This window comes from Schistocerca nitens, chromosome 2, assembly GCF_023898315.1.
Source record: "Schistocerca nitens isolate TAMUIC-IGC-003100 chromosome 2, iqSchNite1.1, whole genome shotgun sequence".
Taxonomy (NCBI): Eukaryota; Metazoa; Arthropoda; class Insecta; order Orthoptera; family Acrididae; genus Schistocerca; species Schistocerca nitens.
The window spans coordinates 940,456,788-940,600,966 of NC_064615.1; the positions used below are offsets into that span (position 1 = coordinate 940,456,788).

At 42.8% G+C, this 144,179-nt stretch overlaps 1 protein-coding gene across 1 annotated transcript; it reads left to right on the top strand.

Annotated features, from left to right (window-relative positions):
- Positions 1-8,479: 8,479 nt before the first annotated feature.
- LOC126237262 (uncharacterized) lies at positions 8,480-107,529 on the top strand. The gene is made up of 5 exons (XM_049947186.1): positions 8,480-8,717; positions 66,340-66,638; positions 79,577-79,772; positions 85,098-85,240; positions 106,041-107,529. Exons 2-5 carry the CDS (start codon positions 66,441-66,443, stop codon positions 106,176-106,178), a joined length of 675 nt encoding a protein of 224 aa, XP_049803143.1. The 5' UTR covers positions 8,480-8,717; positions 66,340-66,440; the 3' UTR covers positions 106,179-107,529.
- Positions 107,530-144,179: the final 36,650 nt, after the last annotated feature.

The following is a 144,179-nucleotide window of genomic DNA, read 5'->3' on the forward strand; positions in this document are numbered from 1 at the left end:
TTTACTGTTGGTAATGAAATGATTTTACAAAAGTTCAAATGGGACTTACGTTTTACAATAATCTTACAACTAGCATTGCGTAAGCCGGCCGCTGTGGCTGAGCGGTTCTAGGCGCTTCAGTCCGGAACCGCGCTTCTGCTACGGTCGCAGGTTCGAATCCTGCCTTGGGCATGGATGTGTGTGATGTCCTTGGGTTAGTTAGGTTTAATTAGTTCTAAGTCTAGGGGACTTGCGAGGTGCCGGGGCTAGCAGTGTATTTAACACTAAATTCTAGAAGCTACATATGTAAATGATGCTCTAAGCCCCCCCTATTCTAACTCCGACCTTTGCTGTTGCACAAGGATTAAAAAATATACGCGAACTGACTGTAATCAACCCTGCAAGTGGAGTAGAAAAGAGTTTGGCACCTGCAATAATTTAATTTGATAAATAAGTTAAATAAAGGAAGGTTTCATAAACGTAGTGAGAAATGATGGGTTGCTCTACCGATTAACAGAATGAAAGTTCTGTCCAAAATAACAATATGATTTATTAAGACTAAACACAAAATTATAAACAAAAACACATGAATTCTAATTTATAATACATCAAATTGGCTCAAATTGGAGACTCATACAAACACTGTAAAGGTGAAGTTGTCCCTAAACTAGATCGTGAGGTTTAAGACGAAGTGGTATGTGGAGCCAATTCCTTGCCACTCAAATCTCAAGAGAGACACACAGCTAACCCAACAGTAATTGCTGCTACTCAAGACAGAACAAAGTTAGAAAAAGACGAACAGGCGCGCTCTGCTGAGCTCTGATTATCACCTAGGAAAATCCCTATCTGCCGGTGCTGCGGACATACATTACCAAACTGTCTTCTTAACTGCCAGAACACCATCTGGCGTACAGGAAGCGATGGCTGGTTGCTTCGACGTCCTCGACCGAAAGGCGAGAGCCGACTACTTAGCGCACCTGTACAGGCCGAACACACAACATTCCCGCCCCCACGACAGTGACCGTGGTTAAACGTTCCAATCAGCAACTCGAAAACCGGCGGAAATTCCACTCCATTGCCGGAGCACTACCATTCCACCAATGGAGATTCTTGGCGCCAATTTCTGTGCTGATTTTGCTACGTCACGGAGCTATGCCCTGAGCAAGCCAATCACAGTTACTATTTTGCAGAAAGCGCGGGAATTTTCCCGCCACAACTGCCTGGGTACACAAGTCATTCCCACGCCTCGCTGGTAGCCCGCCAGAAAGTGTTTTCGCTAAGATTCTGCGAAGTAACGGAACCTCTAGCCCAGCCGCTACTTCAAACCCCTCCGGGCGTGTCTTTTGACAATGTCGGCGTCTGCAAAGCCTTCACTCGACATCCTCACACCCGTCGGCTTAACCCTCTCCAGTTCAACAGAGCCCGCCTGTCACCGGACCACCCGGGTGACGAGAGACGCTGCGTGGAAAGTCCGCGTGTGGAGGAATAGCAACTTTCCACCGCATGTAATTAGAGAGGAGAATCGTAAGATAGAAATATGAGAGGGGGCTCGTGCCACCTCTCAGACTGATGACCTCAGATGTTGAGTCCCCTAGTGCTTGGAGCCATTTTATTTTTTTCTAGCATTGCGCAAACATACCTTCAGTAGTCTTGAGTTTCTCAAAAAAAATAAATAATAATAATAATTCAATAATATTAGTTCCTCTTATGATAATAGTTTGCTGATGTCTCTGTACATCCGTTTATAATCTCTTGTAAATCATAGCTGGTGGCTGGCAGGCACACCGCTCCTCTCAACCTCTCGCTTCAGACCTGCTACCGACTCGCTTCACTTCTCGCATACTACTGACTTCCTACGAATGCTGAAGTGCGGCCTCTCTTGCCAACAATGCTTTCTGGTGCAGACAATCCCTGCTACCATTACAAAATGTATCAATGCTCGGTCTTTCCCGCTCTTTTCTTAAAATGTATCCATTAGCGGTCTCTCCCGCCCTTTTTAAAATTTTATCAATGTGCGGTCTCTCCCGTCAACAATACTTTGGCGCAGACATTCCATGCTACCGCAGTTATTTCCAGAATGACAAATATTAATTATTCCTACTTAATCTTATTAATAAAATACGTGGTTTGACAATAGAAATATACACGTCTTACATAGTAAGCTCTTGTTTTTGTTAAGATTTAATTTGATGAGAGAGGTGTCTGTTCTTTATTGTGTAGTACAAATCGACGCCATAGCGAGATTTTGAAGGAAATTTGTATATACATCTGTATATATGATAGAGAATCGCTTATGCACGGGCGAGAAGAATTTCATTGACACTAAGGTCAATAAATCTTCTTTCATTCCATAAAGGTACGTGTTGTTTCCACAAACGACGTATACTCAAGTGTGATCCGTTAATGAATGCCAGCTCGAGAACAACTGCGACGGGAGCGTTCAGTTCTAATTAAATAATTTGATGCTTTCTGCGGAAAAGAAGTGATTTCACGGATCTTCTAAGAACTGTTGGCAAATCTGATTGCTATGCAACAGAGCCCCGACGAATATTTCTCCGCAACTTTGATTAACACTTTCAGCTTCAATACAGCAACTGGAGCAGATCGCCACAACAGAAGGGTATAGTGTGAAAGCAGTTTCACCCATCGCTCTGTGTCCCACCAACGGTGTATCTATTCACATTCACAGAACACACACACACACACACACACACACACACACACACACACACACACACATATATATATATATATATATATATATATATATATATATATATATATATATATACACACTCCTGGAAATTGAAATAAGAACACCGTGAATTCATTGTCCCAGGAAGGGGAAACTTTATTGACACATTCCTGGGGTCAGATACATCACATGATCACACTGACAGAACCACAGGCACATAGACACAGGCAACAGAGCATGCACAATGTCGGCACTAGTACAGTGTATATCCACCTTTCGCAGCAATGCAGGCTGCTATTCTCCCATGGAGACGATCGTAGAGATGCTAGATGTAGTCCTGTGGAACGGCTTGCCATGCCATTTCCACCTGGCACCTCAGTTGGACCAGCGTTCGTGCTGGACGTGCAGACCGCGTGAGACGACGCTTCATCCAGTCCCAAACATGCTCAATGGGGGACAGATCCGGAGATCTTGCTGGCCAGGGTAGTTGACTTACACCTTCTAGAGCACGTTGGGTGGCACAGGATACATGCGGACGTGCATTGTCCTGTTGGAACAGCAAGTTCCCTTGCCGGTCTAGGAATGGTAGAACGATGGGTTCGATGACGGTTTGGATGTACCGTGCACTATTCAGTGTCCCCTCGACGATCACCAGTGGTGTACGGCCAGTGTAGGAGATCGCTCCCCACACCATGATGCTGGGTGTTGGCCCTGTGTGCCTCGGTCGTATGCAGTCCTGATTGTGGCGCTCACCTGCACGGCGCCAAACACGCATACGACCATCATTGGCACCAAGGCAGAAGCGACTCTCATCGCTGAAGACGACACGTCTCCATTCGTCCCTCCATTCACGCCTGTCGCGACACCACTGGAGGCGGGCTGCACGATGTTGGGGCGTGAGCGGAAGACGGCCTAACGGTGTGCGGGACCGTAGCCCAGCTTAATGGAGACGGTTGCGAACGGTCCTCGCCGATACCCCAGGAGCAACAGTGTCCCTAATTTGCTGGGAAGTGGCGGTGCGGTCCCCTACGGCACTGCGTAGGATCCTACGGTCTTGGCGTGCATCCGTGCGTCGCTGCGGTCCGGTCCCAGGTCGACGGGCACGTGCACCTTCCGCCGACCACTGGCGACAACATCGATGTACTGTGGAGACCTCACGCCCCACGTGTTGAGCAATTCGGCGGTACGTCCACCCGGCCTCCCGCATGCCCACTATACGCCCTCGCTCAAAGTCCGTCAACTGCACATACGGTTCACGTCCACGCTGTCGCGGCATGCTACCAGTGTTAAAGACTGCGATGGAGCTCCGTATGCCACGGCAAACTGGCTGACACTGACGGCGGCGGTGCACAAATGCTGCGCAGCTAGCGCCATTCGACGGCCAACACCGCGGTTCCTGGTGTGTCTGCTGTGCCGTGCGTGTGATCATTGCTTGTACAGCCCTCTCGCAGTGTCCGGAGCAAGTATGGTGGGTCTGACACACCGGTGTCAATGTGTTCTTTTTTCCATTTCCAGGAGTGTATATATAAAGCCACAACACAAGGTGGTGTGGGAAACATCTCAGTATAAAAGGCTCAGTATAGGCAAAATACAAATAACAGTAAGTGAAGATAGCTGAGTGACTTCATAACGGTGTCCCCTCGACTACTGTTCAGCGAAAGGTGCTGCATATGAGCCGCCACAGTAGGTGCTGGTTAATGCGCCCATATTAACTGCTCTTCATCAGCGACGAAGACTGAGATTTGCACGCCAGTACCGCTACCGGAAGTCCGCTGTGTGACGACAGGTGGCCTTTTCAGATGAATCAAGTTTCATGTTCGATTGGACAGAGAGCCGTTGGTGTGAACGGCGTGAAAGGTGTGCGACCAAACATCCTGCAACAACCGTCGTTGGGGTCCAGCACGGAGGAGGGAACGTCATGGTCTGGGGAATGTTTCCTGGGCATTCACAGGGTGATCTCGTCATTCTGGAAGGCGCAGTGGATCAACACTGCGCGGGATTAGCCGAGCGATCTGGGGCGTTGCAGTCATGGACTGTGCGGCTGGTCCTGGAGGAGGTTCGAGTTCTCCCTCGGGCATGGTTGTGTGTGTTTGTCCTTAGGATAATTTATGTTAAGTAGTGTGTAAGCTTAGGGACTGATCATCTTAGCAGTTAAGTTCCATAAGATTGCACACACAATTTGAACCATGTCCACCTCCAGAAGCACTTTATTTTTCCTCAGCATGATAGCCTCTACCAGCAGAACAATGCAAGATGTCAAACAGCTTGTTGTGTACGTGCGTGGTTCGAAGTGCGCCAGGATGAGTTTATCGTACTCCCCTGGCCATCAGAGTCCCCAGATTTAAACGCAGTCGAGGATCTGTGACACCACCTCGACCGGGCTGTCCACGCCTTGGTTCCTCAACTGAGAGACCTAGCGCAGCTGGCTACGGCACAAGGGTCTGCTTTGCTCCACCTCCCTGTCGGTACTTTCCAGAACCTCACACTCTCTTCCTACACGTCTCGCAGCCGTCCATGCTGAAAAACATGTTTTTTCAGTCTTTTGACAGGTGGTCACATTAACATGATAGGACAGTGGAATTTCACCTGTTCAGCATGTACCGCAACGGCCTTGCCGCAGTGGATCCACCGGTTCCCGTCAGATCACCGAAGTTAACCGCTGTCGGGCGTGACCGGCACTTGGACAGGTGACCATCCGGGACGCCGTGCGCTGTTGCCATTTTTTCGGGGTGCACTTAGCCTCGTGATGCCAATTGAGGAGCTACTCGACCGAATAGTAAAGAAAACCATCACAACGGCTGGGAGAGCGGTGTGCTGACCACACGCCCCTCCTATCCGCACCTTCAGTAAGGATGAGACAGCGGTCGGATGGTCCCGATTGACCACTTGTAGCCTGTTGACAGAGTGCAACATGCACCGGAAGTCTCTTCTGTTCTGGAGCATTGCTCCACATCATGTGATCCTTACCAGATAGGAATGACTGATTACATTGAAAAAGTTCCAAGAAAGGCAGCTCGCGTTGTATTATCGCGAAGCAGCGTGGAGAGTGTCACAGATATGATACGCGAGTTGAGGGGGCAGAAATTAAAACAATTGTGTTTTTCGTTCCGGCGAGATTCTTCACGAAATTTAAAATACGAAATTACTCCTCCGAATACGAAAATATTTTGTATCTTGTTGAGTCCTACGTACATAGGGACAAATGGTCATCGCGATAAAATAAGAATCAGATCTCGCAGCAAAGATTTATGTGTTCATTTTTTCTACGTGCTATTAAAGAGTGGAACACTTGAGAAATACAGTAGTCTGAAAATGTTTCTATGAACCCTCAAGCCGGCCGCGGTGGTCTAACGGTTCAGGCGCTCAGTCCGGAACCGCGCGACTGCTACGGTCACAGGTTCGAATCCTGCCTCGGGCATGGATGTGTGTGATGATCTTAGGTTAGTTAGGTTTAAGTAGTTCTAAGTTCTAGGGGAATGATGACCACAGATGTTAAGTCCCATAGTGCTTAGAGCCATTTGATCCATTTTTTGAACCCTCAAGTACTTACGACTGAATTGCAGAGTAGATGAGTAAATAGGTTCTACAAATTCGAAAGAAGCTGTTACGATAAAATATAACTAGGAATCGGTTTCCTCCTCTAGATGAGGCGTCAGAACACGAAATGTCATAACGCATAAGTGAATAAAAGTGTAGTGACAGAGATGCTTGTATACTAGTATACTTTCAATATTTTCTACGAGTTTATTAAGTTAGGTGCAACATCTACGGAAATGGACTACTGGAGACGAAGTGCTGGAGTCTCAAGGTTAGACGTCACCAGAAATGAAGATTAGATTAGTTTTTCGTTCCATAGATCCATGCTGAGGAGATCCTCGTGGATGTGGAACATGTCAGTTTTCTTTATGCTGAAATAACAATACTAATAGTATGAGTATATACAACACATCATTTTTAAAGCTGAAATAACAATACTAATAGTGAGAGTATATACAATACATCATTTGTTTCTATTAAGAAATTCGTCAATGAAGTAGGAGTTGGCCACTAGTAAGTCTTTCAGGCTCCTTTTGAACTGATCTTTATTTGTAACTAAATTTTTTAATGTTCGCTGGCAAATTATTGAAGATGATGTTCCTGAGTAGTGGACCCCTTTTTGAACTAAAGTGCTTTTAGTCCTTGTGTAGATCATTTTTGTTCCTGGCATTGTATGTATGAACTGAGCTGTTTGTTGGAAAAAGAGATATGTTATTTAGGACAAATTTCATTAAAGAGTAAACATACTGAGAGGCAGTAGTATATATATCTTCTCTTCTTCATACTTTATGCATATGCTGGGTGGAAACCTCTTACAGGTTCTGAATTGTACATAGTGAGTTTTTTCCTAGTTTAATGTCAGTGAGTTGGCTTTAAACCATTTATTAATATCCATGAAAATATAATTAGCAGATCTTTCTAGAACTACACTCGACACGCTATTTATTGCAATACTTGCATCATCTGCAAACAAAACGAACTCTGCTTCTGGCAGTGTAACTGATGAGAGATCAGTTAATGTACACAAGAAAAAGCAATGGCCCTAAGATGGATCCTAGTGGGACACCCTATGTAATTTCTTCCCATTCTGATGATGAGTGATGACTTAATTCGCTAGTCCCTTGCACTGACACCCTTTGTTTCCTGTTAGCGAGGTATGACTTGAACCATTTCGCAGCACTGCCCGTGACATCATAGAATTCTAATTTATTTAAAAGGATGTTGTGGTTCACACAATTTCCTTTGACAAATCACAGAAAATACCTGCTGCCTGTAATTTGTTATTTAATGAATTAAGTACATTTTCACTGTAGGTGTAAATAGCCTTCTCGGTATCAGAACCCTTCAGAAGTCCAAACTGTGTACTTGATAACATGTTGTTTGTGGACAGATGGTTAAGAAGCTGCCTGTACTTTACTTTTTCTAGAATTTTTGAGAATACTGGCAAAAGTGAAATCGGTTGTAGTTTCATGGTATCTCTTCATCCTCTTTCTTGAACAGAGGCTTAACATCTGCATATTTTAGCCAGTCACGAAATGTCCCAGTTATAATTGACTGGTTACACAAGTAACTTAGAATTCTACTAAACTCCGAACAACATACCTTAATTAGAAATGTCTCAAAGAATATGGTAATGGAAGAGGACATACCGGTAATGTGAATTTTAAAGATGTGTGATAGACATCACGGAAGCTATGCTCCCAAGAAGTATCGAAGAGGGCAGTGGGAAGGCCGTGAACTATGGAAGTTGAAACGTGAGAATCAGCCCTGGTTAAAAACAACTCGCAAACATACAAAAATACTTTCAGTGTCCCGCAAACTGTCTTCAGCTGCTTTGATCACGGAGTAGCAGGGAGCAGTGGACATGTGTTGAAATAGTATGTCCCAACATTTAGTCACGTGTCTTCCATTTGGTTACTGAATTAGTTCTACATATAGTTGCAGAACTTCCCCTGATTACATTAGTTCCTGGCCTTTCCACGATTGTCGCCCACTCACTGTATTTTTCTGGTATTGATACAAATAGATGGCAGTTACTGTTAGGACCGTCTGAACTTGTAGGGCGGGCGTAGTCGTTAGTATTTTGTTTTGGTTATGGAAGAGGCCGATCACCACGTGCCTGACCGGCGCCTCTCATGAATGGCCGCAGAACGGCGCGCCGATTCGGCTTGCGTAGCCGCTGCGAAGAGGTCAAGAACACAGATATCGGTCGGCTGCGACGACAAAACAAACAAACTGTCCGCAGAGGTTTCACTTTTATGGCGGGGCCTTCCGTGTGCCGTCACAGACGTCTTCATTCCATTTGTGGGACTAGCTAGGACGCTCTGCGCGAAAACAGTCAGTGTGCACGACGCTCGCTTCATCACATCACTTCCCTAACTAGTTATCGCACGGGACGTTGACAGCGGAGCTATTCCGATTGTTGCGCTGGTGTATTTTTCGCATTCTGTTTCCGTGCAAAGTTTGCGTCACTAGTGCGTCCGCAGCTCGTTTCTACAGTCATTACGTAAGTACAAAACTCCATATAAAGGGCAAAGGCGAGAAGTTCGACGGTGTCCTATTGTATTGGGTTGGTGCATAAGTTCGTAGCGTTATTGTTTTGCAAGTTGGTATTCCAGTTGCTATGGGTTTATTTATCGATTGTCATTTTTTATTTTCACTGTTGCTATTTGAGTTTACATACTGTCATTTTGTTATTTGGGGTAGTGAGTGGCTCTGTGGACGCTAGGAAACTGCGTGCCAAATGGAGAAATCGGAACATTTCCGACATATTCTTCTGTTTGAGCTCAGTAGAGGGGTGGCACCAGCGGAGACAACCAGAAACATTTGTGTCGTGTTTGGGGATAATGCCATTCAACAGAGCACGGCAAGTAAACGGCTTTCTCGTTTCAAGAACGATCGTCTTGACACTAGTGGCTCTCCACTTTCAGGAAAACCTGCTGGGTTTGATGAAGATCGTTTAAACCCATTAATCTACGAGGATCCACGTCTGGGTACTTGAGAACTGGCAGATGTGATGAACTGTGATCATTCCACCATCGTGCGACATTTGCATGCAGTGAGGGAGGTTCAAAAATCGGATGTATGGGTACAGCATGCTCTAAGCCAAAACCACAAAAATCAGCAAGTGGCCGTATGTACATCTCCGCTTGTTCGTCATCAATTGACTCGTGAACGACACCGACCAGTCCTCTCATGTATCGTTACTGGTGGCGAGAAATGGCACCTTCATAGTAACATAAGGAAAAGAAAGGAATGGTTGACCCTAAAAAAGCAGCCATTCCCCGTGCAAAGACCTGTGCGTATCGACAAAATATAATCTTATGCATCTGGTGGAACAGCGATTGCGTGGTGTACTACGAATTATTTCGCCGAGGTGCAGCCATCAATGCCGACATTTTTTGTCAACAGCTAAGCCGTCTTTCACACGCAGTCCAAGAATAACGACCAGGAAGACGGCGTGTAGTGATGCTATTCCACTAAAACGCCCGCACGCTTTCTATTAGACTGAAAAAAAACGCTATAGAAGAGTTGGGTTGTCAAGTTATTCTGCACCCATCTTATTCGCCTGACCTTACGCCCTGAGATTTTCACCTTTTCCCCCTCTCTTTCGAACAATCTTCCAGGAACATCCTTTCCGGATGAAAATGTACTCCAAACATGACTCGACGAGTTCTTCTCTTCAAAGCTACGTGATTTCTACAGTCACGGAATCGAAACTTACAACAGCATTGGCAGACTATTGTAAGCAGTGAAAGGAAATATATTATTGACTGAAGTCTGATATATATATATATATATATATATATATATATATATATATATCTGTTGTCTTTATTTAACTTATTGGAAAACGCTATGACCTTACATTACATTTGGCATTAGGATGATTTAATGTAGATGTTCATCTTCCCTGTGAAAATTGTTTTAATCTGTCCTTTTGTCATCACGATGCACAAACATCTCTCACGGGGCAAGGGGAACACTGCTTAGGGCACTAGACTAGCATTTGGGTGGAGCTGGGTTTGAAGTCCCACACGGTCAACCAAATTTACGTCTTATTTCGTGAACCGTTCAAGATATCTAAAGGAGATTTTTCGGATTCGGAACAATATACTTTTTTAACGGTATACGAAAGCTCTGTAAAAGGTGGTAATAACAATACGGACAATATTAGTAGCAATAGATATAGGCTGTGGAATAATTGCTGGTTATTACAACATTAGTGTGACAGCAGTCAGCATGAAAAATGCAGATGTAAGCGAGAGAGATAGGATAAGAGAATGTAAACGACGAAGACAGGATGTTAGTAAAATGTGATCAATTAATTTTAAAGAGGCGGATAAAATAAGACAGACGTTAGAAAGAAAAAAGTAAACAGGGAAGAAATGAGGATTCCTTTGCTGAAAAAAGCCGTGTTTTTCATTATTGTGACGGAGTTACTGGACACAGTGATGTAACAAGTACGGTGATATAAGGTACGTTATCGCTGGCATTGCAAATATACGAAAAGTATCCGACAAATGAGGTAAAACTGTTTGTATTGGTTGCATGAGTTTACTGAACAGTTCTGCCAACAGCTTAGTACTTTGATAAAAAACATCTATACCGATAGATCACAATATAAATTGTTTGAACTGTCCTTTAAGATTATCCTACGCTACGCACACGGTGAAAAAACATATCGTTAAATAATCTTGATATGATACCTATTGTGTAAAACAGAATATATAAAAGGAACCGAGATTGTGGAGCATGTACCTGAAGAGTAAAATGTCAATGTAACCACAGACAGTATACACGTTATTAGCTAGCATCAAATCAGAAAGGGCTTAGTAACTTTGAGTATTTTGATGACAAAATAAAACCAGAGCACTTGTTGGTTTTCAAAGGGTGTTGCAAAAGGTGATTTTGCTGTGTTTCGAAACAACTACAGGAAAACAGATAGTGGTCTCAATCTTCTTGATTTCATCTGAATGAGGCAGAAAGGCTTATCCTGATGCCCATATGACGCAAGTGGGAAGGTAGGCCTTCATACCTAGGTAGTTATTTGCTTCCTGCTCACCTGAAATTTTCGGAATCAGGGGGAATTTTTAGTTACTGATTGAATCGCAGCTTATGGCAGACTGAAGGCGCCGATCCTCTGGCCGTTCTTTATCGGGCAGTTTCCGTATTCATAACTTGAAATGCGAGCATAAAACGTTTGGAATACCTCTGCTTGGGAACAAGAAATGCACATCCTACTCCCCACTACGCTCAGAAAGCTTCCATATCCGTGTACTGAAATCGAAGAATAGTAGAAATACTGGTGTCCTTCACCAACTGGGGGAATTCTACGTAGTGTGTTGACCATCGGGGAGATTCGCACTACTCTTCGTTTATTTTGCAGTGATTCTCTTATAATTTCCAGAATTCGGATGTTCATTTCAGTATGCCACTCCAGGTTTTCACTGAAATGAAATACACTTTTTCAGTCTGGTTCTCCTATACGTAGCTTTTGGAGCCCGGAATAACGACCAAAAGTTTAGAGCTTGTCTGATATGGGGACAGACGAAATTGCTTGAAATATTACTGATTGGGGACAATCACGGAAGTCACATGATATCGAGAGCCATCAGTAAACACATGAACAAAGTGCGAACAGTATGGAGTAAGACAGTTTTGGATTTTGAATGGTTTTCTGAATAGCTTGAGACGTATTCCAGAAACCTTCACACAGGACACGACCGATCTCCTTGCCCATATTAGTCCAGAGCTCGTATTCAGCATCAAATGACCTCATCAGGAAGGAGACGTTAAGCGATACTCCTCCTTCCCACAAGTGTCTTACCACCATCTTACGGTGGAAGATATATTTGATGGTGCTCCGTCCGTTGGAAGAAAGGAAGGAAGATCACGGTATATCATCCAATTGATAACGATGTCAATAGAAATGAAGAACATGGGAGAATGGGGAAAGAATGGGTAAGGTAAGCGTCCGTGTCTTTTTCAAATGGACCTCCTCTGAGTTCGTGAGCAATTTATGGAAACAGCAGGAAATGAATCCTTAACGACCCCAGACGGGGAGTTGGGCCCTGTCTCGCCAGTCTAAGGTCTGTACCACTGAGCTAGGTAGCTCGAGTCACCCACCAGTCTGAGCCAGTGTTCTCCCGAGTAGTAGGTTGTATTCCTACTGGCGTATTTCGCATCCAGTCTGCTTCCAGCACCGAACACTGGATGGTATGTTCACACCAGAAGGACAGCGATGGTTTCTGAAGCATTTTTGTTCTTCTGAGCTCTTTATTCCTCAGAATCGAATGGCATCGGGCCATTGTGATCTCACGGAATATGATAAATTTGTTTGAGAGGAATGGTGTATAATTTTATTGACTGTATGCATTACTGTTCTTTGCTGTTTACGTCGCCCTAAGCTCACAACGCTGTGTTGGCGCCTCAGTTTCAGATTTGGTGTGACTATTGATAACATCATTAATATCACTTCGTATCGCTTAGAAGAGTTTCGTCGTATCTGATGATTTTTTAAATTTATTTTACCTTTAAATTTATGGTTGTTAGATGCTCTGTTGCATTTAACTCAGCGTAGTCCCTCTATATAAAAGGAATGACATGACTGACTGATACACGTCGCCCAGAGCAAACCGCTGACTATAGAAACTTGAAATTACGAGGGGGTGTTTATCTTATACTGTAGGCATCGGGTTTTTTGTTTTGAAATTCCGTCCCTAAGTGGGTGAACTACAGGATGAAAGGCTTTTTTTAAAAATGTCACTATTAAAGGCTATTTTGAAGCTAGATATACGAAAACTGGAATTTGGTTTCTCTGTCAGGAATAAAAAGTGCATATTTCAGTATTTTTGAAACAAAAAATGTGCAAATGTGTGTGAAATCTTATGGGACTTAATTGCTAAGGTTATCAGTCCCTAAGCGTACACACTACTTAACCTAAATTATCCTAAGGACAAACGCACACAACCATGCCCGAGGGAGGATTCGAACCTCCGCCGGGACCAGCCGCACAGTCCCTGACTGCAGCGCCCTAGACCTCTCGGCCAATCCCGCGCGGTATTTTTGAAAATTCAGGTTCTGGGAAATGGAATACGGGATGGAAGTATTTCTGAAAATAAATCACTGTTAAAGAACTACTAAACCATTTTTAAAGCAAGAAATATGAAAAGTGATATGTGACGTGTCTGTTAAAAATAAAAAAGATGTGTGTTTCAGTGTTTTTGGAAATTTAGGACCTTAAGGTGGTGAAATAGGGGATGAAAATTATTTATGAAAATATTTCGTTACAGTAAAACATTTTAAAGCTAAATCTGTGAAAACTGCTACTTGTCTTCCCAGTTAGAAATAAAGAAAAGTGTGTTAGGGGATGAAAGCTTCTATGGGAATATGACCACAAGAACTCAAAAGGCAGGATTAACATAAACCTCCGACTCCATCTACCAGAATGAGTCAAGTTGTACCAGAATTTTCTCTTCTCCCCAATTCTATTCAATACCTCCTCATTAATTACGTGATCTACCCATCTAATCCTCCGCATTCCTTGGTAGCACCACATTTCGAAAGCTTCTATTCTCTTTTCGTCTAAACTATTTATCGTCCACTTTTCACTTCCATACATGGCTACACTCCATACAAATACTTTCAGAAACGACTTCCTGACACTTAAATCTATACTCGATGTTAAATTTCTCTTCTTCAGAAACGCTTTCGTTGCCATTCCCAGTCTACATTTTATATTCTCTCTGCTTCGACCATCGTCAGTTATTTTGCTCCCCAAATATAAAAACTCATTTACTACTTTAAGCGTCTCATTTCCTAATATAAGTCCCTCAGTATCACCCGATTTAATTCGATTTAATTAGGCATAGACCTAATGGAAATATTGTCCTTGCCTTGCTCTGAACTTTGAGCTGGCTGATCCAGCCTATTGTAGGCAGCCCACAGATTAAGATGTACTTAGCCAAGGCACAGTCATTAACATTTCATACATAAAAAGTAAGAGAACAAGACTGAGTAAGCGACGAAAGGATAACGTTCTACGAGTCCGGGCGTGGAATATCAGAAGCCTGACCGTGGTAGGTAAGCTACATAATCTGAAAATGGAAATGCAAAAGCTCAGTCTAGGTATAATGGGAGTCAGTTAAATGAAATGGAAAGAAGACTGGGACTTCTCATGGGATGAGTATAGGGTAATGTCAACAGCAGCAGAAAATGGTATTACGGCAGTAGGATTGGACCGAGCTAGGTGGCGCAGTGGTTAGCGAACTGGACTCGCATTCTGGAGGACGACGATTCAAACCGGCGTCCGGTCATCCTGATTTAGGTTTTCCGTGATTTCCCTAAATCGCTTCAGGCTAATGCCGGAACGATTCCTTCGAAAGGGCACGGCCGACTTCTTTCCCCCATCCTTCCCTCATCCGGTGGGACCGATGACCTCGCTGTTTGGTCCCTTCCCACAAAGCAACCAACCGACCAACCAACTGGAATACAATTCCTTATTAATAGGAAGGTAGGAGAGAGAGTCTGTTACTGTAAGCAGTTCAGTGATAAGGTTGTTCTCATCAGAATCGACAGCAAACCAACACAGACAACCATAGTTCTGGCATACATGCCGACATTGCAAGCTGAAGATGAAGGGAGACAAAGTATGAGGATATTGAATGGGTAATGCAGTAAGTAAAGGCTTGGTTTTAGGAATGAGAGGAGAAAGACTAGTTGAATTTTGCAATAAATTTCAGCTAGTAACAGCGAATACTCTGTTTAAGAATCACAGGAGGAGAGGTATACTTTGAAAAGGCCGGGAGATAGGGAAGATTTCAGATAGAGTACATAATGGTCAGGCAGAGATTCCGGAATCATATCCTTGATTGTAAGGCGTACCCTGGGACAGATATAGACTCAGTTCACAATTTAGCAATGATGAAGAGTAAGCTGAAGCTTAAAAGACTAGTCAGGAAGAATCAATACGCAAAGAAGTGGGAGACGGAAGTACTGAGGAATGAAAAAGTACGCTTGAAGTTCGCTAAGGCTATAGATATTGCGATAAGTATAGCTCAGTAAGCAGTTCAGCTGAAGAGGAATGGACATATCCGAAAAGGGCAATCACAGAAGTTGGAAAGAAAAAAATAGGCCCAAAGAAGGTAACTGCTAAGAAATCTTGGGTAACAGAAGAAATACTTCATATGATCGATGAACGAAGGGAATACAAAAATGTTCAGGGAAATTCAGGAAAACACACAGATCGATGAGAAAGGAAATTGCAGGGAAGCAAAGGCGAAACGGCTGCAGGAAAAATATGAAGAAATCGAAAAAGAAATCATTGTCAGAAGGACAGACTCAGCATATAGAAAAGTCAAAACAACCTTCGGTGACATTAAAAGCAACGGTGGTAACATTAAGAGTGCAATGGGAATTCTACTGTTAAATGCATAGCATAGGAGAGAGCGGATAGGTGGAAAGAGTTCACTGAAGGCCTTTATGAGGACAAAGACTTGTCTGATGTGATTGAAGAAGAAACAGGAATCGATAGTGTAGAGATAGGGGATCCAGTATTAGAACCATGATTTAAAAGAGCATTGGTAGACGTAAGATCAAATAAGGCAGAAGGGACGGATAACATTCCATCAGAACTTCTAACATCACTCGAGGAAGTGGCAACAAAATGACTATTCATGTTGGTGTGTAGAACATATGAGCTGGCGATATACCCTCCGACTTTCGGAAAAATATCGTCAGTACAATTCTTAAGACTGCAAGAGCTGACAATCAGCTTAACAACTCATGCATCCAAGTTGCTGACAAGAATAATATACAGAAGAATGAAAAAGAAAATTGAGGATGTGTTACTTGACGATCAATTTAGCTTTAGGAAAGGTAAAGGCATCAGAGAGTCAATTCTGACGTTATGGTTGATAATGGAAGCAAGGCTAATAGGATTTGTCGACGTGGAAAAAGTGTTCGACAACGTAAAACGGTGCAAGATGTTTCAAACTCTGAGGAAAATAGGTGTAATCTATAGGGAGAGACGGGTAATATACAACATGTACAAGAACCAAGTTGTAATAATAAGACTGGAACTCAGGAAAGAAGAGCTTGGATTAAAAAGGGTGTAAGACAGGGATGTGGTTCTTTCGCCAATACTGTTCAGTCCATACATAGAAGAAGCAATTAAGGAAGTGAAAGGAAGGCTTAAGAGCGGAATTAAAATTCAAAGTGAAAGGACAGCAATGATACGATTCACGGATGACATTGGTATCCTGAGTCAAAGTGAAGAAGAATTACAAGATCAAGTGAATGCAATGAACAGTCTACTGACTACATAACATTAAGAGTAAATCGAAGAAAGACGAAAGTAATGAGAAGTAGCAGAAATGAGAACAGCGAGAAATTTAACATTAGGATTGATGGTGACGAAGTAGATGAAGTTAAGGAATTCTGCTACCTGGGCAGCAAAACAACCCATGACGGACTGAGCAAAGAGGGGACATCAAAAAGCGCTTTGGTGCCATAACCGGCATTCAGGCCAATGTAACTCGCGAGTTGAACAACATCCCAAAGAGACTTAAAAAGTTTCACGTGGTTGTATGAGCGCTATGTGCATTGTACTGAAGTTAGGGGATACTATCTGCAACATCTGAAACATTAAAACCACCATCTTAAATTTTCTTCTTTTTTATTAACCTAGCCTAGAAACTTTTTGGACTGACGTATAGGTTGAGAAGTAATGACTGGTTATAATAATGTTAATGTGACAGTAATGAGCACGAAAAATACAGAGGATCCGAGCGAATTGGAAGGATAAGAGAATCCAACGATGAAGCCAGAAAGAAAACTACTGATTTGAAAGAGAAGGAAAAATAATTAAGGCACACGCTAAAACGGAAAAAAGTAACGAGAGAAGAAACGAGGATTCCTTTGCTGAAGAAAGTCGTTTTTGGCAGCGTTGTTCGTAGTTATTGTGGACGGAAGTACCAAAACCTTTCCTCAAACCAAGTGTGCTGCTCGAGCGCACATATAAACTATGTCAAGTTTGTTCCGGAAGCATGTAGCAGCAAAGGAAAAGCAATTCGAAAACTTACCTATTTTTGGACATGTACAGAAAATATAGTAACCGGATCGAATATTTAATAGATATACTGCTGAGATGATAGTAATTTGATATACGAAGCGAAGGCATTGGGGAGAATACAAGATCTCGTAGAGAGGACACAGTGAAAGGTAGATTTTTGCTTGTCCAATCGCACCCAAAATAATTGAAAATATGAGGCAGTCACATTAGCAAACAAATGAATATTGCCAACATTGCGGACACAAACGCTGATGAATTTCCCGAGTTGTCAGGAGCTTTCACTGTTCGTACTATGTTGATCTACATAAAACAGTGACAGCTGTGCATGGCATGCGACTGAACAAGCCCTGTTTTAGTTCTGGAAATTACATCATAAATGGATGTACGAATTTTCTTATATGTTGCAACAGTTCTTTCCGCGCGAGTAAAGATTTATCTATGATAACTTTTTGCCATTACAAGATAAGCCGTCCACAAAAAATGGGGGACATAACACTCGAGGGCATGAGTATCAATCTCTCTAATTGAAATATTAATATAACCTAAGATTTCTTGGTAGTCTGATTTAAGTCTGAGTTGGTGGCTAACTGTATCAATATTGAAAATAGATGGTCGAACATAGTGATTAACTAGAACGACGTCAACATACATATGTTCCAGTCTGCTTTACTTAAGTGCATCAGAGTCTTCTTGATCAGTTAAGAGGTTTCTGCTGCAATTTTATTCAGCACAATTTAAATTACATACTTATGCCTTATCATTTGGTTTCAGAGTTTTTTTAATTAATCACAGGCTAAGGATACCAGTCGCACGTCTGCTAATAGACTATTTTTCCCAATAATGCTGGACTAATCTCAAGCTGTCTACTTCTGTGGATGAGACCCCTAAGGAAGGCTGGCGCATTGAGTTGCCTGCTTGAATCGTAGTTGTAGAGGAAATTTTTGCTGTCAAAATACTGTCTGCGAAGGAGTGAGTGGTAGTGGCACACAGTTCCCAATCGCGGCTGGTCCCGGCGGAGGTTAGTCCTCCCTCGGGCATGGGTGTGTATGTTTGTCCTTAGGATAATTAAGGTTAAGTAGAGTGTAAGCTTAGGGACTGATGACCTTAGCAGTTAAGTCCCGTAAGATTTCACACACATTTGAAATTTTTTTTGAACAGTTCCCTTCCCGGCGGGGTCAGGGATTTTCTCTGCCTCGTGATGACTGGGTGGTGTGTGATGTCCTTAGGTTAGTTAGGTTTAAGTCGTTCTAAGTTCTAGGGGACTGATGACCATAGATGTTAAGTCCCATAGTGCACACAGGCATTTGAACCATTTGAACAGTTCCCAACCATCGGATTGTATCCCACGTCCTGAATTCGATTTCAAATCTCTCCACTGCTTTTTATCGAAAAGATACATAGGATTGTGTTGTTGGCAATCCACCAGATCCTATCATCACTGATTTGTTGTTGTTATGGGCCACTACCGGGCATCAATCCCATCTTTCGTTTCTTTTCAAAACTCATCCGTAACAAGGCGAAATGGAAATAGCAAGTCACGTTCACCGTAACTTTCCTCTGAGCGCAGTAAGATCGTTTCTGCATTAAAACCACAGCGGGCACGGAAGTGGTGTAAACTTTCCCTCAGTCAAACAAAACCGGAAGTAAAGCTACAATATAACGTCCTGGTGACGCTAAAACCATTAGAGATAGATCACTAGTTCAGTTATTTGATGACAGGGAGAAGAACGACTGTCGCTTTCAGTGATTCAGGAAGAATAGAGAAAACGTAAATTAGCGTGACCTGAACACGAATCTAGAGCTGAGTAGTCTTCCTCAGTTCGAAATAATAGTCAGTGAAATTCTGGGTGAATCCGTTTGGTTTCTCAAGAGTTCTATGTAGAACAACAGAAGCTTTATAACGAACGAACTCTGCAGAAGGGGTTAGATAGAAAAACTATTCATAGTTCTTTTTTTATTACCAGAAGGAGCTTTTCACTCTCTACTGGAGTGTGCATTGATTGGAAACTTCCTGGAAGATTAAAACTGTCAGGCGGAGAGTGGAAAATGCTCGCTTGTCTTCTATAGGCAAAGCCCTTACTATTTCGAAACTGGTGCCCATTCACTCATCCTGGATTTGGTATTTACTTCTGCAGCCAGACTCCCTTTAGTTGCCTGGACATCTTACTTGTCTTACGTCGATGGAGGAAGTCGTATAAACGGTAATGAAATCACTGCCCTGTATGCTTTCGTACTGAAACATGTCCGCATATTACGCACACGAGGTAGAAATCGGGAACCTGCCGATCATCGCTAAAATTTCTATGAAAGCTGGACATCAGATGGTGAACGTTCCATGATGGAGCAAACTCAGCAGCCTGAGTTGCTGCTCACCATCGCTTCTGTGTATTGCAACATGGCAGTTGATCTCTATAGAGCCAAAATAAGAAGAAATCTTTCGAAGTATTAGTATAAAGTCTACATCACTAGTTATCCGTATGCAACGTGTTAATCTGGAAAAGCGAAGACCGCTTGTCAACAACCATTTTTCTGGGTACCAAAAGGAACTCTAATACGAGGGATATTCGGAAAGTAAGGTTCGCACTGCCATTACTAATCGTACGTCGCGCGAACATTAAAAGACACATGCACACCTGCTCCGGCATGCCTTGCTTGTTAAACGACACCTTTTGCATTGGTATTGTCGCAGTGTGCTTTTTATATTGTGAACTCAAATTTTAAAACAATTGTTCCCAATGGCGACCGTGAAATACTGTCAATGATTCTGTTTTTGACAGCAAGGAACGTTGCAGCTGCGTAAATTCATTGACAGACAAGTGAAGTGTTTGGTCCCAATGCGATAAGTGACAGCAAAGTGCGTGTGAGAGATCTTTCCAAGACGGACGGGAAAATTTCCACAATTAACCGAGGTCAGGTCGACTATCGGTGATCTCAGAAGATCTGGTTGAAGACGTGGACCATAAGATTCGTGAAGTCCGACGATTTAGAATTTCAACTTAAGCACTGGAATTTCCGAATGTCCTAGAACAACTCTGCAGAAAATTGTCTCTGAAAAGTTGCATTTCGCAAACTGCACGCGTGTTGGGTTCGCGGGCTACTTAGTGAGAAGCACGAAATGAAAGGTTGGCGTGTGCTCTTGACTTTTTGGACCGACGTCATGAGGAAGGCAACCAATTTTTAGAGAACCAGTCGATGGAACGTCGTCACACGACATCCAATCAAATTCAAGGCCAAGCAGACAACCTCAACGTGCGAGGTTATGTCAACCGTGTTTTAGGATAGACATGGAGTCTTGTTAGTCGAGTTTATACAGCAAGGGACAATAATAAACGCAACCACTTATTGCGATACGCTGACTTAACTTAGACGTCCAATACAGAAGAAGCGATGTGGCTTTCTGGCGTCTTCAGTTTTGTTCAAATGGTTCAAATAGCTCTAAGCACTATGGGACTTAACATCTGAGGTCATCAGTCCCCTAGAACTTAGAACTACTTAAACTTAACTAAACTAAGTACATCACACACATCCATGCCCGAGGCAGGGTTGGAACCTGCGACCGTAGCGGTCTCGCGGTTCCTGACTGAAGCGCCTAGAACCGCATGGCCACACTGACCGGCTGCAGTTTTGTCGCTGCGTGATAATGGGAGACCCCATTCTGCCATTCACACCCAAAATCTTATCAGATCTTTTGAATGACGATGCTGTCCGCACTTGTCGCCGAGCGATTTTCTCTTGTTCCGCTACTTGAAGGAGGTTCTTGGTGGCAAGCACCTCGCAGCGGATGACGAGGTGGAAGAAGCAGTTAAAAGACTGGTTATCGTCACAGGCGGCAGACGTCTACGATCTAAGAATACAAAAGAATGTACAACTTTATGACAAATGTTTAAAGAAATATATAACAATGTAAATAAATAGTTAAACGTGTAAGGAATTAAATAAAAACAGTTTTTTGAAATAATCTGGTGGTTTACGTTCCATAAAAAAATTGGATCTTACTTTCCGAATAACGGTTGTATAACAGAAACTGTAGATAAACAAACTGTTTCTGTTATGACGTCGAGAATTGTGCATAAATGATAAGAACTGTGAACATGTCAAAACCCGAAGGGAATGAAATTGCGAAAGGTGTAATGCGTCATCCCAAGATGGTCTAAATGGCGTAATTTAAACACGAATCGTCCAACCCTTCGCAAAATGAAATTTCATGACCGGCGTTTCTAATCAGATATACTGCATGTAGAATTATCATCAAGGCAACGCCATTTTGTGACTTCGTAATGTGCTGGATAGACGCATAAACTGCTTCTTGTTTTTATGCATCATCATTTAAGATTATGCCTTTCAGCGTTCAGTCTGGAGCATAGTCCCCCTTACAAAATTTCTCCATTATCCCCTATTCAGTGCTAACATTGATGCCTCTTGATGTTAAGCCTTTTACTTCATATCATTCTTAAACGAATCCAGGTAGCTTCTCCTTGGTCTACCCCGACTCCTCCTACCCTCTACTGCTGAACCCATGAGTCTCTTGGGTAACCTTGCTTCTCCCATGCGTTTAACATGCCCCCACAAGAAGCCTGTTCACCCTGACTGCTACATCTATAGAGTTCATTCCCAGTTTTTCTTTGATTTCCTCATTGTGTGTAAAATAGTGAGGGAAAAATTCATACAACAACAGAGTCTACTACATGCATATTTCCCAGACAAAAAGCTTGGAACTGAGTCAAACACAATCAGGAATTTTTACAGCACTTACATCGAGATGTTAATAGATGAATGTGTATATAAATCTATAATGTTAATTTGATATGAGACATCACACTCGAGAATCTGAAATGTAATAATATGGTTGTGAATTTTGGCTGACTCTCTGAGTGATGTTCGATTATACACTGAGGTCTTAAAGACGTTTTGTGAAACTCGTTTGAGGTGTAATAAATTCATTGCTTTGTGTTAGTCTCAGTGCACAAACGTAATTATTGTAAGATCTTACTGAACCAAACAACACTGTAATAAAATTAATTTTGGGAAAGGATGTTATCGATGCCTCTGGAATGCAGTGTTATTCACTTCTTACCAGCCGGAGACGTGGACATCACGTGATCCGTAGAAACCGAGGCACATACGCGACACGAGAAGGCCTTTCTTATCTCTTCCCGACCTTCAGCTGAACGCCTTAGCCGTCTCTCAGTACTGACCATAGGCTATATCCAACGACTACTTCACCTCTTTCTCTAAAGCCGTTATAGGATACACATTCGCTCATTACTTGCAATATTATGTGACTGAGATCTCTTTTGAAATCGTGGGGTGCATAACATTAAAGGCGGCTAAACCGGATTCATTTTAAACGTTTTAGCACGTTATTTATGTTTGCAGTCTGTTGTTTGTTTCGTAATTTTTGATGAGGAACAGCCCTGCTAATTAGCAGTTTAAAACTGTAAGTTCAGAATGTTTGGCTCTGAGATCTATTTCACTATATTCGCAACTTACGAAGTTTCGTATGTTTCCATTCACCCTGACCTATGGAGTAGTTAAATACTGTGAAAAACAGCATAATCCTTTTAACTGCAGAAACTAGCAGCAAGACTGTTATGTTGAGTTAGTTATCGACGACTCGAAACAGGAATTCCCGGCACACAAAGAATATTCACACTCACATGTCTCTATTGACCAACATTTATATTTTTCCGATTAGATTTCGCATCCACAGCCACGGAATAACAGGAACGTTATTTCAGTAGAAATTGCGCTCATCACACAAGTAATTAAAAACTTAGGAATAGTTTTGTCCTACAGGCTACCTTCCATTATATCACATATAATGAAATTAATGGTAACAACTGAAAGAATTTTGAATGAATATTTTCTGTGCTCTACGGACGTCCTAAGACCATAATGAAGTTTATTGATCTTCCTGTCGTCAGAAGTAGTTTGTCTCCACTTCTATTAAAAAGTAAGTCTTTGAACAGGAAATAATACACAGAATAAGTTAACAACACCAGTGCGACTAGAATCTGATCGTAGGGTACCATTAAGCACATGAGGACAGTGTGATATAACTCTAAGAAATTTACATATGCATGCAAAATGCTTATAAGAGTTTCACAACGAAACTTTGTCTCGAAAACTGGCAGAAAATCCAAAGAGATTGTGGTCGTATGTAAAGTATGCTAGCGGCAAGACACATCAATACTGTCTCTGGGCGTTAGCAGTCGAAATACTATCGTTGACAGTGCTACAAAAGCGGAGTTACCTTCCGAAATTCCTTCACCAAAGAAGACGAAGTAAATATTCCAAAATTCGTATCCAGAACAGTTGCCAACATAAGTAACTTAGAATTAGATATCCTCGGACTAGTAAAGCAACTTAAATCACTTAATGAAACCAAGTCTTGCGTTCCAGATTGTATACCAATTAGGTTCCTTCCGGAGGATGCTGATGCAATAACTCAGTACTTGATAATCATATAACCGCTCGCTGGACGAGAGATCCGTACCCAAAGAAAGCAAAGGTACACACGCCACACCAATATTCGAAAAAGGCAATAGGAGTAATCCACTAAATTACAGGACCACATAATTAAAGTCGATATTTACCAGGATTTTGGAACATATATTACTATGGAACATTATGAATTACCTTGACGGGAACGGTCTATTGGCACATACGAGTAGTTAACAGATTTAGAAAACATCGTTCTTGTAAAACACAACTAGCTCTTTACTGACACGATGTGTTGAGTGCTATGACAATGTATTTCAAATTGATTCCGTATTTCTGGGTATCCAGAAGCCTTTTGACACCGTACCTCACAAGCGGTTTGTAATTATACTGCGTGCTGGTGGAATATCGTCTGTTAGCGACTGAATTCGTGATTTCCTGTCAGAGGTCACAATTCGTAGTAATTGACGGAAAGTATCATCGAGTAAAACACAAGTGGTTCTGGCGTTTCCTAGGTAGTATTGTAGATCCTCTGCTGCTCTTTATCTATATAAACGATTTGGGAGACAATATGAGCAGCAGCCTTAGGTTGTTTGCAGATGATGCTGTCGTTTATCGTGTAGTAAAGTCATCAGAAGATCAAAACCAATTGCAAAATGATTTAGGTTAAATATCTGTATGGTGCGAAAATTGGCAGTTGATTCTAAATAAATGTGAAGTCATCCTCATGAGCTCTAAAAGGGATCCGTTAAACTTCGGTTATACGATAAATTAGTCAACCCTAAAGGCTATAAATTCAGCTAAATACCTAGGAAATGTTATGAGGAAGGCGAACCAAACACTGTGTTTTGTTGGTAGAACACTGCGAAAATGCAACACATCTACTAAAGTGACTGCCTACCTACGCTTGTCCGTTCTCTTTTCGAGTACTGCGATGCGGTATGGGATTCTTACCTGATAGGATTAACTGAGTACATTGAAAAAAGTTCAAAGAAAGACAGCACATTTTGTATTATCGGGAAACAGGGGAAAGAGCGTCACGGACATGATTTGGGGAGGACATCATTAAAACAAAGCCTTTTCTCGTTCTCGATGTGGCGGGATCTTCTCACGAAATTTCAGTCACCAGATTTCTCCTCCGAATGCGAAAATATTTAGCTGACGCCGGCCTATACAGTGGGAGTAGATACTCGTAACAAAATAAGGGAAATCAGAGCTTACACGGAAGCATGTAGGTTTTAGTTTCTTCCGCGCGCTGTTGAGAGTGGAATAGTAGAGAATTGGTGCAAAGGTAGTTCGATGAACACACTGCCAAGTACTTCAGTGTGATTTGCAGAGTAGCCATGTAGATGTAGATATACTTTGAGTCACGGGGAAAGGTACGTACTTTAAGGGGTGATAGTATCTCTGAACAAAGAAATTGATATGGGGTTATGTTCTATACCGAAATTGTTTCCGAGATATAACACATTTATTTTTGTATTATTCATACGTTGTCATTATTTACAACGTACTGCTGCAGTGCAGAGCAAGTTGAGACGAGTGGTTTTCTGTGCTACCCCACTCGCATCTTCTCAAATCTACCCATTCTTCTTATACTGTATTCCTTTCCCCTTTCCTTGTCAATCATTCCCTAACGCTTTCCTTAGGGTAAAGACAGATGCTGCCTACAGGAAAATTAAAGATTCCTTCGGAGAAAAGAGAAGGACCTATATGAATATCAAGAGCTTAGATGGAAAACCAGTCCTAAGCAAAGAAAAGAAAGCAGAAAGGTGGAGAGAGTATATAGGGGTACTATACAAGGGCGATGTACTTGAGAGCGATATTATGAAAATGGAAGAGTACGTAGGTGAAGATGTTGTTGTTGGTTGGTTGGTTGGTTTGGGGAAGGAGACCAGACAGCGTGGTCATCGGTCTCATCGGATTAGGGAAGGATGGGGAAGGAAGTCGGCCGTGCCCTTTCAGAGGAACCATCCCGGCATTTACCTGGAGTGATTTAGGGAAATCACGGAAAACCTAAATCTGGATGGCCGGACGCGGGATTGAACCGTCGTCCTCCCGAATGCGAGTCCAGTGTCTAACCACTGCGCCACCTCGCTCGGTAGATGTTGTTGTTGTTGTTGTTGTTGTCCTCAGTCCTGAGACTGGTTTGATGCAGCTCTCCATGCTACTCTATCCTGTGCAAGCTTCTTCATCTCCCAGTACCTACTGCAACCTACATCCTTCTGAATCTGTTTAGTGTATTCATCTCTTGGTCTCCCTCTACGATTTTTACCCTCCACGCTGCCCTCCAATACTAAGCTGGTGATCCCTTGATGCCTCAGAACATGTCCTACCAACCACTCCCTTCTTTTAGTCAAGTTGTGCCACAAACTTCTCTTCTCCCCAATCCTATTCAATACCTCCTCTTTAGTTATATGATCTACCCATCTAATCTTCAGCATTCTTCTGTAACACCACATTTCGAAAGCTTCTATTCTCTTCTTGTCCAAACTATTTATCGTCCATGTTTCACTTCCATACATGGCTACACTCCATACAAATACTTCCAGAAACGACTTCCTGACACTTAAATCTATACTTGATGTAAACAAATTTCTCTTCTTCAGAAACGATTTCCTTGCCATTGCCAGTCTACATTTTATATCCTCTCTCCTTCGACCATCATCAGTTATTTTACTCCCTAAATAGCAAAACTCCTTTACTACTTTAAGTGTCTCATTTCCTAATCTAATTCCCTCAGCATCACTCGATTTAATTTGACTACATTCCATTATCCTCGTTTTGCTTTTGTTGATGTTCATCTTATACCCTCCTTTCAAGACACTATCCATTCCGTTCAACTGCTCTTCCAAGTCCTTTGCTGTCTCTGACAGAATTACAATGTCATCGGCGAATCGCAAAGTTTTTATTTCCTCTCCATGTATTTTAATACCTACTCCGAATTTTTCTTTTGTTTCCTTTACTGCTTGCTCAATATACAGATTGAATAACATTGGGGAGAGGCTACAACCCTGTCTCACTCCCTTCCCAACCACTGCTTTCCTTTCATGCCCCTCGACTCTTATAACTGCCATCTGATTTCTATACAAATTGTAAATAGCCTTTCGCTCCCTGTATTTTACCCCTGCCACCTTCAGAATTTGAAAGAGAGTATTCCAGTTAACATTGTCAAAAGCTTTCTCTAAGTCTACAAATGCTAGAAACGTAGGTTTGCCTTTTCTTAATCTTTCTTCTAAGATAAGTCGTAAGGTTAGTATTGCCTCACGTGTTCCAACATTTCTACAGAATCCAGACTGATCTTCCCCGAGGTCCGCTTCTACCAGTTTTTCCATTTGTCTGTAAAGAATTCGCGTTAGTATTTTGCAGCTGTGACTTATTAAACTGATAGTTCGATAATTTTCACATCTGTCAACACCTGCTTTCTTTGGGATTTGAATTATTATATTCTTCTTGAAGTCTGAGGGTCTTTAGCCTGTCTCATACATCTTGCTCACCAGATGGTAGAGTTTTGTCAGGACTGGCTCTCCCAAGGCTGTCAGTAGTCCTAATGGAATGTTGTCTACTCCCAGGGCCTTGTTTCGACTCAGGTCTTTCAGTGCTCTGTTAAACTCTTCACGCAGTATCATATCTCCCATTTCATCTTCATCTACATCCTCTTCCATTTCCATAATATTGTCCTCAAGTACATTGCCCTTGTATAGACCCTCTATATACTCCTTCCACCTTTCTGCTTTCCCTTATTTGCTTAGAACTGGGTTTCCATCTGAGCTCTTGATATTCATACAAGTGGTTCTCTTTTCTCCAAAGGTCTCTTTAATTTTCCTGTAAGCAGTATCTACCTTACCCCTAGTGAGATAAGCCTCTACATCCTTACATTTGTCCTCTAGCCATCCCTGCTTAGCCATTTTGCACTTCCTGTAGATTTCATTTTTGAGACGTTTGTATTCCTTTTTGCTTGCTTCATTTACTGCATTTTTATATTTTCTCCATTCATCAATTAAATTCAATATTTCCTCTGTCACCCAACGATTTCTACTAACCTTCGTCTTTTTACCTACTTGATCATCTGCTGCCTTCACTATTTCATCTCTCTAAGCTACCCATTCTTCTTCTACTGTATTTCTTTCCCCCATTCCTGTCAATTGTTCCCTTATGCTCTCCCTGAAACTCTGTACAACCTCTGGTTCTTTCAGTTTATCCAGGTCACATCTTCTTAAATTCCCACCTTTTTGCAGTTTCTTCAGTTTTAATCTACAGTTCATAACCAATAGATTGTGGTCAGAGTCCACATCTGCCCCTGGAAATGTCTTACAATTTAAAACCTGGTTCCTATATCTCTGTCTTACCATTATATAATCTATCTGGAACCTGTCAGTATCTCCAGGCTTCTTCCATGTATACAACCTTCTTTTATGATTCTTGAACCAAGTGTTAGCTATCATTAAGTTGTGCTCTGTGCAATATTCTACCAGGCGGCTTCCTCTTTCATTTCCTAGCCCCAATCCATATTCACCTACTACGTTTCCTTCTCTCCCTTGTCCTACTACCGAATTCGTCACCCATGACTATTAAATTTTGATCTCCCTTCACTATCTGAACAATTTCTTTTATTTCATCATATGTTTCTTCAATTTCTTCGTCATCTGCAGAGCTAGTTGGCATATAAACTTGTACTACTGTAGTAGGCGTAGGCTTCGTGTCTATCTTGGCCACAATAAGGCGTTCACTATGCTGTTTGTAGTAGCTTACCCGCACTCCTATTTTTTTTTCATTATTAAACCTACTCCTGCATTACCCCTATTTGATTTTGTATTTATAACCCTGTATTCGCCTGACCAAAAGTCTTGTTCCTCTTGCCACCGAACTTCACTAATTCCTACTATATCTAACTTTAACCTATCCATTTCCCTTTTTAAATTTTCTAATCTACCTGCTCGATTAAGAGATCTGACTTTCCACGCTCCGATCCGTAGAATGCCAGTTTTCTTTCTCCTGATAACGACGTCCTCCTGAGTAGTCCCCGCCCAGAGATCCGAATGGAGGACTATTTTACCTCCGGAATATTTTACCCAAGAGGACGCCATCATCATTTAACCATACAGTAAAGCTGCATGCCCTCGGGAAAAATTACGGCTGTAGTTTCCCCTTGCTTTCAGCCGTTCGCAGTACCAGCACAGCAAGGCCGTTTTGGTTAGTGTTACAAGGGCAGATCAGTCAATCATCCAGACTGTTGCCCCTGCAACTACTGAAAAGGCTGCTGCCCCTCTTCAGGAACCACATGTTTGTCTGGCCTCTCGACAGATACCCCTCAGTTGTGGATGCACCTACGGTACAGCCATCTGTAAGATGGGAGATATGATACTGTGTGAAGAATTTGACAAAAGCACTGAAAGACCAAAGTCAAAACAAGACCCCGGCAGTAGACAACATTCCGTTAGAACTACCGATAACCTTGGGAGAGCCAGCCATGACAAAACTCTTCCATCTGGTGAGCAAGATGTATCGGACAGCGAAATACCCTCAGACTTCAAGAAGAATGTAATAATTCCAATTACAAAGAAAGATGTTGAAATTATCGAACTATCAGTTTAATAAGTCAAGCCCGCAAAATACTACACAATTCTTCACAGCAGAATGGAAAAATTGGTAAAATCGACCTCGGGGAAGTTAAGTTTGGATTCTGTAGAAATGTAGCAAAACGCGAGGCAATACTGACTCTACGACTTCTCATAAAAGGTAGGATAAGGAAAGGCAAACCTACGTTTATAGCATTTGTATACTTAAAGAACGCTTTTGACAATGACTGGAATACACTCTTTTAAATTCTAAAGGTGACAGGGGTAAAATACAGGGAGCGAAACGCTATTTACAGTTTGTACAGAAACCAGACGGCAGTTATAAGAGTCGAGGGACATGAGAGGGAATCAGTGGTTGGGAAGGAAGAGAATGTGAGACAGGTTGTAGCCTATCCCCGATGTTATTCAATCTATATGTTGAGCTAGCAGTAAAGGAAACAAAAGAAAAATTTGGAGTAGGAATTAAAGTCCAGGAAGAAGAAATAAAAGCTTTGAGGTTTGCCGATGACATTGTAATTCTGAGAGAGACAGCAAAGGACTTAGAAGAGCAGTTGAACGGAAGGGACAGTGTCTTGAAAGGAGGATATAAGATGAACATCAACAAGAAAACGAGGATAATGGAATGTGATCGAATTAAATCAGATGATGCTGAGGGAATTCGATTAGGAAATGAGACACTTAAAGTAGTAGATGTGTTTTGCTATTTGGGCAGCAAAATAACTGATGATGGTCAAAGTAGTCAGGATATAAAATGTAGACTATCTACGGCAAGAAAAGCGTTTCTGAATAAGAGAAATTGTTAACATTAAGTATAGATTCAAGTCTCAGGAAATCTTTTATGAAAGTGTTAGTATGGTGTGTAGCCGTGTATGAATGTGAAACATTTATTATAATCAGTTTAGACAAAAAGAGAATAAAAGCTTTTGAAACGTGGTGCTATAGAATGCTGAAGATTTGATAGGTAGATCACGTAACTAATGAAGAAGTACTGAACAGAATTCGGGAGAAAAGAAATTTGTGGCACAACCTTACTAGAAGAAGGGATCGTTCGGTAGGCCACATTCTCAGAAATCAAGGGATCACCAGTTTAATACTAGATGGAAACATGGTGTGTGTGTGTGTGTGTGTGTGTGTGTGTGTGTGTGTGTGACGGGGGGGGAGGATAAAAATTGTAGAGGGAGACCAAGAGATGAATACAGTAAGCAGATTCAGAAGGATGTAGGTTACAGTAGTTACTCGGAGATGAGGTGGCTCGCATACGATAGACTAGCATGGAGAGCTGCACCAAAGCAGTCCTCAGAATGAAGACCACAACGACACCGATTCGTGTATCGAATGAGGGAGAAATACAGGGTGATTCAAAAAGAATACCACAACTTTAAAAATGTGTATTTAATGAAAGAAACATAATATAACCTTCTGTTATACATCATTACAAAGAGTATTTAAAAAGTTTTTTTTTTCACTCAAAAACAAGTTCAGAGATGTTCAATATGGCCCCCTCCAGACACTCGAGCAATATCAACCTGATACTCCAACTCGTTCCACACTCTCTGTAGCATATCAGGCGTAACAGTTTGGATAGCTGCTGTTTAATACACCACCTATCAGGAGGTTTAACACCATACTTCGTTCGAAATGCACTCTGAACAACTGTCGTCGATTCACTTCTGCCGTACTCAATAACACAAAAAGCTTTCTGTTGAGCGGTCGCCATCTTAGCATCAACTGACGCTGACGCCTAGTCAACAGCGCCTCAAGCGAACAAATGTACAACTAAATGAAACTTTATAGCTCCCTTAATTCGCCGACAGATAGTGCTTAGCTCTGCCTTTTGTCGTTGCAGAGTTTTAAATTCCTAAAGTTTTGGTATTCTTTTTGAATCACCCTGTATTTAAATGCCTCTGTATGTGCCTTAATCTTCTGAACTTATTCTCGTGACCTCGACGCGAAATATACTATGCTAGTAGCATAATTGTCGCATAGTATTCGTCGAATACAGGTTAATCCAAATTATACGATAGTGCATCATCTCAAGGATTCCCATTAAAGGTCGCCAAACATTTCTGCTGCACTTTCATTTGACTTGTATCGATCTGTGTCAGTCCTGACAGCGCGTAACTGAGTTCGTTCGATGCCTTCTTGACAAGGCCGACAAACACGGGAACAACACGCCATTTGATGGCGGAAGATTTAATACACGTAGTACTTTTGATGTATGAGAAAATGCAGCGCAATGTAAAAATTGCTTGTGTGTGTTTATTTGCAAAGATAAGCGCCCAGCTGGAAGAAACACATCCTAAGACAGAACTGAGTCAGCGTTTCTCGCAGGCATCAACTTCAGCTGTCATACGGCTGCATTTCTATGGGAAGCCTTCAAAATAGAAGTTACATGTGTCGTACCACGCTAAGACCATTGCACAAGAGTGGCACATTGTATGTGTTCTGAGTATCCTGCATACAGAGTTCTGCTGCATTACGAATAACAGGTGCATTACAGTGTGGAATTGAAATGAAACGGCAACTGGGAACGTGCTTCAAAGATGACATGCGGTACAGCAGGGTTCTTGGAACCAAACATCGAACTTGATACTAAATTGAAAGTGAGGGGGTAAGAAAGGAAAGGAATTACTGATTGTCAGCTGCATCGGGACATTACACGGAATCAGCGGCGACGAGTTAAAATGTGTACCAGACCGGATTCGAATCAAGGATCTTCTGCTTACCTTTTATTTTAATCTCATTTTTTTCGTTATTGTTCGTTGCGTCTGTTAGAGGTGGGTGTCCCACGACAGCCGTTAAAGTTCATCGTTGATCTATTCAGTCAGCTTTTTTATTACAGTGGGCAGCTAATCCTCTGATCGCCCACGCTGAGATACCGTGCCGGCAAGACTAAACGTGCGTTAGCCAATGCGCCATCCGGGATACAGTGTTATCTATCGTAACTACGCGGATTACATCGGCACGCCTCACGGCCGACATACTCTTACATTCCCACCAAGCACCACATATCCGCAGTCCCTATCCATTTCCACCAAGCGAACTACTCAGATTCCTGCAGGACGTCGGCAGTACTTGTGCATCCACAGTGAAAAGGTGGTGGTGGTGGTGGTGGTGGTGGTGGTGGTGGTGGTGGTGATGATGATAGGTTTGTGGGGCGCCTCTACTGCACGGTCATCAGCTCCCGTACAAAGTCCCACTTTTCTTTTTTACACAGTCAAATTTTTACACAGTCCAATCTAGCCATTGTCGCGAATGATGCTGACGATAATAAAATAATGAAGACAACACAAACACCCAGTCCCGGGGCAGAGAAAATCCCCTACCCCGTTGGGAATCGAACCCGGGACCCAGAGGCAGCAACTCTAGCCACTTTTTTGTTGATCTCATTTTATTCTACACTCCTGGAAATTGAAATAAGATCACCGTGAATTCATTGTCCCAGGAAGGGGAAACTTTATTGACACATTCCTGGGGTCAGATACATCACATGATCACACTGACAGAACCACAGGCACATAGACACAGGCAACAGAGCATGCACAATGTCGGCAATAGTACAGCGTATATCCACCTTTCGCAGCAATGCAGGCTGCTATTCTCCCATGGAGACGATCGTAGAGATGCTGGATGTAGTCCTGTGGAACGGCTTGCCATGCCATTTCCACCTGGCGCCTCAGTTGGACCAGCGTTCGTGCTGGACGTGCAGACCGCGTGAGACGACGCTTCATCCAGTCCCAAACATGCTCAATGGGGGACAGATCCGGAGATCTTGCTGGCCAGGGTAGTTGACTTACACCTTCTAGAGCACGTTGGGTGGCACGGGATACATGCGGACGTGCATTGTCCTGTTGGAACAGCAAGTTCCCTTGCCGGTCTAGGAATGGTAGAACGATGGGTTCGATGACGGTTTGGATGTACCGTGCACTATTCAGTGTCCCCTCGACGATCACCAGTGGTGTACGGACAGTGTAGGAGATCGCTCCCCACACCATGATGCCGGGTGTTGGCCCTGTGTGCCTCGGTCGTATGCAGTCCTGATCGTGGCGCTCACCTGCACGGCGCCAAACACGTATACGACCATCATTGGCACCAAGGCAGAAGCGACTCTCATCGCTGAAGACGACACGTCTCCATTCGTCCCTCCATTCACGCCTGTCGCGACACCACTGGAGGCGGGCTGCACGATGTTGGGGCGTGAGCGGAAGACTGCCTAACGGTGTGCGGGACCGTAGCCCAGCTTCATGGAGACGGTTGCGAATGGTCCTCGCCGATACCCCAGGAGCAACAGTGTCCCTAATTTGCTGGGAAGTGGCGGTGCGGTCCCCTACGGTACTGCGTAGGATCCTACGGTCTTGGCGTGCATCCGTGCGTCGCTGCGGTCCGGTCCCAGGTCGACGGGCACGTGCACCTTCCGCCGACCACTGGCGACAACATCGATGTACTGTGGAGACCTCACGCCCCACGTGTTGAGCAATTCGGCGGTACGTCCACCCGGCCTCCCGCATGCCCACTATACGCCCTCGCTCAAAGTCGGTCAACTGCACATACGGTTCACGTCCACGCTGTCGCGGCATGCTACCAGTGTTAAAGACTGCGATGGAGCTCCGTATGCCACGGCAAACTGGCTGACACTGACGGCGGCGGTGCACAAATGCTGCGCAGCTAGCGCCATTCGACGGCCAACACCGCGGTTCCTGGTGTGTCCGCTGTGCCGTGCGTGTGATCATTGCTTGTACAGCCCTCTCGCAGTGTCCGGAGCAAGTATGGTGGGTCTGACACACCGGTGTCAATGTGTTCTTTTTTCCATTTCCAGGAGTGTATATTGTTTGTTGAATTTGTTCGGGGCGGACGCCCAATGACACCCGTTTGATGTCTTCGTTGATCCATTCACTCAGTTTTTTGTTGCAGAAGGTAGCTAACCCTGTGACCGAATACGACCACTAGACCACGAGCTGCGGGCGCAACGAAGATGCTGAATCCATTGACCATCTAGGGGAATCAGTTATGAGAATGCATGGAGTCTGTTCTTCCGGACATGTCCGAAAGAAAAGACAACGCTTTCATCAAACATCCAAACTGGACACAGATTCGCTGTGAAAGTGTGACCGTATGTGGACCAAATGCAATGTCGCGTCGAGCCGTTGTGAAATGGCGCCAACAATTTGAGCAAGGACGCACAGACGTTGGTGATACTGACCGCAAGGGAAGGCCATCGGATAGACCACAGACAACAACGTCCAGGCACTCGAGGAACTCATATGCAGCAATCGCAGATTTTCCTACGATGAGGATGTCCACACATAAGTTCTTGAACATCTCCAGGGAACGGATTTCTACCTTCGAGGAAGTGAAAGACTGACACAAAGTTTCGACCAAGGTTTACAGAGTCTTGGTGACTATGCTGAAAAACAGTGTCATGCACTTGTCACTTTGATGTGTAATGCAGCGTGCAATAAAAGTTACTTGGTCTGCCATAATAACGTGTAACTTACATTTTGAAGTTCTCTCGTACATGCTGCTCTTTGACACTGCACTTGAAGACTTGGCTTCACACTTCTTCTTGCATGCGTTATTCCTGAAGAGTCAACGTTTTGATACATGCGGCACGTGTGTGCATAGTGTGAATTATCAAGCAAAAGAATAATGGAAACTTTCATGCACATAGACTGACCTGAAGTCTTTCAGCCAATAATACCATAGTTATGACTTCAGTAATCTCAGTTCCTCATTTTTTGCACCTTGGTGAAGTGAAGCAGAACTAAAATCCAATTTAATGGTTTATTTCAGAAACCAATCAAGCGCCAAATTCAGAAAAAATGAGTTAATAGCGCCGTATTTGACTTTGAGGGTAATTGCACATTTCAGTGTAGAAAGCAGCCAATATCTCCAACTGCTGTTGTCTGGCATGACGTTTAATTTCGCGTTTACATCAGAAACCAGTCAAACGACTCCGTTTGTCTGGTTTCTGCAATAAAATATGGGGACACTTATGTTTCTTTGTTTTCAGTTGGTACTCGTGTTCTGAATCAACAATAGTCAGATACTCATTTGTTTTCATTGTCGTCACTGATAAGTTAGCTTGAGCTTTTCGAATAAGTCTGTTCTGTTTTCCAGTGTTCATAGGTTTGTAATAACAGTAAGTCTACATCAAAGTGAGATGTCTGCAAGTTCAGAAGACGAATCTCAACTCAAAAGCACGCGTTGAGTATTAAACGATGACTCATCCAAACGTAATCGTATTCGGAATGCAAGGGTGAGAAGAAATTATGTTTCTTCCTCTGACAAGGAAGTGCCTACGAAAAAGAAGCCCTGCAGTATGTTTTGTTAAGTGCAATGGTGGTGGTTAGTGTTTAACGTCCCGTCGACAACGAGGTCATTGGAGACGGAGCGCAAGCTCGGGTTAGGGAAGGATTGGGAAGGAAATCGGCCGTGCCCTTTCAAAGGAACCATCCCGGCATTTGCCTGAAACGATTTAGGGAAATCACGGAAAACCTAAATCAGGATGGATGGAGACGGGATTGAACCGTCGTCCTCCCGAATGCGAGTCCAGTGGGCTAACCACTGCGCCACCTCGCTCGGTGAAGTGCAATGAAAATTCTTATTTAAACATCAACAAGGACGTCATTAATGAAATTTGGAGATAGTTTCATTCTCTCGAAAATAAAAACTGTCAAGATATCTATATTCACTCTTTGATTGAGGTTAATGAAGTTAAGCGTCGATGGGAAAAACAAGGTCCGGAGAAAAGATCAAGCAGAGGAAGTGGTAGACATACTGAAGGCAGATCCATAAGATTTCGGGCGTGCAGCACCACACCTTCGACTTCTTCTTCTTCTAATGCTTCGGCTGAATATGGTCCAGCCATCTTCAGAGATAGCCGAGGTGACTGACGCTCCAGCTTTATTTATTTATTTAGTACCTTTCATTCCCACCTCTGAAGGAGGGCATGCTGGCGTTCCTTTTCAGCCATAGGGTTTTTACATATTTATTTTTTTGATACAATTTATTTTTCTCGCAAGTGCGTTGTTGCATATGGTTTACAATTTTGCTACAGCAGTTTTTTAGTTACACAAAAGCATAATAGAAATAAAATACATAATACACAAAATAAGAACAAAAGGCATAATGAAACAAGACATGTTAAAAACAAAGGAAATAACTGAGTATAATATATATATATACTGTTTTCAGCAGTGTGGAAGTTGACTGTTTTCCAGGTGTATTACTGTTGTAACATAATTGTGTGTGGATATCTTGAAATTCTCCTTTTGGTATTTAGGAACACCCCTGCGAGATGTTTCGTCTCACTTTGTAAGCTTTTTGCATGCATGAGGCCATCATGTTTTGAAACTTCTGATATTTGGAAGGAAACTTACAGTAAGAGGATTTGTTTTACTGGCTTTCAGTATAATAAGCACCATGTATTGCTCTGGTGTATAAATTCGATCCACTTTTTTCACGACAGCTTTATAGCCCCAAAGTCTGTCACACTGTGAATACGAGTGACCACGGACAGGGAAGCTGTGGGTGATATTGTCAAATCGCCGTTTGTCACAGATGATTATCAAAAACGTAACAACTGTGTGGTTCTTGTTCTGTCCTGATGGATCGTCACTAAAAAGAGTTAGTCTCTTTACTCTACTGCGTACTTCAATCTCTATGTAATTCAATAAAAAAATTCCGCAATTCATCTGAAGACTTGTTACCTCCATTCTCATGATAAAGGTAGATTTTGGACATTGCTTTTCAGATTATGGATACTAAAAACGTTAACACATAACTGCCGCATGTAAAAAAAATTCCTGAACAGGAATATTCGGGAGCGGCAAGTTTTGCATATAATCAAAACAAAGCGGCGGTTTCTTCGTCATCATTTTGAGACGCTTCTTTAATACTAATATAAAACTTCTCGGCCCTCCTCTTGTGTACAATGAGCTCTGCAGTTGGCTACTTTCAGCATTAGCATTCAAGGATTTATCCTTCAATTTTGCGTTTAGGCTTTCACATTGACTGCATACATCAACCTGTGGTCGGCCGAAGGAGTACCTAAGTTTTCATGAAAATAAGAATAGTAATAATGGTACTTGACAGTCAGGGTTGTCATTAATGAACATCTCATGAAGTTTTGTGACATTTAAACGAGCATCCAAATACTTTTTGTGTTGCCCACCATAGTGGGTCTCTTCAAATTTTTCAATATGATCGTAGATACTTACACAAATGTTGCCAGGAAGAGCATTGCCACTCCTGCTCTGGCTCCTTATGTTTTTAGGGGTATATTCTGAAAATAACTGGCAAATCCTCCCTAATCTGATATGTGATATACCATGGATTTCGTTAAACACGTTCTTGCAAACATGTTTTAATACACTGCCGATCTTTACATTATATCTGTAAGAGTGATTTCAGTTAAAACTGCCTTGAGTATGTGCACCTTCATATTTTCGCAGCGCAAAGACTGATCCATAAAATTTTGGGCGTGCAACCGCACAAATTCGACTTCTTCGGCTGAATACTGTCCAGCGATCTTTAGAGATAGCCGAGGTGACTGACGCTCCAGCAATTGCTCCGTACTTTTAAACCCGTGGACCGCACACATGCGCATGCGGCCACAGATATTGAAGGAAGTGATTGAAATTCGGTTGGCGAATAATTTAATTAATAGAGATAGCGACTTCAACTTGGACAAATCATGGACTCCAGCAATTTCTGCAATACAATCACAAAGACGTCACGACGGTGCAGCTCACAGTGATACATCGATACCACCGTGTGGATGGACTGTGCAGCCATAGATCTAATTCCATGCCTATGTCAGATCCCTCTGCCGCCGATCAACGTCTCTGGCGCCTTATATTATCTGTGGCCGCATGCGCAGTGGTGCGGTCCACGGGTTTAAAAGGACGGAGCAAATGCCCCCCAACAAAACACAAACTGTTCTCTTCAGACACAGACATCTCACAATAAAAGACAGCAAGACGATAACGTTATCCAGCTATCATTATGGAATACGCCCCTTTCACTGAACAACTCAGCTAGATACCTTGGAGTTCTAGACCGACACCTTAACTGGAAAGACCGACACCTTAACTGGAAAACACACTTGAATCACCTACTATATAAAACACGACTAAGACAAAACTTAATAAAGACAGGTGCAAGGGCACTTCAACGGCTGCAGCGATGAAACAGCCCTACATACGTATAAAACGTTCATACGACCAATATTGGAGTATACAGTCGCCCCACTCGGGGAATACAGGTTCACATAGCAGAAAAACTCTACAAAACAGAAAGAAGATTTATAAGCAGCATTACCAAGAAACCTCCCACAACCCCCAGCAATGAAGTGTGCACAATCTCAGGCATAGAACCACTACAAACTGGCCAAACTCAGGACGAGGTATGGAAAACACATTCTCCACACCAGGCCGGACATGGAGGATACTCTCACCACAAATAGAAGAGAAAACAGGAAACCTAAGAACAAATACATACCACCCTCAACCACAATAGCCCAAAACATAGCCAAAGCATTCCCTGACCTCATCCCAATCCTGCAACCCCTAATTGAAAACACATCATCAACTCAACTTAATGAAAGAATAACGGATTAACACACACACACACACACACACACACACACACACACACACACACACACACACACACTATACCCACCAATTTGGCTTACCCTTCAGGAAAAGTAAGTTTATAAATAATATAATACATTAGACAACGTTATCCAGCTATCACTATGGAATACGCCCCTTTCACTGAACAACTCAGCTAGATACCTTAGAGTTCATCTAGACCGACACCTTAACTTTCATTCAAACGTTTACCTAAAATATTGTAGTGCAGTCTGAAATAATATAATTTTTGGCCGTTCTCCATTAGTGTTTAGGTCTGAACCCCAATTTCTTCGTTATTACTTTAGGTTCCTATCAATATCCAGAAGCTCGAGACCTAAATGCCGTAAGACCTTACCTAGTGTGGTATGAAACATTTTGTGACAGCATTTTACAATGGCCTACTACAGAGGCTGAATATGCTGTGGAATTTGTTTGAGGACTGAGTAGCTCCTACCGTGATGATTGAAGTAGTTCATTATTTAATCTGCGTATTAGTATAGTCTCAATACCATTAAAAATTCTGCCGTTTTCCAAATATAGTTTTATTTGTAAATCCTAAAAATGTGGAAAACTATACCATAAAACTCCGTTTGCTCTACTCATTTACTGTAGAAACCAGTTAAGTAAATTTTTTTCGTTCCACTGACAGCACTGTTAATAAACCAAAATTTTTTTCTTTAATACAATGATTTGCAATTTATACTACTTTCAGAAAAAATACCGGAGTCAGTACCGAAACATACACACTACTGGCCATTAAAATTGCTACACCACGAAGATGATGTGCTACAGACGCGAAATGTAACCGACAGAAAGATGCTGTGATATGCAAATGATTAGCTTTTCAGAGCATTCACACAAGGTTGGTGCCGGTGGCGACACCTACAACGTGCTGACATGAGGAAAGTTTCCAACCGATTTCTCATACACAAACAGCAGTTGACCGACGTTACCTGGTGAAACGTTGTTGTGATGCCTCGTGTAAAGAGGAGAAATGCGTACCATCACGTTTCCGACTTTGATAAAGGTTGGATTGTAGCCTATCGCGATTGCGGTTTTGTCGTATCGCGACATTGCTGCTCGCGTTGGTCTAGATCCAATGACTGTTATCAGAATATGGAATCGGTGGGTTCAGGAGGGTAATACGGAACGCCGTGCTCGATCCCAGCGGTCTTGTATCACTAGCAGTCGAGACGACAGGTATCTTATCCGCGTGGCTGTAACGGATCGTGCACCCACGTCTCGATCCCTGAGTCAACAGATGGAGACGTTTGTAAGACAACAATCATCTGCACGAACAGTTCGACGACGTTTGCAGCAGCATGGACTATCAGTTCGGAGACCATGGCTGCGGTTACCCTTGACGCTGCATCACAGACAGGACCGCCTGCGATGGTGTACTCAATGACGAACCTGGGTGTACTCAATGACGAACCTGGCAAAACGTAATTTTTTCGGATGAATCCAGGTTCTGTTTACAGCATCGTGATGGTCGCATCCGTGTTTGGCGACATCGCGGTGAACGCACACTGGAAGCGTGTATTCGTCATCGCGATACTGGCGTATCACCCGGCGTGATGGTATGGGGTGCCATTGGTTACACGTCTCGGTCACCTCTTGTTCACATTGACGGCACTTTGAACAGTGGACGTTACATTTCAGATGTGTTCGACCCGTGGCTCTACCTTTCATTCGATCCCTGCGAAACCCTTCATTTCAGCAGGGTAATGCACGACCGCATATTGCAGGTCCTGTACGGGCCTTTCTGGATACAGAAAATGTTCGACTGCTGCCCTGGCCAGCACATTCTCCAGATATCTCACCAATTGAAAACTTCTGCTCAATGGTGGCCGAGCAACTGGCTCGTCACAATACGCCAGTCACTACACTTTGATGAACTGTGGTATCGTGTTGATGCTGAGTGGGAAGCTGTACCTGTACACGCCATCCAAGCTCTGTTTGACTCAATGCCCAGGCGTATCAAGGCCGTTATTACGGCCAGAGATGGTTGTTCTGGGTACTGATTTCTCGGGATCTATTGCGTGAAAATGTAATCACATGTCAGTTCTAGTATAATATATTTGTCTAATGAATAACCGTTTATCATCTGCATTTCTTCTTGGTGTAGCAATTTTAATGGCCAGTAGTGTAATATGATAATAGCCAGTTTTCTGTGTTTTCTCAAAATGGACAAACTTGGTGCTTGACTGGTTTCTGAAATAAGCTATTCAGTTTGGCCTTCCTGATTTAGCATCTCCTTTGTCTACCCAAAACTGGGCCATTTCTTTAAAACTTACCCCACAACTTTTCTAATGATTCCCAGACCAATTTTGTGATCCGTTTACTGGCTGAGTACCTGGCACTGGCCAAGTATGACTTCATTCCAGTCCTCTATTAGTCCTTCTCCTCCTTCCCTATCTCTCTGTCCATCTCCTCTTTCCCTCCTCCATTCATTTCCTCCTCCCCCTATCTCTGTCTATCACATGCTCCTACCTCTCTACATCCATCTCCTCCTCCCTCCTCTCACTGGCCATCTCCTACACATACCCCTCTCTCTGTCCATCACCTCCTGAGCTTCTCTCTATTCGGCTCTTCCCCCCCTCTCTGCCCATCTCCCCCTCTGCCCTTTCTCTGTGTAGTTCCTCCTCTGCCCTTTCTGTACCTATCTCCCCCTCTAACCTTTCTCTACCCACCTTTTCCTCTTCCCTTCCTCTGTTCATCTCCTCCTCCCCCTATCTCTTTGTTTCCACCCCTCCCGCACACTCTGTCCATCTTCTCCCCCCCCATCTGTGTGGATCTCCTCCTTCCCCCTTTCTTCTCTCCACCTCCGCCTCCTCCAATTTTCTCTGCCCATCTCCCCCACCCCAACAGGATGTTGGTGGTTCTTACCTCCACAGTTTTTCTTTCCAGATAATAAGTAACATGTGTACCAAGTTTGGTTGAAATCGATCCAGAGGTTTAGGGGTAGCTTTTTACCCGTGGCTTCACCTGCATACACACATGTCACATGCATTTAACATATTTCACACATGTCTGTACACACATTTCACCTGTATCTTTAGCGAATTTCTCTCAGCGTTTTCGTTATGACGTCTAATATCTAAAACCATGTGTTGTACAATGACACAAATTTGCAGGTACATTCAGCGGCATTTGTGAATAATGTCTGCGAAATGTGTTGGGAAAAGAGTAAGTGGTAACGAACTAATGAATTAAAACGTCATGTGCGATGCGGTAGTTTTTCAGGCCTCTCAGTGTTTATGGCTCCAAATCAACGCCATATCAACTGAAAGAAATTGAAAAGAAATGCCTGATACGGTAGTTCTACTGTACGAAAAGCGAAAATGTAGTAAGGGATAAGGTTTTTTCCTTTCATCATTTGATGGGGGATGTTAGCGAGAAAAAGTTTCTTGAAGGTTTGAAATTATGAGTAAAGTTTGTTGCATATAACTAAGTGCTCTCATTTTCAAATACTGGATGCAGAAAGTCCGAGAATTTGTGCCTTGTGGGCTACGCTTCTTTTTAACTCCACCCCTACCCCTTTGATAGGTAGGTACCTCTTAGCCTACAGCGCTTTTTTGCATATAGTAACCGATATATGTACCAAGTTTGGTTCAAATTGATCCAGTAGTTTAGGAGGTGGTGTGGAACGTACGTACATTTTTATCATGTGTGTGGCTGTCGAAGAAATCGTGAATATTAATAAATGAAGTATTGTTTCATTGTCAGTTAATATTTGCTTCAGTGCGTCATTATAAACTATAGTGCGCTTCCGTGGTTAAGTGGTCAACGTAGACGGTTGCCATGCGGAGGACGCAGTTCTGATTCTGGATACTGCCAAGAAATTTTTCCTTGATGGATGGACTTGTAGGGATGCACTCAGCCTCGTGATGGCAACTCAGGAGCTACCTGGTTAAGAAAGAGCGGCTCCAAGTTCTGGTCGACAAAACTGCCGGGAGAGCGGTGTGTTGACCACTTGGTCCTCCATACCGCATCCACATGATGCCACAAGACAGAGGATGACACGGCGGCCGATAGACATCCCTTGCCTCTTCGGGCCTGGACGAGGAACCAGTGTATTATACACTGTAAACAATTGTTTTGCAACTATTCGTATGACATTTTCCTTAAGACAACAGTGACACATAACCCACTTTGGCACTTCTTTCACATGAAATGAATAAAACATTTTATGATATTTACATGTTAATTATTTTGTAAAAATATTAGAATTTATACCGGGAAAAGAGTTTTTGAAATTCTGAAAGCGCAGTTGAGCTCGGCTACGCAAGTACAAGGCACAAAACTATCACCACTCACCCACCTTTTTTTGTGGCCATTATACCTCACGCAATACAGAAAATTTTTGTGTCGATTTTCTCAAATGCTATATAGTGTTAAAATGCCGAAACCTGTAGCGATTTTTTTCTTCAGTGACGAACGTATTGCGTAATTTCACATATGCAGTATGTTGTGTTCGTTATTTGTCCACCGGACCAGCTTACCAACTGGTTGTACACATTCACGATTTAAGTTCAAAAGGGTACTTCTATGTCCAGATAAAAACCTAAATCCTTGTCTAATTGTTTTCAGTGGCGACATCTGTGCGAAGCATATTCATATCTGTGACACATGATTACCATCATAGCATAAAAAATCACACGAGTTAAAAAAATTGGAATTTACGTAAAAATCTAGAAGTAGAGGCAGCCTGAGAAAAACATTTCATATTTAAGAAAATTTTATTTTTGCAGTCCCAGTTGCAAGACATAAATGATGGATATCTAGTTTCCATGATATATCATGATCATCTTCAGATCTAAAAATAAAAATATTGTAACAATAGGCTCCTGTTTAAATAGACAAACAAAAGGACAATCCATTTACAGCATTGTGAAATTTTAATATCCCTTCCCCCCCCCCCCATTTGGTGACAGTGAAAATTTTTTAGGTAAAAGTAAACAGCGAAATGTTATATTATAACAATTAAATTCTACCACAGCAACATCAAATCTTTGATAAACGTTTCTAATGGTGGTGGTGGTGGTGGGGGGGGGGGGGGGGGGGCGCGTTGATTTGGTGGAAGAGACCAAACAGTGAGGTCATCGGTCTCATCGGATTAGGGAAGGAAGTCGGGCGTGCCCTTTCACGGAAAACCTAAATCAGAATGGCAGGAGACAGGATTGAACCTCCGTCCTCCTGAATTCGAGTTCAGTGTGCTAACCACTGCAGCACATCGCTCGGTCGTTTCTAATGGTAAACGACATATTGCTGAAGTAGATTCATATTGACAATAGAAATTTTTGACAAGGATTCTATGTTAGTGTGGTAGAATTTATTTTTCGTATAAATCATGGGCTATTAATTTTACCTAAAGTATTTCGGTCACCAATTCTTAACCGTGTGATAAACGTAAAACTTTAAAGTTCGGTAAATGCTTTGTAGTTTTTAAGACAGAAATGCCACTTCTCTTACGTGTTTCAGAAACAGGTCCAGCAATATTACTATGCAACTCACAGGGATTGGTATCTCTAACGGATTGGCAATTAGGGGCTAAGCGAGAATGGCACTTCAAAAGAAGAAAGGACACCAGTTTAGTAATAAGCTTTAGGAGCTGTTAAATAATTGAGTCTTATTTGAAAAAAAAAAAAGACTGCTTATTAGGACCATACACTAGCATTATCAGCAGAAAAGGAGCAGTAGTAAACCTATTCAAAATGTAGAACTTCTGGGACATGTACTGTATAGGAGTCTAGAAACTAGATGAGGCAATGTCAAACTGCTGAGGTAACTACACGATGCGTAGAGCTGTTTACAAGGCAGTCTCTAGAGTTCGATTACAGCTGCAGAGATGTGCAAATCACTTTGCAGGGTGATACAGCTGCCCCTACCTAAAGGTTTTATGCAATCCGCAACGCCTTCAAATGCCACACGCAAATTTTCATATTCCCACATAGACTATTAGTCCTACAGAAAAAAAATGAACAGACTTTTTTGTAGGAAATTTTACGTAGTTAAATTTTGTACTGAGACATGTTTTCGCTAGAGACCATAGCTTTCAAAATATTCAAGAACATACAAAAGCACTGAGACATGTTTTCGCTAGAGACCATAGCTTTCAAAATATTCAAGAACATACAAAAGCTACCGTCAAACGCGTTTTTCTTGAATAACTCGAAAATTGTGGCCTCAAGAGAAAGCGTATCCCAATACGAAATTTAACTACATTAAATTTACTACAAAGATGTCATGTTCAGTTTTTCTGTAGGATCAATAGTTTGCATGTAGCGAACGAGAAAATACGAAAATCTCACATGTTTTTTTGAAGTTGTTGCGGTTGAATAAAACCCGTCGGTAGGGGACAGCTCAATCACATCACACACAGCAAAAAAATTCTTGTTATGGCTTAATGTCCTGGAGGTTCCTTTTCATTTCAGTTTGACTACTCATTAGGCTACTGTACAAACTATCTCATGTCTAATTTTATTTCTATGAAAAGAGCCTTCAGGAAGTTGAAGAATATTCATACATTCCATCCGCAAAACCAATTATTCAAAGTTTCTAAGTTTCTCTGAGTTCATTTCTCGGATCATCACTCAGATTAAATTTTCGGCGCCCCTGTGGCATTTTCCCCAAGTCAGTGCAGTCTACGAAGTTCGCGCCACCTGTGTTTGCTTACATTCAATGGCTGGTTAAAATTTAAGAAAAGTATTAAACGTGATTTTAGAAAATGAATGTAAGAGATACATTTCTGGGATGAATTCCTTTAATGTTTGCCCGAACACTGGCATCTGAAATATGAATACTTTTGCGTGCATTCAAACCAGTCCTGGGAAAAAATTTCGACTCTGATATCAGAACTACAGAAACATGGTTTAGGAACAATTCAACAGCTTCCTGATATGATGAAAGTCGGTGTCTTTGCGTTTTCCCACTGACGTAAGGGAACTACGAGTAAATTAAGTCGTTATGCGACAAATGAAGTGAAGCTGACAGTTAAACACTTATTCCCCTTTTACTCCCGTCAGATAATCAACTCTGACTTACTGTGTGACAGTTGGCATTGTGGTGATGAATGGTGCAGCAATTTAGGACTTTTTTGTGATTTGATAGACAACTTATAGCAAAAAAATTGTTGTATATCATTCAGAATGAAATGTTCTCCGATCCTCGTTATATGTCCAGTGCAGTCAACGAAACAAGCGACTATTTTTTTTAAGGTGCTTCGCTAGCAAACAACTTCTTTTAGGTTCAGTTCACCTTGGAACACAGAAATGGTTGATGGCTGCTTAGTTCTCAACACGTACGAATACGGGGTGTTCTGAAGTTCTGCTATGAAAACTAGTAGAGAGAGAGAGAGAGAGAGAGAGAGAGAGAGAGAGAGAGAGAGAGAGATAACATACTGGTTTATATAAACGTTCAGTAACTCTCAGAATTATTCTCTATTAGCTTAGCGCCCGCTGCTTCGATCGCATACACTGTATGGTTTGCAGAGTTTTTATTTGTTCTCTTTATCTTTAATCGAAGTTTGTTATTCACAAATTCCATGGAAGCATGGTCTTTTACGAATGTTCTTTTGACCAAAAAGAGATTATCGTAGTTGGAGTCCAAGATTTTTTGATAATCATGTCTCATTTATTCTTTTGGTGATATTTCCTTGGTAACTTTCATCTCGTAACATATATTTCTTCGATCCTGACCGAGAAGTGAAATAAGTTTTCATATATTTAGCTTTAATTTTTTTTAATGTAGTGAATTATTGTCTTAAAACTCTACGTCTTCTATTTCACTCCCTTAGGGAATCGAATTTCCAAAAACACTGAAACAAATATTTTTTTTTACTTCTAAGCGACAAGTCAAATACCAATTTTCATAGATTTACCTTCAAAAATCTTTGCATAATGGACTTTTTCCATGAAAACCTCATTTCCCTTATTTCACCTCTGTAGAGCTTAAATTTCCAAAAACAGTGAAACACGTGTTTTTTATTTTGTAATCGAGAACTCAAATTCAAATGTTCATAGATTTATCTTTGAAAATTCGTACGTAACGCAATATTTTCACCCACTATTGCACCCGCATAGGGGCTAAATTTCCAAAGATGCTGAAACACTTATTTCTTTCTTCCTGTCTGAGAAATGAAGTACCAATTTTCGTATGTCTAGCTTCAAATTTGCCTTAATAGCGCCATATTTTCAAAAATCCTTTCACCCCACATCAGCTATTTAGAGGTTGAATTTCGAAATATCTCTTCTTAAATGACGCTTATACTCTGCCCTTGGTGCATTAAACTGCACGACGATGAGTCGATTAGTCAGGACACTGTCTTTTACGTACATCGATTATGACAGAATTTCAATGTGTGCGCCACTCGTCGCTTGTACAACATAAAGGCGATATTCGAGTTCTGGCTATGTACGGGCCAGCATTATAGAAGTTCTAATTGTTTCGTTGACTCGTGCACGAAGAGCAGAAATGTGATTGGCTGCTGTCTCTACGCGTCTTTTGAAGTAAACCCACAAAAATAAGTTTAATGACCTGACCTCGGGAGAGAGCGGGGGTCATGCGAAGCCACCATCATGAGTACTCACCTCTCAGGAAATGCGGCATAACTCCCTCAACACGTGATTCAGACACTGGCGGGCGTCTGCTTCGAGGAAAGTTTTTGATACGCTCTGGCTCTTTGCTGTTTTTGACCAACCTGATTAGGCTTGTTTTTCCCAGTGGTGCCCTTCCTTAGAGGCGTCGATAATTCCGCAGTACCGTTGTCACAGATTTGGATTCTGCATAACAGATGACGCACTGCGTCCTGTCTCTAATAGTTTCTAAGTTATAATGGTGCTTTATATGGAGAAACTATCCAATTTTCGTCTCCTGTTGCAATGTTGTCTGTGGATTTTGAATTTTCTCGACGATACCAACTGACGCAAATCAGAAAGCGTCGGGAGAATATGTTTTCACAGCTAAATGTTTCCGCAAAATCGAATGTACTGCAGTCTTCGATATGGCTAACGATGCCGCTATCTCACCATAAGTCTCATGTCAACGCACTTCAGTCATTTTTTGGGGCAACGACCGACGTCCACGAGATTCATCGCTGACTGAAGTACGACTCAGTTCAATTCAGTTAAATATATTAGCATTATAAAGGGCGAGGCAACTAAGACAGGGCACCTGGATAACTAAGCCATTTTTAGTGATAGAGGAAAATCTTTCAAACAAAAGCTGCTTAGCTTGAAGGAAGATCTAATGTGGTGTTCATAATTTTCTTCGCAGGTGGGAGAGTAGAGGTGATATGGTAGTCAACTTTGTTACTTGAAATGTATTGGTATACTGCCTTATTTACCTTTTAATAATACGTTTGAAAACGCGTACAATGCGTTAGATTGTACAGTGATTATCTTACATCAGATAATGATGTTGACATTGAAAGGTACTGATTGGTTTAATCAGACTACTGGCAGTATAAATCATTGGCAATATCTGGGGCTTATCATTGATAAATACTTGCAACTTAGCAACATCTGATTGTTCCTGTCCTACAACAACACATTATCAACTTGTCTACCCTGATATCACACCTTTTTCTATTTTGAATGGCCATCAACTATAAGTTCACTGGTCATACTGGGTTGTATCCAAAATGAGTCGCCTAAGCCCCGAAATTAAGGGAGAGAATTCTCAGTCTAACCCTGTTCACGGTAGCTCTAACTGTACAGCCTTATGGAGACGGTTACTTGATCACTGGATGTCATTTGTACCTTTCTGATTTATACTACCGACTATGATGATGTTGGGGCTAGGAAATTGGTAAATTAAAAAGGAACATTGTAAACTGACATTTATCAACATTCTCTAGAACGGTTTCCTTGGATTCGACTGCAGAACTGTGGAAAATTACTACGCATTACGTAAGACACAATCGGGGAATGGCTAGTTACAGCACCGCTAATTAAAGCTTTGGTAGATAACAGCAAGATGGACCATTATTTCGTGAAAGAGCAAGCCGAACGTTTACACGAGCTGAAGGAAAACTCTAAATTTACTCATTATGTATGTGAACTCCTGGAGAGCAAAGGTGATGTACTGAGGAAGATATTAGTTACACTGAGGTCTAAAATTCTACTCTAACTATGCTTACAACTATGTCTGTAATGAATGCGTGCTGTCCGTTCTTTTGGACAGTTCTGAAAGGATAGACACCACATATTCATGTAAATAATTCGCCTCGATGGGCAATGAATCCACAACCTTCAGTGCGGATTCACGTTTACGTTCGACCTCCAGCGGAATCTAAAATTAGCTAGCATGGAGAATATCGATGGGGACTGCGGATCGGTGGCGCTAGGACGCCAGGGGGCGTGCCAAGATACTCTGCCCATATGCGATAACCACTGCGTCTGGGTGGTGCAGTGCCTAGTAAGCAGGAGATCCCAGGTTCGAGTCCTGATCTGACACACATTTTTACTCGTCGCTGCTGATTCCGCATCAAGTCCCTACATAGCTTATATCATTAGTTCCTTCCCTTTCATATCATTTCTCCCCCCTCCACCTTCAGTTTACATAATGATTGCATCTTTCTTACTATTTCAGCTGGCAGACTGAAGCAGCTCCGCATGGCAGCAATGTCTGTTGTCATCCAACAGCCACCTGCTGCAGCCAACAAATATGCTTTATGCAGCTCCCAATACCTGTCTGATACTCTCAGCATCGAAATTAGTCCCTATAAATTTCCATTGTTATCTTACTGTACTCTGCATCAAAGTTATTCTTCATAATCTCGGTTACTCCCCTAACACAATCTGACTGAACTTGATACAACAACATACCTGTCTGACTGCACACTCTGAGATTGCATGGCTATCTGAATTCGCTCTCTCCAAGGCCCCAAAGGTATCTGGCTTCTAGCCAACGAAAAAGACAGCTCCATGCCTGCGTTTTTTGCTGTCCTAATTGACCAATCACCTGTCATGTTTTTCGGCGTGACGGTCTAGTCCAATCAGAGCTCGAGTAGAGCGCACATGAATGCATCCTTCTGGCGCTCTTGCTCACAGATAAATCTACCAGGTTGTTCCGAGTAGCTGCTCTCGAGAAATCTGAAGAGCCAGTGAAACCCCTCGCCTAAAAATGTATGGGGAACGAACGTTTCCCCATCCGTGCACGCACTGCTAGTGACATAGGCCACACAGGAATGTGACGCTGTCCGTTCCTCCTTTATTTTAGTGCGCCTATTCTGCCATTGTCACGAAATCTAACGGACACTCCCAGCCCTCCTCAATCAAGGCAGAGCATAAACATCTTCCAACATCTAGATAAACTTATATTGCCATGAAATGCAGTCAACAGACGCAGAGTATAAATTGTTTATCAGAAAGGGCACTTAAAATAAAATGCAGGTTATGCAGACACATCCTCTGGGCATTAGAATCATTACCCAAAAATTAATATGATTCCTAGTTAAGTTAATGGCCAAAGAAACTGGTACACCTGCCTAATATCGTGTAGGGCCACCGCGAGCACTCAGAAGTGCCACAACACGGCATGGCATGGCCTCGACTAGTCTGAAGTAATGCTGGAAGGAACTGACACCATGAATCCTGCAGGGCTGTCCGTAAATCCGTAAGGGTGCGAGGGGGTGGGGGGGGGAGAGAGAGATCTCTTTTGAACAGCACGTCTGGGGAGTTTGGTGATCAGCGTAAGTGTTTAAACTCAGAATAGTGTTCCTGGAGCCACTCTGTAGCAATTCTGCGCGTGTGGGGTGTCGCACTGTCCTGCTGGAATTGCCCAAGTCCGTCGGAAAGCACAACGGTCATGAATAGATGGTGATCAGACAGGTCGTTTAATGAACGAATCCTGCAGGGCTGTCCGTAAATCCGTAAGGGTGCGAGGGGGTGGGGGGGGGGGAGAGAGATCTCTTTTGAACAGCACGTCTGGGGAGTTTGGTGATCAGCGTAAGTGTTTAAACTCAGAATAGTGTTCCTGGAGCCACTCTGTAGCAATTCTGCGCGTTTGGGGTGTCGCACTGTCCTGCTGGAATTGCCCAAGTCCGTCGGAAAGCACAACGGTCATGAATAGATGGTGATCAGACAGGTCGTTTAATGAACGAAGTAAGAGCATATGGACTATCAGACCAATTGTGTGATTGGATTGAAGAGTTCATAGATAACAGAACGCAGCATGTCATTCTCAATGTAAAGAAGTCTTCCGAAGTAAGAATGATTTCAGGTGTGTCGCAGCGGAATGTCGTAGGACCGCTGCTATTCACAATATACTTAAATGACCTTGTGGATAACATCGGAAGTTCACTGAGGCTTTTTGCGGATGATGCTGTGGTATATCGAGAGGTTGTAACAATGGAAAATTGTACCGAAATGCAGGAGGATCTGCAACGAATTGACGCATGGTGCAGGGAATGGAAATTGAATCTTAATGTAGACAAGTGTAATGTGCTGCGAACACACAGAAAGAGATCCTTTATCATTTAGCTACAATATAGCAGGTCAGCAACTGGAAGCAGTTAATTCCATAAATTATCCGGGCGTAGGCATTAGGAGTGATTTAATATGGAATGATCATAAAAGTTGATCGTCGGTAAAGCAGATGCCAGACTGAGATTCATTGGAAGAATCCTAAGGAAATGCAGTCCAAAAACAAAGGAAGTAGGTTACAGTACACTTGTTCGCCCCCTGCTTGAATATTACTCACCTGTGTGGGATCCGTACCAGATAGGGTTGATAGAAGAGATAGAGAAGATCCAACGGAGAGCAGTGCGCTTCGTTTCAGGATCATTTAGTAATCGCGAAAGCGTTACGGAGATAGATAAACTCCAGAGGAAGACTCTGCAGGAGAGACGCTCGGTAGCTCGGTACGGGCTTTTGTTGAAGTTTCGAGAACACACCTTCACCGAGGAGTCAAGCAGTATATTGCTCCCTCCTACGTATATCTCGCGAAAGGACCGTGAGGATAGTATCAGAGAGATTAGAGCCCACACAGAAGCATACCGAAAATCTTTCTTTCCACGAACAATACGAGACTGGAATAGAAGGGGAACCGATAGAGCTACTCAAAGTTCCCTCCGCCACACACCGTCAGGTGGCTTGCGGAGTATGGATGTAGATGTAGATGTCACCTATCAGAGTCGTACCTAGACGTATCAGGGATCCCATATTACCCGAACTGCACACGCATCACACCATTACAGAGCTTTCACCAGCTTGAACAGTCCCATGCTGATATGCCGCATCCATGGATTTATACCCGAACACAATTTGCGGAAGGGTTGCACTTCTGTCACGTTGAACGATTCTCTTCAGTCGTCGTTGTTCCCTTCTTGCAGGATCTTTTTCCGGCCGCAGCGATGTCGGAGATTTGATGTTTTACCGGATTCATGATATTCACGGTACAAAAAAAAAATGGTTCAAATGGCTCTGAGCACTATGGGACTTGACATCTGAGGCCATCAGTCCCCTAGACTTAGAACTATTTAAACCTAACTGCCCTAAGGACATCAGACACATCCAAGCCCGAGGCAGGATTCGAACCTGTAACCGTAGCAGCCGCGTGGTTCCGGACTGAAGCGCCTGGAAACGATCGACCACAGCGGCCGGCATTCATGGTACACTCGTGAAATGATCGTACGGGCAAATCCCCACTTCATCCCTACCTCGGAGATAGATCGCTCGTGCACCGACTATAACAAAACGTTCAAACTCACGTAACTCTTGATACCCTGCCATTGTAGCAGCAGTAACCGATGTAACAACTGCGCCAAACACTTGTCTTATATAGGCGTTGCCGACCGCAGCACCGTATTCTGCCTGTTTACATATCACTGTATTTGCATACGCATGCCTGTACCAGCTTCTTTGGCGCTTCAACGAGGTACAAAAAAACATACGTTTTTCATAGCCCTCTTGCTCAGAGCAAATTTCCGCAGAGAATTATGTTTTTCATGAAAGGATGAGGAACAAGGCAATGTAGGCTCAAGAGACATAAACATTATCATATAAATAATGGCTCTTAAGGGGACACTAACTCCAATTCAAACACACTGAATATCCCAAGTGATCCAAAATATACCTTACTAAGGTTTTATAAAAGAACTATGAGCATAAGTTTGTTAACGTTAACATATAGATGCCCAGGAATCCAGATAACATAAGATTAGTGACTATAATTACAAGCGTGTTGAGAATTAAGACGCTTATATCATCCAAAGGGATGTCTAATAAGGATAAGACGAGAGTGTTGCTGAAGGCAAGGTATGATTCTGAAGCAAGTATCGATAGGCAAGACTTATAAACAATTTCAGGGAATTTTTAGACTAGTGCTATTACACAAGGTAAAGCGTACAGCGAAAATAAGAGCCATTTTCCATTATTGCCATCACAACATGTTTATTAATAAAGGCTGAGTTGAAACACATATTACTAACAAAGATTGTGTGACACAAAGTGAGTCAAACTAGTGTAGATTGTTGCAACAGCTATACAGCGCACAATACAAGGCTTTATATCACTGTGTCGAAACTAATGTGGGTATCGCAAACAAAACAGGAACTTGCAGAGTATTCAACATTATGTACTGACTCAAATCATGCAGATTTAAGTAAGACTAACTGAGATCGTAAACAAAAACAGTGTAAAAGTAAGAGTAAAATGAATATGTGTAGATTAACACGACAAAGATGCTATACAACTATATGTCAGGTCGTACAAACAAACAAAGCTTAATCAAGAGAGAACAATTGACGTAGAGCAGTACGCGAATGTTTACATTAAACTGTGAAGAACACAGAGTGAGCGACGACACAGAACAAGTCGTTAAAGACAATATGGTTGGAAAGTATACTATAACATACGAATTAATAAAAATACTAAACAGACATTTAAAATAAGCATTACAAAATTACAAGTCTATAAAATAAATGGATAACTTGTTGCTCTTCCGTGCACACAGTAAATTAACCTTGTTTATTATGGGTAGCCATGAGGTATTTATTATTACTTCGAGAAATAAAGGTAATTAATTTCGTTGTGATTTACAAGCACATTTCTATACTTCCGGTACACACTGAAATCACCGCATCGCAGCACCATAACACGACGCTAGAGGGACGAAAGCAAAATGGCCCATTCTTAAAGCGAGCTTCGTCAACCGAAGATTTGTATTCTGCTCTTGAACTAGAACAACGCTGCAACAATCCATTCTGGGTTGTTGGAAGGGTACAGCAACAACGCACCACCATATGACATGGTGGTTAGGTGGCGCAAACGCTTCCATTGTGGCCAAACAAAGTCTGAATGACGAAGAACCAAGTGGCAGACCATCTCGCTGTGGTGATGGAATCGCAATAGAAGTGGAGTCCCTGCTGCTCGATCACAAGCGTGTCATATTTGCGGTGAGAGTATAAAAAATGAAAACAATGAAAGATCAGTTGTCAACATTTAGCACATTTTGAACATGACAAATGATGTCGCTCTCTGGTTTCGTCAACTGCTCCGAAAAAGCTTGTCAAACTGATGCCTCTTTACTGACTCCCTCTTTTCACGGATGAAGAAACCATTCCGTGGTTGACATTACCAGAGTCACGATGAGATGTTTTCTGAGGTGAATACCCAAAATGCAAAACTCTACAATCATGGCCAGCGCCACATCATCAATGTTTACATACAGTTGCGACTAGACCTATTTTTTGTAAACGTGTTTTTCTTTTTTACGGTAATCTAACTTATTTTCACTAAAGTAAGTTTGTTTACATACTATTGAGACTAGGCCTAATCTTTTGTAAACGTGTTTTCTTCTTTTTCAGTAATTTAATTTGACTTATTCTCGCTAAAGTAAAATTTTTACCATGAGTAAAAAGTGCCTGACGTGCCGTAGAATTGTTAGCTCCAGGGTTTGGTGTGATAGCTGCAGTAGTTTTTTTTTTCCATTGGGGTGGTGACTTTAGCGGCGTGGGAAATGGGGAAGTGGATCGGACTCATCAGTGGTTCTGTAGGATATGCAGTTGAGATAGGAAAATAGTGGAACAGGAGGGGAAAATTGCTGCCCTTCAGGCACAGTTAGAGCAGACTAGGGAAGATCTCAACAGGTTAAGGAGGGAAAAGGGTAAAGAGAAGTGGGAAGACGCAAGAGGTAACAGGAGGAACAGACCTAGAACTTTGTCAGACAGCTTTGTGGTGAATGTGAAGAATAAGTTTGACCTGTTCCTTCAGTTAGAAACTGATGAGCCCCAGACAGAGATAGGTGTAGAGAGCGCACAACAAACTATCATTCTGTAGGGAAGTCAGCAGAGAGAAAGTAAGTTTTGTTGTTGGGTAGTTCGCATGCCAGAGGTGAAGGCCAACTTTTGAAGGACCAGTTAGTATCAGAATACCAGGTCACAATTTTTTTTTTTTTAACCTAGTGTTGGTTTGGGTCAGGTGACAGGGGATTTCGGTACACTCTGTAAAGATTTTACCAAGGAAGACACCATGGTTATTGTGGGTGGGCCAGGCAATAGTATGGACAGAGATCCTGGGTACAATATAGAGTGTGACCTGGCAAAGATTCCATCAGCAACGAGACATACCAGTGTTGAGTTTGTGTCTGTTCTGAGACGCCATGACGACCACATCTAAACTGTTCTGCCAGGAGAGTTAACTTGGAGTTTCAACGGCTACTTGGGTCGGGTTTGCAATGTGAATGTCAGACATAGGAGATATAAATATAAAAACTGTGAAACGTCCCCTTAGAAAAATTATACATGACTGTGTTTAAACTGACACACAGTATTTTTAGCGCAACGCAATCTGACTTTCAAAAATCCCTACAAAAGAATGGCCCTGACTAACATTAACCTATACCTTTCACAAATCACTTACCTCACAAAAATCTTAGTTACTCGAACTACTGCAATACAGCGAGCGCCACTACCGCCAGCTAAATAAAAGATTCAAACTACTGAAGGCACTAACTACTAATAGGCATAGTTAGCAAATGAAACATTTTGATAGAGAACAAACAATGTATTTACCTTACTAGTGTTCAAAAGTAATAATATATATAGCAGTTCATGACATCCAGTCTTACAAATTTCAAAAGTCCATCTCTCTCCCCACATCCACCACTGCTGGCGGCTCACCTCCAACTGCACAACGCTACGCGCTGTTCACATCCAGCTGCCCAACACTACAATGGCAGACAACAATGCAAACTAGCCACAGACTGCACACAGCACAGCCAGTGATTTTCATACAGAGCGCTACATAACGTTGCCAACAAGAAAACATAAACAGCTTACTTACATAGCCCCCATGTTCCCCACAAAAAATGTTACAAATTGTTTTGGGCAGTGGCCAGTAATGTTTTGATAAAATTTTTCATAATTACAATAACAAAGATATCAGATGCACACACTTATTGATACAGTGTTGGTCAAAAGCTAAAATTTTCTCACAGTCCATAAAGACAGTCCTGATCGTTCATCATAGTAAAATTTCATTGTTTTTCTCAAAGTCTGAGCAGTAAAAGAAAATGCACACGGAAGAAGTGGATTTCCATGCAGTCTTGAACAAGTAGTGTTCTCCTTCCAACGGAAAGACAGTGCTGACTCTCCACATCTACTCTGTAGGAATCAACATGGATTCCGTAAACAGCGATCGTGTGAGACCCAACTCGCTTTATTTGTTCACGAGACCCAGAAAATATTAGATACCGGCTCCCAGGTAGATGCTATTTTTCTTGACTTCCGGAAGGCGTTCGATACAGTTCCGCACTGTCGCCTGATAAACAAAGTAAGAGCCTACGGAATATCAGACCAGCTGTGTGGCTGGATTGAAGAGTTTTTAGCAAACAGAACACAGCATGTTGTTTGAAGTTGTGCGCCCTAAAACCACAAAAAAAAAAGACATGTTGTTATCAATGGAGAGACGTCTACAGACGTTAAAGTAACCTCTGGCGTGCCACAGGGGAGTGTTATGGGACCATTGCTTTTCACAATATATATAAATGACCTAGTAGATAGTGTCGGAAGTTCCATGCGGCTTTTCGCGGATGATGCTGTAGTATACAGAGAAGTTGCAGCGTTAGAAAATTGTAGCGAAATGCAGGAAGATCTGCAGCGGATAGGTACTTGGTGCAGGGAGTGGCAACTGTCCCTTAACATAGACAAAAGTAATGTATTGCGAATACATAGAAAGAAGGATTCTTTATTGTATGATTATATGATAGCGGAACAAACACTGGTAGCAGTTACTTCTGTAAAATATCTGGGAGTATGCGTGCGGAACGATTTGAAGTGGAATGATCATATAAAATTAATTGTTGGTAAGGCGGGTACCAGGTTGAGATTCATTGGGAGAGTGCTTAGAAAATGTAGTCCATCAACAAAGGAGGTGGCTTGCAAAACACTCGTTCGACCTATACTTGAGTATTGCTCATCAGTGTGGGATCCGTACCAGATCGTGTTGACGGAGGAGATAGAGAAGATCCAAAGAAGAGCGGCGCGTTTCGTCACAGGGTTATTTGGTAACCGTGATAGCGTTACGGAGATGTTTAATAAACTCAAGTGGCAGACTCTGCAAGAGAGGCGCTCTGCATCGCGGTGTAGCTTGCTCGCCAGGTTTCGAGAGGGTGCGTTTCTGGATGAGGTATCGAATATATTGCTTCCCCCTACTTACACCTCCCGAGGAGATCACGAATGTAAAATTAGAGAGATTAGAGCGCGCACGGAGGCTTTCAGACAGTCGTTCTTCCCGCGAACCATACGCGACTGGAACAGGAAAGGGAGGTAATGACAGTGGCACGTAAAGTGCCCTCCGCCACACACCGTTGGGTGGCTTGCGGAGTATAAATGTAGATGTAGATGTAGACATGCAGACAGGTAATGGGCCATAACATAGCAAACCCACAGCAGAGTCATTCGACGTTTTGAAGAATATTGGTAGGTAGGTCATCACAGAGCAGACCCACTATAGTCTTGGTAGAGAGTATGGTATTGGTGGGCCACCAAAGGTGCAGACCCACTGCAGTCCTTGTAAAAATAATGATATTGATGGATCATCAAAGGTGTAGACCCACTGTAGTCCTTGTAGAGATGGCCAGCAGCCATCTGCTGCGACTGTGCAGGTGCACAGTCACCATCGAAGAGTCTTGCGGACAATATAGCAAGTCCATAACCACCACTTGTGCACTCACAAAGTTTTTGGAATTGTCCATAGAACCAGCAATGCTGTTATCCAGTCCCTTGCTGAATTATTAACACACGTGCAAACACTAACAGTCCCAACTTCTCACATATTGTCCATATACTATGACCAACAGAAATGTGTGCAGTGAAATGGAACTTAAAAGTTAATAATATGATGAACTGGTGTCAATTACAATTTTATAACATAAGAATACAATTACAAAGGTACAAAATACATCATTAAAGAACATAACAATACAGATAACATTTGTAGTACAAGCTTTACAAAAGAATCAAAATAACATATACATCAGTGTTACAGGAATTATGCCATGAGTATATACATAAAAGATCAGAATAACTTTCGAAACATCAACTTCACACATGAGCATTAAAACAGAACAGAACAATGTCTAAACATCTTTACAAAGAAAATAACATTGTCAGAAAAATTCTACAACATAACTCTTATTAGCTAAACACATTAAGACAGGAAATACACAAATTCACATAGTGTAATAACACAAAAATACAGGACAGGGTTTGTTTTCAGTGTGACATTTGGCACTGCAGTCCACCCCAAAACTTCATTCCATATATCTTTCCTCTTATTTCAACATTTGGTTCCACCAAAAAAATTCTATCCAAGCATGCTTTCTGTATTTATATGTTTACACATTTCTTACCTCATTATTTATTTTCCATTATCTTACCTCATCAGTTATTTCCAAGAAAATCCTACCTAAACCTGTTGTCCCTAAACCCTACTTTTTTTGTTCATATCCTCTTTTAAAGTACTTTTTTGGCCAAACCATTTTCTTATAGCTACTCAATCCATTTCTTCCAAATCATCACAACTCGTTCTCACGTATAGCCTACCCCATCTTAAGCTAACTTAAATCTACTGAGCTCAGATGCTAAACTAAGGGACGAGGCAATACAGCAGCACAAAACAATTAACACAAACAGCAATCACAAAAAATGGAAATTGGCAAAGCAAGCAGCAGTAAAAGTAATAACTTATACCTACACATGACAAACCCACAAGCAGAAAAAATAGTACACTAAAGACAACAATGCAGATAAGGGAAATGTATATTCACATCTTAATGTCTATGTAACTAAAGTGGTGCACCACAACAACTTATTGTAAAAAAAATATAACCATGTACTTGAAAAGAAAATTATGTATGCAGTTACTGTTACTAGTCCCTTCTTATTGTTCTTTCCTTTCCAAGTGCTCTTTTTTTGAAGAATGTGGATCATAAAATTATTATTTAATAGATCTGTTGACAGAAACTGTTCACATTAACAAATGCATTTAATTTAATTTTATAAAACCAATGCTGCAACACAGCTGGAAACCAGATATCAAATGAAATAAGCAACTATGTACAAAGTAAAGCATAAAAATATCATTCAATAGTCATGTTGCAATTCATAAGTTAGTAGAAATTCTCTCTACTCTCGTAGAAAGACGCTTGTCATAATCAGGTGTGCAGATGTAAGTACCTTTCCAAGTAATGAGTGTGTCGTATTTGCGATGCTTTCTAGAAAGGAATGTCAATAGCGAGGATAATGAATGGCCTCTTTTTTTCCTCCACCTAATGGCTTTCTTTTGTCAGACGACTATCTCTCAGCTGGGCGCCCAAAACGCATTACGTCAAGGTCACTTACCTCTCTTACCGAAATATTTACGACAGCAGTTTCCGCTACAGTGGCAGTCTCATATAAAAAAATTTCACAGCTTGAGAATTTGCGTTACAAATGCGTAGAAACAAAATCCTATAAATATGTGTCCAAAAAATTTTCGCCAGCATAGTGATACATTAACGCATATACACACATTTCATAACTCTTAAAGTACGATTCTCGGTTTCCAACATCCTTTTTCACAAACCAGAGTCCCTAACTGCTACTCATTATTCCTTGCTTTATTACACATATACATATTCGTAGACATTTCTTCAATATTTCATCGTAATAAATACATAGCATAATCAAATTCCTCATATAGCATCAGCTTATTGATTATAAACATACCGCAACAGCGTAATACACATCGTCTTCATAACATCATAAAACCTCAGCCAAATCTCAAAATCGTCGTAGCTTCCTTTAATAATTTCAAAACCTAAAAAAATTCTCTGCTCATGCCAAAAGTGTCATCTACCTCAAACGCACTTTAAAAATCATGATCCCATACCAAATACATCATTCAAAGCTCTCGTAGTATCACAATGGTTCAAAAACAAATGAACAGTTCACAAAGTACAGACAAAATACAGTTTCATAAGTGTGAAGTTATTCAACTGTGTAATTACGTAAACATCTGTCACTGATGTAGTAAAATAAATGTTTGTCTCTTCCAGTTAAATGATCAGATAGCTGTGTAATTTGTGTTAGAGAAATATGGTACCGATGTGTAAAGTTGTATAAGCAAATACCATATTAGCTAGGGCTCCTTGTGCTTGCCAAACACATGGTACACAAAGTAAGCGTGCAGCCCCCTGAGGATTCATGTAATTACACCCTCAGGTGTTACTGATTACAGCAATGGAATGAAATGTATCACGGAAAACTTTCTTTGTAATTCAAAAATCTTTAAAAATAAATGTTTTAGTACAAAATTAATCACTCACTGTAGCGCTAAACTGTGCGTCTTGTTGTAAGATAATCTCTGTGGAAGTGTCGTAGTTATCGTCCTCCGAAAGCTAAGTTCTGCAGAAGTCAATGTACTTACCTCATGATAAACAAAAGTGAAATGCTTTGCGTATAGATATCTTACTTATTACGCTTACTGCCGTGATGAAGAAAGTACTGTGCTGTAACGTATTGTTGTGCTACAGAAAAGGCTGTCTCATTGTAGCTATACCACAAAAGTTACTACTAAAACATGTTTTCCTTTCCAGAAGAATTGAGAAAAACTGTGCAGATACAAAACAGAAACACTGTAAAAGCAACATTGTAAATTGTCACTCATTAGTAGGGTCGTGATAAAATTGTGGAGCTGTCACATAAACTAACTAACCACTGTGTCATCTGGTATCTCGCAGAAAGTATTTTAAATCCAGAATGTATTTTCAAGTAAACCAAAATGTTGCATTAAAATCTCATTAGCAGTACTGGTAAATGTTCTAAGTACGTGAGCCTTATAGTCGTTACGTAATCGTGCAACTAACAAGCAAGAATGTACACATACAATAACACTGTGTCGTCTGTTCACAATAACAATGCATTCGTAATTTCTGTTTAAATAATTTGTATTGGTTCTAGACTGGATAGTCAATTCAAAACATTGTTGCATGTTAACAGTTTCTCAATGTGACAAATTGTACTAGTAGCGTGAAGTGAAAAGTTTTATGGCAAAGACTAAATTAAAAAACAGATTATCTTTCAATAAACGGTTTTACTTGTGAAATGTGGTGGAATCCTTTACTCTTGCTAGTGGACAGAGTTTAAACTTCAAAGCAATTATCATGTTGTATACGTCGGTAAGGAATGCTAAAATTTTTCTCAAGGTTAGCGTCTATGGTATTTTTCGCTGAGCCAGCCGGCGCACGTGGCTGCCTGCGGTGCGAGTCATTGTCTCTTTGTTGGCGCGCGTCGTTATTGGGATTAGGAGACCTCACTTCTACAAATTCACCTTGTCGAGAGTGCCCTGCTCTGTTTGAATCTTGCCAGTTCTGATGCAATTCAAGTCTGTCGTTACGATTATATCGTCTGTCGTCATGTCGGTAGTTCCTGTAGTTTCTTTCTTGTCGGTTAAGTGGTGGAGAATTTCTCCCTGAATTATCACTGCACGGTGGACCGTTGTGTCCGACGTTATTCTGTCTCCCGTGATAATAATAGTTCTGGTTGCCATATTGTCTGTTTCTATGATTGTCTCTGTTATATTCATTACTACGGAAATGCGATCTTTCTCTGTAACTCTTACTACTGTGCCAACGGTTGTCGTCTGTTTTGGTCACGATTTGTGTTGTGAGAATAGCCTTGTCGTGTCAAGTTATTATTTCTTTCATCGCGGAATCGCGACGGATGTGACCTGTAATTGTTGTGTTCCTGTTTTCGCGTTCCGCGATTGTCAGTGTCAATTTTTAATTCTTGTAAGAGTCCCTGAAAAGCTTCAATGTCGTCCTTGCAACGTCCTGCCAAAATAATATGTCGCAAATGTTCAGGTAATTTGATTAAGCAAATGCGGATGAGTTCTGAGGGGCTGTATGGGTTTGACAGGTACTGATTCTTGTGCAACATGTCTTCAAAATATTTCACAAGACTGGAAAATTCAGATTGTTCGAAATGTTTCATCGTTATGATGCTATGATTTACTCGGTCTGGTGTAGCTTGAGACCAATATGCTGAGAGGAAGGCATGATAAAATTCTCCTTCACTGTGGCAATCGTGAATGAACGATCGCATTCTTACGGCTGGTTCATTCTCTAAGTAGCCACACATAAATTCTAATCTGTGCTCTAATGACCAGTTGGAAGGATAACAATGAGAGAATTTGTGGAGCCATGCTTGTGGATGAATGTCGTTGCCAGAATTCTTAAATGTTTTGAATTTACGTGTAGTAATGAACAGCTTATAGTCAAAATCATCACGTCGGCGAGTCGAATGTCGGTCATTGTTACTTCGTTTCGGCGGTTCCATCTCAAAATTCGGTCCACCTTGCCAATTTCTTTCATAATTTCCGAAGTGTCCTGTGTTATTATTTTGTGGTTGTTCCGTATTTCTATGTCCCTCTTCCTGTACTGGAGCGCGAGTGTCCTCTGAAATATGTAATTATTGTATTACTTGTGCCAACTGATCTTGTACTTCGCGGATTTCTCTTTTGTACTGTGTATTGATTTGATTTTGATTTTGTTTGAATTTTCTAATTTGTTCATACTCTTCAGTATCCGTGAAGGCTACAGGTCTTGTGTCATTCAGATCATCATCTACCTTTGTAGATAAGTTAGTAAACTGATCTGAAAGTTTGGCTACTTTATCCGACTGTGAAATTATTTCCTCTGTGTGTTTTTCTGAACCAAGTTTGAGTGTCCATTTGTGTTGAAATCGTATCTACTGTGTCCTTTACGTTTTCCTGAGATTTTGCAAGTTGCGTAACCGAATTGGTAGATGCAACTTAGTCAATTTCAGCTTGCAAGTTGTCGTGATTTTCATGAACAATAGTTTGCAGTTCTTTTAGGGCTGCTTCGTGATTCTGTAATGCATTTTCATGACGCGAAAAAATAGGTTGGAAATGCTCACAAATTTGTGTTTTTACGTCATTACAGACTTTTTGACATTTCGATTCAATGTTATGTAACTCAGTAGTTAAATCTTCACGTATTTGTTTAAGTGTGGTGTCTAACTTCCGAAGATTTTGTTCCATTGTGTCTAACTGTTGCTGTGTTTGTCTCTGGTGTTGTTCCATTGTGTCTAACTTTTGAAGATTTTGTCCCATTTGTTTCTGATTTTGTTCAAGCGTTGTGTCTAACTTTTGTAGCCTTTGTCCCATTTGTTGCATTAACTGTAATAACAGTGCACTGGTGTCTGAAACATGTTCCTCAGTGCTGTTCGGCAGTGCATTTGAACCGGCAATATTCGCATTTTGAAAAGCAGAATATGTGTCTTGATTTATTTGAGAAAACGGTGAGGACGCAAAACCTGAATCTACAGTATTTGCAAGATTGTGTCCTGTCATTTCGGAATCCTGAGGCGAGCTGTTGCCGACCGATCGATCGATCGATAATGCTTCCCTGTTCACTAATTGTTTCACTGCCTACACCATTATTTGCAGCCCGCTCCATTTCCCTATGCACAATTACCAAATTACTACTTTGAACATTAGTTAATTCATTACATGGTGGCGCTAACACACTACTTTCGTCTTCACTGTCATTTCTCAGTTTACTTTGGAGCCTAGTATTACGTTTTTCACACGCCATAATTGTCACAATATTTCACACGACAACACAGAAAAACACAATTTGAAGAGGAAAAATAAGGGAACACATTAACATAGCACTGATAATAATATCTAGTTAATTGCAAGCTCAGCTGCGAAATACTTGGTGCAAATTTACATGCATGCCGCACCTGTTTTACTGTACAACAATGAAAGACTGCAACTACAAAGGAGATTCTCTCTACAATTACGCGCTGTCAATAAACAAAATCTACACTAATTACACAAACTACAAGAAAAAATCAGAAGATTCCAGTGAGGTATCCTCGGCTAAGGGTCGACATATGAAACGTCCCCTAAGAAAAAATTATACATGACTGTGTTTAAACTGACACACAGTATTTTTAGCGCAACGCAATCTGACTTTCAAAAATCCCTACAAAAGAATGGCCCTGACTAACATTAACCTATACCTTTCACAAATCACTTACCTCACAAAAATCTTAGTTACTCGAACTACTGCAATACAGCGAGCGCCACTACTGCCAGCTAAATAAAAGATTCAAACTACTGAAGGCACTAACTACTAATAGGCATAGTTAGCAAATGAAACATTTTGATAGAGAACAAACAATGTATTTACCTTACTAGTGTTCAAAAGTAATAATATATATAGCAGTTCGTGACATCCAGTCTTACAAATTTCAAAACTCCGCCATCTCTCTCCCCACATCCACCACTGCTGGCGGCTCACCTCCTACTGCACAACGCTACGCGCTGTTCACATCCAGCTGCCCAACACTACAATGGCAGACAACAATGCAAACTAGCCACAGACTGCACACAGCACAGCCAGTGATTTTCATACAGAGCGCTACATAACGTTGCCAACAAGAAAACATAAACAGGCTACTTACAATGGCATATTTTGCTTATTTTCACTCCACTATGTCATTTTGTATCATATTTTGGGGTAGCTCCACAAACCGCGAAAAAATTTTTAGAGTACAGAAGCGTATCGTAAGAGTAATGTGTAGTGTAAATCCTAGATCATGTCGAAACCTATTCAAAGAATAGGGCATACTAATCACAGCTTCCCAGTATATTTATTCCTTAATGAAGTTTGTTGTAAATAATACATCTCTTTTTCCAACTAACTGCCTAGTACACAGTATCAATACTAGCAATAAGAACAATATACATACAGACTTAATATCACTTACTCTTGCCTAGAAAGGAGTCCAATATTCAGCAACGAATTATTTTCAATAAGTTACCAGCAACCATTAAGAGTTTACTTTCAGACAAGGCACTATTTAAACATAATTTTAAAAATTTTTAGTGGCCAACTCCTTCTATTCCGTACATGAATTTCTCAACAAGTGCAGAAACCATTTTAATGAAAATTTATTATACTTTACTTTTTAACACTACTTGGTTGTAACAGCTAAGTAACTACCTACTGTGTGAATGATGAATGTATGGAAAGCAGATGTAAGTCTTATGTCTGTAAATAGTGGAAGTTTAATTTTAAATTTTGTACATAATTTGACTGTTCTTAACTGAGGATCACTGAAATGAATAATTTACTTTAACTGTTGACAATACTTGCTTGTAATTAGCCAAGTAACTAGATTCTGTGGGAATGATGGATTTAATGAAAGCAGATGTAAGTATTAAACCTGTAAATATTATAAGTTGAATTTTAATTCATGTACATAATTTTACTGTTTATTGACAGAGGATCATTAAAATTAATGAAACTTAAGTTTTTCTAATTACATTTTTGTAATGTGTTTACCTGACATGTTCCACACCCAGGAGGATCCCCTCTTTTGTGTGTCTATGGAATGAATAACTAATCTAATCTCATCATCGCTGGAAGAAAATGTGGCGCATTGTAGCCTGACTGTGTACAGGACTATAGTAGCACCACGTTTTATGATTTGACTTTTTTCTAGGTGATAATCAGAACTTTATGAATACCATCTGTACAGGTATGTTGCCTCAGCAGCAAGTACATTGATGCAAACAAGGTACACTTTAATAGTGTTATAATATTAGTATGAAACTTAAACATACAGACATGTAAGACCCAACTAACACCGTAATATGTTTTTACTTTGCATAAAAGAAATTTCTTGGCACAGGTAGTTCAACGTTTGTATCATGTAACGCTGGAAGAAATATTTTTCATAACTTTCAGGGGAAGAAACATTTTTTTCTGGGGAAAATATGCTGCTTTTGTTTTCTGTTAATTGATGAAAGTTTTAAGTTATCTGCTTTTTATAATGGATCGTTAGTAATCAATTTTATTTGTTCTGTGATACAGAAATCTGCTAAGAAGCATAAATAGTAGTGCCCCTCTGGGCCCTGGGCACTATTTCGTGCTGCCTGGCACAGAGAAGGAAGCCCTGTGTTCCTGCCAGCGCAATGACTGGTGACCAGGAGAAATCGCATGGCGGGAGTACAGTGGCTATCCGCCAGGTGGCGTTGGTGCTTGTAGCGCTGGCAGCTGTCCAGCCCTGGGCACCAGCTAACACCTTCGTCGTGCATCACCCACAGGACGACGGCGTGGACTGGATATCGAAGCTGGTGACGCCCTACAGGAATACTACAGCACTTGATCAGGTACAACACTTTTACAGAAATGCATTAGTCGCTATATTTACTTACAGTTATCTTTCAAAATTTATGGTAGTGCTACAGGAAGACAGCAGAGAGAGGAGTGAAAAATACCTTGTTGTGAAGAATATTTTCTGATGAAAATCAGTGAAGTGGTGCAATAGTTGAGACATTAAACTCCCACTGTCGATGAGTAGAGTTCAAATGCTCTTTCAGACTTGAGGATTTCGTGGCTTCCCAAAATAGCTTAAGTTGTATGCTGAGATGGCTCCATTAAATACAACAGTGACAAGTTCCTGCCACATCCTTGCCTAATCTGAGCTTCTGTCCTGGCTCTAATGACCTTGTCACCGACAGTAAATTATATAAGTTATAATATATACCCAAATTTCATCCCTTTCTGATTGACATATGAACGCATCGAGCAGTGGAGGCAATCCGTCTGTTACTAGATATTCCTCTCAGGCAGCAACTAGAGCATAATGTTGTGTCTTGTGCCAAATACACAGTTGACGACAATTATCCCTAGAAACGTTGTTTCCCACTAACTACTGTCAAATTTTAAACAGAAAACATTTTAATTGCAGTATAGAAAAGAAAAATCGTTGATGTAGTAAATTCAAAGATATCCAAAGACGTTTACACAAAATGAAAGTTCAACGAACTTCTGTACTGTTATCAAAAAGTTATGGTCATAAATGTCATATTTAATTTAGATATTCTGCATACACTTCACTCGCCAGAATGCGACATAACTGTATATTCTGTGCTTGTCAGGAAACAGTTCATGAAATGTGAAGTAACTGGCATATTGGCAATACAAGCACAAATGCAGTTAAGTATGGCAACATTAAGTTCTAATAAGTGCAAAATTTTCTCTTTACTTTCACATCACCGCAAAAGTAATTGTATTATCTATATCTATCCTAACGCTGCAGGTAGTCTCGCGGTAGCGTTCTCGCTCCCCGAGCACGGGGTCCTAGGTTCGATTCCTGGCGGGGTCAGGACGTCTTCATTCATCTTCATTACGGTCGGAGGAAGGCAATGGCAAACCACCGCAATGGCAAACCACCTCCACTAGGACCTTGCCCAGTACGGCGGTGCGGGTTTGCCGCATCGTTCCCCCACGCTCTGTCACGGAGTATGGGACTTCATCATCATCATCATCATCCTAACATTATGATCAGTTTTCATTTAATTTAGTGATGGGAGGATTACATGACTGCACGGTACCAGTTCTACGGCATCTGCAGTACTTCAGAGCAATAAATGTTCTCTATTAAATATGTGACTAACATTCTGTTTAGTGAGCGTATTTTGCCATGCTTTTCACTTCCACAACTTTCAAATTGACGTCTTCAACAAGGCAATGGCTGAGTTCCTCCTCATTCCTGCTAACTGAAGCTCCATATCGTACGTCACTGCAGATAAGACACTGAACCAAACCATCCTTGGTTGTTATGGAAGGGTTGTTCAACCGACACCGGTCTGCTCCAGACGCAAGTCATGGCAGAGAAGCGGTGCGTATATATTAGTCCATTGTATGGAATCAACACAGTAAGATGTGTCGACATGAAGATGTTACGTAATGGCAGAAAGGTACTATTGTGAATTGGGCGTGTCCATAACCACAACGTGAACGAAGTTGCACACTTTGTTGACGTATCAACACGTACTGCTCAATGTGAATGCATTTTTAACTGGCGTTGCAGGAGGGCTGGGTGTGGTGGCGGTTCTCTGTCAAAGATAGACGCAGATGGTGCAGGAGAATGTAGTTCGTAGATTCAATAACTTCTTTACTGCTGTTGGTTTACAATCACTGGACTCTGATAACCCTAGTAGTGAGCGGGCACCTCCACCACTGCTGCTGCGTAAGGGAAGGCTCGCATTTCCTAGCTTGTGTCGTGTCGGCCAGATGCAGCTGCTCTGCACTGAACAAGTCAGACTTCACCACGCCCAGTGGTGCAGGACATGGAAGTCACTTGTTAATACCTCAGGGGGGGGGGGGGGGGGGGATGGTTGGGCACTCACTTCGTACACCCAAGACAGTGGCAAAGTGCTGAGGTGCCCGAGCGCTCAGATGCTCAGCAGATGGGCAGGGATTCGTGGCCTGAGGGTGGCAGATAAGGCTGTGTCATCAGCACAGTGCTCTCCGTCACAGATTGGGCGTCACATAACTGCCCCACCTGTTCGATGACGACAAGCTGGTTAGGCCGAAATTAAATGCTGGTGCTGGTACTGACTGCGCGGTGGTATCTGTATTTGTTTGTCAATCCGATCGATCCGGAACAGAGGCAATGACCACCTATCGTAATTACCAGTGGCCTGGGCTGTAGAGACTTCCTGAAGACTGGACTGGGGTCGGAACATGAGGTCTGTTGACACAAATTCGGTTACTTCTGCTGATCACGCAGTTGAGTGATCAGTGCTGTCTGTCTGTTGCCGTGGCCTGATTGATGCTCTGGCCTCTGTCTGCTGCTTCAAGTTCTACCATAGTTTTATTCTCTTAGAACTCCACCCTCCTAAGAAAAAAAATCTGCCCTCGGATTTCAGTTGAAAATTTTTCTGTAACATAGGCACTAATTTCTCCCAAAATTATTTACATTTTACTTTTTTAACGTCACTCATGGTTACTTTTCGTCGTTCACATTAATTACACTTCTTTTCCGACCAAATTAGAACTTGGCTCTACAGTTTTTTTATTCACTGTTGATACTGTCCTTCGTCAGATTGTTTCCTGTCAGTACGTACCTTTTTGTACCACTATGTGGGTGGTAGCAGGTATCAGCGTTGCTTCCTAGTGCTACAATTTGATTTGTTTCCATCTACTCCTCCCTGCATACCATCCGCAAGTTTACTACTACCAGTCATTAACGGCTAACAAGGAGAGCACATACATTGTGATCTAAATCCTTTCTTAACTTATGAGGAACAAAACTGTACAATACGAACGGAATGGTTCGTGAATTACTGTATCGTTTGACGTCACTGGCCTCCATGACTCTGCAGTTCACGCACTGTCCGTTTGCTCCGTATTCTTAAATACGAGGGTTGTCCAGAAAGTAAGTTCCGATCCGTCGCTAAATGGAAACCACAGTGAAAATCAGAAACATTTTATTTGCTACACTTTCCAGATAATTCTCTACATAGTCGCCGCTCTGACTCCGACATTTGTCGGAGCGCTATCCCATATTTCCAACACCATCGTCATAGAAGGCAGCCACCTGTGCTTTCCGATAATTCTTTACACTGGTTTATAGCGCATAGCCTGCGCCGAAGTGTTGTCTTCTTATCCAGCGTTTCATTTAAACAGAGATGATACTCAGAACGAGCCAATTAGGGCTGTGTTGTGGGTGATCGAACACTTCCCATCGAAAATGCTGCAGGAGCGTCTTCACTGCCCCTGCCGAATGCGGCTGAGAATTTCCGTGAAGAAGCAAGTGCGTGACAGTTGTTTTAGTTGGGCTGCATTCATTAAGGCGAAGCCTCTCGGTGGGCCGTCCTGTGGCGGGAGTCATCGTTGTTCTAGGCACCTTTACTCGCTCACAACTGAAAAGAGCGTCTTGATGCGATCGACGGCCATACTAGAGACACTACCCAGCACATCTGTGCAAAGCTTCATCGGCTTTTCACTGTGGTGTCTATTTCGCGACCGACTGGAACTTACTTTCTGGACAACACTCGTATTAGCAATTCGGGAAAGTTTATTTACAAGGGGCGATCAGAAAGTTGTCGTTCAAAGGCTGTACATTCCGGAATCGGTATTCCAATTACGCAAAATCACCGTGGGTACTGAGGCCATCATTCCACTGACGTACGGTGTTGGAGATACGCGTTTGGTGAAACACGTGTTCTGCTGCCTGGAAAAGTCTGTTAACTGCCTGTCGCACATCCTTGTCCGACTGGATTCGTCGACCCGTAAAGGCCTTTTTTAGGGAACTGAAGGCATGGTAATCGCATGTGGAGAGATTAAGACTATAGGGCTGGTGCTCGAGTGTCTCCAACTTGAGCTGACGTAACTTTTGCTTTACATTTGCAATATGGGGACGTTCTTTAACATGAAGCAGTAGCACACCTTGTCACGCTGTATTATGCTATGGTGTTTTTCAGACATGCTACCCCATACACGTTCTTCACAATCCGATGGATGTCTCCTGTCCTTCGGCAGTCAAGAAACGAATAACAGCAATATGGTCCTGTTTGTGCGCATCTGGTAATAACGTCGCCATGGTTCACGTTTCCGCGTTTACCGTAGGCACGTTGGAAAGACACTGTTGCCACACTGATCTCTTGCCCGTTGGTGCTTATATATCCGCTTCGGAGTCGCACTACGTTGCACATACGTTGCAGCAACACCCTCAAATGGAGATTTTTCGATCGCCGCTTATACAATAGCAGGAGATTCATGGTAACTTTGCTTTGGTTGTGTTCTCAAGACATTGTGGGTCGTGACAAAATGCCATAATCTATTACTCCTTTCATTCTTTGTTAATGTTTAAATAATTCCTCACGCTCCGAGAGATTTATCTAGTGGTAACACTGACTTGGTACAAGACTATATCAACCCTACCTGTGCTGTACAATAATCCTACAATTTTCGTGACTACAGGCACTATACCAGTCCCAATTTTGAAGTATAGTAATCCTATAATTCTCCTTAACTCTTCCCTGGCTACAGACGCTATATAACCCTCAACTGCGTCGTGTAAAAAAATCCCTTTAATTCCTTTACGCCGGCCGAAGTGGCCGTGCGGTTAAAGGCGCTGCAGTCTGGAACCGCAAGACCGCTACGGTCGCAGGTTCGAGTCCTGCCTCGGGCATGGATGTTTGTGATGTCCTTAGGTTAGTTAGGTTTAACTAGTTCTAAGTTCTAGGGGACTAATGACCTCAGAAGTTGAGTCCCATAGTGCTCAGAGCCATTTGAACCAATTCCTTTACTTTCACATGTCTTCTAACATCTGACAGACTTTCACACTATTCATTTCCTTCGTTCACACTATTCATTTCCTTCGCTTGCTCGGCTATTGTTGGTGATGTATATCATGAACGCTGATTCTCGAAGGGCATGGAGCGGTTTAATTGGCGACGCCACATCCTTTTGGTACCTCAGCATTTTTACTGTTCTGAGACACAGTAACGTGTTACGAAGATAGTAAAACCTAACCAAGCAATACGGTGGCAACTTTTCACTCTTGTTCTAATTGATCAGCACTGTACCTGGCTTAACGAACCAAGTAGTACATGTTAACTTCTTTCCCTGGGGAGTCACATTTTCCCGGATTACATCTCCTAATGTTCCTAACTTAGCCATAACCTTCAAGTCACAAGTAATTCCTATCTTTAATTGCTAATATACATGTTATTTCTGTCATTCTTACTCACCCTAAAACATTTACTCTATACAGTTCTTCTTTACAATACAAACATTATGCCTATTCTGACTTATCGTTAAGAAATAACTGAAGTTTTAAGGATACCCAGGGTTTTCCATGCCTTAATCAGGCACACTCTCGGCGCTTCCTGGCGTAATGCCACTTCCCTCGATATCCCCAACAAACTACAGGATGAGTCTCGGTGCACGGAGCGGAATGCCCAGATAAAGTGTACTGCATGCATGTTACAAAACTTAGGGTTCAGCCCTCGGTCCGTTACCGAACACTATAATGGTATCTAACACCAAGACTGCAGCAAAAGTAGAGAAAGGATGTAGAGGAGCGCACGACTGACTATGTAAATCCAGACTACTACTTACATGTCTTGCTGTTCTAGATAATTCTTCAGCACTCTGTCTTTCTTCCAGCCACTCTCCTTCCCCCTTTGAAAATGTGGTTACAACGGAACCTGATTGTTGACTTTATCTTCAGTAGTTTCTTTGACATCAATCATAAAATTGGGAAGACGGTTCGTAGATACAAGAAATTCTTCATTGCAATTTCAAATTCAAATGGTTCAAATGGCTCTGAGCACTATGGGACTTAACATCTGAGGTCATCAGTCCCCTAGAACTTATAGCTACACTAACCTAAGGACATCACACACATCCATGCCCGAGGCAGGATTCGAACCCGCGACCGTAGCGGTCGCGTGTTGCAATTTCCTTAGAATTACTGGTCTTTGATGCTGCTAGCGTGGTTGGTCACCAAACTGAATATGTCAGCCAGTGTGCCGACCTCCAACATGGTGCGAAGGAAAAGCGCTGAGTCAGTACCTTACTGCAGCTGGTGAGTAAGGGAATGCTTGCATTTCCTGATCTGTGTCGTGGCAGCACAGCATAGCTAATCTACAGTGAACACTTCAGACAGCATAATGGCCACCGGCGCAGGACATGGAAGTCCATCATTGATATCATGGCTGGTACAGGGATGGCTAGGCACTCGCTTCGCATTCCCAAGACCCCCAAGTGTCCAGATGCTCAGGCGACTGGCAGGAATTCGCGGCTCAATTATGGTAGAAATGGCTGCATTATTGGCACAGCACGCTCTGTCGCACACTGGGCCTCACGTAAGTGTCTCAGCTGTTCAGTGATGACAAGGTGGTTCAGTCAGGTTTAAATGCTGCTGCTTGCTGACTTCATGATAGTAGCTGTGCTTATATATCACGCCGAACGATCTGGACCAGAGTCGATGACCAGGTGTCATAATTAGCAGTTGTTCAAGCTGTAGAGTCTTCCTGAAGACTGGCTTGGTGTCGGCACATGGAGGTCTGTTGACACAGGGCGGTTGCTTCTGCTGATCACGTAAAATGCTCAAGAATTGCGGTCGAATAAAGAAAGTGACAGAACCATTTGCAAACCCAACAGAAATTGCTACTGCCAGTGAATATTGGTCCATCTCAAACAGTTTCTGAAAGAACCCTGCAAAGGGAACTGCATGCTACGATCATTTGGAGTCAGAAGTCTCGCAACAGGACATTGCTCATAGTGGCACAAAAAGCTGTACATTGTGATCTATCGGCCATAAAAGAATCACAGCCTGCGTCCCAAACACAAAAGCCATCTGACAGTAGAGCTAGCAAATACCTGAGCAGTTTCAAGCTGAGGAAAGCCTTGGGGCGTTCCCCAGACCTGTACTGTACGCCCGAACAAGACAAGTAACATACCGGTCATCGATACGAATCCTTACCGTCGGGATAGAGTGCAAGTATACGAACCAATAGTGTCAGGCTAGAGTGTAAGCAGATGTTTGCAGATGCATTGGAGGTTTTCCAGGTTAGAAATGACAAATGGATACAGCCACAGGTTGTGGGATGTCAAAATTTAATGGGCGAGACGAACTTGCTAAGCGAAATATATGTGTTCTAGGAATAAGGTCATTGCTGATTGTGTGTTCTGTTTCTGTTGTGGGTATTGTGGGTGGTAGGCATCAGTTAAGAGAATTGTTGAAAAATATTTTTATTGGCCAGAAGAAGAACATGAGCTTGCTATTCAGATGCAAGTCCATCCTCAGAGAGAGGACTCTGCACAGCACTAGGATGGAGATTTACACTAAGATGACAAAAGTCATGGGATAGTGACATGTGCATATACAGACGGCTGTAGTATCGCGTACACAAGGTATAAAGGTTTCTGGAAGAACACTGCATGCTACTGTCATCTGGAGTCGGGTATCTCGCAACAGGCCATTCCCCACAGCAGCACAAAAAGCTGTACATTTTGATCTATAGGAGCTTTCATTTGTAGTCAGGTTATTCACGTGAAAAAGTTTCCGACATGATTATGACAGCAAGACGGAAATTAACAGACTCTGGAATGGTAGTTGGAGCTAGACGCATGGGACGTTCCATTTCGGAAATCCAGTATTTTGAGATCCGCAGTATCAAGAATGTGCCCACAACAGCAAATTTCAGGCATTACTTCTCACCACGGACAACGACCGAGAGCAGTGAAGTTTGCGTAGGGTCGTCAGTGCTAACAGACAAGCAGTTCTGCGTGAAATAACTACAGAAATCAAATGCCGAACATACGACGAACGTAACCGTTAGGATATTGTGGCGAAATTTGACGCTAATGGGCAATGGCAGTAGACGACTGCCACGAGTGGCTTAGCTAAAAGCACAACATCGCCTGCAGCGCCTCTCCTGAGCTCGTGCCCATATTGGTCGGCACATAGACGACTGGAGAACCGTGGCCTGGCCAGATGCGTCCCGATTTCAGTTGGTCAGAACTGATGGTAGGGTTGGATTGTGGCGCAAATCCCGCGAAACCACGGACCCAAGTTGTCAACAAAGGACCGTGCAAGCCATTGGTGACTCCATAATGGTGTTGGCTGTGTATACGTGGAACTGACTAGGTCCTCTGGTCCAACTGAACCGAACATTGAGAGGAAACGGTTATATTCAGGTACATGGAGACCTTCTGCATCCATTCATGGACATCACGATCTCAAACAATGATGGAATTTTTATGATGACTAAGCGCGATGTCACTGGGCCACAGTTGTTCACGAGTGGTTTGAAGAACATTCTGAACAATTCGAGCGAATGATTTGGCTACCCAGATCACCCGACATGAATGCCATTGAATATTAACCGGACATAATCGAGAGATGAGTACGTGCACAAAATCCTGCACCGGCAACACTTTCGCGATTATGGACGGCTGTAGAGGCAGCACGGCTCCTTATTTCTGCAGAGAACCTGCAACGACATGTTATGTCCATGTCACGTCGATCTGCTGCACTACACCAGGCAAAAGGAGGTCCGACACAATATTAGGAGGTATCCCAAGACTTTCGTCAACGCAGTGTGAGTAGACTGAAGTACTGCGAAGGTTACACTTTCTGGTGAGACTATATAGTAGGGACCTTACATGGAGATGCCACAGTAGACACATCGATAATTACCTTGTTGAGAGTTGTTTTCCGAGCGTCACTGCCACTAACGCCAGAACACCGGACATCCAACTCTACCCATTGCCTAACGATCTCGCACCGTCTGCCACATCCAGCCAGCCGCGAGATCTGCCAGCCGACTGCAATGTGCATTCAACCACGTCTCCAGCAGCCCGCCCATCGCTCGGTAAATGATTTCCACAACAGCAATACTATCAAAGTCTGACTGCTAATTCCGTTTGTCTCTTAGTCACCACGATTTAAAACCCTGGCAACGAACGTGAAAACCTTCTTATTGTTAATTGGCGTATTATTGTTGTACCGGATGTCCATAAATGTTCGCCGTGATTTCAAGATTAAATTTTAATTATATTTACGATTGTTTTTTATTACGCTTGTATTAACTTTGTTATATGTTCAAAGAGTTACATCATTTTGTTATCAGGGTGAACATTTATGCACACCCTATATTTCATTGATAGTATGGAAAGAGATGAAGTATTTATATATGAATCTGTTAATTACGTAGGCACTTCAGAAAGTAAATACACATGTTGTTCCACGGTAAGACTGTTAGGCAACGTGACTGGGGCATTGTTAGAAGAGAGCACATGTTCTGGGTCTCCTGAAAATGCAGTTTTGCTGTGGTACAGATAACAGGTGTATCACAGTGTGGACGTGAAATGGTGCGGGAACTCCCATGTTGGAGTACGCGGCGCAATACGAGTCTTGTGAGCAAAATAAGGAAATTCTACAAAAATTCACCATCAAATTCTGGTGGTATGCGGACCAAATCCAATGTTGCATCCTGCCAAGTGAAATAGTGCTGACGGTTTGACCGAGGTTGCACAGACGTGGGTGATGCTGATGAAAAATCCAGATCTTGCACCATGTAATTTACGTTAAGCTACATCTCGCAAAATTAACTAAGATTTCTCCAAAACTAATGAAGTTAATAACTGAGGGGACAGTCCTTACGATATAATTTTGAAAATTATTTTGCAAACTAATAAGAAGACAAATTCTTCCGTAAGAAAATCGCAAAAACGTTGAATTCTGGTTGCTATTTTATCATGGATTTGAAGATTGGGTAACTGACTAACTGAATATGAGAATATTAATTTTTAGAACGTGCAGTTCTGTTCGTAGAATTTCTTTACACATTCGTGGAAAGTAAGCAGTCCACACTTGGGCCAGAGTAGCTCTCTCAATGGAAGCTGGATGGGAGCTGTCGTCGTGTTGTACTAAATGTGAAAATACCGACAAAGGACATACACCCCCAAACAAGGCTGTTATGAGATTGCAGGTTGTGTCTACGAGTATCCAATCTACGCAGGTCCTTACGATCCAGGAGCAGCCAACTTTATATATATGGGACTTTATGATCCTAAATACGTACAGGGGAAAATATAACACGAAATTAATAGAATATATTTTCCACATTAGCAGCACATACGGACTTAAATTGCGTAATCATATACAGTTGCGTGGTTTCGTTGTATAACAATTACCACCTTAGCCATAGAATTACAAACTGATTATCCTTAAGCTCGTGTAGAACAAGAATTATCTATATCATTTCTTCCTCGTATAGTTCTCATTACAAGTTTCGTTCATTCCTAAGAGCGCCTCGTACTCTTAACCGTAGTCTGTAGCGCTTAAATACACTGAAGCGCCAGGGAAACTAGTATAGGCATGGGTATTCAAGTACAGAGGTATGTAGACAGACAGAATACGATGCTCCGCTCGGCAACGCCTATTTAAGACAACAAGTGTCTGGCGCAGTTGTTAGATCGGTTACTGCTGCTACAATGGCAGGTTACCAAGATTTAAGTGAATTTGAACGTGGTGTTACAGTCGACGCACAGGCGATGGGACACAGCACCTCCGAGGTAGCGAAGACGTGGGGATTTTTCCGTACGACCATTTCACGAGTACCGTGAATATCAGGAAACTGGCTCCAGGAACACTCTTCTGAGTGTGAACACTTTCGCTTGCCACCAAACTCCCGGACAAATGTTAGCGAACAAATGTTACAGAACTTGGCCTCACGTAAAAATGTGTAACTTACGTTTTTAAACTCCCTCATACTTATATGTGTGGTCCAAAACACTTTCTTGCAGCTGGCACCCCTTGTCCTTTCATTTATTGTCAAAACAATTATAATTCAACCACTAAAACGCCTTCAGTGGATAAAAACACAAAAACTGTACAATAGCGGACAGGAGGCGTGTAATATGGTCCATCAAGGTGCGATTTTGTCTCTTTTTTTTTTCAGACATGCGTGGTGTAGAGTGAACCGATGGCCCGGTGAGGCGTTCAATCCTCGATACGTGGAGGATGTAGTTTTGTAGCTTAGAACGGAGGGGATCCCGTGATATTTTTGGGGTGTTTTTCGTACCATGATTTGCACTCACTCAGTCATATTACTGCGAACTCGAACCAGGATATATATTTCAACTTTGTCGATGATCAAGTGTTGCCCTTTCTTCTATGAGGACTATTCGGAAAGGTCCGATAGGTCGCGAAATGGAAACGACAGTGAAAATCCGATGAAGTTTTGCAAAGATGTGTTTGTCACTGTCTCTAGCATGCCTATATATCGCGTCACGTCGCTCGTTTCAGTTCTAAGCACACAGTGAGCACGTAAACCTGTCTAGAACAATAGTGTCTCCTTCCAAGTATGGGTGCCCATTGCAATGTTTCGCCTAATTTCGTGCAACCGCACATAAAGTACCTGTCATATATTTCTTCATGATAACTCTCTGCCGCGCACATTGCACTGGCAATGAGGATGCCCCTGCAGCGTTTTCGATTGGAAGTGTCTGATCACCCACCGTACAGCCCGTACTTGGCTCCTCCTAAAGTTCATCTATACTCACGTGAAACACTACCTATGAAGACAACATTTTGGCACAGACAACGAACTGCAGACCAGCATAGAGAAGTGGCGGAAAGCACAGGCGGCTGCCTTATGTGACGAGAGTATTGGAAAGTTGGTACAACTTTACAACAAATGTCTTAAGCAGGAGAGGCAGCGAACTGTTGCAAGTAAGAAATTTTTGATTCTCACTTGGCGACCGGTCGGACTTTATTTTTCGAATAGCCCTCGTACATGTTCATGAAGTTTCTGTAGACTCTCTCGTCTTCCAAGATGGCAACAGTCATATTCACAGGGCAGCACCTAGACATTTTCTGTTTGACCATCCATCGACTGGCCAACTAAATCGCCTGCTCGTGACTGGACAGAAAATTTCTGATACGATTTGAAACTACGGGAAAAGTAGAAATCTTCTTTACAACGATTTGGTGGCTCTACGCAACGTATTCGTCAATGAGTGGCTTTAGCTAGCCGCGCGGGATGAGCCGAGCGGTCTCAGGCGCTGCAGTCAAGGACTGTGCGGATGATCCCGGCGGAGGTTCGAGTCCTCCCTCGGGCATGGTTCAAATGGCTCTGAGCACTATGGGACTTAACTTCTAGGGTCATCAGTCCCCTAGAACTTAGAACTACTTAAACCTAACTAACCTAAAGACATCACACACATCCATGCCCCAGGCAGGATTCGAACCTGCGACCGTAGCGGTCGCGCGGTTCCAGACTGTAGCGCCTAGAACCGCTCGGCCACCCTGGCCGGCCCTCGGGCATGGGTGTTTGTGTTTGTCCTTAGGGTAATTTAGGTTAAGTAGTGTGTAAGCTTAGGGACTGATGACCTTAGTAGTTAAGTCCCATAAGATTTCACACACATTTTAATTTTTTTTATTTATTTAGCTGGATAAGGCTTACCTGAATAATTTGCAGAATTTTTTCCTCGCCAAACTGGGACCATTTCTCCTGAGAGTGACAAATACTTTTGTCCGGTGTACGTAGTACTCCCAGCACTTTTGTGTTTACAGCTATGTGGGAGCTGGTACATAGCTATACGTGCAAACTAAGTTGACACTCGGCGCGGTGACTGCTGGGAGCGACTATAAATTGGAGATGCCTTTCCCGTCGCTTTTGTGAGCCACCGCACCGAATGTCAACAAAATTTGTACGTACGTAGTGTTCCTGATGTTCTGCTACTCGCATCTATAGTGAGAATTTCATGTGTTGCTGGTGTTTTTCTCTGCTAACAGCTATCTGGCCGGTGGTATGTGGTGGAGGTGGTGTTCCCGATGCCGATGTGGGGCGCGGACACGTGCGTGTGGCTGGACTTCTGGCAGCACGAGAACGGCTCCACGCTGTTCCACGTCGAGTACTACAGGAGCAGCGCCAACAAGTCTGTGCGATCCGCCGACGGAGTTCTCGACAGAGGCGTCTGGCACCAGCACGGTCAGTAGCGCCAGCTGCCAGCCACGCTCTTAGCTCCAGAGAGAACCGCACCGCAATCGATAAGCCGCGCTCGAAACACTGCAGCAGCTGTATGGGTTGGCAGTACGAAATAAATCGAGATACGCCAGGGGCCACAGCTGCCAGCCCATGGGTATCACGTGTGTGGATAGTGATTGGTCGATGCCTCGTTGAATACCGGAGCACTGAGCTACGGCGGATAGTTTTCAGAGTCGTGTACGGTCTTCAGTAACTGCCGAACCTACAAGCTGCAGAGTTCATCCCTCGACTCCAAGACTAGGGCTCAGTATGCATCGTAGGCCCGGATGCAGTCGTCCACCCTGTTCCAGAGGAAGCTTCTCCGCCCACAAGCTCTGGGATTCACAGAGGGTGGGTTTGCTGGTAGTTGGGGGCTCCAACGTTTGGCGCATAATGGGGCCCCTTAGGAACATGGCTGCTAAGGAGGGGAAGGGAGCCAGTGTGCACTCCGTATGGATACCGGGGGGAAAGGATGTGGAAAGGGTGCTTCCGGATGCCATGAAGAGTACAGGGTGCAGCCAACTGCAGGTGGTAGCACATGTCGGTACCAATGACGTGTGTCGCTTTGGATCGGAGGAGATTCTCTCTGATTTCGAGCGGCTAGCGGAAATGGTAAAGATTGCCAGTCCTGCTTGACAGATTAAGGCGGTGCTCACCATCTGCAGCATTGTTGATAGAACCGACTGTGGTCCTTTTGTGCAAAGCCAAGTGGAGGGTCTGAATCGGAGGCTCAGGCGGTTCTGTGACCGTGTAGGCTACAGATTCTTTGACTTGCGCCATCGGGTGGTGGGTTTCCGGCTTCTGCGTAATAGGTCAGGAGTCCCTGTTACACACAGGAAGCGGCTACTCGAGTAGCGGGGGCTATGTGGAAGGGTGTGGGCGATTTTTAGGTTAGAGGGTCTCAGGGAACCACAGAAAGGGCGTTCTTCTAAAAGGGGACAGGTAAAACACAGTAAGGTAGTTGTAGAAACGATCGGTATTATAGTTGTAAATTGTCGTAGCTGTGTTGGGAAAGAAACAGAGCTACAAGCCCTAATAGAAACCACTGAATTTCTAATAGTTATAGGTACACAAAAGCTGGCTGAAGCCGGAAATAAGTCCCGCCGAAATTTTTCAAACGATCTAACAGTGTTCACAAAGGATAGATTAAATACAGGTGGTGGTGGTGGAGTATTTATTGCTGTCAGAAGGAGTTTGCCTTGTAGTGAAATTGAAGTAGATAGTTCCTGCGAAATAGTATGGGAAGAGGTTATACTTGACAATAGGACTAAACTATTAATTGGATCGTTTTACCGACCCCCCCCCCCCCCCGACTGGGAAGATATACAGTAGTTGCTGAACAGTTCAAAGAAAACTTGAGTCTCATTTCAAATAGGTACCCCACTCACATAGTTATAGTCGGTGGTGACTTCAATCTAACCTCGATATGCTGAAAAATTATACGTTTAAAGCCGGCGGCAGGCATAAAACGTCATCCGCAATTGTACCGAATGCTTTCTCAGAAAATTATTTTGAACCATTAGTTCATGAGCCCACTCGAAGCGTAAATGGTTGCGAAAGCATACTTGACCTCTTAGCAACAAATAATCCTGGACAAATACGGAGTATCGTGTCGAAAACAGGGATTAGCGACCACATGGCAGCTGCTGCTAGGCTGAATCCCCTAACACCAACAACCATCAAAAAGAAACGCAAAATATATGTGTGTTTAAAAAAGCTGATCAAATGCTCTTAACGCCATTTTAAGAGACAGACTTCACTCCTTCCGATCAGGTCATGTAAGCGTAGAAGAGTTGTGGAACGATTTGAAAGAGATAGTATCGACAGCAATTGAGAAATACATACCACATAAATTAATAAGTGCCAGGCACTTTATTCTCAATAGCAGAGTAATCGTGTAGATGTAGATGGACTCTACGTAGCCATCACTCACAGGCACATTGACCACAGGCACATTTTAGAGTACTTGTAATAACCTACGTTGAAATTTGGCTCTGAGCGCTATGGGACTTAACATCTGAGGTCATCAATCCCCTAGGACTTAGAACTATTTAAACCTAACTAACCTAAGGATTTCACACACATCCATGCCCGAGGCAGGATTTGAACCTGCGACCGTAGCGGTCGCGCGGTTCCAGACTGAAGCGCCTAGAACCGCTCAGCCTCAGCGGCCGGCTGTTGAAATTCGTTGAGCACTTACACCAACGGACCCAATTCATATTTTACGCTACGGTTTGTATCAACACCACTTGTTCCTCCAATAGGAACTTGCTTTTTTAGGTCAGTTCTGGTAGGGGCCGACGAGTTCACATTGTACCATCCGACCACTTGTTCTTTCTCTACCGGCGACACCGTTTGCAAATCAGTATGGAGGGACACAAGGTATTTTATTTTCCTACTAGAAGGGTTTATTATCCATAAATTTACTGTATAAATATAGGGATGCCTTATACAGGGTGTAAAAGACAACTGTTGACAATGTATCACAGAGATGAAGGGGCAGTCGTGACGAAAAACTTGTTAAAGACGCTTGTGTTCTATCGACCTAGGAAAAGACCTCGAACTGGCCAACAAACGCCATCTAACCAACAAGCGTATGCACGCGAAGTGAGATTTTTAATTTCCTCTCGCCCACTTACGCCATCAGGTTAGTAGTGCAGTCATAAATTATGAAACTGACTTATGTGTAAATTGCACCTTAACATTTTGTGAATTTCAACAGCGTAAAATTGATAATTACGTCAATTTGTTTCTAAAGCCTTACGACGCACTCGTACTTCCAACAGTCAACTGATAATGTTTTAAAGGGTTCAAGTTGTTGTATCCCGAGTGGCGAGTTGGTTCTTTCGGAGAATTGCCAAACAAGTTGGACGTGCTGCGTCAGTGGTGCAACGATGCTGGTATCAGTGGTCACGTGACTTCTCACACTCATAGAAGAGGCTCTGGACGTCCACGCAGCACAGACGCCCACCAGGATCGTCGTACTGTAAGGGGAACAGTGCCAGATCGTACACCTTCCACAGCACAGATAAGAGAGTTTGTGAGACCCGATTAGTCAACAGGAAATACTGCAAATCCGTTATTATCAGTGGGACTAAGAGCATGCATATCTCTAGCCCGTCTTCCACTCACACTACAACGCCGTGGTCTTCAGTAGAGAAAGCAGAATGTGCCCACATGCAAATGATGGCAGTTCGTAAGTACGACGTGGACATGGTGATCGCTGTCTCATAGAGTGCATTCGTCCAAGACGCAATGGTCTTACCTCAGGCCTTATGGTCTGGGGTGCGATAAGCTAAAACTCTCGTTCACCTTTGGTGCTTCCGGAGCAGACGCTAATCAGCGTTCGGTACATGCAGAATATTGCTAGATCCTTTCCTTTGCCATTCTGTTGTTCCAACAGGATAATGCTCGTCCACACACTGCCCGTGAAACTCAACGTGCTCTGCAAGACATTCAGCAACTTCCCTGGCCAGCACAGTCTCCGGACTTCTGTGTAATCGAGTACATGTGGGATATGAAATGCCTCGTGCAACTCGTCAACCAACAAATCATACAGAAATACGTGAAATGGTCGAGCAGACATGGCGTTACGTATCCCAGGACAGAAGTAGCCATCTGCACGATCGACTGGATGCCAGAGTCAGCACCTGCATTGCCGCCCATGGACGCAAGCTACACCACATACTATATGGGTGTTTCTGTATGGGTCGAAACCTGGTACCTCAGAACTGCTTGTGCTATTGATCTGTATACGTAATCATTTCATATTCTCCATATGCACTGTTGCAACAAAAAAATTTTGAGTGAACTGGAAACGTCTAAAGAGGTGTGCCGGCCGGAGTGGCCGAGCGGTTCTAGGCGCTACAGTCTGGAACCGCGCGACCGCTACGGTCGCAGGTTCGAATCCTGCCTCGGGCATGTATGTGTGTGATGTCCTTAGGTTAGTTAGGTTTAAGTAGTTCTAAGTTCTAGGGGACTGATGACCTCAGATTTTAAGTCCCATAGTGCTCAGAGCCATTTGAACCATTAAAGAGGAGTACTAATTTTTTTCCGGTGCTGTATCTCATTGCACATAAAAGCTTTATTTCTACAAAAATTAAACGATGTAGGGTGTAAAATTCCATATATGTGTGGAAATTAAATGCTGCCGTACATACATTTGTAGCGTTTTGTTACAAAGAGGCTAACACTTTCATAAAAATTGCCCACTTTCACAGTAGCAGAAACACACGCAGTTCAGTTGAACACAAGAATTGAACCTCTTCCTTCAGTAGTGCACTAACCACTATACACGTTTCAGCGAGTGAGCTGATGGCTCTGGCCTTCCGAGCACTATTTAAAGGTACTACATATCGCGATTACAACGCCATCTGTTAGCAGCTTGTAACTACTTCTTCGAAACTGCAATATAAAATTCTCATAGCCTTCACAATAAACTTGCCGTTTGTTGTATTCTTCTGTCGATCTTTGTTTTCATGTAATTTAATTTTAAAATCTGCTGGGCTCCATGCATTTCTGAACATTATCCCGTCAGATTAAAACTGGGTGCTCGGGGCCTTTGCCTTTCGCGGGCAAGAGCTCTAACATTTTTGTTTTTCTTTCATTTTGTTCGTTTTCGTTCGTTTCATCTGCTCGGTGCGGACGTCGCAAGACACCCGTTTCAGTTCGTTGTTGATCCATTAACTCAGTTTTTTTTTTTTTTTATTGCAGATGGCAGCTAACCCTCTGACCGAATACGCTGAGTTACCGTGCCGGCTATCATCTGAGCTACCGAAACACGACTCACGCCCGGTCCTCACAGCTTTACTTCTGCCAGTATCTCGTCTCCTACCTTCCAAACTTTACAGAAGCTCTGCTGCTAGTTCTGCAAGGTTCGCAGGAGAGCTTCTGTAAAGTTTGGAAGGCAGGAGACGAGATACTGGCAGAAGTAAAGCTGTGAGGACCGGGCGTGAGTCGTGCTTCGGTAGCTCAGGTGGTAGAGCACTTGCCCGCGAAAGGCAAAGGTCCCGAGTTCGAGTCTCGGTCGGGCACACACTTTTAATCTGCCAGGAAGTTTCATATCAGCGCACACTCCGCTGCAGAGTGAAAATCTCATTTTGGTATGATCCCGTCAATTCTCCAGTGCTGTGAAACCACCCCTGTGCATCACAACCATTTCCAAAAATGCGTGAGAGTTGTGTAATGAATAAAATGTCTGTACCGAAGATTCCACGAGAGGGCAAGCGCCGCTATTGCAGGTGCCTATGTGTTGACGCCTTTCTGAATACCCTCTGTTGTGGTGCGCAGGAACCGGGGGCGGCGAGCTGGCAGTGTTGGACCTGGAGCACGACGTGATGTCGCTGGCAGTCTGCCCGCGCAGCTACATGTGCTTCGGCTACGTGCTCTCCAGGGACCTGCTGGCGTGCGACCGCCGCTCCGAGATGTTGCAGGTTGGCTATTCTGATTTGTTCACAACCTCCTGAACCAGGAGAGACTATTTCTGTATCTTCAGAATCTAGTTGAAATCGGTCAACTTTGGCCCGCTAATGTTTGTCTCCGGTCGCTGACAACACTGCCGATCTACCCTGAGGTCACAGAAGTCACGTGATACTTGCCAATGGCGTGTCGGACCGCCTTTTGCCCGGCGTTTCACAACAATTCGACGTGGCATGGACTCAACAAGTCGTTGGAAGTCCACTGCAGATATATTGAGCCATGCTGCCTCTATAGCCGTCCATAATTGTGAGAGTCTCGACTGTTAGGATTGTTGTTGTTGTTGTTGTGGTGGTGGTGGTTTTCAGTCCTGAGACTGGTTTGATGCAGCTCTCCATGCTACCCTATCTTGTGCAAGCTTCTTCATGTCCCAGTACTTACTGCAACCTACATCCTTCCGAATCTGCTTATTGTATTCATCTCTTGGTCTCCCTCTACGATTTTTACCCACCACGCTGCCCTCCAATGCTAAATTTGTGATCCCTTGATGCCTCAGAACATGTCCCACCAACCGGTCCCTTCTTCTTGTCAAGTTGTGCCACCAACTCCTCTTCTCCCCAATTCTATTCAATACCTCCTCGCCGGCCGGAGTAGCCGTGCGGTTCTGGGCGCTACAGTCTGGAGCCGAGCTACCGCTACGGTCGCAGGTTCGAATCCTGCCTCGGGCATGGATGTGTGTGATGTCCTTAGGTTAGTTAGGTTTAATTAGTTCTAAGTTCTAGGCGACTGATGACCTCAGAAGTTAAGTCGCATAGTGCTCAGAGCCAGTACCTCCTCATTAGTTATGTGATCTACCCATCTAATCTTCAGCATTCTTCTGTAGCACCACATCTCGAAAGCTTCTATTCTCTTCTTGTCCAAACTATTTATCATCCATGTTTCACTTCCATACATGGCTACACTCCATACAAATACTTTCAGAAACGACATCCTGACACTTAAATCTATACTCGATGTTAACAAATTTCTCTTCTTGAGAAACACTTTCCTTGCTATTGCCAGTCTACGTTTTATATCCTCTCTACTTCGACCATCATCAGTTATTTTGCTCCCCAAATAGCAAAACTCCTTCACTACATTAAGTGTCTCATTTCCTAATCTAATTCCCTCAGCATCACCCGACTTAATTCGACTACATTCCATTATCCTCGTTTTGCTTTTGTTGATGTTCATCTTATATCCTCCTTTCAAGACAATGTCCATTCCGTTCAACTGCTCTTCCAAGTCCTTTGCTGTCTCTGACAGAATTACAATGTTATCGGCGAACCTCAAACTTTTTATTTCTTCTCCATAGATTTTAATACCTACTCCGAATTTTTCTTTTGTTTCCTTTACTGCTTGCTCAATATACAGATTGATTAACATCGGGGAGAGGCTACAACCCTGTCTCACTCCCCAACCACCGCTTCCCTTTCATGCCCCTCCACTCTTACAACTGCCATCTGGTTTCTGTACAAACTGTAAATAGCCTTTCGCTACCTGTATTTTACCACTGCCACCTTAAGAATTTGAAAGAGAGTGTTCCAGTCAACACTTTCAAAACTTTTCTCTAAGTCGACAAATGCTAGAAACGTAGGTTTGCCTTAACTTAATCTTGCCTCAAGTGTTCCAACATTTCTACGGAATCAAAACTGATCTTCCCCAAGATCGGCTTCTACCAGTTTTTCCATTCGTCTGTAAAAAATTCGCGTTAGTATTTTGCAGCTGTGACTTATTAAACTGATACTCGGTAATTTTCACATCTGTCAACACCTGCTTTCTTTGGGATTGGAATTATTATATTCTTCTTGATTATATTCTTCTTGAAGTCTGAGGGTATTTCGCCTGTTTCATACATCTTGCTCACCAGATGGTAGAGTTTTGTCAGGACTGGCTCTCCCAAGGCTGTCAGTAGTTCTAATGGAATGTTGTCTACTCCCGGGGCCTCGTTTCGACTCAGGTCTTTCAGTGCTCTGTCAAACTCTTCACGCAATATCATATCTCCCATTTCATCTTCATCTACATCCATAATATTGTCCTCAAGTACATTGCCCTTGTATAGACCCTCTATATACTCCTTCCACCTTTCTGCTTTCCCTTATTTGCTTAGAACTGGGTGTCCATCTGAGCTCTTGATATTCATACAAGTGGTTCTATTTTCTCCAAAGTTCTCTTTACTTTTTCTGTAGGCGGTATCTATCTTACCCCTAGTGAGATAAGCCTCTACATCCTTAAATTTGTGCTCTAGCCATCCCTGCTTAGCCATTTTGCACTTCCTGTCGATCTCATTTTTGAGACCGTTTGTATTCCTATTTGCCTGCTTCATTTACTGCATTTTTATATTTTCTCCTTTCATCAATTAAATTCAATATTTCTTCTGTTACCCAAGGATTTCTACTAGCTCTCGTCTTTTTACCTACTTGATCCTCTGCTGCCTTCACTACTTCATCCCTCAGAGCTACCCATTCTTCTTCTACTGTATTTCTTTCCCCCATTCCTGTCAATTGTTCAATTGTTCCCTTATGCTCTTCCTGAAACTCTGTACAACCTCTGCTTTAGTCAGTTTATCCAGGTCCGATCTCCTTAAATTCCCACCTTTTTGCAATTTCTTCAGTCCATAACCAATTGATTGTGGTCAGAGTCCACATCTGGCCCTGGAAATGTCTTACAATTTAAAATCTGGTTCCTAAATCTCTGTCTTACCATTATATAATCGATCTGACACCTTCTAGTATCTCCAGGATTCTTCCATGTGTACATCCTTCTTTTCTGATTCTTGAACCACGTGTTAGCTATGATTAAGTTATGCTCTGTGCAAAATTCTGCCAGACAGCTTCCTCTTTCACTTCTTACCCCCAATCCATATTCACCCACTATGTTTCCTTCTCTCCCCTTTCCTACTCTCGAATTCCAGTCACCCATGACTATTAAATTTTCGTCTCCGTTCACTATCTGAATAATTTCTTTTATCTCATCATACATTTCATTAATTTCTTCATCATCTGCAGAGCTAGTTGGCATATAAACTTGTACTACTGTAGTAGGCGTGGGCTTCGTGTCTATCTTGGCCACAATAATGCGTTCACTATGCTGTTTGTAGTAGCTTACCCGCAATCCTATTTTTTTATTCATTATCAAACCTACTCCTGCATGACCCCTATTTGATTTTGTATTTATAACCCTGTATTCACCTGGCCAAAACTCTTGTTCCTCCTGCCACCGAACTTCACTAATTCCCACTATATCTAACTTTAACCTACCCATTTCCCTTTTTAAATTTTCTAACCTACCGCCCTATTAAGGGATCTGACATTCCACGCTCCGATCCGTAGAACGCCAGTTTTCTTTCTCCTGATAACGACGTCCTCCTGAATAGTCCCCGCCCGGAGATCCGAATGGGGGACTATTTTACCTCCGGAATATTTTACCCAAGAGGACGCCATCATCATTTAACCATACAGTATAGCTGCATGCCCTCGGGAAAAATTACGGCCGTAGTTTCCCCTTGCTTTCAGCCGTTCGCAGTACCAGCACAGCAAGGCTGTTTTGGGTAGTGTTACAAGGCCAGATCAGTCAATCATCCAGACTGTTGCCCCTGCAACTATTGAAAAGGCTGCTGCCCCTCTTCAGGAACCACACGTTTGTCTGGCCTCTCAACATATGCCGCTCCGTTGTGGTTGCACCTACGGTACGGCCATCTGTATCGCTGAGGCACGCAAGCCTCCCCACCAACGGCAAGGTCCATGGTTCATGGGGGGAGGGGGGGGGGGAGACTGTTAGGATGTGGTGCAGGAACTGACCTCTCGATTCTGTCTCATGAATGTTCGATGGGATTAACGTCGGGCGATTAGCTTGAATTGTCCAGAATGTTCTTCATACCAACAACGAACAACTGTGACCCGCTGACATGGTGCATTGTCATCCATACAAATTACATCGTTGTTTGGAGACATGAAGTCCATGAATGGCTGAAAACGGTCTCCAAGTAGCCGAACATAACCACCTCCAGCCAAAATCGTTCAATTCCCAGAGGACCCAGCCCATTCCATGGAAAAACAACCCACACCATTATGCAACCACAGCTTGCACAGTGCCTTGTTGTCAACTTGGGTTCATAGCTTCGTGGGTCTGCGCCACCCGAGCCCGGTGGAAGTGCCGCAGGAGATGTGGTGCAGTTGACAAAGGCACTCGCGTCGATCGTTTGCTACCACAGCCCATTAACGCCAAATTTCGCCGCACTATCCTAACGGATACGTTCGTCGTACATCGCACATTGATTTCTGTGGTTATTTCACGCAGTATTGCTAGGATCTTAGCACTGACAACTACGTGTAAACACCGCTGCTCACAGTCGTTACGCGAAGACCGTTGGCGAGTTCGTTGTCCGTGGTTAGATTAGATTAGATTAGTACTTGTTCCATAGATTATGAATACGACACTTCGTAATGATGTGGAACGTGTCAGGTTAATAAAATGTGTCTATACAAGATATTACATTACACAAAATATTACATGACACTTAATATTTTTAAATTTTTTTGTGGGTGTTGGGGAAATTAGCCACTTACTACATCCAAAAATTCATCTAATGAGTAGGAGTTGCCATTAAGAAATTCTTTTAATTTCCTTTGAAATGCTATATGGCTATCTATCAGACTTTTGATGCTATTAGGTAAGTGACCAAAGACTTTCGTGGCAGCATAATTTACCCCCTTCTGAGCCAAAGTTAGATTTAACCTTGAGTAGTGAAGATCGCCATTTCTCCCAGTGTTGTAGCTATGTACACTGCTATTACTTTTGAATTCTTTCGGATTGTTAATAACAAATTTCATAAGTGAATATATATATTGTGAGGCTACAGTGAAGATCTCTAGCTCTTTAAATAAGTTTCTGCAGGATGATCTTGGATGAGCTCCAGCAATTATTCTGATTACACGCTTTTGTGCAATGAACACTCTTTTATTCAATGATGAGTTACCCCAAAATATGATGCCATACGAAAGTAGAGAATGAAAATAGGCGTGGTAAGCTAATTTACTCATATGTATATCGCCAAAATTTGCAACAATGGTGACAGGTAATGTCAGATTTCGTATTCTCGACACACTCGTCACACTATCCAAGTCAAAATATTGAATTCCCCAGCGATTTCCGAAGTGAAATGGCCCATGTTTCTAGCTCCAACTACCATTCCGCGTGCAGTCTGTTAACTCCGTCTTGCGGCCATAATCTTCCCAGATACCTTTCCACATGAATCACTTGCGTATAAATGACAGTTCCACCGATGTACTGCCCTTGAAACCTTGTGCACGCGATATTAGCGCCATCTGTATATGTGCATATAGCTATCCTGTAACTTTTGTCACGTCACTATAGCACATAACCTTATCCGATTGTTATGCCTTGTGTTGTGTCATAAGCTAATACATCTCTTGGTGACTGACGAATTATTAACAGTAAGCACTATCTTTCAAGATGAACCAGACAGTTTTGATTTCACGAATCTGATAAGCCTTCGCTAGGGCCCTGCATCAATTTTTACTTTCTATATTATCACAAGAGAATAATGACTAAAACTTTATACTTTTTTGTAAACTGAATTTTAGTCACGTGGCAAGAAGCTAATTTGACTTGAATGCAAACTAAATATCTCTGTTTCTGCATAAATAAATTCCAAGAAATTCTCTCTCGTGCGAAATTAAAATAACTTGAACTTCCGGTGGCGTGGTTGTATTTTCAGAAGAACAGAAAATTCGTCTATTTGATATTCTGCGTGCCGAGGAGTCTAGTGGAAGTCTCCGATGAAGCTGCAGACCTCGATCACCCTGAAACCTTGAATCGTCTTTACTCTTCTCGCATTGGATCCACCGGAGTCTGTCCTTGTGCAGTCACAGCATCTCCCTGACAAGCTACTGGTAGTCCAACGATTTCGTAATTTCAAACAAGAGAGCAAAATTCTTCTTGTTATAGTCGTGACCGCGTGCCAGCGTGTCCACCAAATCAGTTCGCATTAATCCGGTTAACAAAAGCGACACCATATTGTTGCTCATATGAAATTCAAGAAATCCTTGAAAATTATAAACGCACGTACTATAATATTCATAAACTTCTGACGTGTTCTCTGAACAATAGTTTCCTACTACAAAGTTTCAGAAATAATTATCTTGTCAGCATTCTGACTTAAACTTCCATAAATTAACATCCAATGGCGGCCTTCCGTAATACACTGCAATACAATGACTTCCTCTTTTCATATTAGATTACAAGTCAATGCTAATTATCTGCATAAGTTAAGATTGTTACATTCAAAAGGTATTTATGAGCGTATCAGAGCGCTGAAGGCGCTCACAGGCGAATATAGCTGTTTCGTGTTCATCATAGATTAACGGTTATCTTCAGTGAAGTCAATATTTTGTCGCACAGCGAGACAATCGAACCACGTTACACAATTATCATTACTATTATGTTACACTTCGTAGACGCACGATACGAAGCATCAAGCTCAAGTGCAGTTCTAGCACTGCGTGACGAAAGCGCGGCTTGTCCCCCCGAAGACCACCCCTCCCCCTCACCTCACGGCCACCCACGTGCTGGGAGTGTGCGGGTGGGAGCTTGCTTCCTATGTTTCCCGCACCACCCTGAGAATTCATTCAGAACTTTGATAGCAAACTACTGGTCAGCCAGTACATTGTGACCATCGACCTACTATCGATATAAATCCATCCGGACGATAGCAGCGTCACCTGGGGCGAGGAACGACTGCTAATCAGATGTACGCACGGTGCATGTAGTATCAGTGAGCGTGCTGTCTGTGTGTGGAATGGGAAGGCGCGCGATCTATTTGAGTTTGACAGAGGCCAGATTGTGATGGTCCAGAGGCTAAGCACGGGCGTTTCGGAAACTGCGCAGCTCGTCGGGTGTTCGAGGAAGGCTGTGGTGAGTGTCTTCAACGCGTGGCGAAGCAATCAAGTGAAACCACATCCAGACTTCGTGGGGTTGGGCTGACACTCCTCATCAGACTTGAATGCTGGGCAGAGTAAAAGTGTGCCTGAACACAGAGTGCGCCGAACACTCCTAACAATGGGCCTCTCCAGCTGATGACAAAATGGTTCAAATAGCTCTAAGCACTATGGGACTTAACATTTGAGGTCATCAGTCCCCTAGACTTAGAACTACTTAAACCTAACTAACCTAACGACATCACACACATCCATGCCCGACGCAGGATTCGAACCTACGAACGTAGCAGCCGCGTGGTTCTGGACTGAAGCGCCTAGAACCGCTCGGCCACAGCGGCCGGTGCAGCCGATGACCCATGCATGTGCCAATGTTAACACGACAGTGTCTGCAACTACGACTGAAGTCGGCATGTGATTGTCGGCACTGGACGTTGGCGCAGTGGCACAGCGTTGCATGGTCTGATGAATCCTGATACCTTCTTCATCAGGCCGATGGGAGGTCGCGCACCCGCCGTCTTCCTGGGGAACAGCTCCTTGGCACCTTTACTGCGGGACGGGGACAAGCTGGTGACGGCTCCATCACGCTCTGGGGAACATTCATGGAACATTCAGGTTGGCATACATGGGTCGAGTGGAGCTCGTGCAAGGCACCATGACGGCCAAGGAGTACCGTACACTGGTTGCAGGTCTCGTACAGCCCCTCATGACGACGGCATTCGCTTTTTTCGACAAGATAATGTGATACTATGTCACAAGGCTAGGAGTGAGGTGAAGTCGCTCGAGGAACACAATGGCGAGTTCCAGTTGATGTGCTGGCCCCCACACTAGCCAGATCTGAACCCGATCGAACACATCTGGGATGTGACAATGTTACGGGGATTAGGTGACTTGTGTGTGTAGATTTGGTGCCAACTTCCTCCAGAAACCTACCAAGGCCTCATTGCTTCCATGCCACGACGCTTCGCCGCTGTTTTCCGTGTCAAAGGTAGACATGCCGCAATGTTCTGGATGATCAGTGTATACCTGCCACACTTTCAGTAAACAAACTTCTGTATTCTGGTCATGGTCACGTTAACATTGTGTTATCTCTCTGCAGCTGACCATCCAATATGAGGCTTCACATCGAAACTTTCATTTCTTATCGCTCTCCCATTTGTTACCTTGGTCTTCATTCTCTGTAAAGTATCTCATAACTGACGCATTCTTTTAGCAACCATGATCTCATCTGGATCACTGTTTCTTTCATTAAGGATTACAGGTTTCGATCTGCCCAGCAGATCATCTTCAGATGGTTCAAATGGCACTGAGCACTATGGGACTTAACATCTATGTTCATCAGTCCCCTTGAACTTAGAACTACTTAAACTTAACTAACCTAAGACCATCACACAACACCCAGTCATCACCAGGCAGAGAAAATCCCTGACCCCGCCGGGAATCAAACCCGGGAACCTGGGCGCGGGAAGCGAGAACGCTACCGCACGACCACGAGCTGCGGGCCATCTTCAGATCTGGCACCACACCTTGCGATGCAGATCTGAACATAATCGTCTGGGCAGAATGAAACCGGTAATGATTAATAAAAGAAATAGTGATCCAGACGGTGTTTGCTCATTCATTACTTTGTAAAATACTTGTATACATGCTTCTTTGGTATGCCTACAGATACATAGATTGTGAAGACGCAGCCGAAGTAGAAACAATGGCGCATTGATTCAAAATAGGTACTGACTGATCATAAGTATACAGACTGCCTTAGTTCATGCAGAATTGATCAGTAGCTGTCACGAGAGGCAGACACCCGAGTGTGAAAGGAGGCAGCAAGTACTGTATTGTCAGTACAGAAACAGTAACAGCAGAATGGGTCGGTTAGGAGAGCTCAGTGACTTCGAATATGGGCTTGTCATTGGATGTCACGTGAGTAACACCTATAAAACTGCCGAAACTGAGTTTAGGTATAGTGATCGTGGGATGGAAACGCGAAGGAAAAACCACAGCTAAACTAAGACCACAGAGACCCCTTATACTAAAGGACATGGACCGTCGAGCATTGCAAACGCTGATTATGAAAAAAAATCACATGAAATCAGCGGAAGGAATCACTCGTGAGTTTCGAAGTGCTATCACTACTCCAGCTAGCACAATGACTGTGCATAGGGACTCAAAAAGAATGGGACACCATGGTCGACCAATTCCTCATAAGCCACCCATTTCTGTAGTATGCCCTAAGCGACGCTTGAGTTGATGTAAAGAGCAACGCCACTGGACAGTGTATGACTGGAAACGAGTGATTTGGAGGATGAATCACGCTGTACCCTGTGGCAATCCGATTGAAGTGTTTGATTTTAACGAATACCTGGAGAGCTTTGCCTGCCATCATGCGTAGTGACAACAGCGAAGTGTGAAGGAGGTGATGTTACAGTGTGGATGGGTCTTCGGTGATTAGCGTGTGGTCTCGTCATTGCGCTTAAGAAAACTCTAAATCCGGAAGGATATGAAGACATTTTAAAAGATTGTTTACTTCCTATAGAAGAGGAACAATTGGAAGACGGTTTGTATCAACATGACAATGGACTCTATCATAAAACAGGGTCTGTGAGGCAATTCCTGAAATGGATTAACCTGTCCAGAGTCCCGACCTTAACTTAATGGAGCACGTTTGGGATGAGTCAGAATGTCGACTGCGCTCCAGACAGTGTTCAGGACCCACTACTTCCCTAATTTCGGCTCTTAAGGAAGAATGGGCTGCAATTCCTCCACAGAAAATCAGACGCCTCATTGAAAGTGTCCCAGCAGGCGAAGGGTGAATACACCCCATATTAGATCTACTAACAGATGTCCATATATTGTTCATCAGTGTACTCGGTTCAAAGTGTGCGACCGATACACAAAAGTGCAGCAAAGCAGCGATAAGTTCACAACCTACCTCCTTCACAAAACGTCAGAGAGACAACAATGCCGGAACATCTTACTTCGTAGGGATTGTGAGAATGACAACGACTGAATCTCTTGTATTTCAGAGAAGTGTGACAATATCTAAGAGGTCGTGAGCTAGCGAGAGAGGAGTCAAAAATACACCAGCAAAGGCAATGTAACACGCAATAAATCCAGCGAAGCGAACAGCTTAACAGATTACAGCTAAGTGACTTGGCTGCCGTCCACTATCTTCTTCCTGTACAGGGTTAGGGCAGTATTTACACGAAGTCATTTACTATAAAATGCAATGTGAGGAAATTATTCATTTTATCACTTCACTTCTGTTTATTTATTGTATCTTCGTGTGCTTGAATTTAGTAACTTGACCGTGGCTACAGCCGTTCTTATACAGCGAGAGGCATCACCCATATGACACTACGTCGCTGCGGCATAAAGTGATCTTGGCGAATGAATTTGGGACCCTAGTTTGCCTCGATGGATCGCATCGATCTAGATTCAAACATTTTATCAATTATTGCGGTTATGCAAATGACTTTATGGTAGGGTCATTAGTGTTACTTGTTGGGTAGTTTGATGGGTGATTTTCGGAATATGAAAGAAAGATTCTGGCTGTCGTCAATTTGGGAAATTTTGGTGTAGGGCGGGGTGGATTGAATCTAATGTTCCAGATTAGGATGTAGGGCGATAATGATGTGTTGAAAAATGTTTGATTTGGCCTGAAGTTGTGAGGGATTTTGTCAACCTTTGTATTTGTGTACAGTTCTCTGTTCTGTTGGTACCAGATAGCACTCATGGCGATTATCATATATCTGTTTTGAATTCGCTGAACCTTGGTGGTGTTAGTGTCAGAGACCATCGACCAAATTTCGTAACCATATGCAATCGCTGGTAGGAAGACCATTTTGAAAATTCTCTTTTTTGTCGTGCCATCGATTCCTGTGTTGCTACTTTGGTGGTCAGTATGTTCATTTCCTCGACACGAGCAGCGGATAGTACGATATCTTCTACGTCTTGGATGGTAGAAAGGTACTGTGAAATTGACAGTATCAAGGGTAGATAAAAAACTTCACAATTTCCTGCACATGCCGTGGCCAAGAGTAATTGGAATCTTTACTACCTACACGTTGCGTACATCTAAGCTCAGGCAGCGTGTCACAGGCTTTACTATTGTCCTGTGAAGTTACTTCCAAGCTGACATTCTTGAAGCGCTCTAAGCCAGTGAATGGGTTTGGCTACTAGCTCAGCGTGCCAAATGCATTTACGGAAATGGACCATGAACACCTTGACTGCATACTAAAAAACTTATACTCCAGTATTCCCTTGCCTGTGGAATGTGTTAAAATTTCATCTTTTACGAGCTTATTTTCAGTACAGACAAAACAACCACCCCCACAAACGAAGAATTGTGTGTGTGCTGGCTACTGGGTTTGGAACTTTTCAGATGGACATTAGTGTGGAAAGGAGAATAAGGACTGGTCCATCCAGAATGTCTATACTATGAGAAGATCATAGGATTACGTAAGTCTGCAGGCTTTCATGGCCGTTGTCATTGAAGATAAAATCTTCTAGGATATTAGCCCGCGTCATGTTACAATTCAGTTATGTCTTCTACATGATCGACGTTTCGACTCCTCTGCCGGGTTTCTCTTCAGGGCCTTCTCCTGTTCGCGGTCAGCTGGCGTGAGAAACTGTTGGATACGCGCATACATAGGAAAAGAAATCGACTACTGTACAGCTACACTATTGATGACATACATCTGGAGACAGCGTCAGCCGTAGAATATCTAGGTATAACTACCCAGAGCGACCTTAAGTGGTATGACTATATAAAACAGTGGGAAAAGCACATACCAGACTCAGATTCATTGCAAGAATTTTAAGGAAATGTAACTCATCCACGAAAGAAGTGGCTTATAAAGCGCATGTTCGCCCGATTCTTGAGTATTGTTGATCTCTCTGGGATCACTATCAGGTAGGACTGATAGAGGACATAGAGAAGATCCAACGAAGAGCAGCGCGTTTAGTTACGGGATCGTTTAGCTGGTGAGAGAGCGTTAAGGAGGTGCTAAACAAACTCCACTGGCAGACGTTACAAGAGAGGCGTTGTGCATCAAGGACAGATTTACTACTGAAATTTCGGGACAGCATTTTTCAGGAGTAGTCGGACAACATATTACTTCCCCCCACATACATTTCGCGTAGTGACCACGACGAGAAAATTCGAGAAATTAGAGCCTATTCAGAGGCTTACCGATAACTATTCTTCCCAAGCACTATTCGCGAGTGGAACAGGGGTGGAGGGATCAGATAGTGGTACCGACAGTACCCGCGGCCACACACCATTATGTGGCTTGCGGAGTATGATGTAGATGTAGATGCCAGCATGACTGATTTGGTAATTCTTGAAGGAGGCTGAATAATTGACAGGTATGCAGCAAGAGTGTTAAGCCCTTTCGTTACAGCACAGAATAGTAAGGGGTAGAAATTAGAAAAAAATTATTAAATCTCACTGACATTGCCACAGGCCAACTCAAGCAGGAGGCGAGCCACTATGTCGCAAATGGGTCAGGTCGACAACACGTTATGACACTGTCTGCTGAGTGAGGATACACATTCAGCAGAATGGACGCTCTGACATGAAACCAAAGGAAGTGAGACAAGCATATTCTTTAGCTCGTGAAACATTTTGCGAGAGAGACTGTCTCTTTTATAAGAGCACACAGTGAAGGATCGACACAACAGTTAACAACCTGTTAAGTGAATATAACAGAATAACGAGGACACATTCGGTCATTAGGAACCGAAACTTGCGTCGTAGCCTCGTGCTAGCTCTCCAGCTCTCGTCATGAATTCACCATCGGGATCGATGCCACTCACAGCAATACCACCCGATTTCATAATTACGATACTGTAGTGAATAAATGTCATAGATGCTCCAGAGCAGATGTACTCAAGGTGATGGTCTTCAGCTGATGAACTTCATGCTGCTCGCCGCCTACCACTACTGACGGAGGAACTGACTGCCTCCTGACAACACCACATCGCCGAGTGCTAGCAATACTGGTATTCAATGGGAAGCCAGCAACAAGGCTTCTTGGAATCCACGTTCATGTTCAACACTCAGGCACCTCCGTGTGCTGACACCTATCAGAGATAAGGAGGATATCAACCGATCACACAACTATTGACACAAGGTACATCGCGGATTGGTCATTAACAGTCACTGTAAAATTTGGAATGGGACCGAGTACACTGTAGCAGCCAGCGTGAGAATCACTTCGCGCTGAGCAACGGCTGCGCCTACTCGCCGACAGTCCACCGTGGCGCAGGGGTCACTGACATCTTCTCCTGGGCAAGCAACCGCTGAACTGACTCGACGGACATGAGCTAGAATCCAACACACAGCTGAATGAACAGCGGTCATGGCTGGTGCGAAAGAACGACGATTAGTAAACATTGTGAATAAATGACTGAACTATAATAATGTTTTACCAGCGCCGTTGATGCTTCACAGGTTGCCAACAGCTATCATGACTTCACACGGAGGTGTCTCAACTCGGCCGTCTGTACTTTTATCGTACCTTTATGAGCGTGGTACCAAATGGCATGATACAGCAAAATAACGGTAAACTTCACAGAGCAGTTCATACCAAAAATGTCTGGAGGAATGTGTGGATCCTTGTCCAGCGTGCCCTGCCCCATGATTTTGCACCTGCAGAGCAAGTCGGGGATCGGATGGAAAAATGTATACCTCTGGCAAGCAGTCTTCATGAAGTGCCACACGATATGTTTAAGGGAATGCAAGAAATTGCTCAAGATGTCATTTGAATACTGTGTTTCCATGTCACAGTGAATACAACACTATATTCGTGTCTATGGGCCTCATACATCACAGTGATATTGAAGTTGCATATCAGTTCCCAATGGAATTTAAGTTCAGTCCTTTAATACCCGTTATGTGATGAACACCTTCACAAAGTCTGATAAATACCTGACCGGTGCTCCCTGGCGTAACATTTCCCATTTCCGTCAATGCGAATACGGGAGTGACACTGGAAAGACTACCGTGTAATGCAAGAAGCTATTCATTTCACGCCTTCGTATCATCTCCTTACTGACCTCATTACTCTGTCTGCTTTTCGATTTCAGTGATTCTGGTATACAACGCTTTTGGCTTTACCCATTGTATCTAGTTTGTCTTACTCTTCACGACGTGAATTCGTTCACAGATTAGTCTCCTGTTTGTATTGTTAATGAGGAGGTTTGCAACTCCATTGCTCTGAACAGTGGCTAAAAGCTTAGCTTAACACTAACGCGTCGGATAGTAAAATATTAATACAGGATTGTCTGTTGTGGTTTTAGTCCGAAGATTGGTTTGATGCAGCTCTCCAAGCTACTCCTGTGCAAATCTCTCCGAATAACTACTGCAACCTACATCCATTTGAACCTGCTTACTGTATTCATCTTTTGGTTTTCGTACATGATTTTCACCCTGTACAGACCCCTCCTGCACTAAATTTATGGTTCCTTGAAGCCTCTCAGAAGATGTCCTATCAACCGATTCTTTATTTTAATCATGTTATGCCACAAATTTCTTTTCTCCCCAATTCAGTTGAGTACTTCCTCACTTCTTAAGTGGTCTACTCATCTAATCTTCAACATTCTCCTGTAGCACTACATCTCTTCTTCGATGAATTGTGTATCGTCTACGTTTCAATCTCGCACAAGGCTACACTGCAGACAAATATCTTCAGAGAGGCACTCCTAACACTTAAATTTATATCCGATATTACCAAATTTCTCTTCTTTATGAATGCTTTTCTTCCTATTGTCAATTTACATTTCGTGTCCTCTCTACTTCTGGCATCATCAGTTATTCTAATTCCCGAATGACAAAACACATCTATTACTTTTAGTGTTTCGTTTCATAAACTAATCCCCTCAGCATCGGTTGATTTAATTATTCTACATTAGATTACCCTTGTTTTGCCTTTTTAAATATTCATCTTATATCTCCTTTTAAGACGCTGTCCATTCTCCGTAAGTCCATCTGTATACAGATGGTTGCGGGACTTCGGCTGTTCAATATAAAATGTCGAACAAAGCACATTTCAGCCCTCTAAATTTCCTATTCTTATTTTATTTGAACAACCAGTTTCGGCGCTACTTTACGTGATCTTCAGGCCCCCCGGACCGATGTGTATGAAGATTCCCACCAGTCAAAATAGGGGCTAGCATTCAATGACAGGTATCGGTAGATTTTTGACACAGTGATCCCTTCGATCGTCACTTGCTGACTGTGGTGATGGAAGGGATCACTCTGTCAAAAATCTACAGATGCCAGTCACTGAGTGGTGGACCCTATTATGACTGGATCAAAGGTGGGAATCTTCCTACAAGTTGGTCAGAGGGCCTGAAGATGGCGTAATGTAGCGCCGAAACTGGTTGCTCAAATAAAATAACAATTGGAAAATTAAGACGGCTGAAAGGTGTTTTGATTCAATGTTTTACTATTCATTCCGTTTAACTGTGTTACATATCCTTTGCCGTGTCTGACAATTACAATATTCTGGACAAACCTCAAAGCTTTTATTTCTTCTCCCTGAACTTTAATTCTCTTTCCAAACTTCTCCTTTGTTTCCTCCACAACTTGCTGAATGTACAGACTGAATAATATCGAGCTTAGGCTACAACCATGTCTCACTGCCTTCTCAACCAATCTTCCCTTCCATGCCCTTTGCTTTTATAACGCTGTATGGTTTCTGTACAAGTTATAAACCACCTTTCCCTCCCTGTGTTTTAGCCTTGCCACTGTCAGAATTTCAAAGAGTATATTCAAGTCAAAAGCTTTCTGTAAGTCTACAAATGCTGTATACTTAGGTCTGCCTTTCTTAACCTATATTCCAAGAGGAGTCGTAGGGTTAATATTGGCTCGCTTGTTCCAACATTTTTCCAGAACTCAAATTGATCTTCCCCGGCGTGGCTTCTATCAGTTTTTCTATTCTTCTGTAAATATTTTGTGTCAGTAAGCCATGACTTATTAAACTAGTAGTTCATTAATATACACCTCAACACTTGCAATTCCTATATTTTTCCTGAAGTCTGAGGGTATTTCCCTTGTCTTATAGATCTTGCACACCAGGTGGAATAGTTAATCACTGATTCCTGAGGTATACCGTAATGTGACGGACGAAGTGTCAATTCGGAAGCGATGTATCATGTTTAATGGTGGACGAAGAATGTTCAGGACGAAGATCACTCGGGCCTGTCCCTCATTGGTGACGGACGAACAAGGATTGAAACAAAAATCAAAGAATATAGGCGTTTCAAAAAATGGTTCAAATGGCTCTGAGCACTATGGGACTTAACTACTGAGGCCATCAGTCGCCTAGAACTTAGAACTACTTAAACCTAACTAACCGAAGGACATCACACACATCCATGCTCGAGGCAGGATTCGAACCTGCGACCGTAGCAGCGGTCGCGCGGTTCCAGACCGTAGCGCCTAGAACCGCTCGGCCACTCCGGCCGGCCTAGGCGTTTCACAATTAGTGGACCGCAGCAGCCTACTGTCGGACGCTTTAACGACTTCACAGCACCATTACAAACAAGCGGCACCGAATGCTAACCAGTGGAGCCATCTTCCTCCACGATAACGCATGCACCCATGCAGAGGGCGTGACACAGGGCTTGCTTCAGCGGGATCAGTGGGAAGTGTTTCAACATCCGCTATACAGTCCGGACTTAGCCCCAAGTCATTATACTTATTCCCCAAACTTAAAAATTTCTTGAGCGGACGACGCTACAGAAGTGATGATGTACTTAAAGAAGCCGTTAAAGAGTTTTGTGGCAACTCAATATGGAGAAAGCACAGAAAAGCTGGTAAAACAGTACAATAATTCCCTAAATTTGAACGATGACTACGTAGAAAGGTAGCTTGGATATCAAATTGTACGTAAAATACAGCTTCGTTTAATCATATCAGATAACAATTTCTGTAGGGAAAAAAAAAAAACATTTCTTACATTCCTAGTGACCCTCACACTGTTACCCTTTCACTCAACTGACCAGAAATCCTGTTCATCCTGCCACCGACTTCACTAATCCCCCACTATATCTAACTTCAACCTATTAATTTCCCTTTTTGAAATTTTCTAACCTACTTATCTGATTAAGGAATGGAACATTCCACGCTCCAACCCGTAGAACGTCAATTTTATTTTTCCTGTTGATGACATCCTCGACAGTAGTCCCCGTCCGGAGATCTGAATGGTGGACTATTTTACTTCCAGAATATTTTACACAAGAGGATGACAACCATCATTTAACCATACGGCAGAGCTGCATGTCCTCGTGAAAAGTGACGGGTGCTTTCAGCTGTTCGAAGTACAAGAACGCTATGTTGACTGGTGTTACAAGGCCAGATCATTCAATCATCCGGAATGTTACAGCCGCAATTACTGAAAAGGCTCTTCTGGCGCCAAAGGTTTGTCTGACATCTCCTGTGATGTGGTTGCACCAACGGTACGGCCATCTGTATCTTTAAGGCATGCGAGCCTGCTTACCACACTACTTGATCACACTACTTCAGATGAGAATATGGTGAGGTGGCAGCTTGAAATACACTCCTGGAAATGGAAAAAAGAACACACTGACACCGGTGTGTCAGACCCACCATACTTGCTCCGGACACTGCGAGAGGGCTGTACAAGCAATGATCACACGCACGGCACAGCGGACACACCAGGAACCGCGGTGTTGGCCGTCGAATGGCGCTAGCTGCGCAGCATTTGTGCACCGCCGCCGTCAGTGTCAGCCAGTTTGCCGTGGCATACGGAGCTCCATCGCAGTCTTTAACACTGGTAGCATGCCGCGACAGCGTGGACGTGAACCGTATGTGCAGTTGACGGACTTTGAGCGAGGGCGTATAGTGGGCATGCGGGAGGCCGGGTGGACGTACCGCCGAATTGCTCAACACGTGGGGCGTGAGGTCTCCACAGTACATCGATGTTGTCGCCAGTGGTCGGCGGAAGGTGCACGTGCCCGTCGACCTGGGACCGGACCGCAGCGACGCACGGATGCACGCCAAGACCGTAGGATCCTACGCAGTGCCGTAGGGGACCGCACCGCCACTTCCCAGCAAATTAGGGACACTGTTGCTCCTGGGGTATCGGCGAGGACCATTCGCAACTATCTCCATGAAGCTGTGCTACGGTCCCGCACACCGTTAGGCCGTCTTCCGCTCACGCCCCAACATCGTGCAGCCCGCCTCCAGTGGTGTCGCGACAGGCGTGAATGGAGGGACGAATGGAGACGTGTCGTCTTCAGCGATGAGAGTCGCTTCTGCCTTGGTGCCAATGATGGTCGTATGCGTGTTTGGCGCCGTGCAGGTGAGCGCCACAATCAGGACTGCATACGACCGAGGCACACAGGGCCAACACCCGGCATCATGGTGTGGGGAGCGATCTCCTACACTGGCCGTACACCACCGGTGATCGTCGAGGGGACACTGAATAGTGCACGGTACATCCAAACCGTCATCGAACCCATCGTTCTACCATTCCTAGACCGGCAAGGGAACTTGCTGTTCCAACAGGACAATGCACGTCCGCATGTATCCCGTGCCACGCAACGTGCTCTAGAAGGTGTAAGTCAACTACCCTGGCCAGCAAGATCTCCGGATCTGTCCCCCATTGAGCATGTTTGGGACTGGATGAAGCGTCGTCTCACGCGGTCTGCACGTCCAGCACGAACGCTGGTCCAACTGAGGCGCCAGGTGGAAATGGCATGGCAAGCCGTTCCACAGGACTACATCCAGCATCTCTACGATCGTCTCCATGGGAGAATAGCAGCCTGCATTGCTGCGAAAGGTGGATATACACTGTACTAGTGCCGACATTGTGCATGCTCTGTTGCCTGTGTCTATGTGCCTGTGGTTCTGTCAGTGTGATCATGTGATGTATCTGACCCCAGGAATGTGTCAATAAAGTTTCCCCTTCCTGGGACAATGAATTCACGGTGTTCTTATTTCAATTTCCAGGAGTGTAGTAGTAAACAGTTTTGGGCGTCATTCAGTTGTGCAAACGAAACAACCACTGTATTACATATGTAGGGCGAAAGAACATCCTTGACTGATGACAGAGCTGCAGCCAGCTTTCTAGCGAGAGATGTAAAAGGCTGTCGTCAATACGGTACCTGAAAGCCACAGTCTTCTTTTACTGAGGCAAAACTGAGGCCTTATCATAGAAAAGTAAACAAAGTGGCATAACGTGATGGTTCACAGTAGGAGCCCGAAGCAACCGTGCCAAATCCATTTTAACTGTCAGAGATCTCTCGCTATACGAAGTGTAGTGAATACTTCCAGTGGTTGGTGCGCTGTCAGTAACTTCAACCGTGTGGTCCATACCATTGTATCTTTTCTTCCTTTTTCAGGTTTCGGCCACCTGTAGACCACATCATTCTTGCCAATTTTTTCCTTTGAGCATTAACTTTCGGTGAGTTGTCCTACATTCTCCTACACGACTTGCTTTACATTTTTGGGGAATGTTTTGATGTCCTTTGATTGGATTTTGGCTGGGAAGTTCATCATCCCTCAAGTTTCTTCTTGAGATCCTTTTCCACTTCTTTGAATCCGACTCCTTTACTTTTGATCTTATTAGCGGCAGTTGACCATTAAAAGAAAACTACTTTTCTGAATGACCTCTATAATTTTCTTCGTATGTGGACGTGGAGGACTATTCACTACGTTTTTGCCACATCCAAGAACTTTCCTACAATCTTTTCTTCTTCAGTTTCTAATCGTTCTACCAGATCTTTCTAATACATCACAACAAATTTTTCTGCATATATTTCTCCTGCTCGAACCAGTGTACGTTATTGTTAGGCTTAGATACTAATAGAGACTGGGGTTTGTTTAAATATCTTTGCATAGCTGGTATGGCATTTCTATCTTGATGGCTTTGATTTAAATGCCTCTTTCTAAGAGATGTTGCTCTTATATCCATTCTCTCAGATACTTCTACTTCCTGTTTTGTCTTTTTCTCATTATTTATCAGTCGATTTTCGTTTTCAAATGTTCAAATGCGTGTGAAATCTTATGGGACTTGACTGCTAAGGTCATCAGTCCCTAAGCTTACACACTACTTAACCTAAATTATCCTAAGGACAAACACACACATCCATGCCCGAGGGAGGACTCGAACCTCCGCCGGGACCAGCCGCACAGTCCATGACTGCAGCGCCTAAGACCGCCCGGCTAATCCCGCGCGGCTGTTCGTTGTCGAATGAGATCCAAAATCCATCCTTTGCCAATTTCATCCGAAGATGTAAGTAATTTGAAAAAGTTGCACCATCATCTGCGAAGCTAAACATGTCAGTTTCGTTCCCATTTTGCCTTATGTGACTGTTCTGCACACACTGCCTAGTTATTTCTTCACGCCATTTGCAAATAACTTTTCTCCAGAGCATAGTTAAAGAGCAGAGGTAAAAGTCATTTTTCTTCCCTCACGCTAATATCTAATCCGTCTAAAAGTTGTCTTCCAGCTGCGCTTTGGAAACTGTGTTCATCTGCATCTGTTGAGTGATTCGTTTGGTGTTATTGGCGAAGCTTGGTTCCTTCTTAATGTGGATAAAGACTATCTCGATCAGTCCAGTCGTAGGCCATCAGTAAGTCAACAAAAATTACTATAAATTTCTTATTTCTGAGTTTCAAAGAAGAAAGAGGCATGATAATCTCATTATCGCTACTATTATCATAACACATTGTTTTGCAATATAGTTTTGTAAATATGATATACTGTGAGATTTTTTTAAAGTACAAAACTTGGAACAAGAGCTTCCAGATCAGGTCAAAACGATATAAATAATTGATAACTTGTTGCAGGTGCACAGGCGGATGAGGGAGGCTGGTCTGAATCACACCCGCTGGGGAATCCCAGTAGACCCAGAGGTCTGTAATACGGGGAACAGGGTGCCCGACTATGTACCACAGCGGCCTCCGGTCAATGACTACGAAGCCTAAACGGGGTCCCATGCCCTTGAAAGTTCTGCCTATTTCCTAACGGTTGACGAACATAGATCCCACCGCCAGCATCACGTGGATCATTCAACAGCAGCATCTCAATCCTCTCTCATCGCTGATAAGAAATATGTTACAAGAATGTCGATACTATACAAACACCCCAACAGCTTCATCAGCTTATATTGCAGCATCCCTTAGAAATAAAACAGAAAACCAAGTCTTAAATTTGGTACGCCTATATGTAGGTAGCTTTTTCAGTGAAAGTATCTGGGATGGTAGTGACATCTCCATCAGTCCACCATTGGGGGTAAAGCATCGTGTAGATTCCAAACACACGTTTGCAACTGATTTAGCTGTTCCTTTTCAGACTTAAATATAGACCTAATACCCAAATTTACTGCTGTCGAACAAGATACTGTCAGGGTACCGTCCACGTGAAACTTACAGGAGAATTCAGTAACTGGTGGGAACATTCGGAAGCATTCTGTACACTCTTTGGGAGCAGGTGAATTAAGGGAACGATGCGTACATTTGCAGGCTGAAGTGCTTCCTTGTATCCAAATTAGAAGCAGGTGGTCATGATAAACTATGATTAAGTGCCAGAAGAGTAACTCTATCCTAATGTCAAACATTGAACCCTCCTACACGAACATAAATGAAATAAGACTTTCTAGAGCGTAATATGATCAGCTGTTTAATTTTCTTCGTGGGACTTCCCATTATATAAAGCTCGAGCGTCTTTCACGAATAAATAGCAAACAATGTGAAACATGGAGTACACTATTGCTACCACTTTTTGTTTTACATCATCTTACACAGTTTACGAAGTTGAAATACTGTGATATATTTCTGATGTACAGATCCTAAAACAGTGTAAGAGACCATCTTAACACAGCAAAAATATCATCACTTGGTACTCATACCCATATGAACATCCAGTCATTTAATCAAAATATTGAGTATTTCTTCATTTCTTGCAGAATCATTTACGAAATACCTTTCTCTGCCCCCGTTAACTTTTCTGTAGCAGTTTCCTACGTGAATGACTCGCTGTACTGCCTTTAAACTTAATGGACAACAGTATTTAATTCTGCAAATAGAGCAACAGAACAAAACAAAGATATTTTTCTCATAACTCTGCAGCTACTATGGATTCGTATCTACCTCGTGCTATTACCAATTTTTGTGTTAACTATTTCACTCAGTGTAGTATGTAGTATTTTAAAAAACAACATACTGTTTTATATGTGCTTCATCTATGTTTTACGTGATGTTTTGTAACCATTTTATGCTATTTGCTATCAGTGCAACTGAAAAATCTGCTGTCAAACCTAGTGTTTAATGTACTTTCTGTGCTACATTTCTTAATTTAATAAAACAAATTATATACTGTAGATGTTGCTCTTAATGTCAATACTTGTCAACCATACTACCAAATTGCACACGCTATACATTTTTCCAATCTCTCGTAATTCAGATCCTGTTTTAATTCCTAGCGTCCATTGACGTCAATAATGAAACAAAAAACTGATACCGGTATGGTACTGACTCAGCTTGCCAAGAAATCAGCAGATTTCTACATACAAAGTAACATTTTACTCAATTTGTAAAAGAAGAAATTCTCTTCTATTTATGGCTAACCAAATGAAATTTAGACCATTTGGATTCTATATGAAGCCTCAGCTGTAAACACTCGCAAGTGGCAGTCGATGAGGAACAGTTACTGCATGTAAATATTGTGCATCACTGTGTCTCATGTGTTTTGTTCAAATTAGTTGATAGCTACACAACAAACTGAGAAGCGGTAACTGTCCCTTTAGTTTGAAGACTTCGCTGTAAACAGTGTTAAGGGATGGTCAACAAGGAACAGAGTTATTATGTTAAACTATGGTACTTAGTTGATGTGCTTTCTTCATATTAGTTGATAGTTCCTTGATAAACCGAGAAATCACAGTTCTGTTTCTATTTCCGGATTTCCACTAACTAGCCTCAGATCTACGATATTTCCGAACGGGGGCAAAAACTTGATAGTAGCCACCCATCCTCCCTCGAGCATTTGAGATGACGTCAAAAATTTTAAGAAATCTATTTTTCAAAAATATGTTCATTTTGCAGCGCACATCTTTCTACAGAATTTGATATATAAAATATATATGTTCAAGAAAATGTAAGACATGTTATTTGGTCTTAAGTGTGCCAAAGCGCAGTGCCTGCTCTGTGGAATTCAAATGCGTAATGGAATCTATCAAACACATATTCAGGACAATGGCAAATAAAATGTCCTGTGATGCCCCCCCTCCTCCCATTCGGTCGGTTTGACGTTCTACCCCCCCCCCCCTTTAAACACTATTAATTCCGATTAGGATTATTTGTAACTTCATTCAGGAACCGCGTGACCGCTACGGTCGCAGGTTCGAATCCTGCCTCGGGCATGGATGTGTGTGATGCCCTTAGGTTAGTTATGTTTAATTAGTTCTAAGTTTTAGGCGACTGATGACATCAGAAGTTAAGTCCTATAGTGCTCAGAGCCATTTATTTGTAACTGGGAGAATAAGAACTCTTCAGAAAATTTGCACTCTTTGTTGACTGTTAGCTAATAACTTTCCCTTCTGTGTGACATAAAATTAAATATAGGAAACATAAAACCAGTGAAGACAAGAGACAAGCAAGACAGCAGACATGTCTTCAATCCTCAAATCGTAACATTTTTTTCTCTCTATTCTTGCTACAGCTTTACACATCATGCTTTCCTTTCTCATGAAAGAATCTATTACCTCATAAAAGTTAGTCAAACGTTTCGCTACATAAAAAATCAAGACGTCGTTGTCTAATACGAATAGTACCCAAGACTGCTGTGTATTGTCGATTTGATTACGTCTATTTTGTCACTTTCTGTTAGATAGAATGAAATAGGCATTTCTAATATTGCAGCAATGTAACACACGCCATATAAACGAGACTTTTTCGACACAAATGGCCATTTTAATGTACCTAATTTACATAAATAAAATGACATATAATTCACGAAGTACCAATATCAAATGCCTATTAAGCCTACTACAAGTAAAAAGTTTTATGTTAGAAAAGAGTTCCACATTTCATTCACACGCATGCATGAGATCGAAAAGCAGTAGTACGAAATTTTCATATAAATTTGGAATCGTCATATTCTTCGATATAATTTGTGTGATGTCCCCATTTCTTCTCCTTCCTCGTTCTAATAAACAATCTTGTCATCACTAATTCTGTAACTATTACTGCTACTGTCGAAACTTATTCTCTGATTAACTTCACTAACCCTACCAGAATCACCGGGTTAATTATCCTGCGTTTATTCTCCGGTTAGGCGTTATTACGTGTTCGTACAACGCGTTTTCCGTGCTATTCCAAGAACTGAACTTAAGCGGCTGCAAACCAGGGACTGTACAACTTGCTCTTAGTAGTGCAGCGATCTGGTCAAAATTCCATTTCTTGGATACACCAAGAAGATAATACGTAATCTTCCTTACCTGTTATTCCTGTTAGCTGTTTATTCCCACTCTAGTAGTCCGAATCTATGGATTTCGCTTATAATTATAACAATGCTGATCATTCGCAGACGCAGTCCACCACATAAACAGCGATTTATTCGGCTCAGCTCGTATAGCCCCGTCCCCTTTTGTCTGCAGGAAAGTTTTTTATTTCTAGAAGCTCCCCTGGCATAGATATCACGTACGTTATGCACTCAAAAATCAACTTACGATTCGTTCAGAAATCAACTTAGAATATGTTCAAAAACCATCGGGGATGCGTTTCGCTATCATATGAATAACAAAGGCCAACAACGGAAAAATGTTTTTGCTGAAAATACCTTATTCTTAAGCTTTTTTGGGTGGGAAATCCAAATATGATACTTAGAAAACTGTATCATCCACCATTTCTTCACATTTTACAGTTAAATTTATTAAATTAAGTGATTTTTTAAAGAATTTAACAGCTTTTATATAGTTAAAATAATTTATAAAGGAGGTTTAATGAATGTAGATACGTTGGTAGCACTCCTGAAAAACATTTGCTGGCAAAAAAGGTCGATTCTATTTTTGTGTTAACAGATGGTGTTTTGTTTACTGTCAACCTAACCCCATTTTCCCATTTCCTGTACATGTGCTCAGCACGATATCTAATCGTAGTTGTAAAAACCATTCTGACAGTTTGTTATATTTGTGGTGAACTTGTGATTAAAAAACACTAAAGAAACATTACAAACTTTGTGAAAAAGGTTTATCTATCATACTTTGGATCTAAACTTGGTGATCAAGATAAATCTTGGGCTCTGCATAAGATATGTTATGTGTGTGTTGAAGATCTGAGAAAATGGACCAAAAAGGAGAAAAAAGTCTTAAAATTTATTGTTCCTATCATATGGAGGGAGCCAAGAAATCATTCCAATGATTGCTACTTTTGCAGTGTTGATATTATTGGGCATAATCCGAAAAACAAGAAGGTAATAAGCTACTCGAACCTTCCGTCCATCATCCGACCAGTAGGGCATGGTGTAGATTTGCCGGTTCCTGAACCACCAGATGATTTCAATTCTATTCTAACAGAAGTATTTTCTGATGTACAATCTGATTTAGATGAACCAGATGATGATGAATTCCACTGTAATACAGAAAGTCTAGAGCCAAAATTGTGTACTCAGACCGAGCTTAACGATTTGGTTAGGGATCTGGGCTTAACAAAAGAAAAGCTGAATTGCTTGGATCTAGATTAAAAGAAGAGAACTTATTGGCAGTTGGAACCAGCACATATATGTATAGAAAGAGAGAGCAGCAATTTTCCAAGTTTTTTCAACAAGAAAGTGATTTAGTGTACTGCTCAGACATTCCCAGTCTGATGAATAATGAGTTTGGTATTGAATACAAAAAGGAAGATTGGAGGCTGTTAATTGATTATTCCAAAACTAGTTTAAAGGCTCTTTTATTACACCATGTTAACATGTATGCATCTATATCTCTTGGAAAAACTGTACATACGAAAGAAAGCTATGAAAACCTAGAAATAGTGCTCAATAAATTAGGCTATTCTGCTCAAGGTTGGATGATGTGTGGCGATCTAAAAGTAACATGCATGGTCCTTGGTCAGCAAGGTGGCTTTACCAAAAAGGCTAGGGATCAATTCTGGTGCAGGAAGAACTGGCCTGTGAGGGAGTCTTTAAAACCTGGCAAGAAGAACATTCTACACAAGAACCTTGTAGATCCTAAAAAACGTACTCCTACCACGTCTACATATAAAGTTATGTCTAATGTAAAAGTTTGTAAAGGCTTTGCCTAAAGATGGACAATGTTTCAAGTATCTCTACCAAGAGTTTCCACACCTTTCAGAAGCTAAACTAAAAGAAGGCGTCTTTCTCGGACCTGACACTAGAAAATTGATGCTTGATGTTAACTTTGAAAGCACAATGACCCTAAATGAGAAAGAAGCATGGGTATCATTCAAGCAAGTCGTTACAAAGTTCTTAGGACATGAAATAGACCCAGAATATGTTTCTATTATAGCTACAATGTTAAAGAAGTTTAAAGCCTTAGGATGTTTAATGAGGCTGAAAGTTCACCTTTTGGACAGTCACCTTGATTACTTCCCGGACAATATGGGAGATTTTAGTGAGGAGCAAGGAGAGCGTTTTCACCAGGACATTAAAGTGATGGAAAACTGCTACCAAGACAGCTGGAACACCAACATAATGGGGGACTACTGTTGGTCATTTCTCTGAGAAGTTCAGCAAGTGACTGGCCTTAGAAAAAACTACACAAGAAGCTTCAAAGGAAAAAGAGAAAGAAAATACAAACCAATTCCAGCTGACAATACAAACCATGCATATGTTGTAACAAAGCATTTCATTATCGTATAGCATTGGATTTTTATACTATATAATAAAAAGCATATTGCTCGAAAACTGTGGATGATACAAAAAACTAAGGCTAGATTTGGATTCAGCTCATAAAAATCCATAAAGATCAGCTACCAAAGTAAAAAAAGTTGATAAAAAAAAGTTTTCGTTGGCCTGTGTAATCGATAGACCAATGTGCACTGGACACTAGGCGCTTTGTGGAACAAGGGTTTTTCCTTCGACAGTATGATTTTTTCGCCCCCTGAAATTGAAGCCCAGGACTTACACCCCCGTTTGCCACTCTCCCCCCAATCCGCCCCCCTCCCACCCTAGATCAGGGCCTGCCACTAACGGCAAATTTGTCTGGATGTGTGCACTTGGCTGACAGTAGTAGTAAAGTTGCTTGTAGTACCAGGAAAATGCATTTCAGGGATTATTTGTACAAATCCGAGGATGATGTCGGTACCTAAGGCTCGGTTAAAGATCCTGAATGTTCCTGAATGCAAGTGAACTTCACAAGGTTTTGCTAATACGCTAAATGTCGATGATTATTTGAGAAAGTAAACAGTGTTATGGCCCTTACCATTGTTGACATGATTTTACATCACAGTGTGATGGCACGAATTTTAAGAGGCATCGTTAACAATGTTTACGTGCGTTGAGCCACGAAATGATGTATTGATGCTGCCAAGCAAAAATTCAGACACTGTCCCTGGAAAAGCAAGAGCAAAAAGGAAGGCAGGTCAAGCCATAAGAGCCGAAAGGAGTTTCAACATGGGGAGACAACTGATACTGCAGATATTATGGCCACACTTCTGAGCAATTGCTACACACTCCATGAACTGAGTAGCCAGAGCTGCGAATGCAGCAAAACGGCATCACGGGATGAGAGGTAGCATCATTACAGAGACCATGCATGATTAAGTAAGAAAGTTTCCGTTGGATGCAGGTGTAACTATTCAGTACACTGATACTGCAAAATACACCAGCCAAAGCACCTGAAGTGTAAACATTAGACCTCATGGGGTTTTCAGGAAAGCTGATCAGACAGCCTTGAGCAGCCGCTGGTGAAGTATCAATGCAGCAGCAGTGCAGTAGGGAGTCGCATATTTAGCTTTCATATTTGTTTTGTAGTTTGATTCTTAATTTATTTCCTAGTGTTTGTGCGCTTGCATATTTAATTACATAAAATCCTTGCGTATTCTCGTATTTGAGAGGAGTTATATTGCTTATTTATAGCTGTAAAGTATAAATTCGCTGAGTCGTTAGTAGTTTGTTTTGGACAACCAGTGCTTTCTGTTTATTTCATAGAGTCAGTTAGCAGCAGACAGAGGCCAGTGCAGTTTCATCTGTGCTTGCAGAGTGACGTGTGCGAGCAGCAGCAGCAGAAACTAGTCGTATATTCAGTTTTTCGTATTAGTTCCGCAGGTTTAATTCAAATCACTTTGTGTGTCTGTGTGCATGCGTGGTGAAATTTTACGGATCTTTGCGTACTTTCAAATTAGAAAGGGGTAGTATCACATTTTAGTAACGGTAGAATGTAACATCGCGTAGGCGGTTGTCATTTGTACTAAGACAGGGGTAGAATCGCATTGTAATATCTGTATAGTGGCGTAGTCGTCATTTGATTGCTTAGTTCGTAAGTAATTGTTCATATATCGCAGCTCAATCTGGCGCTGGTGACGCAACTGTGCAGTCGCATATTGCTGTTTTATTTGCCTCGGGGTGCAGCGGCGGCGGAGGGTCTGGCGCGTCGCTTGAGACACCCCAGGTGTCGCTTGCTGCGTCCGCTGACTCAGCCGCCGAGGCACCTCCTAGTGTACCCGGCGCGTTGGGGCCGCCCTCACCTCAGGGTCAGTGGCGGACTGCAGCGCGTTCGCGTCGCTCGAAGCGGAGGGTCAATGTGGAGGCTGGCCGGCTGGCATCGCCCGTTCATCCTGTCAGTGGGCAGGTGGCCGCTCCTTCAACAGGCCCCGAGCAGGCACACGGGGGCAAAGGCTTGCTGGTTACTGGGAGCTCCAACGTTAGGCGTGTGATGGAGCCCCTTAGGGAAATAGCGTGCAGGGCTGGAAAGAATTCCAACGTGCAGTCGAACTGTCTGCCAGGGGGCCTCATCCAAGATGTGGAGGCGGCCTTGCCTGCGGCTATCGAGCGTACGGGGTGCAGTCGTCTGCAAGTAGTTGCTCACGTCGGCACCAATGATGCCTGTCGCTTGGGTTCTGAGGCGATCCTCAGTTCGTACAGGCGGCTGGTGGATTTGGTGAAGACCGCTGGCCTCGCACGCGGGGTGCAAGCAGAGCTCTCTATTTGCACCATCGTTCCCAGAGTGGATCGGGGTCCTTTGGTTTGGAGCCGAGTGAAGGGTCTCAACCAGAGGCTTCGTCGACTCTGTGACGGACTTGGCTGCAGATTTCTAGACTTGCGCTATTGGGTGGGGAGTTGTAGAACGCTTCTAGATAGGTCAGGGGTGCACTACACAAAGGAAGCGGCTACTCGGGTAGCAGAGTACTTGTGGCGTGCACACGGGGGTTTTTTAGGCTAGGCAGTAGTGCGAGGTGTCCTGATGAACGCTCACCAGTCGACGTGCAGGCAGGGAAATCAGGACGCGCTCAGTGTAAAGACACTTCAGCTATCAAGATATTAGCAGTAAATTTTCAGAGTGTTCGGAATAAAGTTCCTGAATTTACTGCCCTCCAGGAAACGTGTGGCGTGCAAATTATTCTCGGGACTGAGACCTGGCTGAACCCTGAGATAGGAAGTTCTGAAGTATTTAGTGAGGGTTGGAACGTGTATCGGAAAGACAGATTAGACACCGTAGGAGGTGGTGTCTTCATTGCAGTTGACAAAAATATTGTGTCTACTGAGGCCGATGTAGAGTGTGATTGTGAAGTTATCTGGACACGTGTAACAGGGCTACGAGAAATAAAGTGAATTGTTGGGTGTTATTACCGGCCACCAGGTTCCACCGTGACAGTTCTAGAATCATTCAAAGAGAGTCTACACTCTGTATCGCAGAAGTACCCGGATCATGCTATATTAGTCGGAGGCGACTTCAATCTACCTAGTATAGACTGGGATGTCTATGGATTCATTACAGGTGGTACAGACAAGCCGTCGTGTGAATTACTTTTGAACACATTATCCGAAACTGTCTTGAGCAGCTAAATCGACAGCCAACGCGTAATGGAAATATTTTAGATCTGGTAGCCACGAACAGACCAGACCTCATCGACGATGTCAGTACTGAGACAGGGATTAGTGATCATGATGTTGCCATTACGACTATGGTTACGAAAGTTAAAAAGTCGGTCAAGAAGGCTAGGAGAGTATTCTTACTAGAAGGTGCAGATAAGCAGTTTTTAGCATCCCACTTAGTAAATGAATCGACTTCATTTACTTCCGGTACGATGGACACGGAAGAATTATGGGCAAATTTTAAACACATTTTAAACCACGCATTGGAGAAGTATGTGCCGAAAAGGTGGGTTACGGACGGAAAAGACCCGCCGTGGTTTAACAGCGCAATTCGGAGAATGCTCAGGAAGCAAAGACAGTTGCAGTCGCGGTACAAAAAATCTTTCACGCAGGAGGATCGTACAAACATACCGCCGTCTGAGTCTCGTACAGATTCCCGTATGGAGGACATAGTGATAGACATCCCTGTGGTTGTGAAGCAGCTGGATGGGTTGAAAATAAATAAATCGGAAGGTCCTGATGGGATTCCAATTCGGTTTTACAGAGAGTACTCTACTGCATTGGCTACTTACTTAGCTTGCATTTATCGCAAATCTCTTGCCCAACGTAAAGTCCCGAGCGACTGGAAAAAAGCGCAGGTGACGCCTGTATGTAAAAAGGGTAGAAGGACGGATCCTCAAAATTACAAAAAAATGGTTCAAATAGCTCTGAGCACTATGGGACTTAACATCTGTGGTCATCAGTCCCCTAGAACTTAGAACTACTTAAACCTAACTAACCTAAGGACATCACACACATCTATGCCCGAGGCAGGATTCGAACCTGCGACCGTAGCAGTCGCGCGGTTCCGGACTGAAGCGCCTAGGACCGCTTGGTCACCGCGGCCGGCTCAAAATTACAGACCAATATCCTTAACATCGGTTTGTTGCAGGATTCTCGCACATATTCTCATTTCAAATATAATGAATTTCCTTGAGAGACAGAAGTTGCTGTCCATGCATCAGCACGGCTTTAGAAAGCATCGCTCCTGCGAAACGCAACTCACCCTTTTTTCACATGATATCTTGCGAACCATGGACGAAGGGTATCAGACGGATGCCATATTCCTTGACTTCCGGAAAGCGTTTGACTCGGTGCCCCGCTGCAGACTCCTAAGGTACGAGCATATGGGATTGGTTCCCAAATATGTGAGTGGCTCCAAGACTTCTTAAGTAATAGAACCCAGTACGTTGTCCTCGATGGTGAGTGTTCATCGGAGGTGAGGGTATCATCTGGAGTCCCCCAGGGAAGTGTGGTAGGTCCGCTGTTGTTTTCTATCTACATAAATGATCTTTTGGATAGGGTGGATAGCAATATGCGGCTGTTTGCTGATGATGCTGTGGTGTACGGGAAGGTGTCGTCGTTGAGTGACTGTAGGAGGATACAAGATGACTTGGACAGGATTTGTGATTGGTGTAAAGAATGGCAGCTAACTCTAAATATAGATAAATGTAAATTAATGCAGATGAATAGGAAAAAGAATCCTGTAATGTTTGAATACTCCATTAGTAGTGTAGCGCTTGACACAGTCACGTCGATTAAATATTTGGGCGTAACATTGCAGAGCGATATGAAGTGGGACAAGAATGTAATGGCAGTTGTGGAGAAGGCGGATAGTCGTCTTCGGTTCATTGGTAGAATTTTGGGAAGATGTGGTTCATCTGTGAAGGAGATCGCTTATAAAACACTAATACGACCTATTCTCGAGTACTGTTCGAGCGTTTGGGATCCCTATCAGGTCGGATTGAGGGAGGACATAGAAGCAATTCAGAGGCGGGCTGCTAGATTTGTTACAGGTAGGTTTGATCATCACGCGAGTGTTGGGGAAATGCTTCAGGAACTCTGGTTGGAGTCTCTGGAGGAAAGGAGGCGTTCTTTTCGTGAATCGCTACTAAGTAAATTTAGAGAACCAGCATTTGAGACTGACTGCAGTACAATTTTACTGCCGCCAACTTGTATTTCGCGGAAACACCACAAAGATAAGATAAGAGAGATTAGGGCTCGTACAGAGGCATATAAGCAGTCATTTTTCCCTCGTTCTGTTTGGAAGTGGAACAGGGAGAGAAGATGCTAGTTGTGGTACGAGGTACCCTCCGCCACGCACCGTATGGTGGATTGCGGAGTATGTAAGTAGATGTAGATGAAATACAGGTGAGGTGATGTCATTGCTGCCCCACAGTAGCACAACGAATGCATGCAAGTCCAGTATAAATATCGGTCATTTCCAGTGGAAGTATTCTAGTCTACAGCCGACTGGCCTCAAGGAGAAAACTATGTCGGTCTATTATCTGTTCATCTAGCTGTCTATGGAAGTCCCACGCTGGGGACTTTGAAACTGCTAGCCACAGCACTGTCATCCATGCTGAGTCCGATGAGAAGAATTTAGGAGCCTTCAACTGGTGGTCCATTTGAAGACCGTACTACGACTGCTGCCACCTTCCACCCTCTGCTCTTCCATCATTGTAGGGACACGCAGTCTCAGCTACCCACCTCCTGCTTCTGGGGACAGACTCTGCTCCCACTGGCTTCCTTCAGCGTGTGCATTCCACAGCATGATCATGCGTGCTCTGGTCACCCAACTCTGAAGCTGAAAGCCACATGTTGACTTTGTGAGGCTGATGGCCCCCTGACATCACTGCAGCTGACGCTATTGTCTGTGGGATCATTCAAAGATCCGCTCAACAAGTCACTATTCGCTCATATTCTGCAGAGGTGGTCCACAGCATCTTGACCTCGACCTGCCCTTAGCCGCCATGCAACATAATGTCCCACTAACCTGGTCGTTATATCTGGCGTCAGAAGTGTTAGCAGCAACATCGACTACCACCAGCTCTGAAAAGGGTGGTTCGACTACTACAGAGGGTTGCAATGTGTTTTATGGCAAGTGTTTAACTGTGATTTTGTTATTTTGTGGCATTTTGGAATGGACTACGCATTTTAGTTTGAGCAAATGGTATGGCTCATAGTATTTAAATGTGGAGTAGTGGGAGACATGAGCAGAGATTCAGACGAAAGTTATGCTGTAGTCATTATTTTGCTGGCAGTATATTTAGATATCCATAATGTCATTTTATTTTCTTCTCTTTTTGCTTGTTGGAAGTTATGTAATTATTAGAGGCTCAACCGTTTTCGAGACCTCAGGAGGCTATCATGAAGGAGGTATTGAAAATTGTACCAGGTGGAGTAGATAAGATAGGAGGGCACAGTGTAAAGTCCTCTAAGAGACAAGAAGCACTTCAGGCTAGGAAGAAGTATTTGCGAAAGAGAATTGAAGCAGGAAGGAATGAGGTAACAAGGGGAACAATAAACAGAAAGGAAGCTGAGAGGAGGGAGAAGGAAAAAGTTGAAACAGAGAGGACCAGTATAAATGTGGTGTTTGTTCTTTCGGACACATGCCAAGGAAGAGGCATCATTTTGACCCAGCAATCACTATTACATTACATTAATCGTTTTCCATGGATCCCTTGGAGAGGAGTCTCTGGGATTACGAAAGAGTCAAAGTTTTTTTTTTTCAGATACATGGATATTGTACAATTCTAATGCAGACACAGTTATGAGCTATAGTCCTTGTGAAGATATTTATCGATGGAGTAGAAGGAGTTGGCCAACCGGGAGTTCTTTAATTCACTCTGAAACTCTATATTTAGACGTCTGCCATTCTTTACACCAATCACAAATCCTGTCGAAGTCATCTTGTATCCTCCTACAGTCACTTCCATATTCTTTTGAGATGCATGCCATGAGAAGTAAAGCCCCACCTACCAATAGTGTCAACAGGAACCAAATCAATCCCTGAGCCAGCACCAGCCCGAAGCAGTCGATCCAACTCCATATTGACCCTCTTCACAGAGCATATCAACTGGTGTCGATCGTACCGCTTGAAAACAGGCACAAACTCAACATTAGTATGATTCGTTGCTGATGCTATTTTTACCAGGTCACTCTCAATTCTGTAGCCCTGGTCCCTGTAGATACTGTTCCCTGCTCTACCCACTATTACAACATGATCCTCCTTGGTGAAACCTTTACACAAAGATCCTATGCCGTTTATCACTTGGCTGAGAGATGCACTAGGCTTGAAAAAGTTTGTGACCTGGTAGCTGTCTACTAATTTTCCCTGCAGGAGTTGGCCCACACCTCTACCATGACTGTTACCTAACAGCAGAATTTTCTTCCTACTTTTCCTGAAGCAACAGGCTTCGTAAGTGAATTCTGCTGTGCCTCAGCTGCACCTAAATCTACATGAGGCTCTTCATTACGTAACTATGGCAGCAGGGCAAATCTATTTTTTGTGCCAACAAAGAAACTGTCAGATACTGTCCTCTTTCTGTGGCCCCTGTTCCCTGCTACCACTCCCACTTCTCTTCACCCTTCCCCACTTAACCTAATTAGTTCCTCCCTAGCTTTATCTAATTCAGCCTGATGGGCTCTAATCCCCTCCTGTTCTGTTGTTTTCATATTCCGTGAACACACTCTACAGTACCTAGGAAGAGTCTCCTTTCTTTTCCCCAATTTCCATGCCCCTATATTCCCCCCAGTGAAATGATCTGTCACAACAGCTGCATAGCACCCCAGAACCAACTTTCCTCACGCAGCTAAAACACTTAACACTCATGATTGTTTACAATATAGGCCTTCTTTTTAAGCTTGCGCTAAATAAAGATAATTTCCTCTTTAAATATGCTCTATAGTGCTCTAATATAAATGTAATATTAATGTACTTTCTTAATTACACTTCGGATCACTTAACTTTCGCGCAAAAAATTTATGCCTAAAAACGGCTGTTAAGCGGTAACGGATTTACGCATTTTTTCTTTAAAAATGAGCCACAAAACTTAAAATCTTCACTTCCCCAAACAGTTATTACACTACTGAACGCAATTAAACCTAATGAAATCTAGACACTGCACTTAAAGACTTACTATAGCTTCAAAAATAGGCGCACACGAAATATCAACACAACCGTTCGGTGCAAAGAATTAAGACACGAAAGACAAACACAGAAGAACAGACCTGTTTCTAGTTCGCTTGTTCCTGCAATACATCCAGCTACTGTTAGTGCAGTTAAACCTGTCAAGCCTGTGAGAACAGGACAAAATTTGATGAATAGTGGGGCAATCTCATGAATGGGGGAAGTTAAGGTGATTTCTGAAGAGAGTAATGTTACTGTGCAAGTGCCTGAGAGGTTACTCAATACGCAGAGTACTAACATTGCTGGCATTAAGGGGAGTAATGTAGAATTATCAGTTCCAAGATCTTGTAAAAATGTAGTGTTTGCAGTAGGTGTAGTACCAGACAAAGTAAGTCTGGCTGCACTGAAGTAAGTGAGTGATGATGGATGATAATGATGCCATTGGGTGATAATGGTTGTTACTTTGTGGCCAATGAGCATTAGCCAGTTCTACACAGAAGTGCATGTGGCACTGTTTTTTGTGCAGTGTAGATGGTAATTTTATTATGGATACTACAGAGAGTGCACAGAAAGCTATCACTAATATTAATTGTGTTGCAAATATTATAGATAATGAAGTAGGGGAGATACATTTATTTCTGTAGGATGTTGATTCGCCACGAGTTGGGGGTGATTCTGCCTACTCCTAAGGAAAGTGAGAAGAAAAGAAAAAGAGTAAAAATGTTTGTAATATTATTCATCAAACTGACAAGACATGATCTTTTCAGGATTTGTGCCCCAGGATCCAAGTAAAGTCGATAATACTTGCAATGTCACAGAAAGGGTTCACATAAGTACGCATTAAAAATTACAAAATATGTACATATAATATGGGCTTCAAAATATAAACTGTGGAAAAATATGGAGACAAAAAACTACTACTTTCAGATAAACTGCACTTTATTATACCAAAAACAAACAATTTTGTGTTTACAAAATTGTTAAGGCTTTCGTGGCCACTTGTTGACAAACTGCCTATTGGCTTCTGTCTCGGGTTCTTCGGCCGACGTTCATCTAATGATTTTTCTGACGTTTCGCCAGCACGAGTGGCTGGCATTGTCAAAGCTTCACCCTCCATTGCCGGTGGTGAACTGGAGGCGAGCTCGGCCGAAGAACCCGAGACAGAAGCCAATAGGCAGTTTGTCAACAAGTGGCCACGAAAGCCTTAACAATTTTGTATTACGCCTCTACGGGGAGGAGATTTGCAGATTGTACCGACGCCTTGACCAACGACGGAAGAAGAAAGCGCGACTGATGTCCTCTCTCGCCTTTCTGTCACGGTGCCGAGATGAATGTGCTACACCGAAGTTCTTGAGATGCAAGCGCCTATTCACCACCGCCCAAGCACATCGTATCTACGACAGAATGGAACGAGCTTTTCTTCGTGAGCGAATACATATACAACACGGAGAGACTTGGCAAGAACGGATCAGGAACTTCTGGACATTTTCTATCAACTAAGTAGCAGAATGCATCGAGACGACTGGGACAAGATCGACAGCATCACTCACAGGAGCATGCAGAACGAACTCGAGCGCTGCACCGAGCGGCAAAAGAAAAAGTTTGAAAGATGCCGGAAGCAGACCGACAAGGCGATTCCCGACATGTCACACACAGTGGTCAACCTCACTGAAAGACAATTGACCGAAGAGGAAGTGTCAGTCCTTCAAAAAGGAGGGAATTTCGCTATCATCCCGAGAACTATACCTATGGAGGACATCATTGCCAACACCGAAGCAGCCATTCGGACCCTTCCTTGTGAAAGGGCAGAGGAAATACGCACTGAAACAGCCAGGATACTGCGCCGAGCAAAACCACCAGCTTGCAACCTGAAGAAAGAAGAGGTACAAGCCATTAAGAATCTAAACGCCGACAAGAGTATATTGGTACTGCCTGCCGATAAGGGGAATGCGACCGTCGTAATGAAGACCGAAGATTATGAGCAAAAGATCCGAGACCTAATAGATCCGACGACGTACCGAAAACTAAGCGCAGATCCGACGCAGCGTATCACTCGGAATACGAATCGATTAATCAAGGCGTCTTCTCTGCCGGCGGACATACAGAGAAACCTGCGCAACACAGAAGCCCTACCACCTCGGCTGTATGGATTACCCAAGATCCATAAGAACAACGTTCCACTGAGACCGATCGTTAGCGCTCCTGGCTCACCAACGTATAAACTGGCGAAACACTTGGCCTCTCTGCTCCAGCCACACGTGGGAAAGACCGACACATACATTAAGGACTCAGGACATTTCATTGAGAAGCTGAAGAAACTGAAACTTGCGCCAAACGACATCCTGGTCAGTTTTGATGTTGTTTCGTTATTTACGAAAGTGCCACTCAGCGACGCTCTGGAGCACATCGGTTCCATGTTCCCGCAAGACATCAAAAAGCTCTTCCATGCATGTCTCACCACGAGCTATTTCACGTGGAATGGCGATTTCTACGAACAGCTGGAAGGCGTCGCCATGGGTAGTCCTCTCAGTCCAGTGGTGGCCAACTTCTTCATGGAACAATTCGAAGCACAGGCACTGGACTCGGCGACTTGCAAACCTAAGGTGTGGTACAGGTACGTCGATGATACTTTCGTGGTGTGGAGCCATGGTGAAGAACAGCTCGGTGAATTCCTGAGACACTTGAACAGCCTCCATGCCAACATAACATTTACCATGGAGGTAGAAAAGGACAGGAAACTGCCATTTCTAGATGTGCTGGTCACAAGGGACGGCGAAAACCTGGGACACAGCGTGTATCGAAAACCGACACACACGGACCGATACCTGCACAAACTGTCAAACCACCACCCGAGCCAGAAAAGAGGCATGATTAGTACGCTCGTAACGAGAGCAGGACGAATATGTGAGCCTCAACACCTCAAACGAGAAATGCAACACCTGGAAACTGTTCTGAGGAGCAATGGGTACTCCACAAATTACATTAGAAGTGTAACAGAGCTAAACACTCGGCGAAGTAAGGAACCAGAAAAAGAAATGTCGGGTACGGCCTTTCTGCCATACATTCCCAGAGTGACGGACAGAATCGGCCGTATATTGCGCAAACACGGCGTAAAGACGATTTTCAAACCGACAAGGAAGATCAAAGAGTGTCTTAGATCGGCGAAGGAGAAAAGAGACCCACTTGCAATGTCGGGAATATACCGTATACCTTGCACATGCGGAAAAGTTTATGTCGGAATGACTGGACGATCCATTAACACCAGGATCAAAGAGCATAAGCGACATTGCAGGTTGGGGCAGGTGGAGAAATCGGCCGTGGCAGAGCACGCACTGAATGAGACCGACCACGTAATAAAATTCGCCGACACGGAAGTTCTGGCTGTAGAGAAGCACTATCACACGCGCTTGTTCAGAGAAGCTGTAGAAATCCAAAAACACGCGAACAGTTTCAACAAGAAAGAGGAAAGCCTTAAGGTAAACGGATCCTGGCTTCCCGTACTGCAGCGAACGACCGTCGCAGGTAGCAAGAGGAGAACCGCACCGGAAATGACCGCGGAGAAGCCCTCGGACGTTGGCGCGCCAGGTACATATAGTCTGCGGCCGCGAGCTCGCCTCCAGTTCACCACCGGCAATGGAGGGTGAAGCTTTGACAATGCCAGCCACTCGTGCTGGCGAAACGTCAGAAAAATCATTAGATGAACGTCGGCCGAAGAACCCGAGACAGAAGCCAATAGGCAGTTTGTCAATTTTGTGTTTCTCCTGTACCTAGTTCAATTTTTGCTTGAAGAACTCAGCAACAGTTCCTCCTGCTTCGCTAATTTTCACTTTTATGCCTTCGATCATCTTTACACCGTTCTTCAATGATGCTGAAGGGTTTCCCAGTGCCTTAATCTGACGCGATGAAAAACATTAATTGCTTTTGATGTACACTAAATCATTCTGTGGAGTATCATTTTCAAAAATTTCTTTTGCATTCAAAATACAAGCAGACTCACCTTCAAATTGAAAAATAATTGTTTTAATGTCACCGAAATAATCAACGTAGCATTCAACTGCGTATAGCCACGTACCCCAACGGGTCAGTAGTGGTTATGGTGGCAAAATAATATCGGGATACATCTCTTTAAATTTAAAGATCCTGCTGGGAGCTTTCAAAAATATTTTTGTCATTTTTGATATTAAACTATCAACATTTTTGTAATTTATCCTTTTGAATTCAGCTAATCCATCTATTCAGTGTGCCAAGCTCGATACATGCATCATTTTAGGATACAAAACATTGAAGACATCTGCAGCTTTAACCATCTAGCCGGCGGGAGGCCCTAGTCACACAACATTCTATTTACTATATAAGAAGCAGCATCGGTAACTAACAAGAAAACTTGTTTGTGTTTTACACTGTTAGGCCACTGAACAGTCATAGCATCATTAAAGAGCTTTTCTGATAGTTGGTGGTCACATTTAGGAAGTTCTTCACACGCCAACAGAAAGGATTTGCTCCATTATCTTCAAACAGTCGTCCCAATGGAAATGATCGTATGGCATTGTTGGCCGGGAGGCCCCATTCGGGGGAGGTCGGCCAATTATTACATTACCAATGCACCGCCCTTGGGTTCCCGCAGTCTCGTCGAGTGCGACCTATATAGGATCATACTGAATTACGTCTCGAATCGGTGCCAAACAATCCTTGTCAATGCTTCAGTCAGTTTTTTCTATGAGTAGGTTCATCAGGAATATGTTTGCCTGAATACTCTAGAAAGCTTTTAAACACTGTATTATTTAACTTCCATAAAGCTGTATCTGCTAGCAAAAATCTTTCGAGAAGGTAGAACTTTGGGAGCCACTGGCTGTTAGATCATTAAAAATGTTATTTGATTTTATTGCCCCTTGTAATATTTACCTAATGTTTTGTGGTAGATATGTTTTGTGGTATTACAAACCGTTGCTCAGTCACACCGATTTTTCACAACAATTACAAAACAGTACTTTACCATCTGTACTTAAAGACTGATTTGGGAAACCTTCAACATATTTTTGCAATTTGAAACAACGGTAGCTTATCCTTCGGCATTTTTATGTATATACATAACTGAGATACCCAACTTTTATACTTGAAAGGACGTAGATGCATAATAACACAACGGCGCATAGCAGCAAACAGCATCCTTATCAACCGTGAATGACACGGTCGCGAAATTAGACTAGATTAGATTAATACTTGTTCCATAGATCATGAATACGACACTTCGTAATGATGTGGAACGTGTCAGGTTAATAAAAGATGTCTGTACAAGATATTACATTGCACAAAATATTGCATGACACTAATGTTTGTGGCCCGCATCTCGTGGTCGTGCGGTAGCGTTCTCGCTTCCCACGCCCGGGTTCCCGGGTTCGATTCCCGGCGGGGTCAGGGATTTTCTCTGCCTCGTGATGGCTGGGTGTTGTGTGATGTCCTTAGGTTAGTTAGGTTTAAGTAGTTCTAAGTTCTAGGGGACTGATGACCATAGATGTTAAGTCCCATAGTGCTCAGAGCCATTTGAACCATTTTTTGAACCACTAATGTTTAAGATTTTTCCCCCTTAATTTATATCTAAAAATTCAGCCACTGAGTAGGAGTTGTCATCTAGAAATTCTTTTAATTTATTTTTAAATGTTAGTTGGCTATCTGTTATACGTACGGCCTAGCGTACTACTTGTGGAGGTGGCGGTCAGAGGTTGCTCTTTGAACGAAACACTGGAGTGTAACAATGAGGAAACGTTTAATGCTGCAGCCTTATTGTTCGCATAGTTGGCATGAACTAGCCCACTTGATTGTAAGGCCTAATTGCTTTGCGTTCCACGCGAAAGACAATCCAATGACGAAACAGTAAGCGTGCAGGAACAGAAAAAGTAACATACCTGCGACTAAGACGGCATATAAGCTACTGTTTGTAAACTTCTTAGTGAGCCCTTGCAGCCTAGTTTCGACTGGTAGATTTCAAGGACGGCGAGGGTACCGACAACCTTAGCTATCGAAAGAAATTGCGTTCTAGTTGCCTCAATATCACGTTTATTACTGCAAACAAGTACCACATTTGATAATAGCGTGTTTATAAATGTGCTTTCACGAAAGCTTGTAACTTTGGTGAGACATTCTCACTACAGGAGATGACTGGTATGGAAGGGTATGTTGACAGCTGTGGACAAGTTAAAAACTGCTCCGCACCACTCCGAAATAATCGTTTCACTGGTTCACGCCCCGGAAGAGATTTTGCTTGTTTCCCTCTTCCCATAATCTCTGGGAAGCAACGTAGGCTTGCAGGCTATCTAAACGACAAGGCTGCTCCAGATGAAGCGATTTGTTTTCGGCTTGTCCATTCCGAAGCCAGGAATAGCACTTTGAATAGTCATTTAACAAATTTTTTAAATTCTGTTACGCTTTAAAGAGATCACTTTTATATAACGTAGTGCTGCAAATATGGATTTATGGAATTTTTATATAAAATATGGACTAAATTCTGAAATATGAAAAATACGGACTAAACTATGAAATACGGAAAATATTGAAAAATGGAAGTTACATTTTCAGACTCCAAATGTTATGATTATTGTAGAAAACTACAAAGAGAATGGAAACTACTTAAAACGAAAATATGTATTTACATATTAATATGGGCCGTAGTTATAGGTAATGATGGTAAAGAAAATGTCATGTAATTGTTCTTAATTGCACAGTCAAACTCAGCGATGTATTTTTTCATGTAAAAGAGACAGCTATATGTATTACATCATCAATAGGGTCTATTATCATGAAATAGAATTACCTAAACTATGTATGGCATCACTAAAATTCGATGCACACGGTGAAGTGCTGAAGGGCACAAGGAAGTTGTTTGTACGAGGTGCATTCAAGTTCTAATTAACTACTCACCCGAAATCGATGAAACTGGCGTTACTTCTCGACGTAATCGCCCTCAGACGTACACATTTTTCTCAACGCTGACGCCATGATTCCATGGCAGCGGCGAAGGCTTCGTTAGGAGTCTGTTTTGACCACTGGAAAATCGCTGAGGCAATAGAAGCACGGCTGGTGAATGTGCGGCCACGGAACGTGTCTTTCATTGTTGGAAAAAGCCAGAAGTCACTAGGAGCCAGGTCAGGTGAGTAGGGAGCATGAGGAATCACTTCAAAGTTGTTATCACGAAGAAACTGTTGCGTAACGTTAGCGCCCAGGGTGACACCCATATGGGGGTGACACCCATATGCATAGTAGTAACTAAGCTGATCAAAATTCTGTTCGTAGCCACGAGACTAAGTGGAATACTGACACAAGTATATAGTCTGCCTATCTATAATGAGCTCACCACTGTGAACCGCCATTTCACTGTGTTTTATTGTGTTTATCTCGTGCATTATATATGTTTGAGCTTTTATTCCATTACCAAGTACAGCGCTAAGAGTTGCTACAACATGTCTTTTAAGGCATGTAGTACACAATCAACCGCCGGTTTACTCTTAAAAAATATTGCATGACTGAATCGACACCATCAAAAACTGTTGACCCGAGTGAAGTTTGCAGAGAAATGGAAAAGAATACTTTCGGGCGAGGATTAGCGCACAGATGGCGTCACGTACAGCACTGACAACTCAATCTTTGTGCTGATTATCTGCTATTGTAGAAATACCTCACGGAACTAGCACAATAATGTAAGCGCAATTTAAGGACTCTCACGTTTAAATGTGGTGCAATATGGCAGCATCAGCAACAACACACACAGTACATGTTGTGTAATACATTGTACCACAGTTACTTTGTTCTTATATATTATACACAGGGTGGTCCATTGATAGTGATCGGGCCAAATATCTCACGAAATAAGCATCAAACGAAAAAACTACAAAGAACGAAACTCGTCTAGCTTGAAGGGGGAAACCAGATGGCGCCATCGTTGGCCCGCTAGATGGCGCTGCCATAGGTCAAACGGATATGAACTGGTTTTTTTTTTTTTTTTAAATAGGAGCCCCCATTTTTAATTACATTTTCGTGTAGTACGTAAGGAAATATGAATTTTTAGTTGAACCACTTTTTTCGCATTGTGATAGATGGTGCTGTAATAGTCACAAACCTATAAGTACGTGGTATCACGTAACATTCCGCCAGTGCGGACGGTATTTGCTTCGTGATACATTACCCGTGTTAAAATGGACCATTTACCAATTACGGAAAAGGTCGATATCGTGTTGATGTATGGCTATTGTGATCAAAATGCGCAACGGGCGAGTGCTAATGTATGTTGCTCGGTACCCTGGATGACATCATTCAAGTGTCCTGACCCTTCGCCGGATAGTTACGTTATTTAAGGAAACAGCAAGTGTTCAGCCAAATGTGAAACATCAACCACGACCTGAAACAAATGATGATGCCCAAGTAGGTGTTCTAGCTGCTGTCGCGGCTAATCTGCACATTAGTAGCAGACAAACTGCGCGAGAATCGGGAATCTCAAAAACGTCGGTGTTGAGGATGCTACATCAACATCGATTGCACCCGTACCATATTTCTATGCACCAGGAATTGCATGGCGACGACTTTGAGCGACGTGTACAGTTCTGCCACTGGGCACAAGAGAAATTACGGGACGATGACAGATATTTTACACGCGTTCTACTCGTATTAGCGACGAAGCGTCGTTCACCAACAGCAGTAACGTAAACCGGCATAATATGCACTATTGGGCAACCGATAATCCACGATGGCTGCGGCAAGTGGAACATCAGCGACCTTGGCGGGTTAATGTATGGTGCGGCATTATGGGATGAAGGATAATTGGCCCCCATTTTATCGATGGCAATCTAAATGGTGCAATGTATGCTGATTTCCTACGTGATGTTCTACTGCTGTTACTACAACATGTTTCACTGCATGGCAGAATGGCGATGTACTTCCAACATGATGGATGTCCGGCACATAGCTCGCGTGCGGTTAAAGCGGTATTGAATAGCATATTTCATGACAGGTGGATTGGTCGTCGAAGCACGTTCACCGGATCTGACGTCCCCGGATTTCTTTCTGCGAGGAAAGTTGAAGGATATTTACTATCGTGATCCACCGACAACGTCTGACAACATGCGTCAGCGCATTGTCAACGCATGTGCGAACATTACGGAAGGCGAGCTACTCGCTGTTGAGAGGAATGTCATTACACGTATTTCCAAGTGCACTGAGGTTGACGGACATCATTTTGAGCATTTATTGCATTAATGTGGTATTTACAGGAGATCACGCTGTAACAGCATGCGTTCTCAGAAATGATAAGTTCACAAAGGTACATATATCACATTGGAACGACCGAAATAAAATGTTCAAACGTGCCTATGTTCTATATTTTAATTTAAGAAACCTACCTGTTAGCAACTGTTCGTCTAAAATTGTGAGCCATATGTTTGTGACTATTACAGCGCCATCTATCACAAAGCGAAAAAAGTGGTCCAACTAAAAATTCCCATTTCTTTACGTACGACACGAATATGTAATAAAAATTGGGGGTTCCTATTTAAAAAAACGCAGTTTATATCCGCTTGTCCTATGGCAGCGCCATCTAGCGGGCCAACCATAGCGCCATCTGGTTCCCCCTTCAAGGTAGACAAGTTTCGTTCTTTGTAGTTTTTTCGTTTGATGCTTATTTCGTGAGATATTTGGGCCGGTCACGATCAATGGACCACCCTGTGTGTGTGTTTGTTTTTAGTTAGCCTAATACGTACCATGAAATATGTTACCTTTGATCGTCCTTCGCTCTATTGCCTCGTAACAGACCAAAACCGCAGCTGGGCTCGAAGGAAGTCAAGGGACTTGCAATCTTACGGCATCTCTGTGACCCATTTAACCTGGAAGAGAGTCGAGTACAGGCCTGCCAGTAGCATCTGGTAGCTTTGCGGCGGCTTCGTTGGATGTTGTAGTCGGCTAGAAACAGAACCAAATGCTCCGTGACACTGGGACATTGGTGATGGTCGTCAGTGACGGTCACCGGTAACTGTGGTGAACACTCCTGGATCACCGGTGTCCGACACCGCAGGTATTGCCAACTGATTAGTTAGCGAAATTGACTCGAGCGAAGAGAACTTTTGTTGGTACTTCTGAGGAGGAGGAGGAGAATAAGGGCAAAACGTGTATTACACGTTCATCCACTTCTACGTGACCGGCTGGAGAAAGGATTGTTTTATGCTCTTTATGTCGTTTGAGGATACATTAACTATTCAGAGATTGCAGGACATGTCACCTTCTTTAGTCCGTGGAGGAAATATTGCGAACGGTATCAGAGATGACTCTGCAAACTACTTCGTTAACCCTGAAGGTGAAGTGCCTTGGCAGCTGCAGAAAATGTAATTGCTAGAAATGCTACGTGAACGTTAATGTGATTCGGTCTCATTGTTCATCTGGCACTGTATTTGTCTTGTGCACTGTGCGATTATTTCTATGTTAACTGTAAGAAGTCACATCACTGTTTTCACAGAACTGACTGGAACTTACAATTAAAATCATACAGTGTCAGGAACTTGCACCTCGATAATATTATAATAAGTAAATAAAATTCATTATTGTAGTAGCCAGATATGCGTAAATCATTGTAATTAAGAATATTCTCCCAGTATTAAGAACTTCTCCTAGCATTCTCTCCTCCCTCAATGTTAATTTGTTATCCGAGCCTCTAGGATACGCCACCCAGAATATAACCAATATCGATATTTCGGTAGCAATCCTAACATTTTTGCTTCATTCACATATTTGTTTTGAGAGAAAAAATTCGGAGGAAATGTCTTCTCATCAGCATTACTGCATATTATATTTTTGTCGGTCGTGAACAAATAAAGCCGGCAACCCAGGCGCCCCCTTGAAATTTCGGTGCGACACCCAGTTTCAAATATCACCGGCCGCTACTGTTGGAATGCATTCCAGTGACTGCTTCGTACCGAACAACAGGTCGCCAGTATTCGCAACTGTGATAGAGGGCACGAAGTACAGCGATTACTACGGAGTTCAGCTTCAGCCTTTGAGCTCACTATGCATTTGACGAACAGTTTCTAGACCCGCCTGTTTTTATTTTAATGGCTCTGTGGCTCGATCGGGGTTCCCACAAAATCATCGTTGCCTGTCCGCTGTTTCATTTCTCGTTTCTTCCGTGTTGTGAACTCTGACGTGAAGTGACTCATTGCTGTTTCGACAATGTGTTCTAAAACAGCTGAAAGATATCTCGTAAAAAACTAAAACCAAGGTAAGTGGATAGGACAGTTTAATAATTTGTAACAAAAAATATATATTGTATACATGACTCCCGTCGCTTCAGGAACTGTGATATAATTCAGGATGAAAAATACAACCACCAATTGCATTTGGAAATGAATTTGTAGCGACGCTGCCGCGCGCTACTTCAAGCTCGCCAGTGTGTGTGTGTGTGCTGTGCGCGTGTGTCAGTACAGTGATGTAGCGTCGCTGTGTAGTTCCGCGCCCAGCCTCTAGAGGCGCTGTGTTTTATAACTTTTATATACGTTCTGTTTCTTATGATTATTATTCCTTGTTTTTTAGAGTTAGATAGTAGTTCCTTGTCTCCTGACTTGTGTGGACGGATACTATTTTCTCTCCTAACTACAGAAGTTCCCGAGGATTGAGGATCCTCTGTATAGATCGGAAGCAAAATTTTATAGCCCCGAACTGTCCACACATGCCGGGCGTCGTCAGATACGCGCCGCAATAAAGTTATTATTACTCAACTGAAGGTCTTCATTCTTCCGAATCACGTCAAGCAAAAGTCGGACAGCCACCAGTTTAGCTGTACCCGACAAGTGGTGACCCCGACGTGATTCAAGCAGAGACCGACGTGATCCAAGCAGAGACCGACGTGATTAAGAAGAAGCAGTCGTGAGCTACGCAAGTAACGAGCACATAATGACCGAACAGCAGGCCGTCTCCAGGATTGCAGTCCGTTTGCCGCCGTTCTGGCCCGACAACCCAGTACTCTGGTTCGCGCAGGCAGAGGCAAGTTTTAGCTGCGCTGGAATAACGGTCGTAGCAACTAAATTTGCGTTGATTGTGAGCCAACTCGACCAACGTTATGCAGCCGAGGTGCAGGACATAATCACAGCACCGCCCGAGGCTGGAGCTTATGCCAGGCTAAAATCAGAGTTGATTCGACGGGTTGCCGCGTCACAAGAGGACCGGATACGTCAGGTTCTGACACAGGAAGAAATTGGCGACAGGAAGCCTTCTCAATACCTGCGACATCTACGCAGCAAAGTTGACACCGTTACTGTGCCAGACAGTCTGCTTAGAACGCTGTGGAGCAGTAGGTTGCCGCCGCAAATAAAAGCCATAATCGCCTCACAAACGGACATGCCGCTGGATGACGTGGCGCAGCTAGCAGACCGGATTCAGGACGCGATCACACCGGCTCCGGTCAGCGCAGTCGCGGCGTTGGACAACAGTGCAAACAGTACCGCGTCTGTGGCACGAGCCGACCATGATTCTCTCGCTGCCAAGGTTGAGCTTTTGTGCGCCCAGGTCAGTGCGCTGCTAGCACGGGACGACGACAATAATAGAAGAAGTCGATACAGACGGCGGCGTTCGAGAAGCAGATCTTCCGGCAGTACTACCACTCCGCAAGGCGAGGTACCGTTGTGCTGGTACCACCGACGATTCGGCGATCAGGCAAGGAAGTGCACATCGCCATGCTCGCACCCAAACGCCACCGGCGGTCGACAATAGGCGCAACCGACTGCCAGTTATCCTCCAAGTGCCTGTTCGTTACCGATAGGAGTTCCGGCGTTAAGTTTTTAATTGAAACTGGGTCGGACCTGAGTATCATACCACGAACAGCCATACATCGTTGCCGGCCGCCAACTGCCTTCCGTCTGACGGCTGCCAACAATTCTTCCATCGCAACATATGGCACACAGAGGATGGAGCTTAATCTCGGCCTACGTCGCGCGTACGAGTGGAATTTTACAGTTGCTGACGTCACGGAGGCGATCGTCGGGGCTGATCTCCTCGCGCACTATCACCTGCTGCCGGACGTCGCGAACGCACGCTTGGTAGACAGCGTCACTGGCTTAGCTGTCACGGGTTTCCGTCGCAACACCGCAACGCACAGTGCCAAGTTGGTCCATGCTACGGAGGGTGAGTACACTGAATTACTGCTTAACTATCCGAACTTGACCAGGCCGCCCGGCGCTCCCAGGTTCATACCACATGACACGGTGCATCACATTCAAACGACTGATGGTTCCCCAGTAGCATGCCGACCTAGGCGTCTCGCTCCGGACCGATTGAAGATAGCGAAGGCAGAATTTGACGCCATGATTCGTGAGGGCATAATGCGGCCATCTAAGAGCCCGTGGTCCTCCGCATTACATCTTGTTCCGAAGAAGGGTGGAGCTTGGCGCCCATGCGGTGACTACCGTGCGCTTAACGCGCGAACGGTGCCGGACAGATATCCCGTTCCGTTACTGAGGGATTATAATCACGCTTTACATGGTGCCACGGTGTTCACAGTCCTGGACTGCGCTAAAGCGTATACACAGATTCCGGTGGCCAATGACGACATTCCAAAGACTGCAATAATAACGCCTTTCGGTTTATTTGAAAGTAAATTTATGACTTTCGGTTTACGCAATGCCGCTCAGACCTGGCAAAGGTTTATAGACTCGGTTCTCCAGGGGCTGCCGTTCTGTTTCGCCTACCTGGACGATGTGTTAGTGTTCTCTGCTGACCACGATCAACACCGACAACATCTGCGAGAGATTTTCGAGCGATTGGAGCGTTACGGTGTCGTCTTGAACGTGGACAAGTGTGTTTTTGGGCAGTCAGAGGTGACATTTCTTGGCCATAAGATTTCTGCTGAAGGCTCTCTTCCTCTGTCCGAGAAGGTGGACGCTATCTTGCAGCTACCCCGACCAACTACAATCAAAGAATTACGTCGTTTTTTGGGGATGCTCAATTTTTATCGACGACACCTTCCTCACGCTGCGGAGCTGCAGGAACCTTTGACGGCGGCATTATCAGGCCCTAAAGTAAATAGCAAGTCTCTGATACAGTGGACAGAGGACATGTGTTCTGCGTTCGAGGCAACAAAGAGGAGTATGGCCGACGCGGCGCTTCTCGCACACCCACGACTCGACGCGCCATTAGCAATTGTCGTAGATGCGAGCCAGACGGCGATCGGTGCCGCGTTACAACAATGGTCCGACAACGCATGGCAGCCACTGGCGTATTATTCCCACAAGCTTTCGCCTGCACAGAGAAAATGGAGCACGTACGACCGTGAACTCCTGGCAGTATACCAAGCAGTGAAATATTTTCGCCCTCAAGTGGAAGCGCGAACTTTCACGATATATACAGACCACAAGCCACTCACGTTCGCCTTCCGTCGGAATAGTGTCAACTGCTCTCCCCGTCAATTTCATCACCTTGAGTTCGTGGCCCAGTTTACTACCGACATTAGACATATTTCTGGGATCGACAACATTGTTGCGGATTGCCTTTCACGGATCAGCAGTGTTTCCAGCAACATAGACTTTCCTGCACTGGCACAGGCACAGAGAGACGACGAAGAACTCCTTGCCTATGTTAAAGACACGGCTTCAGCATTGCAACTGAAACTTGTTGATGTTCCGGGGGAGGATACACAGCTATACTGCGACGTTTCTCGCGGCCGACCTCGTCCCTTTCTGACGCCGGCTTTTAGAAGACAAGCTTTTGATATAGTGCATGGATTGTGCCATCCCGGGGTACGCCCGACATTCCGCCTAGTATCGCAACGTTTCGTGTGGCCAGGCATGCAAAAAGACTGCCGCGAGTGGGTCCAATCTTGTCTTCAGTGCCAACGCTGCAAGATTAACCGCCATGTACACGCACCGATCGGCGATTTTCCGGATACCACCGCCCGCTTTGCCCACGTTCATTTAGATGTAGTCGGACCACTTCCACCTTCGAACGGGCAAAGATATCTGTTTACAATGATCGACCGTTTTACGCGTTGGCCGGAGGCAGTGCCGGTGGATAATATCACAGCAGACACATTAGCTTCCGCTTTTGCAATGACGTGGTTGGCAAGATTTGGATGCCCACTACATATTACCACTGACCGCGGACGGCAATTTGAATCAGACCTGTTCTCACAGCTGGCCAAGTTTTGTGGTTACACCCACCATAAGACCACAAGTTATCACCCAGCAAGCAACGGCATGATCGAACGCTGGCACCGTTGTTTGAAGGCCGCGCTGATGTGCCACGAAGAAACCTGGACAACCGCACTACCAGTGGTCTTGTTAGGCTTACGGACGACTTTCAAACCAGACCTGGGGTCGTCAGCGGCAGAACTGGTTTACGGAGAAACACTGCGCCTTCCTGGTGACTTTGTAGACGCTGATGCCACGGAGACAGTTGCTACTGGCCAGCCGGATTTCTTGCGACGATTGAGGGACCATGTATCAAAGATTCGCCCTCCGAAAGCCACACGTCATGGCAAGCCGCCCACTTTCGTGCACCAGGACCTGCAACAATGTCGTCACGTCATGCTCCGCACTGAGGGCGTTAAACCGCCTCTACAAGCTCCTTATTCTGGTCCATATGAAGTGCTACGGCGCAGTGCCCACACCATGGATATCCTAGTGAACGGCAAAACGACGACTGTCGCGTTGAATCGGGTTAAACCTGCATATGTTTTTCCTGACACCCCACTAGCGGCACCTCGTCGTAGGCATCCACCTACCGCTGTTCCAGACACTGACGCCACATCTCCGGCGCCGGCTCTTCAACATTCGCCGCCCAACGCAGCACAACATCCGCCTCCTGACGTTGTTCCTTCTCCTCCGACGAGGACGACCCGTTCTGGACGTCGGGTGCACTTTCCGGCGCGGTATCTCGACGCCGACGCTCCGCTTCCGCCCGGGGGGCTGATGTAGCGACGCTGCCGCGCGCTACTTCAAGCTCGCCAGTGTGTGTGTGTGTGCTGTGCGCGTGTGTCAGTACAGTGATGTAGCGTCGCTGTGTAGTTCCGCGCCCAGCCTCTAGAGGCGCTGTGTTTTATAACTTTTATATACGTTCTGTTTCTTATGATTATTATTCCTTGTTTTTTAGAGTTAGATAGTAGTTCCTTGTCTCCTGACTTGTGTGGACGGATACTATTTTCTCTCCTAACTACAGAAGTTCCCGAGGATTGAGGATCCTCTGTATAGATCGGAAGCAAAATTTTATAGCCCCGAACTGTCCACACATGCCGGGCGTCGTCAGATACGCGCCGCAATAAAGTTATTATTACTCAACTGAAGGTCTTCATTCTTCCGAATCACGTCAAGCAAAAGTCGGACAGCCACCAGTTTAGCTGTACCCGACAAATTTATTATTCGCTGGTTTCGATTAGCGTAAGCTATCTATTTTCAAAAGTTGCATCAGAAATGCTGCGTGTGTGCAGCATGCCACATACATAAGTAATAACAGAAGTGATAAAAATCACTTGCCCATTAACCATAGTGTGGTCAGCTCGTTCTTGCTGATAGTACCACTTCTGGTAAGGTTTATATATGCGACTTGCGCTACCCATACACACACGTGATAAATCATCTCATGTAACTTTAACAAATGGATGGCTTTTATGCTAACTGAAACTGGTTGTAACATTACAACACTGTTTTTAGCATGTAACGCTACACGTTGCAAACATGCGTAGCAAGCAATATTTCATTTCACTCTGTGGAAATAAGCTGTTAGGGGAGCCATCTTTCCGCTGGACTAAATACAGTAGAGAGTCGATTATCCGGACTAATTAGGGGAAATGGGTGTTCGGAAAATTAATTTATGCGGACAATCGAACTGTATCCAGTAGAACCTCATTTATACGTTTTTGAAGGGGGGCGATAAAATAAATGTGCAAGTGAAATTAAGGTTAAAGTGAAACTTCTTAGTACATCCGTACTAACTTTAAAGGCATGCAAACGGAAGATACATATACTGTGCAATAGTAGACAAGTAGTTCTCAGGAGAGGGCATTGTCTACCAGTTAGGAAGCTTCGATGACGCATCACGCCAATAGTTTTCTCGAAACAAAAAAATAATGAATAGAGTCTGTCACTGCGCTTTCAGCACGTTTTCTTTCACACAGTAAAATATATATGAGGTCAGCTATACTAGCTGAGAATACTTTTTTTAGGTAAGTGTACCGAAGACCTAATAAACGTGCCTCGCGGAGTTCATACATCTAAAAGAAAAAGTGGATTTCAGCAGAGAAAAGCAAAACAGACTAAAATTGGTGCAGTTCAGAGCATGTCGGTGCTGTCTTCAAATACGTTACATAAACTGATGATAGCCGAAGTTCATCAAAATAAATTGATTCACACGTTGATGCAAGGACAGATTCGTATAATATCAGATCAGCTTCGGAAGGCAACAGCGACAATGCATATATGATGATAACCCATGAAGAAGACTAATCAGAAAAAAATACTGAAAATGACTGATCATACTGATAACGTTGTTACTAACAAAGACTGTAATAATATAAGTGAATCACTGCAGGACTGAGAAAAGTCTCTCAATGGAGTGTACCTGTACCTGATAATGTTCGCACTACGATCATAAAAAGAAAAAAACGAAGTGAACATTTTCAAAACAGAGAAGGGCCATTTGGCGCTGTATCTAGGCACGGATCAAAACCAAAAGGTGATGTGCGGTATCTTTCAAAGGAATGGTTTTACAAGGTGATGCTTATTGGTGAAAAAATTCTACAGAATTGGGTGGTTTCCTCTCTAACAACTAATAACCTCTACTGCTTTATCTATCACTTGTTCGCTGTCACTTATAGTACTAATGCAAGATCTACTTTTGTAACTGGATTTCAAAAGTGGTGGAAACTGAATCCTAAAGTGGCCGATCATGAAGTTACAAAGGAACGCCAGCGAAATCTTGAAAAGTGGAAAACTTCGTAAATGAGACAAAAATTGAATAAAATTGTAGATGACGCAGCCTTGCAACTAATGGATCCTGAAAAACTGAAGTGGAAGCATCTTTCATCAAGGTTGTAGGATATAATTTTGTTTCTGACTGAACAAAATCTAGAGTTTCGTGCACATGATGAAGGACAAGGCTCTATAAATAAAAGCAATTTCTTAGAACTGGTGAAACTATTGTCAAAGTATGATGTAGTTTTGAAAAGACATCTCTTGAACTTGGAACATTGCAAATCTCATAAAGTGTCATTTGTCACCAGAAGTAGAGAATGAATTTATAAATGTTTTAGCGAACAATGTAAAATCTAAGCTTGTCAGCGAAATTACATCTTCTAAATGTTTTGGTATTATGTTTGATAGCACAGTTGACATTTCACATATTGATCAGATGTCTGAAGTGATTCGTTTCGTGATAACTGATAGAAATGTGGAAGTAAAAGAAGTATTTCTTGGATTTTTTTCCTCTAAAATGTAAAAAACCGCTTATCTAAGTGACGAAATTCTTAAGAAGCTTGAAAATGACGGTCTAGACGTTATGACGTGTCGTTTCCAAGGTTATGACAATGAACCTATTATGAGCGGCGTATATGGTGGAGTGCAATAGGGTGTCCATTCGTCCCGTTTTTCCCGGGACAGTCCCGTTTTTTACCAAAATGTCCCGTTGTCCCGATAGTTTTTTTGGGGACGCTCAAATGTCCCGTTTTTTTTATGAATCCGCTTGGCTAGAGTATTTTACGCTACTGGTTGTTTGACTTGCTATTAACTGCGCAATTATTTACGCTAGGAAGCGTGTGATGACTTTCAGCATACCCCAAACATGTACCGAACTGTCAAAAATCGCAAGTAATTTAAACGCACTGTAGGTTACGAATAACAACGAAGATTGTTCTCTTCTAAATCGATCCACTGAATCCGTCCTTTCGGTCCAGAGATACTCTACACCACTGATACTTGCTCTCTGGCTTTCGTCACCACACTGTTAATATTTTTCACTGTGCAATCACTGTTTAATTATGCCAAAACGAAAGCGTAATTTTAACAGCAATATAAAAAGCGAGTTTCCTTTTATTACTGGTAGTGGAGAAACTGTAGAATGTACGTTGTGCAGATCGAAATTTGCTATTGGTCGTGGTGGAAGGTCTGACGACATTGTGAATCACATTAAGACGAAGAAACATCGCATGAGTGATCAAACTAAAAGAGCAAATAAATGCGTGAGTGACTACTATGTAAACTTAAAATCAGTAACAGAAATGGATAGGCAGTTAGCAGCACAAGAAGCTACGTTTGCATACCACAGTGCAAAGCATAACCATAGCTTTAAGTCAATGGACTGTACTACAGCAACTGTTAAAAAACTTTTCAATCCTGAATTCACATGTGGACACACAAAATGTAATGCAATCATTTCAAATGTTGTTGTATCGTATGCTGCTCAGCAGGTTTTAAAAGAACTGAAAAGTGCTCGATTCATTTCTGTAATGATTGATACATCTAATCATCTGGACTTGAAGTTGGTTCCTCTCCTTATCAGGTATTTTCACCCTGAAAATGGCATCAAGGTGAAAGTGCTCGAACTGGTTAATTTAGCTGGAAAAACTTCAGATTTACTTCAGAATTATGTGCTGGAGGTTTTAAAGAAATGTGATCTTGAGGGAAAGGTGACTGCAGTTTCTGCAGACAACACTAACACCAATTTTGGTGGTAAGCAGAGGAAAGGGAAATACAATTTGTTCTATAAACTGTAACAGAACACAGTGAATAATATAGTAGGTGTTGGCTGTCCAGCACATGTGGTGCACAATTCCTTACAAACTGGCTCAGATTGCCTACCCATCGACTGCCAAGTAATTGTAAACAAAATCTACCAGCATTTCCACTTATATACAGTAAGGCATGAATCTCTGAAGTCATTCTGTAAGTTTACTGAAACTTAATACCCAACTGTACTTGGGCACAGCAAGACAAGGTGGCTATCTCTGCTACCAGCATTGGAAAGAATTGTAGAGATATTTCCTGCTTTGAAATCATATTTCATTTCCCTTGATAAGTGTCCTGTTATTCTTAAACAGTTCTTTGATAACCCTCTGTCTATTGTTCTTCTACCTTTTCTTGTTAGCCAGCTAAAACCTTTCTCCGCAACAATTAAATGTATTGAGAAAGAATAAATCACAATAGTGGAAGTTTATCAAAAAAGAAACAAATTATTGAGCAAATTGCAACGTAGAAAATCTGAAAGATTTCTCACATCCTTTGTACATGAGACTCTAAGAAAGCTGGAAGAAGAGGGTGAAATTACTGTAGAACAATTTCATATTTACGCTGACATCTTCTATGACTCTTGCACTGAGTATATTAAAGAATGGTGTTTACCATTTGTCACACCTTTTAAAGCATTTGACTGGGTTAATAGTGAAACGGAGCAGCTAAAGTGGAAGGATATTCAGGACTGTTGTGTTTTTGTTAAAAGTATTTTACCAAATTTTCCTGTTGATGAAGACGAACTGTTCGATGAATTTTCATGTGCACATAACTTCATAAAAAGTGAAGAAGGAGACAAAGAAAGAGTGCAACGTGGTGTAAAATATTTGCCTATTTCAAAAGTAAAAACATTAACATGAAAAACATGATTCATTTTGTGGAGTTTTGTCTGGCAATTCCTTGGTCAAATGCTGCTGTGGAACGTGTGTTTTCGTTAGTGAACTCTTTGTGGTCAGATGAAAAAAAAAAAAAAACACAATGAAAGTTGTAACAGTGAGGGCCTTACTTATTGTCAAAACACACTTTAATGGTGTATCGTGTACTGACTTTTATGACACATTTTCAAACGAAAATGCACATCTTGATAAAGTACATAAAAGTGAAAAGTACGGTGATAGTGTGGCAGAATAATTGTAAAAAGTGATTTGTGATCATCTGTGTGCACATTTTAAAGGTAAACTAGTATGTGTATTAAATTTAGTCAATACAATATTTATGTCCAGTTTTTTTTCTTCATTGTCCCAGGTTTTTCTCTAATTTATTTTAAATGTACCCTTTTTCAATGAAAATGAAAAGGACACCCCAGAGTACAAGCCATTGTTAAAGCAAACTACAATGAAGCCGTTTTTGTTGGCTGTATTCACCATTCAATTAATTTATGTGGCCAACATTTCTCTGCGTAAAATGTACCTTGTGGAACATTTTTCGGATGGGTAGAGAGCATTTTTTCATTTTTTTTTCTGCTTTCACCAACCGATGGGATGTTCTTATTAAACACAAGCATCAGCTAAAAGACTCAACAACGTCTCCGAGTTCTCATTGTGCTGCAGTAAAAGCACCGGCAGAAAATTTCGATGAGGTTGTCGCTGCAATTGATGAATTATGTGGTCCATAAGAAAATTTGGACACGAGAGGTACTGCGCCAAATCTTAGTCTACTGTGCGTAATTTCACATTTCTTAGTTATCTTTATTTTGGAATGATTTAGTGAGAGAAGTAAATCGTGCTCAGGTTGCATTGCAAAGTAAAGGCTTGAGTTGTGATTAGTTAATTATAAAAATAGAGGCACTTCGTTTTTATACTGAACAAAAACGATGTCATATTGTAGAAGACACAATACGTCTTGCTGTGAAAAAAATCAGAGGAATACGACATTCCAATAGAAAGAATAATTCGTTGTAAAAAAGGAATGGCTGGTGAACTTGACATCGACAAAGGACTCACACCGAGAGCAGGGTATCAAAAGGATATGTTGCAATGTATTGACCGATTTAGTATTGAACTCCGAAGCAGATCAAAGTCCATTCAAGATGTTGCCTCATTATTCGAGGTTGTGCAGCCAAATACTTTGCTTTTGGCAAACAATGAGGAGTTGAAATCAGCTGTTTCAAAATTCACTGATTTTATAATGAAGTATCAGAAGTAGAACTTCTCTGAGAGATTCCAAGGACGAGAAGAAATTTAAAAGCGGCAGGTGTTGCAGTTTCTGTTCGGGCACGTCTTGACTTTTTGAAATTCATCGTGGAATGGGATTTTAAGACTCCCTTCCACACCTTATGCTCGCCCTCAAGTTATTTACGACGATCTGCATTTCAGTTGCTTCACGTGAGAGGAACTTATGTAAATTAAAATTAATTAAAATTTATTTACGACCAACAATGAACAACAAGAGGCTAAATAATCTTGCCATATTAACTATCGAACATGAGGCAACACAAAATATTAATTTTGAAGATGTGATAGAGTTTGCAGCCTTTATAACAAGAAAGAAATTGTAAGCGTTTTTGTCTCTCTTTAGCAAATATTTTTCTGAATAATGCATATTAATGTATAGAGTATAATACTATATAGTAATGTATAGTGTACGATAATATATGTTAATGTATAATGAATAATAAAAGAATATCATTATATATTGCAGTCTGATGATTAATGACTAAGGCCTTTAATTGTCTTTTTCAAACTCATACCTGACACGAATCCAGTTTCATTGAATTTTAAGAGTTTTTATTGGAAGGGTAAGACTGCGGATATCCTCCCCGAGTGCCGCTGCTACCTGGTCTGTAATGAGTGAGTGAAATTGGCCAATGTTAAATATTTATGAATTGTGTTGTGAGAAAAACAGTTGTCTTCTTTTCCAAGTAATAACATAGAAGAAACATATTTCTGTAGAAATAAGAGTTCAGTAGACTGAACAGAGAATATAAGGGTTTAGAGTTAAGACCACAGCTAATGAAATATGTGGATCATACTCCTGGAGTAAAAAAGAAACCATGAACATTGTATACAGGGTGAATATCAGTAATACCGAACTAACTGCAAGGATGGATTTCTGACTGGAAATGGAGGAAAAAAGGTCGTATGAACATGGTCCAGAAATGCGTCGTAGCCATGGTAGATGGCACTGACGAATGGCAGTTCCTCTGACCATTTGCCGTATGCTCCTTTGTGTTGCAGGCTGTGAGATTGACGCAGCATACTGGAAGCACCAGAATGGTCTGGTATTCATGTCAGGAAGAAGCTGAAATGGTGTCTGTGTATGGCCAAACAGATGGAAACTATCAAGATACAGTAAGGCTAGCAAAACAAGTACCCTCACAGACACCAGTCACACCACACAACATTTCGAGTCCTGAATCATAGTTTTACTTTTGAGGTTGTATTCTTTATTATTGCAGAAACTGGTAGTTCAAATCTTAGTATCAGAAATCAAAACAAGTCAGTCATTTTAAATTCGTATTATTGTGAGGTTGTACAGTAAGATTTTGTTAACTCTTCCAGCAAGTAAAGTGCGTAAGTCAATGCTAACCCATGTTAAGTGCACTGAGTTTGCAAGTAAACAAAGTCAATGCTAAGCCACGTTAAGTGCACTGAGTTAGCAAGTAAACAAAGTTAAGTGTCCACTGACGTATTTTTAAGAACAAAATTTTAAATAATATTTACAATTTTAAAAATGTCGTTACTCTACAAATATTTGAAAACAATGACTTATCTGAATAAAAAACCACAACTGATTCATTTGAAACATCTTATATACAGGATTTTATTGAAACTTCACTGAAAAATTTCTCAAAACAACAAACTTGTCCCTTATCACTGTTTACAGCCGAGTTCTGCACACAGATAGTTCCTTTTTGCACCATGCAGACACCTCATCTAAATCATTTTGCATTTAGTTTTGGTCTTATTATGTCTGTTACAAGGTGAACAATAATACATCAGCAAACAATCTGAGAGGACTTCTCAGATTGTCTCTTAAATTGTTTATATAAATTAATAACAGCAGAGGGCCTATAAAACTTCGTATTGGAATCTCATAGATCACTTCTGATTCACTGGATGACTTCCAATCAGTTACTATTACCTGTGAATTTTATGACAGAAAATCATGAATTCAGTCGTACAACTGAGATGATACTTCATTTCCACACTATGTGATTAGAAGCTGCTTATGATATATAATGTCAAAAGCCTTCTGGAAATCTAGAAATGTGGAATCAACTTGAAATTCTCAATCACTCCCATTATTTA

Coding starts and splice junctions, on each gene's coding strand:
- LOC126237262 (XM_049947186.1), top strand. CDS start 66,441: ATGACTGGTGACCAGGAGAAATCGCATGGCGGGAGTACAGTGGCTATC. Junction 66,639..79,576: donor ATACTACAGCACTTGATCAG/GTACAACACTTT, acceptor CTCTGCTAACAG/CTATCTGGCCGGTGGTATGT. Junction 85,241..106,040: donor GCCGCTCCGAGATGTTGCAG/GTTGGCTATTCT, acceptor AACTTGTTGCAG/GTGCACAGGCGGATGAGGGA.